This window comes from Manihot esculenta, chromosome 11 (assembly GCF_001659605.2).
Source record: "Manihot esculenta cultivar AM560-2 chromosome 11, M.esculenta_v8, whole genome shotgun sequence".
NCBI classification, from domain to species: domain Eukaryota; kingdom Viridiplantae; phylum Streptophyta; class Magnoliopsida; order Malpighiales; family Euphorbiaceae; genus Manihot; species Manihot esculenta.
The window spans coordinates 5876296-6020474 of NC_035171.2; the positions used below are offsets into that span (position 1 = coordinate 5876296).

A 144179-nucleotide genomic window follows, 5' to 3' on the forward strand; every position below is an offset into this window, starting at 1 on the left:
TTCTTCAAATTCGAAAGTGATGACTTGTCTTTTTTATTACGTGGCATGATTTGATTATTTGTGTCGTTTTGTCTTCCCTTAGTCATGATGGTGGCCTTATTTTTCAGGCCATATTAAAAATTTTGCTAGCTATGCCACTATATAATAACACTCGTTTCTCTTTTGTGTTTGCGACTATCGTTTACGGGGATATAAAAAGGGGCACTTTCTTTCTTCTTTTTGAGAATAACCATATCTGTGCAAAGAATATAATCATGGTCTATGAAGAGCAACTGAAAGTAAGTCTTCATAAAGGTGCAAGCATACTGCTGAGGGTTGCAATCAACCCAACTATAACACCTTTTTAATGTTGCAACCCTAAGGAGAGGGGTTGGATTGTGTAAGGTTGATTTTGAGGGTAAGGCCATGAAGGTATTTGGAGAGACAGTCCTCTGTACGGCCTTTCAAACGGTGTCTTCCCATAGAATGAGAATGAATTTCTGCTAATAGATTTTTAGAATATTATGATGTAATAGAGACTTTGCCTAAGTCCCTTTTATCTTTTTATAATCTTTTGTAATGAAATTGCTTTTTTTGCCTATCTTATTCGGCAGCAAAAACATATTCATTTTTTTTAATACCCAGTTTAGTAAATATAACTTATAGAACTTCAGTAAAATAGAATGAATATTCGGACATATGGTCTGGCGGATACCCGCCTTTGCACCATAAGACGCCTTGGGCGTTTTTGTAATAAGAGTCTTTTACCCATTATTCATCTTGATTCTTGGTTATAAGGTTCGTCTAATCGAAATTATCCTTTGATTGGAACCCCTTTGTCTCTTAGAGATTAGTATACCCCTTGTAGTTATCTGGTGCAAATGACCTATTTACAAGGACCAACGTCTGGCTCGTGGCCTAATGAAGTAGGCCTTGCGGCCCTGTTTAGTGCGACCAATGCTCGAATGGTCTGGCGAGAACCGCCTTGTGACCTGACTTGACGAAAACTGCTTTGTGGCATTATTCAGTGGGACCAACACTCGAATGGTCTGGCAAAAACTACATTGTGGCCTTTTCTTGTTTATTTAGTCTTTCTTTTTTTCGAGGAACGCAATCCATCGTTTCTTGTCACTGGAATACACAACATATGAAAGAAATACCTCTTTAACTCATTATTGATAAAATTTTCTCAAATTACAAGTATTCCAAGCATGGGGAATAACTTGAGCATCTAGTTTGGTCCTTTCCAGTTCTCGTCAGCTTACCAGGCTTGGCATTGCTATTTGTCATATCTGTTCTTTTGAGGACTAAGTCTACCGCATTAAAGGCTTGTGGCCTGACCTTTCTGTTGAACATTTTGGACATTTTATTTCTGTAAACCACCATTCTGATTGTGACCTTTTTTCGTATGAATTTGGCTTCGTCCAGATTGAATTGCATCTCTTTAGGGTATCCTGAAATTTCAGGGTGTTGTGATCTGAAGCTGCTTATTTATATTTCCACGGGGATGACTGCTTCGACCCTATATACAAAGGAAAAGGGTGTTCCCCTGTAGCTATTTTGGGAGTAGTCCTATATGACCAAAGTATGTGAGGTAACTCCTCGGGCCAGTTGGCTTTGGCTTGGTCGAGTCTTTTCTTTAACCCTTGTAAGATGGTCCTATTTGTGACCTCAGTCATACCATTGAACTAGGGATGATAGACTGAGCTGAACCTCAAGTCGATTTTTCATTTTTTGCAAAAGTCTCTAAACCTAGTACTTGCAAATTAAGTTTTATTATCGGTGATTACTATTTTTGATATTTCGAATCAGATGAATATGTTTTTACTAACGAAAGAGATTGCTTGTTGGGTAGTGATGGACTGTACTGCCTCAGCTTCCGTTCATTTGTTGAAGTAATCTACTACCATGATAACAAACTTCCTTGACCTAGACACCTTGGGGAAAGGGCCAAGGATGTCTATCCCCTACTGAAAGAAAGGCCAGGGGCTTTCAATGGCCACTTGCATTTCTCTCGAGGTCTTTGGGATATTTGCATGTACTTGGCATCTCCGACACTTTTGGACAAGTTGCTTCGCATCTTGCATTATCATTAGCCAGTAGTACCCTCGTTTGAATGCTTTCTGGGTGATTGTTCGAGTTCCTTCATAGCTCCTGTAATTACCTTCATAGATATCTTTTAGGATTTTCTAACCTTCCTCCTCTATAACACATCACAACCATGGCTATGTAGAGGACCTCTTGTACGATCAATCATTAATTAGCGTGAATTTAGAAGACTTTTTTATTACTTTTTTAGCTGATAACTCATCGTCTGGAAGATCATCTTGTGTAAAAAATTTGTATATGGGCGTCATCCATGATTCCCCCTCTTCTAGGGAGAAAGATTCTTCCACTTCCATTATTGGAGTGTACAATTCCTCGAACTAGAATGGTTAAGTCAAGTACTGTTCACTTGCCGCTGCCATTTTGGCTAAGAGGTCCGCTTCTTCATTGTTGCCTTTGGCTACCTAGCGAAGTTCACAGCTGCCTTGCCCGCCTCTGACCTTCTTCATTAAGGACCGAACCTTTTCCTCATTTCGATGAGGTTCGATTCTCGGACATTGAATGAAAATAGCGTATCTTTATCTCTGTGATTCTTCTTCTTTTATACTTTAAGAAGGTAGAGATAAGTATAATATTTTTCGATAATCCGATAATGATGTGGCCAGCTGCTTGATAAGAGATGTTACCAGCTAATAAGTTGGTGATCTCGTGATTACAGGCGTAATAGAGATACGCTAGATTATACTTATTAACGGTAACTTGGCGCAGAAACTCTCCTTTCTATGGAAAGGACGAGTCTTAACAATGATTCGGGTGTTATGGTATCCAGATCTTCCTTTCTCGGGAAGGACCGCGTTTCCTACGTATCCGATGCTTACCACGCGATTCTATCTCATAATAACAACTTATGACTTATTTTGAGTGGTTGTCATGTAATATCAATGTAAATATTTTACTCGCCCATTCATTTAATATTTGTTTGCACTTAATATTTATTATAAGAAATTATGTTGATATAAAATACTCCATCCTACTCATAATTTTTATCCACCTTTTCTTTTATAGATATTCCAAAATTATTGTTCACTTTTTCTTTTTAAAATATAATAATATATAAATTAACTATTATAATCCTATTTAATTTTATCTTATTTTTAAGAAATAACATCTCTTACTATTTAATAAAATTTAATATCTTTAAAATAGATACAATTAGAATTAAATAAAGGAAAAATTACTTTTTAATCCCTGAAGTTTAATATAATTAACACTTATGTCCCTCTATTTTGACAACCCAACACTTAAGTCCCTCACTTTCTCTTCCATCCAAATTCGTAGTCCTTCCGTCAAAAGTAGCCGTTTTGTCAAAGAGTCAAAAGTGAGAGGTGAGATTTTTTACCAAAAATGCCCTTAATGAAATTGTTAAAACCCCTTTCAACGTGAAATCCCTCCATCAATTCAATTTCTCACTAAAGAAGGCAATAGGCCTATTAGACTGTGATAATGTACCACCAATCCCAAATCCACAAATATCACATTCAGTCTTAAACATTTTATCAAAATCAGGTAAAGCAAGAATAGAGGCAGAAGTAAATTTATCTTTAATCTCCTCAAAACTTTTGTTGGCAGTGTCAGTCCAAATAAATTTATGCACTTTCTCTTTCTTCAAACAATCTGTGATAGGGGCAACGATGCTGCTGAAATTTCTGATAAACCGCTGATAGAAAGTAGCAAGTCCATGAAAGCTGCGAACTTCTGAAATATTTTTAGGAATGAGGTAGTTCTATATCGCTTCTACCTTCTTCTCATCAACATATATCCCTTCTGCACTAATAATAAATCCAAGAAACAGAATGTGCTTCATTATGTAGATGTATTTTTTAAAATTAATAACCAGCTCACTTTCTTACAAGGCTGTCATGACTTGACGAAGGTGCTATAAATATTCTTCTTCACTGCGACTAAAAATCAAAATATCATCAAAATAAACAACCACAAATTTGCGTAAGAAAGAATGCAAAACTTAGTTCATAAGTCGCATGAACGTGCTAGGTGCATTCGTCAAATCAAACGGCATAACTAGTCACTCGTACAAGCCTTTCTTAGTTTTAAAGATTGTCTTACATTCATCTCTCTCCTTAATCCGAACTTTGTGGTAGCCACTTTTAAGACTGATCTTAGAGAAGACTTTAGACCCTGATAACTAATCCAGCATGTTATCCAGTCGAGGAATAGGAAATTGATACTGAACCATAATCTTATTGATGAATTTGCTATCCATGCACACTCTCCATATCCCATCATTCTTTGGAACCAATAAGGCAGGGACTTTGCAAGGGCTAATGCTCTCCAAATGTGTCCCTTCTTTAATAACTCTTCAACCTATTCTTGAAGAATTTCGCTCTCTTTTAGCCTCATCTTGTAATGAGACAGATTCAGTAATTTGGATCCAGGAATAATATTAATCCGATGTTGAATATCCTGCAAAAGTGAAAGCTTTGAAGGTTACTCCACTACCTTAGGAAACTCCTTCAATAACTCTTTGACGGGTGGTAGTAAAGATGGTGTATCCTCCGCTTCTCTTTTTGTTCTCACCAATAAAGCCAGTGTGCCTCCAAACTTCTCAACTATGTATGAAATCCTTTGCACTCCCACAAAAACAATAGCAATAGTTTTCCCTTCCACTTTAGAATGTTTCGTAGAATTAGAAGGCAAAATCATAATTTTCTTCTGATTCCAAGTAAACATGTATGAATTCTCCTTCCCCTTATGCAAAACATCAACATTAAACTGCCAAGGACGACCTAACAAAATTCTACAGCAATCCATATCCACAACATTACAATTAATAGATTCAGTGTAAGATTTATCGATCGAAATAGGCACGCTATAGATTCTGTTGACTTCAATTGTCGGACCTTTCTTAATCTACCCAACTTTGTATGAATAAGGGTGAGGCTCTGTAGGCAACTACACTTTCTCCACAAATTGCTTAGCTATCAGATTCTCACAACTGCAATTATCTATAATTAATCTGCAAATCGCTTCTCCCACTCGACACTTCACCTCGAAAATCTTCCTCCTTTGCATCTCATCCTCCTATTTCGTGGAGCATAAGATTTTCTTCACCACATAGGTGACATCCCCATCTTCAGAACCAACAATAGACCCATAATCTTCATCCACTTCCTCCTTAGATTCAACCACATTAACCTATCAACAAACGTTATTAACTCCCCTGCGTTTTGAACAATTATTCGATTGATGTCTAGGTTGCCTGTAATAATAACATATGTCTTCGATTGGTTTCTGATAAGGATTGGTTTTGCCTATTTTGTTTGTTGTATTGACGACTACTTGTTTCTTATTATCTCTCCTTTCTTCCAAAGTATTATGATGATTGCCAGAATTTATAGCCTTAGAAGGTTGTCCGCTGTAATTATCTCTATGCTGCTGAGTTCCTATCGAACCAGAATTTTTGTAATTAAAATTTCGATTAGACTGATATCGAGGCTACCATTCAATACGTTCTTATGCTCTTTTCGCCATCTCAATGACATCTGCCAAAGTGAAAATCACAGCTACTCCCATCATATAATAAATTTCGTGATTCAGTCCTCTCTGATAATGAGCAACCTGCTGGGTTTCATTTTCATAATTTCACACCTCGCCTGCAACCTCAAAAAATCCTTTGTATATTCATCCATCCTTCGATTCCCTTGAATACAGTCATGATACCAATTATACAAAACTTGGGCGTGATCACTAGGCAAGAATCGCTATTCAATCATCTGCTTCATCAACAGCCAGTTTCATATAGGTTTCAGTCTCATGTGATAGCATTTGTTTTGAACAGAATTTCACCATGCTACTGCACCACCCTTTAATTTATGAGTCACAATCAAAATCTTTCGATCCTTTTCCACGTTCATAATTTTAAAAAATCGATCAATAACTGCTAACCAATCAATGACAGATTCTACATCCAACGAGCCAGAAAAGTTCTGAAAGTCTATCTTTATCTTGTAAACTTTGTGATGATCCTTTTGGGGATTTGTAACCACATAATTTGCAACCACAGGATTTAAAACTGGCGGTGGGTATTCGACTGCAGCGGGTTGGTTGTTACCCTGTTGTAGGGCTAACTGTCCGATCATCTCCCTCAATTCTACCAAGGATGCCTCAATTACAGCGAGTCGCGCCTCTTGATTGTTGGCCATAGATGTACTTCGCTCTAATACCAACTGAAATAGAACTATTTAGGCTCAATCAAGAGTTTTAACAAATAATGTTTGGTAAAGATAAAATTAAAAAAACGAAAGGCCGAAAGCTGAAATTTTTTATTAAATTCACGAAAATTGAAAAATGTTTCCAACGGTCAAGAAAAGAACTATTTATAATAGTAAAAACCCTAATAGAAAAAATATTGAAAAAATCTAAAAAACTAATTAAAATACAAAATTAACTACTTAAATGATGAAATTTAGGTCTTGAACTTTATAACAGGCATATGGCCTTTGTCACACTTTTAAAGTCGTACATTTCGAAATTCTCTTTTCAAAAAGTTATTGTTCGCTTCCAATGGATATCAACAGCAGAAATTAAACTTGATTCAAGGTTAATTGCTCTGCATCAAATATTTATAAATATTAAATTTAATCCTTATTTGATTGGGTTAAGTTAAATCAAAAACTTCAAATTTAATTGGGGTTAAATTAACTAAAAAATATTCTAATTTATAGAAAATTGATATATTCAATTTGTTTGATTGATATTTTCTCACAAACTTTTTATGAATTTAAAGAAGTTACTTCCTTACTTTTGTGTAAGTTATTTCGTAGGAATTAGGAAGCTTTTTGCCTCTAGACAAAACGGTGAGACTCTCTCAAAATTTCTTTTCTATATTATCTTTTCCTTTAAATCTTTCAATAGATTTTTGATGTCTTTTAAGAATAATAATTAGATTTAATAAAAAAAATTATTTAAATGGGGAAGTTTGGTAAAAATTAAAGTTTAGACTTGTACAGCTTTCCGACGTCTAATTTTATAGCCTTACGTGGTGCTAAGGTTTGTGGCCATAATTATAAAGTGGAAGGAAGAGGTTGATCAATATAACATTTAAGAGACCATCAACCTCTACGTTTAGGAAAAAAAGAATATAAAATTTAATAATTTTAAATTTAACATAATTATACTAAATTAATTATAATTTAATCAAAATTATATTTAATAAATTTATTAAATTTTTATTTAATTAGATGAATAAAAAAAAATTAAGCACACTGTTCATAAATAGAAAAAATTACACAGTAATCACATGCACAAGTAACAGTACACATAAAATCTCATATATTTACCGCATAGATTCATATAAATCCGGTGGAAACCCTCTCTATAAATATCACCTCAAATTAGTCGAAGCTCAACAGAAAAAAGAAAATGGCTACTGCTACAATCGGATTCTTGCTAGTTAACAAGCACTTCCAAGTCGAAGCCTTGCAAAATGAAATCATCAACAAAATGAAGAAAACTGTCAAGTACGAGATGCGTATGGCTTCACCATCATCAAGAAGGAAGATTATTTCCCAAGCTGTTATTAGTGGTGGAAGTGGAAGCTTGGTGCAAGATGGCCTCGTTTACAGGCAAAACTTTTCGGTTAGATCATTTGAAATAGGCTTTGACAGAAAACTATCCTTGGCTGCCTTGACCAATTATTTACAGGTTAAACTTGAACTTCATTTTCCTCTGCATAAATTCTATGATTAGTCTTTGATATTTGTTTCGGTGTTTAGGACACAGCACTTGAACAGTGTAGAGTTATAGGTATATGGGCTGATGATTTTGGTTCAACACCTGAAATGAGTAGACAGGACTTGATATGGGTAGTCTGCGCTTTGCAGATAGTGGTGGATAGCTATCCTTCCTGGTAATTCCCAATTCTGCAGCTTGCTTAATTTTTTATCTTCCATCTCATAATTAATTTGTAACCATCCATTAATACTGTTTATTGACTGCAAGGCTTGATGTTGTAGAAGTAGACACATGGTTTTATCCATCAGGACAAAATAGCATACGTCGAGACTGGATTGTTCGTGATGGCAAGACAGGGAATACTTTGGCTCGAGCAACCAGGTTTGAATTTCTTTTCTTGATTATCAGTAGAAAGAATTTTTTCTTTAGTCATTGTTTAGTTAACTTTGCTTCCCTTTCTTTAAAAAATTTAAATGTGCAGTGTATGTGTGTTAATGAATAAGAAAACAAGGAAGTTATCCAAGCTTAAAGAAGAAATCAGAGAAGAGTTCACTCCTCATATAAGGAATTGTGACCCTGTCATTGTTAAGGATAGCAGAAAGTTGCTGAGACTCGATGTTGATACAGCAGATTATGTTCGTAAAGGTGAAAAAGTAAGTCATCTGTATGATGTTTCTCCGTCCTTTAATAAATGCTTTTGCATGTGTTTTTTCTTTCAATGCTTGCCTTGTTTAATTGATTGTCTGAATTTGCTTTCTACTACAGCCTGAATGGGATCAGCTTGATCTCAATCAGCATGTGAACCATGTTCAGTACATTAACTGGATTCTTGAGGTGGGTAATTTTCTTTTCTTTTCTTTTCTTTTTTGGTTTATCCGAAGGCTTGAACTTGAAACCTTCCCCAGTTTGAGAAAATTAATGCTGTTACTGTTCAAGGTGTATACTTCTGCTATATCACTTTGCGTTGCCTTTCCTTTGCAACATGCGCTTACTCAAGTTGGAGACCTTTCCCATTTCTGTCGACATAACAAACATGCTAAAACTTTCTAGTTGCTTGTAAAATTTTATCACAATTAAATCACAAGTTTCCGTTCATTTCTTCCTTTCAGACTGTTCCCCGCTATTTTGTAGAACATCACAAGCTTTCGGCCATAACTTTGGAGTACCGGAAAGAGTGCACGGCAGATTGCGTACTGCAGTCTCTGGCCAAAATTGTTAAACATGGCGTCAGTCACAATAGTAATAATAATAATAATGTGATTGAGTTGGAACACTTGCTCCTCCTGGAGAATGGATCCGAAATTGCTAGGGGAAGAACCATTTGGAAGCCAAGAGATATTCCTGCGGAAACTGCTACCCAGCATAAGCACTATATACTGCAGTAGTACTTCATAACATAACGATACTATACAGCTCCACTGTTGGTCTCATAAAATAACTCTATTTGTCATGATATAAAATAAATAAATAAAAGGACAAGGACAATAAAGAATAGACAACGAAGAAGATTATGTGAGGTACATTTTCATTCTACTATTTAGTTAAAAAAAAAATAAGAGTATATGCATTTTATCCTTTAAGTAACTGCACACCAGATAATGTGAAACGCCAATTTCTTATCCCTTCTTCACCTTCTCAACAAGCAAAAGGGAGGCTGACAGTACAGCAGAAGAAATGAATTTGATCTCATGTGCTCGCAATTCTTATCACGTAAAACATTAAGAAATCTTCATGCCACTAGCATACCATCCCAAATGAATAAGAAAGAAATATTCAAGACCATCACACCCATGAAAATTTTGGCAGCAGCATAAATAAAGTGGATTTGATAAAAGATGAAAACACTCCATTTGCAGGAGCAACAAAATGCAAAGTGAACAAAACTTATAAATCAATTATTGTTTTTCTGACATTCCGCAATATATTAGATTATACTGAACACTGATAGTGAAAAAGGAAAAACATCACCTGTCTCAATGCGCTTCTATGAAAATACAAGATAATTGCAGCTTGGCGAACTATTTCATGCAACTGGAACAATAGGCACTTTTTTTTTTTGAGCTGCGAACAATAAGCACTTAATCATTTAATCATCCACCTCTGCTTTAATTTCCTTCTGTAGCTCTTCCTTGTACTCCTCAAATGTGCCGGGGTAAGCATTCACAGTTCCATTCTCTACTACCCAAATTTCACTTCTCTCTTCATCCTCACAGACACGAGATATAAGCCTGGAATCATGACTAACTAAGACAACTCCTCCAGTAAATTCATCCAGTGCATCAGCCAATGCATCAATGCTCTGCATGTCTAAATGATTTGTTGGCTCATCCAACAACAATATGTGTGGCCTTGACATGGAAATCGATGTGAATACAACCCGAGCTTTCTGCCCCCCCGACAGTTTTGCAATTGGAGTGAGGTGATTATGACTAGGGAGCCCAAACTTTCCAAGCTTGGCACGGACTGCCTCCTGCTTACTAAGCCCCTCTTGTTCCGGATGAAGTCGAAGAAGATACTGAACAGGTGTTTCATCCATGGTCAATAGGTCCACAAAGTGCTGTGAATACCTCCCAATCCGCAGCTTTTGACTTCTTCTTACTTCCCCCTCAGTTGGAACCAAATCTCCAGCAAGAAGATTAAGTAGAGTAGATTTTCCAGCCCCATTAGGCCCAACAATAGCAACACGGGTACCCATATCAATGCCCACATCAACATTTGAGAGCCTAAAATCCTCCCGGTTGGGATAACTGAAGCTGACTTCAATCAGCTGCAAAAGTGGTGGTGTCAGCTCTGTAGGTTCAGGGAAGTGGAACTCCACACTATAATCTTTCCACTTCTTTGGAGCCTCTGACAGGGGTTCATCTTCATTCACCTTACCCTTTGCCTTGCTCTTGGATGCTTCCTTGGCAGCAGCAAATTTTGCACGATCTTTAACCTTTTCCTGCTGTGCACGGTTACCTGATCTCCTCGCAGCCTTCACCTGCTTATCATAAATCTCAAATTTCTTGTTCATCTCTTTGCGACGCTGCTCATATCCACTCTCAAAATCATCAAAATTCCCTCGGTAGACATGAAGCTTCAAGTCATGAAGATGGATAATTTCATTGCATACTGTGTTAAGGAAATCCCTATCATGAGAAACAACAACAAGGGTTTTCTTCCACCTGCACAGGTACTCCTCTAACCAAAGAACAGCCCTGAGGTCGAGGTGGTTAGTGGGTTCATCCAACAATAAAAGGGTTGGCTGCACAAAAAGTGCCCTAGCCAATGAAATTCTCATCCTCCAGCCACCACTAAATGACCGAGTAGGACGGCCCTGCATTTCTCTGGTGAAACCCAACCCAGCAAGAATCTTTGATGCCTGAGCCTCAGCAGCATCTGACCCCATGATCTGCAATTTTTCATACAACTCAGCAAGCTTCTCTCCAGCATCATTTCCATTTATATCATCATCCCCATCCTCATCACCAGCAGCCGAAGTTGAATTTTGCAAAGCTGCAACTTCTTGTCGAATCTTGACAAGCTCTTCATTAGCTGAAACAACTGCTTCCAGAGCAGTTTTATCATCACCAATCACCTCTTGTTCAACCAGAAGCACATCGATATTTTTAGGTACAGGAATCTTTCTCCAAGCAATAAGCTTTAACAATGTGGACTTGCCCATCCCATTGGGCCCAACCAAACCATATCTCTTCCCATGAGATATCTTCACTGATGCATTCTTTAACAGTTCTTTCCCCCGTGCTGACACAGAAAAATTCTCTATTGCTATATCTTTGACATTAGCATCTGCTTCATCTTCACCTTCGAGAACTGAAGCTCGGCTACCAATAACAACAGTGAAAGCATCATGGTCATCCTTAAGGGCCTCTTTTTTGGCCAGCTCTGCAGAATGAGCAGCAATCAAGTCCTTCTTTTCTCGCTTCTTGAGTTCTTTGTCTGTTACAGAGATATCAAGCAACTTAGGTTCACCCCTTTGCTGTCTGCTCGATTGCCTTTTGGCCCCAGCCTGCTGTTGCTCATCCTCAAAGTCAGAATCATCCTCTTCATCAGAAGGAGGGAGATCAATACCATCAGTATAAGCTGAAACTTTTGGAGCCCTTGCCTTGGCAGTGCTCAAAGAAGAGGTTGATCCCTTTTTAGGTTTATCAGGTTTCTGGTCCATGTTGACAAGCAAAGCTGCAACAGAGATTTTCTCTTTCTTTCCATCTTTGTTGCTTGCCTTTGCTTTAGAGGCTACACCAGCCTCTTCTGTTTTCTTTTTTCCCATTGTAGAAGTTGTCCTTTGCAAAATATAAATCTGGAGGGAAAAAAACAAACTACACTTGTATTATTCCACATAATCCTACCATAATAAAAACCAGAAAGACATAGTTTCGACCTGTCATTATTGTACTTACAATATGAAAATTAATTTGTGCAAACTATATGCAGATTAATTTGTGCCCTTCAATTACAATTTTTCAACATAAATATGAAGGTAAAGCATAAACATAAAAGAAAACACAAACAGCACAAATCCAAATTCAGTGTTTTACGGCCAAAACAATTAGTGCAAGAAGTAACAATATACTAAGAGTCTTCTATACATAGTCTTGGTATCAGAAACAACATATGATGCACTTCAACAACCAAAAAAAAAAAAAAAAACTAATCTCACTAAAGGATATAAATCATCCATCTTAAGAACCTCCAAATTTATGTGTTCTATGAAGGAAAGAAGGAAAGCATTTGCCATTACAAACACCAAATAATAGTTTTAACAAAACACCGACAGATGACCCCATGAACCCATCAATTGCACCTTTTAATTTTAAAAAAGACAAAATCACCACTTTTTTCTTAAAAGGACATACAATATCACAGGCAAAAATTGAAGTCAGATCATGCATAGCATGTCTTAACATCTTACATCTTCCATGTGCAAGACAATTATATAACTCCCCTTATAAATTCAAATCCCATGAGCAATTCAATAGTTCTTGGGATATCTTGTCCTATGAGCTTTTTCTGGTGACAGGTATGAAGCAAAAAATTGGACATTTCAATAAGAATTACTTTGTTCTTTTTGAGTTCTTTGCATTAAAAAAAAAGAGCTTATATTAAAAAATATATATATATTAAAGAGTTATTGGGTAGTTGTCTAAGAAAATAGGTGGCTCACTCTGTGACCAACACATGCCAACTGTTGGAAGTCCAAAGAAAAAGTGAACAAATAGAGTCCACAACTCACATGCATGCATGTGAGTGTGGGCACACACACAGACACGCACACCGGAAAGGGGGAAAAGAAAGAAAGACAAGACTTTCATAGTTATATTGTTGAAACCAAACTCTAATTCAGAAAGATAATCACAAAAATGAGAAAGAAACAGAATAACATTGATAACAGATGGAGCTCTGTTCCTGAAACTGTTTTACACTGCTTTCCAAAACCATCAAACAGGACTTCTTCACAAGCTCTCTCAATTACAATTTTGGTCTAAAAAATTCAGAAGAACCAAAAACAAGGGAAATACCATATATATTCACCACTTTAATCTGTTATGGATTTCAGAACTTCCAGCATGTGTTTTTTTATAATAAAACAGAAAAAACCACAACATTCCAACATAGTAGCTAAGATGAGAAGAAAAATCCGTTATCTAAAAGAAATGACCACCTTTAGAATGGCAAAAGATACATCTTAACCGAAAAGAAAAAAAATGGTTAATATCAACTTTCTGCTCTTTAGCACCATTCTCTTGATTAGTAGTTAGTAGTTCAGGTACGAGAGCACAAGAAAGTAATGAAACATCATTCCCAAATAGCTTCTAACAGGGATTTTCAGAAGTAGGAGTTGCCCGAAGAAAAGCTCTTATTTTTATACTAAGGTTAAAATATTTGATAGTAAATAATGTAATAGAAGTAGATATAATGCAACATTTCAGGGTTTCACCTCCATAGGGTTGTGCTCAGTTCCTTTTTATTGAATGAAATTGGAAAATCATTCAATAAGTTCATTAAAATTTAACATTGTAGGCAATACAAATTCATCCAGCATCAGATTTTTCAAAATTCATTAGAATTAAAAATTAAACTTTGGGTTCTATTATAAAGGTAGTAATTGGTGAACTAGAAACTGAAAAAAAAATGTTGGAATCAGCAATTCCAAATATCATATTGCTATGATGTCCAATTTGAGATGAATCTGAGTTCAAATTGTACAATAAAAGTCACAGAATAAAATATAAAAATAAAAAATAGACCTGTAAAAGACAATATCAGCAATCCATTGAGAAGTCAACGAACAGTAATATGTGAATTATAGACATAGAGGAATTACATGCCTGAATCTGAGTCACAGTAAAAAGATACAAACTTGGGACTGAAACCGAAAACAATTTTGAACTTATAAATTTTTTGCTTCTAAATGAGGAGACTGAAAGTGAACCCTAACAACAGAGGATCTAGGTTTAGGGCATATGGTCTGCCGCTATTGTTGGGCTTTGATATAATGGTTCTAAAATTGAATGGAACAGCTTTTTGAAAAAAAAGGCTCCAGTTTTTTTTTTTCTGCTCAAGTGTTCAATATCCACATGACCCTGGGCCATGTTTCATGTTGAATATACATAATCAAACTCATCTCATGTCCACAACCAGAGTTGAGTATTTGGTCAATTCAGTTCCAAACTTCTGCACTGACAGTACTGAATAACAGAATAACCTATCATTGCTAACCAAAACGCCCCACGGAGCAGAATTCAACTGAAATTCTCAGTTTGGGCAAGAATACCAGCCTGCTTCTTGGGTCTATTTAAAAGCGTAAATTCTTTATAGTTGATTTAGTCACTAAGCTGAAGTAAATGGTAGGAGATAGAAAACTGTATAGTGCATTCTTGACTCTTTTGAACTGTGAGTAACTAGTATTCAGAAACTAAGCCTGCACCCTTTTTATCTCAAATTCCACGGAAACAATGAATCTAATTAGTACTTAACAACTTGCTGTATTGCTGGACGTGGCCATTTGCTCCAATAAAAAATTCAACAACTAGCATATATTGTAATTACCACCATGATTATCTAGATGTATTTTCTTCATAAGATATTCTGTAAATTCCTAAAGCGCAAGGCAACATGTTAAACGAAATAATAAAAATCACTGGAGTTCTAAACCAAATTATCTCCAGCTTGGGACTGACACTATATCAACTAAGTGCAGTAACGGGTACACAGTAATTTAAAAAAAAAAAAGCTTTCAGTAATTCCACATAGTGAATGAAATGGAATTTGAATACTGCAACCTAAAACACAAAATGGAAACAGAACACGCTGCTGCACTATGCCTTTCTTTCACTAACTCCATATACAATCTGGCTTAGAAATCAAACTTGTAAAACACTAAAGCAGAGCATGCCACTGGCTGGGAAGGATGAAGGATCTATATTACAATAGATGGATCTACTATCAAGGATCAAGAATTTATTTCAGGGAAGTAAATCAGACAACCAATACAGTAAATTATACATACCTATCGCCCACAGGAACCAGGATTAAACAGAGAGGTGCTATCTGAGAATGTGAGGGCTAGGTCCGCGAGGAGGAGTGGGAAGTGAGGGAACTGATGGTGTTGCTATTGCAGACTTGCTTGCAGTGGCAAAGCCGCACAGGACCAGAGTGACAGAGTATATGGCTTGACCTGATCAAGGCCAAGGAAATAGAGCAGGCAACAACGGCGAGACGGCGACGCAGGAGCTGGGCTGCAGTAGAGAGAATCAAAGGGCCAAGAAAAGGAAAAGAAATTAGGTTTTGGTTGGTGATGCTGGGAAAATGGGCTGGGCCTTCTGCAAGGGTGAATGGAGCTGGGCTTTACTGCTCTTTGGGCTGCGTTTGGCAGCCTCGGCTTCCTTATAATGGGCTTTAAAACAATGGTGATTTAATTTAATTTAGTTTAATTTAATTTAATTTATTCCAATTATAACTGACCTTACAACAAAAATATCTTAAGAGATTTGTAATGTGTTGTTCTGTGCAGGGGACACCAAGACGTCATCTCCAGTCTCGTTGTCTTGCCAACCACAGGAAAACACATAATAACAATTAACAAAGCCTTGTAAGAGAATTTGTACGGCCTGTCATGGGTCATTCACTGTCCATGTTAATCTTGGCCCACTAATTTTGTCCTAAAGTTGAATCATCACTCATGCCTCATCATTTATGCATGGAAAGTAAAAAAGTTTACTTAAATCGGTTCTAAATATATAGAGTTTTATATGGTTTCGTACTCATTAATTCACCATCATAATAAAATGACAAAAAATTTTCATAACCTAAGCCTAATAGAAAAACAAAGCTATGGAACAAGAACATGGGTTAAACCGAAATCTTTAAAGCAACAAGGGAAATTCATCTGAAAAAGTGGAGCTCAGGCCAGTGCCCGATAAGGTAGGAAACAGGTGTGCCATGCATGGGCCCAACTTGCCCTAAAGGAGATGATGGCCATCATGGCCTCATATCCCTCCGCCCGCCAGCCAATTAGCTAATAATGGAACCATAGATCTAATCAAGTCTTTCAAGAGAATCCCTGCTAAATGCAAGCCTCCCACTAGAAAAAGCAGAAACACAAATCCAGGCACTAAAACGAAAATCTAATCAAAATACTTTCAAGGATTAAGTGGGAGATGAGATAGGGGAAGGCCAACAGCCAAATGGTCGGATCTTCATCTTAAGACTAAATTGAAAATGAAAATTGTAAAGAGAGAGGCGAGGGCGGTACTCGCCCATTAGCTATGGGGCAAATCCGTTGGTATATTATTATAAATTAATGCTTTTGCATAGTTGTGTAGAAAGCTGATAAAAAGAAAATGGAAAATTCTTTTTGTTTTTTTTTTTTTGTTTTAAATTCTTTCGTGGGAAGCATACAAAAAGAAATGGTCATAATATTCCATGACGTGATTGGTTATCATTTGCAACTTGTTCTGTTTGTTTTCATCGTGTTTCCACCGTCCTTCTTCCATGGTTCACTAGCTGGGAATGGCCTCCAGCTTCCCTCCCATACCACTTGCAGTCCTATTCAATAGGAAACAAAATCTTATATGCTTTACTTTTCCTATTACTACACTATCTTCCTTTAAGATTATGTTTGCAACTGGCAGAAATAAAATCCATCTTCTTAGCTTATAATACATGTGATTTATGTTGACTTAGAATGAAAGATTTCTTTTTCTACCAAATCGAAATAAATACTTTTTGATGACATATAAAAAATATTTCCTTTTAAATAGAATATGTGTCCTCCATTTACAAGATCTCACTGGATGAGGGCTAAGCAGGTATTAAGGTCGATATGTTATCCGAACTCTAAATATTCAAAGTATGGAAGAAGTCCTAGACAATTCGACTACTTGAACGCCGGATTAAAAATACTTGAACCCCTGACACCTTGAACAATTGTATCAAACTTTAAACGTATATGCACTAATCGTCGTAGCATAATTTTAACTGATTAAATATTAAATGAGTTAATTGCTTATTTATTAATGATTAAATTAAAAAAATTTTAAAACGAGCGCAACAATACACTCTAAAAGAACATGTACCAGGTCTATTTTGTAAAGATGGAAGTACGAAGGAGATTTCATTCTCTCTTCTTCGATCTCTTATCTCCCTTTATAATTCTAACCTTAAACGGTATGAATTTCATATCCAACACCATTACTATCCTCATTTATAAATTCAATGTATTTACTATTTTAAAATTTTGAACTCCTCCAAATGTTATCTTGTTAATCTCTTGGATATTAGAGTTATCAATATGTTAAATAAAATTTAATTAAATTTCAGTTAATCTCAAACCTCAAATATTTACCGACTCTCTCATGCAAACATACAATATTTCCATGGAAGTTAGTTACCTTCCCCGCAGGTTCTTTCTTTTCTGTAAATGCATAAAAAAAACAGAAGTTGGGTTCATATGAAATTAACATGCAAGTAGGTCCAGAGTCCACGATCAACGAGAAAGTAGATGAAAGAAAGGGGTCCACAGCCAAGAATGACCGTTGCCCATTGGTGGAAGGAGTTGGTTTGGTCTAACTTTGAAAAATCAATACTGAGATTGATTGGATTGGATCATAATCCCAACCCACCAGCGATTTGCATCTAAACACCTAATGGGTTTTCAACGTTTAGCTAAAGGCATGATTAAGCCTTAGGACAGTGTGATCCAGTGCTTTGCCGGTGGAAACTCTATCACGTGTGCCCTATAATATGGGTCCCTTCCATGCATCGCATTACCTTGTCTAACAGTAGGGAAACATATGCTCGGTTGTGAAGGAACATTTTCTTTAACTAATACCTCTGGAATTGCTCACCTGCAACTAGCACTTCCATTATTTTTATATAAAAATAGACACACATGTATATTTAAATATAAAAAAAATATTTATCTAAATGTCGTCCATTATAAATTTAAAAATTTTCAAGATATATACGAGTGGGTCTCATAGATAAAACTCACTTGCTATTTTTCGGTGAATTTGATCGATCGTATTCGATAGTAAGTAATTGCGAACGTGATTTTTGAATGCGGCCCATTTATAGCTGTTGATAATCAGAAATGGATCTTAAATTTGATTAGCTGACTTGAAATATTGTGTAAATCTTTGAATTGATATCATGATGAGTTATAAAAAAGGCGACTATATCTTTTACAAGTATTGATTCAGTTCAAAGCTACCAATTCTTAGTTGTCTGAATATATATTCACCGTTGTAGATAGCTAGACCTAATTAATATTATATTTTTTAATGTTAGTTTTCTTGACTGAAGAGATCACAGATCACCCAGTTAACATCCAAATCTTTTAAGGACATGCATTTATAGTCTGATGGATCCAGTTAACTTTTTGATGCATATTCACAATTAGGTTGAACTTTTGTTCATTCCTTCAACTACTAATTAAGATAAATGATAACTCCAGCTCAGCCGTAAATATATGTATATTTATGCATATAACACTTTCAGGTTGCGGGTGAAGTGTCTTTTGGCAAACATTAATTAACAATATTAAATTGATAGTAGAGTTTTTTATTTTGTAATCTCAAAAATTAAACAGATTCTTTTAAAATTTAATTTTCAGATCAAAATAATAAAAATTTATTTTTAATTTATAATTCAGCGGAAAATATAGAGAATAGAAAAAGTAAAGTAGAAAAAATGAGAATATTTTTGGAAAAAATGATAAAAATCTTGAGATAATATAATAAAATCATAACGGTAAGATTTAATATTAAATTTAAATATTAAATATGTAACAACAAAAAAACTCACAAATAAAATTTTCGACAGTAAAAAATTCTCACAAATAAAATCTTTAACGACTATAAAATCTTCAATGACGATAAAATCTTTTGAAATCTAAATTAATTTTATAACAATTCTCATAGATTTTAAAAGATTTTTCATTACTGAATTTAGAAATTTAGTATATATGTTTCGAATTTAGTATTTTTTGGATTATGAATCAGATCTTAATTAATAAGATTTAATATACAGAATAATTGGTGAAACTTTTTTTCTATGAATCAGTCAACGCTGTTTTACGCTAATAGGTCATGCGCGTGCTTGATAGTTCATAAGTGCTTTAGAGATTATGCCACAAAATTAGATTTTTATTACTGTTAATTTCAAATTAACTCAAATCCCAACTTTTGTGATCAGAGATTTCATGAAAAATATTCATATGGATAAGTCACTTGTTAATTCTGCTAGCACTATTTGTTGTTGTTCCTTCCTGTCACTGTGAGAAGCGTTAGACTGCATTCATGAGAAGATAAGATGAAAGAAGCGGAACTAATTATAATGGTAAATATTTATTTAGACCAGATCTATTAGTTAAGTTAATTATAAAATATAAATAAGTGGGTCCATATATTTATGTTTTGAAATTGATTTGGTCCGTGAGATGAGTTAACTAAATAGGGTAATTAAATAAAAGGCCATTAGCCACTTGAAGCCAATTTCTTTTGTTCCCTTCAATGAAACATTAGAGAGGATGATAATATAATAGAATAAATTAATTAGTGCTAATTAATCCTGCCTAATTTCTGGGTGTTTGTTAACATTGTTTAGACAAAAAGCCATAACTATGGCCAAAGTAGACCCACCAATTTGCAAATAATAAATTCTCTCTCCAAACTTGTTCAGAATTCCTCCTATCATTGCATAATTATTATAAATTAATCACATAATTAATAAAATAAATTAAACTTAACTCAGAAGGATGCTAATTCAATTATTTAATCTAAACAGAATGCAAATTATATATATTAATTAATAAGTGATTAAGATCAAGAATGTGCTTAAGCCATTATGTTTTCTTTTTATCTTTTTAATTAAAAAATGTCAAAACATAAATATACACACGACATTGTGTCAGTCTAAGTTATATAACAAAACGACAATGTCTTGTAAAACTATTTTGGTTAGTTAAGTATGATTATTGATAATATATAAAATTATTTAACTAAAAACAGTGATTTCAATTAAGAATATGTCAAAAGATATTTTTTCACTTTTTCATAAAATTATTTGATAAAGTCACACATACATTGTATTACCGTCGCGTGTTAGACATTAAGAGTCCAATATTTAAATATTACACTTACGCCTATACACCAAAATAGGGATATGTGGAACACCTATATTATATAGTCAAAACCCGCTAAATAATTAGTTATTCATTAAAAAAAAAATTAGTAAAGTATAAAAGAGTCGAAAGGTTTTTATCAAAAGCATCTCGGTAGACGTTTTACTCATTTTTTCTATTTTATAAGTTTTCTTTTCAAAATAACGTGACTTAGAATCCATTATTCCATTTGATAAAGTAAGATGAAAAATCTTCATCAATTATATAATTTCATAATTAACTAGACTTTCATTAATAAATTAAGCAATGGATTAATTTGTTTAATAAGAAGAATCACATGCAAATTCAGCAACATGTGGGTGCTCCTAAGCTTGTTTTATACATTACAAATTACAAAATTAAGTGCATGAACATCAACCATATCAACTACTTTTCTAAAGTTAGGTTCAATGATTCGTAGAAGATCGAATGAAGAGTTTTGTGAGAAACATGAACAAGATTTTGTCAATGATTATGTGTGAAGTTAGGCTTATTATAAGTTGAGATAATAATAGAGCTGCTAGGTTAGTGGGTATTATCAAAAATTAGAAGAAAATTTCTCTTGTAGGGGACCATTAATGATTGATTTAGAAAGAAAATCCATTTGGTCATGCACAATTTCAAGTTGCAGATTCAATTCATGTTACTTAAAGATTCTTGCATTGTGATTCTTGATCAAGTAATGGTTATCTTTAGTTTGTGGAATCCATGATATATATAATTCTTAATATGTTGGAGTTGATGCTACGAAGATGAATTCTTGAATTGTTAATATTCGTGTCTTGTTTTCTCTATGAGTGCGAATATACGTAATTTATCACTATCTTTTTTATTTAATTTTTATTGATATTCTGAAATCCAGAAAATAATATTTATAGTGTATCAAAAAGCTTAATTTAGGAGATCACATCTCCCTCCTCCTTTGATTTCTTTTTTCTTGTCTTCTAATGATGCATAACTACCATCCTACTACAGTACTATCTATCTCTGTCACTTAGATGCATAACCACTATCCTACTACAGTACTATCTATCTCTGTCACTTAGACCCATTCGGACGGACGTGTCAGTGTGTCTCTCTCTATTAGACGAACCTTAAATTTCCCTGGCGCATATACTAAAAGGGCTGTGAGGTGACTATGCCTGCTTTTCTACCTTTTATCATGTTACCGGATTAGATTATTCTCGGGTGGATCTGCGCGTGTGATCAGTCCGGCCTGCTTTGGTCTTGAGCTGGAGCACGTGACGTTAGGCCGGTTTGTATTAGGGGGTCATGATGGAATTTGAGCATGTGTTCACTTTAGAATGTAAGAACCTGACGGTGATTATTTATAATAAAACATAATAAATTGAGAATACATATAATTAAAACGAGAAAATATTATTTGAATTCGTATATATATCATAATTTTTTTTCCAATGTAGTATAAAATTCATATTAAAAATTAAATTCAATATCTAATTACTCTAAAAATAGCTCACTTTTCATGTATATTTTTTTTAACAAGTTTAATTTTAATTATTTATGTATAAAAAAAATTTATTTAGACCCGATCCATCATGTCAATCCTCAATCATAAATAAATAAATTTTTCATGAAAAAAAAAATTAAAACCTACATATGTCTTGAAATTAACTTAACCCATAATGAACAAATTCATCTAAGAATTTCTCTTTTGCACAAACACGTTGTTCATGAAATTAATATTCACACTTGTTAGGATAAGCACATGCACTCACAATCGGCCAAATGTCTGAACGATGAGTGCATATATTTACCAAAGTACATAAAGTTAATTTAAATCAACGACTATAAATTTTTTTCCAATCAAATTAATATTCTAATAAAACAATTATTAACAAAATTCCAAATGCTAGAGTGTGTTCAACCACTATTCCTGTAGGAAACAAAGTTTATTTGGGAGTTTGCGTTAATTTTTTTTAGCATTAAACTAGAAAAAAGACATGAGCTTGTCTTTTGAGTTCAGAAATCAGAACCATCATAAAAATGTGTGGACAAAACTTTTAAGAGTTTTATGAGCCGAAGCCTGACATGATGTTGAGTGATAGGCAGAAAATGTTATGAAATCCATCGCATCCATGAAGAGACCAGGACCACGTTAAGCTGGTGAATGATGTCGTTTTGCTTTTATTGGGGGAGGGGGGGCCCTAAACTCAAAATTAAACAAGAACCCACTCAACAGTCATTAATTTTTGCAAATATATATATATGATGCCAATGGAAAGTAGTCCTTTTTGTGTACTTTTGAATTCGTGGGGTAAGTTTTTATCTATATTCCCAGCTAGGGCAAACAAGATGAGTCAAAAATTTTCCTCACCAGTCACCATCTTAATGCTTCCAAGTAATCTATTCTCCTTTAGACGTGAGGATAATGAAGTTGCTTGCCAAATTACTTAGCACTAGCTATACATCACTCATTGGGGGGGAGGAGGGGGAAGGAAAACAAAAACCCACCATGTATTTGAATTTACAATCTTCCTTTCTTTCCTATACGTACTTGTTTATCACGAAAATGAACTGAGAAATGGAATATATTCTTTTCCAGCTAGGTTTACGAATCATGGGCGTAGTAGCAGTAGTACAGGACGCCAACACTTAACGCGGTTGCTGAATCAATGGGACCATTGTGGAGGGTAACTCTCTTGCTGGAACTTCCCATTCCCATTCCCATTCAACATATATGGGTCCAACACCATAATTTCTTCCATCCCCACGTATTATTATAGCTTTTTAATTAATAAATTTTTTTTATTGCAATAAATAACCGTCGAGTTTTTTATATTCTGAGACGAGACGAGACCGGATCCTAGAGAAGAACGCATATTCAAAACTCATTAAATCATTTTCAAGCAGACCAGCTCAGCAATGCGTACTCCAGTCTGGTGATGTGAAACAGACCGGACTGATCAGAAGCCCAGGTCCATTCGAAAATAGCCTAGTTTGGTAACGTGATAAGATGTAAAAAAACAGGTCCAGTCGCCTCGCAGTCCTATCAGCACGCACGTTAGGAAAAATTAAATGACTGTCTGACAGAGAGGAGTACCCTAGTACGTCCGTCCGTATAGGTCTAGGTGACAAAGACAAATGACACTGTAGAAGAGTGGTGGTTATGCATCACTAGAAGACAAAAGAAAAAGAGATAAAGGGGAAAAACGTGATCTGTCCAGGAAATTCACTTATATAATGTAAACATATTTTCTGAATTTTAGAATATTATGAATCATGATACATGAACTTGTATGTTTCATACATGACCATGCATGCATATACCACATTACACATATATGTATATATATTCAGACATACTTCATTAGTAATTATTCTATGTCTTTCTGCTATATTAATAATCTTGGAGACATTATCAATGTATATACATGGACTTTCAATCATCCATGTTTCCTCACCTAGAGCATATCTTAACATAATTATATTATGATTCATTGTTGTTTATCTGAATCTTTATATGTTGGAATAGTAAAAAAACATTTTATAATTTTATAATTTTTTCATTTTAAAATTTATGGTTTAATTTATGTTAAAATATTATTTTATCTCACTATTAATAAATATCGGCATCGTCAATTTTTAGATAACATTAAAAATACTGATGTATATATTATATCATGAAATATTATTTTAAAATATATTACACTGAATTGAAAATAAGAGAAATTGTAGAGTTTTTTTCACTTTTTCTTTTTAATTAACTAATTAGATTTTCAGATTATTAAATAATAATAATTTAAAATTTAAATATAATTCTAAATATTGCATGGATGGACAAACATACATAGTGCTACAAAAACAAAAGTCCCTCTTGTCAAGATGAGATACTTTTTATAGTACTCTTTGTATAATTTATTACATAGACCCCTTCAATAAGGCAGATCACATGGCCTGTTTCCTCATTCACCCAAATCAGACGGCCAAGATGAAATCTTACCAAATGCCCAACAGCCCTACGATCTGTCCCATATCCACCTTATAGTGGTGGCCTTTAATAGTGTTCTTAGGAGGCATAAAGTCCCCTCTTTTGCCTCTCATGTGACCGACCACTAAGCCTTATTTGACCTGTCATTGCTCCCACTTTGTCTTCTCTCTTCTCTCTTCTTGCGTTTTATATATAAAGCCTTGCCGTTAATGTCACCAAAAATTATTTAGAGACCTACCAAACACTATATAACAACCACACAGCCATAGGAAATTAGCTATCACTTGTCATAAAAAACGACTTCTTGAGAAACGTTTTCAACTGTAATCCCATCTCCCAAAATGGCAACAGTCGACCTTGGACTTGAAATCGTCACTGAGCTTAGGTTGGGGCTACCAGGTGGTGAAGGTCTTAGCAGTAATAAGAATGAGAAGAAAAGGGTTTTCTCTGAGGTGTCCGGTGACGCGAATAGCGCCAGCAATGACCGGAAAATCCCAATGAAGAGCCTAGTTGTAGGGTGGCCACCGGTTTGTTCTTATCGGAGGAAGAATAGTTTCAATGAGAAAGAAGGGCTTGAAACTTCGAAAATGTACGTGAAAGTTAGCATGGATGGAGCTCCTTTTCTTCGTAAGATTGATTTGGGCATGCACAAGGAGTATTCAGATCTTGTCGTTGCATTGGAGAAGCTATTTGGCTGTTTTGGCATCGGTAAGAATTTCCCATTCATTATTTTCTTCTCTCTATATAATAATCTTTCTATAGTTTTTTAGATTTAATTATAATTAATATAATCTAGAAGGGAAAACACTCTGCAGCTCATAATGGGAAGTGGGCCAATTTTTTTTTTCTCCATTGCTATGACTTTCAATGGAAAAATATGAAAAAAGAAGGGGCCAAAATGAAAATAAAATAAAAAGAATGACATGATTTCATGGCGTGCACTCAAATTCACGAGCGAAACATAAGCATCACCATCTTTGATAAAATTTATAAAAAAAAATTGGGAAAAAATAATTAATTAAATAAGAAAATGTAACTGTGGTGGACAGGGAAAGCGTTGCAGGATGCAGACAGCAGCGAGTACGTCCCCATATATGAGGACAAGGATGGAGACTGGATGCTAGTGGGAGACGTCCCCTGGGAGTAAGTCTCTTCAACACCCAACATCACTTTTCTTTTCATTTATGCCCCTTCATCAATTTCCACATGAATTAATTGTTCATATATTATCTGTTACATCATATTTTTATATTCAAGAAATTTATTTTATATATTTATATTTTAATTTTAATTTTTAAAAATACCCATTTCAAGGATTTAGATTTTTTATTTTTTTTGTAGATCTTGATGTCCATTAAAATTCAGACATAATTCCAATTAGACAGTTTATTGAAGAAATTACACATATGTAATTATATATGTTTTTGAATCTCAAGCCATCAAACTTGACCATTACAACATTTTGGTTATGATGATGTTCTCAACTATGTATCCTCACTAAAGCTTCACATGATCTGTACAATATAATTTTGGTTTTCAAAATAATATTTATAAATTTAATTATTTTCTTTATTTTTAATACAAACAAGGCCAAAAATTTTTTTTTTTTTTTCAAATGAAGAGAAAGTGTCAAATTTGGCGTCGGAAGATCCTAGCTTACAGGTATACTTCTCATGTTAATTATAAATAAGCATTGCCGACATTCACAAATTCCTTGGGATAGTGTTTGGGTAAACTGCGATAATGGCCTCAAAGACCATATCTGGTCAAGACATGGCATTATTACAGAGAAATATTCTTCCTACATTTCCAACCATAACCTTTTTTTTTAAAGCTACATTACCAAAAATGGGTAGCTCAAGATTTTTTTATTGTTAATCTCAATTTTTAATAAAATAGAAATTTATTAATGGTGATTGAAGAGATTTTAAAATAGAAATTTATTAACTGTGATTGAAGAGATTTGTTTTTTTTTTTGACAGGATGTTTATCGAATCATGCAAGAGACTAAGAATCATGAAGAGATCAGAGGCCAAAGGCTTTGGCCTGCAGCAAAAAATTGGCATTAAGGGAACCATCTTCTCAAAAGATCACGATCGTAATTGAATAATTATTTTTTTAAAAAAATGAAGCAGCTATCAGCTATGAACAAGTGAAGAATTTGACTGAATTTCATCGTTTGTAGACATTTAATTTCTGTTTAATTATAATTATAGTGTTGCTTATTTTTATTTTCATATTCGGCTGATGATTCTTAATTCATCTACACAAGACTATTTTTTTTTTTTATGTTTTAATTTGGATAGAGACCTATTTTTATTGTTTTTTTTAATGTGTTAAAAAAATGACAAGAATATGATTTATTATATATTATTATTATAAAATTATGAGTATAAATATTATGTAATAAAATTTTGATTGTTATTAAAAGATAATTACTATTAATAACAAATATTATTAATATTTATTTTAATTAATATTCACTATTTTTATTGTTATTATATTTTTTTATTTATTACTAACGGTAATTATTAATATTACTACTGATCTTTAGGACAAAATAGTCCAAGGATTTTTTGGTTCGAAAGCTGGATTGGATTTCATTACGAAAAGGACTAAAGCTTAATGTAAGACTAATTTAATATCGGCTATTGGAATCAGGTGTAGGCAGATCTAGCTAAGTCCACATATAAACATAAAAATCACATATTTAGCCCAAAGACAATGCAGATCCAAACAACCCTTCTTACAACCCATAGTCAGCAACACCAAAGATCTAAAGGAAAATTCGACCAAAGATCTAAAGGAAAATATGATTAGAGGTATGCGGTTTGTGTGGTATTCAAAATTTAATTTGATAAAAATTCATTTTTATTCGATTTTTAATTGAGTTAAAACTTGAATTTTATAATATTTGATTCGTTTAAAACTTATAAATTCGATTTGTTTTCGAGTTTATGAACACACTCGTAAATAATTTCATAAATAACTTTTTTAAGAAAATGAAAATTAATATTATAAAAAAATTAAATTCAAAACCTCCATAAATTGATATAAACTAAATCTAAATTTTTTAAAATTATAATTTAATTTAATTATGATCTTATAGCTTGTGAATATTCAGATTTTTAAGATTTTAAAATTTATTCTTTACGAGTTTACCAACTAATTTATTTTTATATTTTTTAATTAAAATTATTTAACTTTAAATTTAATAGTTTTAAATTAAATATTAGTATACTTATAAATAAATTGAATTGTGCATGAACTATTCGAGACTAAATTAGATAAAAAAAATCAAATTTGTTTAAACTCGTTTACTACACGAATTAAGTTTAAATTTATTAATATTCGACTCGATTTCGAAATGAGTAAAACTCGAATTTAAAAAAATTTTAACGAACTAAACTTTAAGTTTTCAGAATTTTGCTTTTCATTTACACCCCTCGATCCAACTTAAAAGATGTTGGATCAATGTCTGGAGAGAAAACACCGCTGCCAAGCCACCAACCAATCTACATGCAAAGACATCCCAAGAGTATGCAAAAATATATATCACACGTGGGGAGGAAAAAGATGAAATACAAGCACGAGAAAGGTACTATTAGTACCCACTATAGAGAGGAATTGGATTTGAGCTAAGGGAACATTGATTCGTAGATAGAACTCTAGCTCTTTAAGCTCTTTATGGCTTTTGAAAGAATGGAAGGTGATAACCGCTGGGTTTTTTCACTCCGATCTAAGGCCAGACCCATTAGAGCAGCCCATAATCTGAAAGCTTCTAAGCCTCTTCCAAGAATCAGGTTCAACCCACTTAGCTCAAAGACCGGGCTCCAGTCAGTTTCTTCAATCAGGTCGGCCCAACTCTTCCGGCTCAACGAACAGATTCCCTCTAGACCTAGTCTTGACCTTATCTTCCGGCCCAGCTCGGAACCAGGAAGGAATTCAGCCCATTCACCTTGTGGGACCATCCGCATGCGCGCTCAGGGAGAATCAGGGGCCGTTACGCATGGGGCAGCGATTGATTTTCTCGTACGTCCATATCAACGTGATAGGGACAGGTGGCCCAATGACACACATTCTGTTACACGTCACTAGCGGATAAAAGGAAACATATAAAAGGAGAAATATTCTCCTCTAGAAATAAGTTTTTTCCAGTTTTACAGAATCCTTGTAAAAACTATATTTTCTGAATCTCAAATCATCAGAATGCCAAATGAGACATCAAAAATATCACTAATACATACCATATTCTTAAAATAAGTTTAATTGTTTAAATAGAGTCATTCTCTTCTTCACCATAAATAATGAGTAGAAACCGAGAATCTCGCCTGTAAAAATAAAAATAGTCACAATACATATCAATAATAAATTTGTAATAAATAAGACTCTCTCTCACGGTAAACTGTTAGATTTATATAAAATAAATAAATAAAAGTATCTACAACTGATATAGCGGAAACGAGAGCAAATCCACCATGGGATAAAAAAGAAAGTCTTTTTTATTCAGGAGGGCAAGAAAAATTGTATTAATAAACGAGAATCTAACTCTTGGAAAAGAACTCAAACTCTTGGAAAAGAACTCAATAAGCGAGTGAAGATTCTCTCTTAAAAAAATAGAGGGTATTTCTAGTCCAAGGTAAAGTATACACTTTGAACTAAATTGGATATAATAAAATAAAATGAATTATGCAAGCAAATTCAGGAAGTGGAGCATTTCTAGAACCAAGGCCCATGTTCTCATATTGTCAAACACGAATTATTTGTTTTTCTTTTCAATCTTCCATAAGAAAATACACTAGATTAATTAGTGCATTGACATTGAATTATACAATGCTTAATTAATTAATACTTGGTACAGAATCTAATCTGCACTAATTAATCTCGTATTCTTAAACAAAATTAACCTAATCTTTATAATATGGTCAAATAGCATTAATTTATAATGAATATTAATTGAAAATTTCTTTTGATTAATTAATAAGATTGGTTAGGGAAGTTAAATGAATCAGAATAACTACTGTATATTATTTCTTTAATCGCTTTTCTGTGTGTTCCTTTATCCTGAATCAACTGCAAAACCCATTGATTTTGTTAGGGTTTTGACTGTCCAGTTGCAACGTATTCAGCTTTTCAATTAGCCTAGGGTTTGCATGAGATCATTGGGTGAATTAAAATTGTCAAAAATTATATTTATATATAATTATTTATTACTATTTAATTACTTACAAGGAATATCTAACCGATTAAATCAAACACAATCAATTCTTCACTTGAATTTTATATTTTTTAGATTTTGAAATTCACGTATACTAAAACACATTTATTCTTTTTTTATTTTTTAAAAAGAAAATTAAAAATTAAAGGAGTCTCTCAAATTTGCTCAGATACACTCACCACCAAATTAAAACTGTGAGTACTAAAATATATTTATCTGAAAAAAAAAATTACACAGTTATTAAAGAAAAAAACACTCTTTTAAAATGAAACCAAAAGTAAAACAAGTGATGATTGATGGCTCACCCACAATGGAAATAAAATTGATGCATTCTTCTTATTGTCAAATAGCCACCTAACTGATATAATTGCATTATTCAATTAAGCAATAAATGGAAATGATTCCAGCCATTTGAATAATAACATTGCCTTATCAAATCAAGAAATGTAGTGAACAAAGTAAAGCATGCAATTGAATTTCTAAGTTGATCTTACACAATTTTGGAATTCTACACCATTTCTAGCTCTTGTATTACCTCTTGATGTTTGCACATCTTGGGCTAATTCCAAAAACCATCTAGCTGCTCAAAAGAGAACCCCCATGTGACCACTACCGGCTTCTGAATCAAATTAGGTAAATACATTTTTAAAGAGTAGGCTACAATCAACACGAAACGACTAATCTTAAATTTTACAGAAAATTTAACCGTGCTGACATCTGATAATATTTATAATAACTTTTTGAAAAAAAAAATTTAAAACATACCACAATAATTAATTTTAAATATTACAAGAAAATTAACCGAATTTTTATTAATATTCAATGAAAAATCACGATAGCTATTCGAAAAAAAATTTAAAACGCACAATTTTTAAAAATATAACGAGAGTCACAAATCCTTTTAAAATGCACCACTTTTAAAAATATAATGACAGTCACAAATTCTTAAGTGATTCAACACTTTTTTTTTTCTTTTAAATGAAATAAAGAGTTCAATTCTCATAAATAAAAAAATATTCGTTAAAAGTATCATAAATAAAAAAATAATCGCTAGAAGTATTTTTCTTTTTATTAGGCTAATACAGTGGGACTAAAATTTAATTTTATATTCAGTAAATTAGGTTATATATAATTATTTAAATAATTATTATAATAATAATTAACTTAAAATATTCTTGTATTATATTTATTATATATCGGGAAAGGTAATAATATAAGGAAAAAGATAAATATAGTAGAAATAATTAGGAAAATGGGTAAAATTAGTAAAAAAATAATTATAGTAACTTTTTGGATAGTTAAATTAATTAAAAAATTCTTATAGGTAGCATGTCAATTCTATAACCAAATTGAGATATCCACATTGGTTAATTAATTTTCACCCATTAATCCCCACACCCACCCAAACCCAAAAAAAAGAAAAAAATCTAGGTGATTAATAAAATTTAATTATAAATACGAGCATCAACTAGAGGAAAATAATATATTTAATTTTTTAATTAAGTTATTTAATTAAAAAAATTCATAAAAAATATTTTTTATATAAAATATTTTTTAAATACAAAGAGAATCAAATATTAACTTAATTTGAATTTTCATGATCAATCAATGCTTACAATTAGATTTAATTAGATTGGATATGGACTGCACAATCTTTTCTTTATTTATTTATTTTTAATTTTTTAATTAGAAAAAGATGTTTGTTGATGGATGCAATTAACCAAAGTCCATGTTTGATATGCTTGTAGTTATTGATTTCATCATATATAATTCATATTAAAAAAGTCATGTGAATTTTCACTGATAAACCTAATTTTAATAGTACTCACCGATTAATCTGTTGGTAAATTCATTCGAATATATTTAAAAAATTTTATATTTTATTCTCTTGATTTTTAATTTTTATTAAAAAATTAATTTTAATAATATTATTTAATAATAAAATAATTAATTAATAAATTTTTTAAAAGTTAAATATATTTTAGTATATTTTTTAAAATCAATTTTTTTATCACATAATCACTAAATAGTAATTAGAATCGATCCATCAATTTTGTGTTTTTTTTTTAATGAAACACATGCACATATTTGAAGGCCTAATTTCTGATTGGAAAATGAGGTTTGCCTAATTGCCTTTTTATAATAAATGACGACATACCCGACGATGGGCCGGTTCTAACCACGGCAATAAACACTCGAAATCGCGGTGACCCGCAAATCCCGGTGAACAAGGCCAGGTTTAACTTACAAACAACGGTTTTGTCTCCAAAAGAACAGAGAGATAAACTGAAGAATCCGGCACGTGTGGGTTCCAGTTTGGGATTCAATTTTAGGTGCAAAGAAGGCGCTTGAGCTAATAGCCGACAAGGAAACAAGTTCACATGGTTGTTTGTTGGACCCACGCGGAAAATAAAAAAGAAATAAAAGAGTAGTAATCGAGTGGTTTTCCGTTGGCACATGGGACTCTCTCATTATTATAAAGTTGACTTTGCACTTTTAAGAACCCGACACATCGGCAGGCTGAGCTCAATGGCATTCCGATTATATGTTCCCATACTGAAAATTTCTCAGCCGCACTTGATTTATACATCTAAATATGTACATTCCGTCTTACAATTTTTATTTATTTTATTTTTTATATATATTAAAAAAATAACTTTTTTATTAATTTTTTAATTATATTCATTTTAAAAATATTAAATTTTAATAAATATTCAAAAATATTTTAAAAATTTTATTAAAAATAAAATAAAATAAAATAAAATTTAATATTATAAAAATTAGATTGATAAAAAAAATTACACTCTGATTAATTAAACATATAAAAAAGTATTACAAAGCGGCGATAAATATTCACGACCGTCATTTTAATATTCCAATCAATACTTTAAAAAATAAAAAGAATTTAATAATTATTTAAAATTGAAGTATGAGAAAATAATATATTTTTATTTTTATAATTTTTTTAATTAATATTGTAAAAAAATAGAATAAATATAGTATTTTTTTATTATTCGGGTAATATATTTAGTTATTTAATAAAAAATATCACAACTAATAGATTAATAATTTTACAATTACATGCATAACATGAATATATTAAGCTGTATCTATTAACGGTAATTTTATACCAAAATTCTATCTATCAAGAGAAGAGCGAGTTTTTATAATAAATCGAGTGTTATGGTATCCAGATTTTTATCTCTTTAAATTGAAATGTATTTTTTACATATTAAATTTTTGTCATATGAGAGACGACTCATAATTTATTTTGAGTGATTATTACGTCCCATCATAATTATAGTAATTAATTTATAAGTTATTATAGTATAAAATAGAAAAATAAAAAATAATTTTAGTCTATTTTTCAAATAGATTTTTATGGTTTAATTTCTAATAAAAAAATTATGTGATTTCATTTCATTAATATTATTGAGATTTTTCTCTTTAATATTATTAATAAATATTAATATAAAATTTAAATATTAATTAGAAGTAATTTTAATTAAAATAAACTTTATTTTTATTCTTCAATTTTTATAAAAAATATAATTTAATTCATATATTTATAAATTTAATTATAAAATTTTATTTTATAATAAAATAATTCATTTAGTTATAATTTCTGTCTGTACTCTTACAAGTTAATCTTCCTTTAATTGTAATTCATTCATATATTTTTACAAATTATTTTTTAAATATAATTACTTACAAACACGTATTTATATTTTTTGCAAATTAATTTTATAATTTTATTAAATTTAACATCTTATATTTAATTATAAATTAATACAAATAAATATTAAATAAAAAATATTGGTACAATATATATTTAAATTTAAATTTAAAAATATTCTTTCTCGTCTAATTAATTTTTTCTTTTTAATGATTTGTTTTCAATTTTATTTTTTATATATAATATATTAAAATTTAATAAAAAATTAATTTATAAATATAAAAAAATATTAATAATTATAATATTAGAGAATACTATATTTATATTGAAGTTGTTTAAGTTATAAATGCATGTATAAACCCCATCAAATTTACTCCAAGTTGTAATTTATTTTTAAAAAATGTCATAATTAAAGTAAAATTTTATTTTAATTTCTAGAATTATACCTTATGTTTAATTATTTAAATCAATATATTTAATTAAAGATAGAAAATCGAAAATAGGAAACTATAAATTTTCAATAAAATAACATATTACCATGCTTTTAAACTATGCGAGATAAAAAATATTACTCCATTTATTTTTATCCCCTTATAAGATTTTTCTTTTCTTTAAAGGGTAAAATTATATAGTGAGATTATATAAGAATAAATGTTAATATAGCAGGTGACTCAAACTATATTATGGATTGTAACCGTATAACAAGATCATGTGATAAAATTTTAATAAATTATGACACGCGTTCGTAAAAGTTTCACTCGTAAAAAAAAAAAATAAGGCATCGTATCACTCTATGTTCAGAATGCCAAAATTCGCCTTCTCTTATGAACGGATCGAATTTTTATATAAAATTATCGTTATTTATAATCATAAGATCTCTTATTCACTGATCGGTACCAATTAAATTTTTAAAATATACAATAATTAACACAATTTTTTTACGGTATAAAAATTAATAACCACACAGATCAATATACACTTTTATGATACAATTACTTTTAAATTTAAAGTATCTAATTACATTCATTATTTTCTTCAGTTTATTAATTTGAATATCGAAATGACTGTTATAAACATTTATATGTAAATTCATCAATTTTTTGTATACCTTTAATTAATGAGGTATAAATTTCAATATAAATATTTAATATAATAATTATTAAACTCTTTACTATATAATATTAATTTTATATTGAACTCATATTTTTTGAAAATTATCTATCATTTTAAAAATATTAAAGAATATTAGTGTTTTTCAAATTGTACAATTACTTAACAGAACACAATAATAGTTTACCCAATTTTTTAAAATTTATCTTATATTTTTTCCATATTTTTCTTTTCATTATCTCATTTTTTGGTAATAAATTAATCAGGAGAAAATTATTAACATTATAGAATTAGGTGAGATTAAGAGTGATTTAGTTAAATTAAAAATTATTTTTTTAAAAAAATAAATAATTTTATATTTTGTTATCACAGTATAAAAACACCAAATAAAAAATAAAATATTATTTTAAAATGCGGAAAGTAAATAAAATATTAAAAAACCACAATAATAACAGACAGGAACCCGGCCGGACCGACCATCGACCCAAACTCCAGAGCACTCAAAATCCCACGCTTTCTTCTGAAATACAGTTACCCACGTGTACAAATCAAAACCGCTCTTTCGTTTACACGTGTCTGCCTTCAATAGGTTTAATCATATTACTTCCTTCCTTCTCTTTATATAGCCCAAAAACTTGCCTCGTATCAGCATTTCATCGCGTGAGCGTCAAAGCCCAAACCAAAAACCATTTAGCTGCAAGCTTGATTTCAAAAAAAAAAAAACAAAAAAAAACATTTAGCTGCACTGTAGTTCAAATCTCAGGTCACCGGAAATTGGGATACACCTGCAGGAATCAGTGATCGCCGACATGAATTTCAAGGAAACAGAATTGACCTTAGCCTTACCCGGTGAGTCTCGCTCATTAAAGGAGATTAACGGAGGGAAAACAGGGACTAAACGTGGATTTTTGGAGACCGTTGATCTAAATCTTGGTAGTTCTCGTGCTGATTGTGGCGATAGAGATCGTAATGAGTCGGAAAACGATGTCTCAACTGCGGCCAAGCCTCCGGCGGCGAAGTAATTAGAATCTACACATGCTTTACTTTTATGCAAATTATGTGGTTTCATTAATCAAGTCTCTAATTACGTTTTTCTTTGTAGGGCACAGGTGGTGGGATGGCCGCCGGTGAGAGGTTACAGAAAGAACGCCATGAAAAGCTGTAAATATGTGAAAGTGGCGGTGGACGGAGCTCCATACTTAAGGAAGGTTGATCTTGAAATGTACAATACCTACGAGCAGCTCTTGAGTGCCTTAGAGGACATGTTCTCTTGCTTCCCAATTCGTACGTCTTAGATTTAAAAAATTAAAAAATAAATCTTAAAAAATCTGATGTGGGTAATTTAGTAATTTAAAGAGGGAGACATTATGGTTGCAGGCAATTATTTAAACGACAGAAAAATAGTGAATGGAGTGGAGTATGCGCCTACATATGAAGACAAAGATGGAGACTGGATGATGCTTGGAGACGTGCCATGGAAGTAAGTTTCCAAATATGCCCTTTAAATATCTCGAATCCCTTGTAATTTTAATTGCTCTTTCAAATTTCTTGTACTTATTCCATCTTTTGTTTTTCAGAATGTTTGTTGAATCATGTAAGCGATTGAGGTTGATGAAAAGCTCAGAAGCAATCGGATTAGGTAAGTTTTAAATTTATTTTATTTTCTTGAGAATTTTATATGATTATTATTAAAATCTTTGTTAATTGATTTGGGTTTTGGGTGTTGTTTAATGGATGCAGCTCCAAGGACACCATCAAAATGCTCAAGCACAAGTGAGTAAGGGCTTGGAATGAAGGAAACAAGTGGTGTACAGAGGTTTTAGGTTGGAGAGTTTTGATTTTAGGGTAGGAAAAAAAATCAAAACAAGAGAAAATAAAGAGAGGGGTGCCTGTAATTTTCTGAATATTGCAGTATGGTCCTAGTTAGAGCTATTTGATGTTGTGGGCTTTTTCTCTCCACTTTCGGCCTTTTTTTAACCACACTTGCTCTTTGCCTTTTGAGCAGTCTTCTTCTTCAGCGTTTCCTCCTAGCCGAATGGTTGTTAATCACTCGGTCTTCATCTTTTTGGATTTTCTCACCTTTTCTTATTTATCATTTCTGTCAGTTGACATGATATTCATATGGATCAAACTATTGATTTTGTAAAATTTTAATTTTTATTCCACTTTTTTTTTTTAATCCTAGTGCAGATTTTTGAATTTAATTCGCAAATGTTCACGTCATTGGCTTAAAATTATGGATCTTAATTTTCAACATATAATCAATCAATACCAAAGATTTTCGATTCAAATGTTGTCTTTTTGACTAAAGAGAATTTGACTTCATTTGGTTCCATAAGCAAACGATTTCAACATCCTTTAACAAATTATATTTACATCACCAAGAAATGCAAATCATATGAATTATATTTACCGAAGTGTCGCAAAATATATTTTATGAATTATTTTCAATTTAAATGCAAATTTCCTCTTTTTCCATCACCAAGAAAATTAAAGGTGGATTAGCCCTTTTTGTGTTTTGAGTTTTCTTAATGCTAAAAGTTGGTCAAAATTGAAGAGACAATTTGGTCTAGGCCAAACTAAAAAGGGTTACCTTTCTATATTAAATGTAAATTTGCCCAACTCTTTTTTTTTCAATTGAAATATTAAAAATGTGATGATTAGTGATTCATGATTGTGCCACTTATTATGATTTGGTATAGTTGAGTAATTAAGTTTCTGCCTAATCATAAAATTTAAATCCTAACTAATACTATTCCCTTTAATTATTTGTAAAATACCAGAAAAAAAGTTCAATTAAAATTTCAACTCGAATATTTTTAATTCATAAAAATATTTATAAATTTCATTGTTTAAATATAAATCTTTTTTAATTATTCAATAAGTTATATTTATCAAATAATTTAATTTATAAAGTAAAAAAAAATGTCAAAGGTTGAATATTAAATTGATAAAATTAAAATTTTTCAAATTTTATGCAAAAAAAACTTAATATTTTTAGTCATAATAATAATAATAATAAAACTTCCCATTCCAATCACAAACAAAAATAACTTGGAGTTAGGCTTGATAAATTTGGTCGGAAAGGCTCTTCCCATCATATCCTAATATGCGTGACATTCGGACTCGTAAGCCTAACGCCCACAAGGCTACAACAACTCTCAGAGAATCAGAAGCTTTTAAGATCAATGGCCGATTGTCTTAATAAAACTCTTGGGCCTTAATTCAGGGGACGGTCCAACCCAGATTACCCATAACTCATAGTTCCACCCAACTCCAGCCTTTCATTTAGTGAAAGACAACTAACAAAACAGAAGAAAAAAAATGAATAAAAAGAAATCTCATATATATATGAAAATCAAGTTTTAAAAACCCTCTATATATTTATGCCATTTCACTTAGTAAGAATGTTTAAAAATTTGCTATATCTCGGGAAATAAGAAAAACAAAAGAGAAGAGGATGATAGCTTGCAGAAACTTTTTTTTTTTAATTTTTTGGAGCTAGTCTCCTTTTAACTTGTTATACATCTCAATTCCCTAAGGAGTAGATTTTTCTTCCCACTTTCACCTTGATTGGTGGTAGATCCAATTGAAAATACGAGAATTTATTTAAATTTAATACTTTTCTTACTTTCTCATTTTTTGTTGGCTGGCGGATATGATGGTTATACTTTTCAATTTATATTGTAGTTGGATTTCTTGTGGATTTAATTCTTGGGTTGACTACCTTCTTTATTCAAAATCGATGATGGTTGTTGAGTGATAATTCTCAAAATTTTATTTCTTAAAAATGTGATAGGACCATATAAAAAAGAGTCTAATTGAAATTTTCTCGACCTATTGCATATTTAATTCTTGGGTTAACTATTTTCTTTGCTAAAATCGATGATGAATATTGAGTGATAATTCTCAAAATTTTATTTTTGAAAAACGTGATAGAGCCATATAAGAGAGAGTTTAATTGGAGTTTTCTCGATCTAAATAAGCCTCTTTTTGTAGTTCTTGGATGAAGCTAGACTTTTTAAGTTTGTATTTTGATTTCATGAAGTTAGGCTTTTTAAATTTGCATTTTGATTTTTTCTTTTTATGGGGGGTTAGCTTCTGTTTTCTCACCAATCATCTCTTTGTTTCTAGACATAGCTCTGATTAGTAGTTTGCATGCTCTTCTTAAGCTTCAATTTGCTTCCTTTTGTCTTTGTGGACTTCAACGGCGAGAGATCGGTCTTTTTCACTAGAAGGCAGGATTGCCTTTTGCCGTGTTATTTTTAGGTCAAGTGTTGGGCCTCTAGAGTTTGGATTTGGATTTCTTTACTTGTTTTATTATAACAGACCTTTACTTGTTTTATTATATTTTATTACTTAAATTAATTTTATAATTAGTTAAAAAAATCTTAAAAGATATATATAAAATATATTAATATTATATTTTTTTAAATAAAAATATAAATTGGATGATAATTTTATTATTTTTAGAATTTGCTAAAAAAATTTAAAAGAATTATTTAAATTAATAAAAATACAATTAAATTGATTTTCCTCAAACAAATAGAATTTAAATTTATCTATAACCTTGCATTTCAATGGATATATTTGATCTTTCAGAAAGAAAAAAAATTAGTATTACATATATATCTTTAAAAAAAAACTTGATATTGTTGTTTAAAAAATAAAGCTTCTTTCAGTTATTAACATCAATGGCAAAAATATTCTAAAGAACAACAAGTTAGGAAATAATATTAATAACAAATTACGGTTGGCTTTTTGAAGCAATGTGCAAGATTCATTTGAAAAGAGAAGATATCCTTCCTTGCTGCTTGAGGCTTAAAGGAAAGCCTTTGAAATTCAGTCAAGTGATACCTTGCTACTTCCCTTCTTCTACTCCTCCACTAAATTTTATGTATAAACTCATATTTTAACAATTTCTCATGGCGATATAGATTGAATCCTCCCTTAACCCTCCTCTGAAGGTTTTAATTCATTTCCTTGCTTCAATTCTTTGCCCATAGCTTACATATTCCCAATCTTGGTCTATAATGATGGATTACCAAGTTGAGCCAATTCCCAAACACGTTCTTTTTTATCTTCATCTTGCTTAAATTTCAATGTCTGATACTGACATTGAAATCCCAGTTGTTGACAGCTTTGCTGATAATAATGGTGAAGAGGTTCAAGAGAATCTCTTTTCTGTCAAGGTGGGATTTGCACAATCAATGCTTGTTTCAGGAGGACAAGTCATTGTTGAAGTCACCAATGCAGAGGAAGCAAAAATTGCAGAGGAATCAGGAGCTGCTTGCTGTGTTGTTCACCAAGAAAGGCGAATGCCTGATTTATCTATCGTCAGGAAAATCAAACGAGCTGTCTCAATTCCTGTCATGGTGAGGATTCGAGTTGGTCATTTTGTTGAAGCCTGGATTCTTGAAGCAGCAGGTGTAGATTACATAGACGAGAGTGAACTCATGGGCTATGCAGCTAACGAAACCTACATCAGCAAGCAATATTTTCGAGTACCATTTGCTTGCACATGCAAGAACCTGAAACAAGCATTAGCAAGGATTAAGGAAGGTGCAGCTATAATTTGGATCCAGGGAGATCAGGAAGGATCTTTGTTGAATGAGACAGTGGATAACGTGAAGTCAATAATGCAAACGACATCAAACTTGAAAAACTGCAACCAAGACGAGGTTTCTACATTTGCAAAGGAGATGGATGCATCTGATGAACTGGTAAGAGAAATCAGGGAAATGGGTAAGCTTCCAGTTGTCCAAATTGCAATGGGAGGAATTGAGACTCCTGCTGATGCAGCTCTGATGATGCATTTGGGTTGTGATGGGGTGTGTATTAGATCAGAAATCTTTGAATTTGAACACGCCTACAGTTGGAATCCATCGAAGAGAATTCGAGCAATGGTTAAAGCTGTTGAGCATTATGATAATCCACGGGTTTTAGCAGAATGCAGTAATACGGAGGAAGATGATGATACTGAAGATTTGGTCTGATTCTGATTCATCTATTGCGGTCTGCTCCTCTCCACTTAGACTTGGGAAAAATTTCCAGGCTTGTAGGAAGAAAAAATTCTCCATCTTTACTATGTTGCTGTTAATAACATGCATGAGAAGAGCAAGCATTCAAATTCCAGGCCTTAAAACATGACGGGTCTCCAAGATGGGATGCCTGATGCAAATACAAAATATCTAATTCAAATTATATCATTATTTTAAAAAATAAAAAATATATCCAAATACAAACCGATGATGCTTTTTGTAATAAGATAAGAAATAATTGGGCGTTTTTTTTTTCGTTGAAGTGAGTGGATATATATATATATAGATTACAAAGTCTTGTTAAGGCAACTTCTAATAATCATCTATGAATCAATCAGCCTATAATGATGTAATCTTCTATAATTATGTATAGATTATGTTCACACTCTAACCCTCCTCCTCAAGTTGGATCATAGATATTTATCATGCCCAACTTGTTAGAAAGATATTCTATTCGAGATCCATTTAAAGATTTGGTGAATAGATCATTCAGTTGCTCTCCTGTCTTCACATAACTAGTGGAGATTAAATTTTCTTCAATCTTTTCACGGATGAAATAACAATCAACTTTAATATATTTAGTTCGTTCATGGTAACTGGATTGGAAGTAATGTGAAGAGCAGCCTGATTATCAAACCAAAATTTCAGAGGTGACGCAACATCCATACTAACTTTCTTTAACAGATGATTTATCCACAAAATCTCAAAAGTGGATTAAGTCATGGCTCTGTATTCTGACTCGGCACTGGATCTGGATTCTACATTTTGCTTCTTACTTTTTCAAAACACTAGGTTTCCTCCAACAAATACACAGTAGCCTGTAGTCGACCTTCTATCACTTTTGGATCTCGCCCAGTCAGCATAAGAAAAACACTCAAGTGCAGTATACCCATGATCTCTGTAGAGTATACCGAGTCCAGGAGTCCCTGTTAGATAACATAGAATTTGTTCTAGAGCGACCCAATGTTTCACCGTAGGTGCAGACATGAACTAGCTTACAAATTTTACTGCAAAAGCAATATCTGGCCGAGTCATCACCATAAGGTAGTTTATCTTTTCAACCAACCTCTTGTACCTCTCTGGATCATCATAAGAGTTTCCGTCATCTTTTGTAAGACATATATTAGGAATCATTGGTGTGCTACATCGTTTAGCTCCCATCTTCCCAGTTTCTACAAGTAAGTCAAGGACATACGTCCTTTGAGACAAGAAAATTCCCCTTTTACCTTTTGAGATAAGAAAATTCCCCTTTTACTGCTCAAGACTTCGACTCCTAAGAAATACTTAAGTTGACTCAAATCTTTGGTATGAAAACTCGCATGCAAGTAGTTTTGAGAGAAAGAGATCCCTGTACTATCAATCCCTGTAATGACAATATCATCAACGTATACAACAAGGAGAATACTACCAGTATCTGAATTTTTATAGAAGACTGAATGATCACACTTTTTTCAATCCAAATTTTTGAACAACTTCACTGAACTTACCAAACCATGCATGGGGACTCTGCTTTAAACCATACAAAGATTTCTTCATATGGCAGACTTTCTCATACTCCCCCTAAGCAACAAACCCTAGTGGTTGCTATATATACACATCCTCTTAGAGGTCACCATATAAAAATGCATTCTTGATATCTGATTGATGTAAAGGCCAATGCTGAGAAGCAGTTAGGGATATGAACAAGCGAACTGAGGTCATTTTTACCACAGGAGAAAAAGTATCAGAATAGTCAATGCCATAGGTTTGGGCATAACCTTTGGCGATAAGATGGGCCTTAAGCCTCGTTATGGAGCCATCTGGATTGACTTTGATGGAAAAAATCCATTTATAGTTCACAGCCATCTTGCCAAAGGGTAAATCAACTAGTTCCTAAGTATGATTTTCATCTAGAGTCTTAATCTCCTCAAACATTGTATCACGCCATCCAGAATGAGTCAGAGCCTCTTTAACTATCTTAGGCAAAAAAATAGAATCTAGAGAGGCAATTAAGGAGGTAGAAGAAGGAGACAGGTGATAATAAAACAGAAAGTTAGCAACATAATAGATAGATTTACATTATCGTTTACCTTTACGAAGACTAATGGGGAGGTCAAGGTCACTCGGTGGTGGATCTGATGGCGAAGAAAATTCTGGTGCAGGACATGTATCATCAGGTACTGGTCTCCGAGAATAAACTTGAACAACTAACGGTTTAACAGGAGACTGAGTATTAGGAGGAATATTACCATTAGATTGTACAACAGAAAGCATGCTCAAAGAGGTTCTATTATCAGATATGATTCTATAGATGAGCCACTCATCATCATCCTCTTGATCAGGAGAGGTTTATGCAACAGGATAAAAAGAAACTTGCACAAAAAAGACTACATCTGTTGAGACTAGATACTTGTTGAGGTCTAGAGAGTAATACCGATACCCCTTCTGAAGGTGAGAATATCCAAAAAAAAAAAACACTTCAAAGTTTTAGCATCAAGTTTAGTCACATGAGGTCTAACATCCCGAACATAACAAGTACTGCCAAACAGTCGTGGTTCGAGAGGAAATAATAGCTTTTTAGGAAAGAGGACATTATATGGAGTATTACCGTTTAGTACTGCGGAGGGCATGTGATTAATAAGGAAGCATGCAGTAGAGACAATATCGACCCAAAATTGCTTAGGAGCTTGCATTTGAAACAATAGAGCTCTAGCAGTCTCAAGAAGATGTCGATTCTTCCTTTCAGCTACCCCATTTTGAGCTGGTGTATCAACACATGACGATTGATGAAGAATACCATGTTGAGTCATATAAGTCTGGAAGGATTCTGACATATATTCTTTAGCATTGTCGCTTCGCAAAATTTTCATAGAAACATTAAATTGAGTCTTGATTTCAGCACAGAAGGTAAAAAAATGAGGAAACACTTCTGAACGATACTTCATAAAATAAATCCAAGTCATTCTAGAGTAATCATCCACAAAAGTGATAAAATATTTGAATCCAGTCTTAGATCCAACTGGAAATGGACCCCAAATATCTGAATGAACTAATTCAAAAGCATACTTAACTCGTTTATTGACTCTAGGACTTAAAGAGTTTCGATGATGTTTTGCAAAATGACATGACTCATATTCTAGTAAAGATATCTCGTGAAATTGAGGGCATAGCTTCTTTAAAACCGGTAAAGAAGGGTGTCCCATCCGATAATGTGCTTCAAACGGAGATACAACACTGGAAGATTGAGGCATTCATGCATCCAAAATGTAGAGACCCCTATATATATGTCATTTACCAATAATCTGCTTTGTTACAAAATTTTGAATGAAACAATGATCAGAAAAAAAGGAAACACAACAATTTAGGTCTTTGGTAAGTTTATTCACATATATTAAATTAAAGGCAAAATTAGGTAAAGTTAGCACAAATGATAGGGTAATAGAAGGAGTAGATTTAATCATCCCAGAACCCTCAACAATATAGGTTGACCTATCAGCTATAATAACAGGAAAATGTACTTTATGAGATCGAAAGCTAGTAAAAGTATGAGAATTACCTATCATGTGATCCGTGGTACCAGAATCAATGACCAATTTATATGAAGAGGAAATAAGACATGTTTTACCTGTCTCAACCGCTACTGAAGACGTTAGGATAATTTTAATAATATGGGTCTTATTGTCAGAAACCATTTCAACCAAAATCCTATACTCTTATATCTTCAAACAATTAAAAGAAGATAACAAAACCTAATTCAGTGAACAATATAAAAAAAATGCATCCACCCAATACCCAAATGGCAAACGAACCAGGGATTTGATAAGAGGGCTGGAAGGTGACTTCAGCGTCCTCCCTGGGTGGACAGTGAGAGATAAATATTATTCTAGATGGATAATACAAAAGAAAAAATAAAATTTGATGAGAGAGAAAAAATAAAATCTCTACGGAAATAACTCTGATACTATGTAATAAGATAATGAATAATTGGGCAATTTCAGTATTTTTTTTCCATTGATGTAAGTGGATATATATACAGATTATAAGGTCTTGTTAAGATAACTCCTAATAATTCTCTATCAATCAATTAGTCTATAATTATGTAATTTCCTATAAGTATGTACAAATTATATTCATATTCTAACACTTTTCATCTTTCACATGATTATGAAGGATTGTGTGATAGTTACATATATCCACTTTGATGGGACGTTAAAGAGCTGCATATGGCAGATGACAATAACTATATTTCTCATGTATAGATGACAGTTCATGACTGTTAGAGAGGAGGAAGGTGCCTTTCCACCACCCATAATAAATTGGGACAGATAGGGAGACATTGTAAAGAATACCCAATTTAATGTGCTTATTTTTTATGCAATTTCAAGATTGTCTCTTGTGCTTGTTCAAACACATAACCCAGAAATGAAAGCACCAGCACCACAAGAGATGTCGTATTATGATCATGTCAAGAAACGCCATGAACAGAAAGGCTGCCCCTACGCCTTGTCAGTACATTTCTTTCTCTTCTCTTTTTACTCTTTATATATAGAGTGGTTTATTGGCTTTGTGTTGTATATCTGTTGCAGTTTCTTCACTCTATGCTGCTGCTTTTGCTGCTATGAGGGCTGCGACTGCTGCTGCTGCTGCGCTCGTCGAAGAGCTGGTTGAATTGAGAAACAAAACTGAAGGTTTTGCTGTTTAGTTTTAAGTTATTATCATTTGTGAATTGCTATTGAAGAATTCTTCTCATAAGCGGCCGATTGTCCAGTAGATTTCATCTGTCTGAGATTGCTTCTGCTCCTTGTACTGCTGTTGTTGCTATGTTTTTAAGAAATTAAGAGTTTTCTTCTCCACCTTTGCACTGATTTTGTGTCAAAAGAAGATCTGCCCCCTTTGAAAATATTTTCTATTATTTATTTTTAATTTAAAACTTAAAATACATTAATTAATTTATATATAAAAATATTAATGATATTCTCAAAATATAAAAAAATGGTTTAGATTCTATTTTGACCAAAAAACAATATTTTTTATCAATTATAAAACTGTATTTTTATCTTACAATAACTCTTTCATCTTGACATATTTTAACCAATCGAATCAGTATAATTTAAATTAATTTAAATAATTTTTAAATTTATTTTCTACTCGAGTCAAAAAGATTAATTTAAATTATTTAATAATTTTATATTAACTATTATATACGATTTAAATTTTTTCTATTTTGATGATGTGGATTCTATCCCACAACCAAAGCAGTTGAATCTCACATATTAATTTTTCTTACTATCTAAAAAATTTATATTGCATTCGTATTAGAGGGTGTTTAAAGAAAGGAGAAAGAACATGTAAATGATGAGAACAAGAAGAAGACTTTAATTTAAAATTAAGATTATTGATATTAATATTATAATTAGTATTAAAAATATGATTATGAGATAAGTATGAGAAGAATTAACGAGAGCCGCCATACTCGAAGGAAATTAATTTACAACCACTTGCTCTTATGAATATTAAAATTTTAAATAATTAAATTTTTATAAAAAATAAGTAATTGACATGTTTGATATAGTTAAAAGGTAAATTAATATAAAATTTGATGACCGCTGGATTTCTTCACCCCGGTCTGGGGCCAGGCCCACGATACCAGCCCATTATCTAGAGGCCCTCAAGCCTCACACATGCACCAGGTCCGATCCGCTCAGCCTTGAGACCGGACTCCAGTTAGTCTCTTCAACCAGGCCGGCCTAGCATTGTCGGCCCAACGAACAGATCCTCTCTGGGTTCAGTCTTAATTTTACCTTTCGGCCCAGCTCAGGATCAGGAGGGAGGCCTACCCATTCGTCACAGGGGACCACCCGCATGCGCGCCCGGGAAGAACCAGAGGCCGTTGCGCATGGGGCAGCGATCTGATTTCCTCGTACGTCCATATCAACGAGACAGGGACAGGTGGCCCAATGACATACATTCTGTTACACGTCACTAGCGGATAAAAGGAAACAGATAAAAGGAGAAATACAGTCCTCTAGGTCTAAGTTTTTCCAGTTTTACAAAACTCATTGTAAAACCCTATTTTCTGGATATCAGATCATCAAGTGGCGCCGTCTGTGGGAACAAAGGAGATCTTTTCATCGCCGGAGTTCCACTCTTACAATACCCACTGAGATCCACGATGGCTAACCACAACGAAAACAATCTTGTCAATACCCCTAATGACCTGAGCTCCGCTCAGGAGGGACAACAGTTCTCTTTTTCCAGTCCCACAACACCAAACAACCAAACACCAATCCCCTTCAACCCCCCGCTAAGCTTGGCAGAGAACGTGCTTGGAGCTGCTCTATCCAACCAGGACTTTCCAACCATGGCCCTCTAACTACAAAATACCGCCCATTGGTTGGGGTAGGTAATGCAACAAAGAGGCCTTAACACCCCGGTAAATGTGTTGCCAGTGGTAGAAGAACCCAGAGCCGATGAACCTCGCCAACCTACCCCCAATCCCCCTCAAGCAATCAGCTGAGAAATGGAAGAGAGAAGTAGGAGAGCGGACGGAGAAGTAGAACCAGAAGCAAGGGTTCACGGAAGGAGGGCGAGGGAGTTGATTGTGAATGATGAAGTCGACAGTTATTCCGCTGGAACAACCGGAAGAGTGGGGAGCGAGACATGGGAGGAGGCATACCGCCAGGAGAAGAAACCCAGGCAGGAGGAGGAGAGCGTAGACCAAAAGCTGCAAAAGATGAGAGAGCAGCTCTTGGCCGAGCTGGGAGTGAAGGATCAGAACCAAACTCTCTTGCCCACCTCTTCGCCTTTCTCGAAGTGGGTGCAGCAGGAGACCGTTCCCAAGAAGTTCATGATGCCGCCTATGGCCGCGTACGACGGAGCTGGGAACCCCCGCGAGCACGTCTTGAACTATAAGACTTTCATGGAGCTGCAAACTCTTTCAGACGCTTTGATGTGCAAGGTATTCCCAACAATGCTCTCGGGACCAGCACGGGCGTGGTTTAACAGCCTTGAGGCCGGAAGCATTAGAAGCTTTGGAGATCTGGCCACTCGCTTCATCAGCCAGTTCATTGCTGGGGTGCCTGCAGACAGAAAGACGAGTTATCTAGAGACAGTCAGGCAGAAAAGAGATGAATCGCTCAGGGAGTACGTTGCCCGTTTCAATACGGAGGCCTTGCAGATTCTCGAGCTGGATGAGGGTAGAGCAGTGGAGGCCATGCAGAAAGGGACAACTTCATCAGAGTTCTTTGGCTCATTGAGCAGGAAGCCTCCTACCTCATTGGCCGAGCTGATGAAGAGGGCAGAGAAATATATAAGACAGGATGATGCCTTGATGACAAGAAGGTTCGCCAGAGGAGTGACAGATAATGGGAAAGCCCCGGAGGAAAGGAGGTCGGAAAGACAGGAGAAAAAGCAAAGTAGAAGGCCTGAGCCCTACAGACAGCCCTGGGAGCGAAGGGACCAAAGACCCCCACCTCCTAGGGTCCCAGAATAGAAATCACTTCCACCGTGGGTTCCAGAAGCACCGAACCCCCTCAACGTCTCTAGAGCCGAAGTGCTCATGGCCGTCCAGGACAAGGAGTTCCTACAATGGCCTAAACCTATGAGAACTGAAGCAGATTAGCGAAATCCTGACAAATACTGTCAGTATCATCGTATACATGGTCATGACACCAACAACTGCTACCAATTGATTGTTGAGATCGAGAGGTTGATAAAGAGAGGACACCTCAAGAATTTCGTGAAGAAACCGGAGACATAGAGACCTCAGGGAGGTAGAAGACCTCACTGAGACATAGAGACCTCAGGGAGGTAGAAGACCTCACTGAGACATAGAGACCTCATGGAGGTAGAAGACCTCACTGAGACATAGAGACCTTAGGGAGGTAGAAGACCTCACTGAGACATAGAGACCTCAGGGAGGTAAAAGACCAGGATTCCCAAGATCTCCTGGCATCAAAAGACCTCACTGAGACATAGAGACCTCATGGAGGTAGAAGACCTCACTGAGACATAGAGACCTCAGGGAGGTAGAAGACCTCACTGAGACATAGGGACCTCAGGGAGGTAAAAGACCAAGATTCCCAAGATCTCTTGGCATCAGAAGACCTCACTGAGACATAGAGACCTCATGGAGGTAGAAGACCTCACTGAGACATAGAGACCCCATGGAGGTAGAAGACCTCACTGAGACATAGAGACCTCATGGAGGTAGAAGACCTCACTGAGACATAGAGACCTCATGGAGGTAGAAGACCTCACTGAGACATAGAGACCTCATGGAGGTAGAAGACCTCACTGAGACATAGAGACCTCAGGGAGGTAGAAGACCTCACTGAGACATAGAGACCTCAGGGAGGTAGAAGACCTCACTGAGACATAGAGACCTCAGGGAGGTAGAAGACCTCACTGATACATAGAGACCTCAGGGAGGTAGAAGACCTCACTGAGACATAGAGACCTCAGGGAGATAGAAGACCTCACTGAGACATAGAGACCTCATGGAGGTAGAAGACCTCACTGAGACATAGAGACCTCATGGAGGTAGAAGACCTCACTGAGACATAGAGACCTCATGGAGGTAGAAGACCTCACTGAGACATAGAGACTTCAGGGAGGTAGAAGACCTCACTGAGAGACCTCAGGGAGGTAGAAGACCTCACTGGGACATAGAGACCTCAGGGAGGTAGAAGACCTCACTGGGACATAGAGACCTCAGGGAGGTAGAAGACCTCACTGAGACATAGAGACCTCAGGGAGGTAGAAGACCTCACTGAGACATAGAGACCTCAGGGAGGTAAAAGACCTCACTGAGACATAGAGACTTCATGGAGGTAGAAGACCTCACTGAGACATAGAGACCTCATGGAGGTAGAAGACCTCACTGAGACGTTACCAAATTGTCACAGGGTTCTAAGTTGAAACACACGCAGCGGACCAAACTCTTAGAAAACCTGCTAGGCAACCAAGAGATCCCACTTGGCTCAGCCACACAATCTCATAAAGTGAGGTTCGAAAGGCACAAAATCACAACCAATAAAGTGCAAGACAACAGTATTTACAGGAAATAACTTTCCCAACCTTTCATTCACTAAAAGGAAACAATACAAGAGACACCTTTCACAGAACTCTCCCAAAATGTTCTAGCAGTGCTCTCTTTTTAGCTCTCTCTAGCCAACCCCCACACATTTACATATGCATGAGTATATATAGGATACATCAACAGCCTACAAGAAGTTGTGGTTGACACCCCCAACCACTAAGGAGAAAAATCCGCCCACTACTCATTATGGAAGTTATATAACTACCCACTACTCATCATGGAAGTTATATAACCGCCCACTAATGATCATGGGAGTTATAACTACCCAGTAGAAGACCTCACTGAGACATAGAGACCTCAGGGAGGTAGAAGACCAGGATCCCCAAGATCTCCTGGCGTCAGAAGACCTCACTGAGACATAGAGACCTCAGGGAGATAGAAGACCAGAATCCCCAAGATCTCCTGGTACAACAAGTCCAGGATCTCCAAGATCTCCTGGCACCAAACGGCTGGTGGAATCCAAAAGATCTCCTAGAGCAAAAATAGCCGGGATCCCCAAGATCTCCCGGAGCAAAAACGGCTGAGATCCCCAAGATCTCCCGGCGTCACATGCTCATAGCAAACAGCGGTGTGCAGGGACAACACGCAAAAACAACTCATGAAAACACAGGTCCGACCTCACACGAAATATGGGGCCCTGCTCACCACCTTAAAAGGTACAAGATCTGACTTATCACCATTATGCAAAGGCTATGTGCCCGAGCTCATATTAATAAAGTAATGAGAAAAATGAGGACATCATTACAGATATCATAAAAACTCAAAGTTCAGCCCACTGATAAAAACTGAGTTCACGGTTAAGGCTAGTCCAGCTCGAAAAGAGCTTACAGATAAGAATGCCTTAGTGAAATGGAGAAATTTATAAGATAAAGGTTCAGCCAATTGATAGAATTTCAGTCCTTATGAGCTTGAGGGTAAAAAGGAAAAACAAGTAGAGTAAATGAAAATGAAATTTCATTAAAAGGAAAGTACAGTACAACCTATGCTAATTATCTACACGGGCTGGAGGAAAAACAGTCCTCAAAGGACTTACATGCCTAGTGGCATTATTTACATCACTATCACCTACACACATACTATGCTGGACTAATTTTAGCAGATTATCCTTGCTTCCTGATTTAAACATAGCCATCAATGCATTGTCCTTACTTGCATACTTATAAGCTAAACTTTGAATATCACGGAACACACGCTTGAAAGCATCAACAGAAGCTTGACTGAGTGCAACAGATCTCTGTTTCTCATAGCACAAGCGCTCTATATCTAAATCGACGGCAAGTTGATCATCTTCACCATTTCCAGCAAGAAAATCCTGATACGAATCCACCATGAACTGCTTTATGTTACATGTGTAAACTGCGTCTTGTATTCCACAATAAACTTCAGAAATCGTGTTATTCCATGAGTTTGAGTCAGGAGCAGACATCAGGGGCACCACGGGAACATCCTTCTTCTTTTCGAGAGGAAGGACAACAAGAGCCGGTCTTCTAGAAACCCGGAACTTCTCTGAAATGAGAACCGGGGCAGGCACTTCGGTGGAGGTAGGACGCTTGTCCCCGACCTTCTCCACTACACCCCCACCATCTGCAGAACTGAGTTCCCTCTCTTCAGTAACTGGGCCGACCTCGGCAAGGGCTCTCTGAACATTCTCCACAGAGGCGATCTCAGTCCTGCTTACAGGGACCATCACCCCAGCTATGGAGGCCTCGAGCCTCTCTCTAGAAGCATCGCCAGAGGTTGGGGCAGGCTTTGACCCTGTCAACCCGGAGTCCTCGCTAGGCCTTGAAGTTCGTGGGGACCTGGGGGCTTGAACAGCTTGAGTGGTCGAGCCCGACCTGCAGTGGCTTGGCGGCCTTAAAGATTCGGCACCTCGAGAGCTCGGCTTCAGAGCTCGGGCAGGAGCCGAGGGAGGAGGCCTGCTAGACGACCTGGACGATATGACTTCGGCTACTTGTTGAGTATCCTCCTCCACCAATCGCCCCGCTAGGAAGGAGTCCAAGGCAGTGTTCATGTTCTCCCTGGACGGCGTGAAATTCTTAAGGGGCTTAATCTGATCCATCTTTACTTCAGAAGCTGCAAAAAATCTAAAATCGGGGAAAGTCAGAGCAATTCTCAACAAAAATCACAAAAGCAAGATTAGAACAGGCCTCCACGAGGGGCAAAGTAATAAAATTTTTGGCTCGCCTTGACCAGCCTGAAGAAGGAAATGAACAGACGCACTGTGGGCACGAAATCTCGGCTCAGATAAACAGATTTGAAAGAAGACATAAAGAGAATGGCATTAGGAGTCAGTATTCGGGGAGTAATCTCGAAATACCCGAAAACCTCGTTAAAGAAGGGAGAGAAGGGAAAGGATAAGCCATATTCCTTCTGTTTAACAAAGAAAACTAAGCTTACGTCTTTCTGAGGGTCGATCAGACCAGAGGGATGAGGATTGGGAAGAACAATCCTCCCATTCCGGTAAGAGGCCTGTAGATGAAAAAGAGTGATATCTAGATATTCCATGGGAGCTTAGAACTATCCATGGAAAAAGAAAAGCGTACCTTGAAGATAAAGCCAGGGAGATGACGATGGCAGTGCGCATGAAGAGCAGAGAAAAGCAAGAACTTGGAGAAGACAGAGAGAATTCAAAATTCAAAATGACAATAAGGTGAAAGGGTGTTTTGAGGCAAACTGTACTTAAATGACGTAGTCATAATGATTCTTGGTATTTACCCCCTCGTCAGTCGGGCAATAACTGACGAGAAGGTAAAGGGGCAATTGATGACCGCTGGATTTCTCCACCCCGGTCTGGGGCCAGGCCCACGATACCAGCCCACGATACCAGCCCATTATCTAGAGGCCCTCAAGCCTCACACATGCACCAGGTCCGATCCGCTCAGCCTTGAGACCAGACTCCAGTTAGTCCCTTCAACCAGGCCGGCCCAGCATTGTCTGCCCAACGAACAGATCCTCTCTGGGTTCAGTCATAATTCTACCTTTCGGCCCAGCTCAGGATCAGGAGGGAGGCCTACCCATCCGTCACAGGGGACCACCCGCATGCGCGCCCGGGAAGAACTAGAAGCCGTTACGCATGGGGCAGCGATCTGATTTTCTCATACGTCCATATCAATGAGACAGGGACAGGTGGCCCAATGACATACATTCTGTTACACGTCACTAGCGGACAAAAGGAAACAGATAAAAGGAGAAATACAGTCCTCTAGGTCTAAATTTTTCCAGTTTTACAGAACCCATTGTAAAACCCTATTTTTTGGATATTAGATCATCAAAATTATTAAAAATAATAAAATAATAAATATAATAAAATTCTAAAATTAAATAATAAGTGTATCTTTCATTTCAAAAAAAAAAATTCATTTCATTAAATTAATTTATAAATTTAATATTTAAAATTCTCCATTATTTTATTTATTTTATAATTTTTATCCACTATTTTTTAATATATAAAAAATATAAATTTTTTATTAAATTTATTTAAATACATTAAATTTTATTAAATAATAAGACAAAACTAAATAGCATTAGGATAGTTAATTTATTTTAAGACAAAAAAAATAAATAAATAGAAGTTATGAGCAAGGAGATTATTATTTTTAGTAAGGTTGTATTCGGTTCGAATTAAAAAAATTAATATTTAAAATTTAATTTGATTTTTATTAATTTCAGTTCGTCTTGATTTTAATTTTAAAAATTTCAATTCGATTTGATTTTAATTAGAAAAATTAAAACGAACTGATTAATTATAATAATATATTATTTTTGATAATATAAAAATATTAGATTATAAATAAAATTAAAATATTTTAATTAAATTTTAAAATATTAAAAATAAAATATAAAAAGTCTATTAAAAAGTATTTTTATCAAACTAATTTAAATTAAACTGAATTAGATTAGTTCGATTCAAATTGATTTCTGTCTAAAATCGATTCGATTCACTTTTTATAAATACTAACATTTCAGTTTTCCATTTATTCAGTTTAATTTTAAATTAAATCGATCGAATGTTCTCTATTAATTTTTAAATTATAAGCCTATAACATTAATAAATAAAAATGCTTATTTTTTAAAAATATTAAGTTAAAATAAATACCTTTTATATTTTAAAGTAAAAACATATCGATAAATCGAATTTAGTTAAATTTAAAGTAAATTTAAATATATTTATATTAGAATTTATATAAATTCAATTTAAACAAAAATATTTCACCTCCCACACATTAAAATTATAACATTTTAGAATCAAAAGGGAGGAATTTATATTTTTCCTTTTTCCTTTGGTTTTTTCTTTTAAAAAAAAGAGAAGGTGAAAATAATTGCTGGTGAATTAACTCCAACTAACAAATCATGCATATCCGGTGCATATAAAAGGTAAAAATTTTATGATCATTTTCTGAATAACCTGCCAGTTCACAGGGAAACCCAACAGCTCAAAATATCAAGAAAACTCTTCTCATAACCCACAGTTCAAGAACATGTCAGTTCCTCAACCAAACCAAATTCAAGAATTCCCCAACGGTAAACTTCATTACCTATTCAGAAAAACTTTAACTAAAACAGACATCACCCAAGGATTAGCATTGGCAGGAAATGCAGTTCAATTCCTAAGAAACACCAATCGTAATCCTCAGACCCAGCAGCCAATTTTGGAAGGATTTCAAATAACACTTTTCACTCCTCATTGCAATCAAGTAAGACTGAATCATGTTTATGATCTTGATATTTACCAGATAAGTCGCTCAGAGTGGACGGAAATTGCCGACCGCGATGGATTGGTTGAAGGGCTGCAACTTGATTGCTGGGCAGTAATGTCTGGACAAGATCATATGACACTGCTCATTCAAGTGGTACTTACAGTTTCTAACACTGATTGTTTTGCTGAGTTAATTAACATTAAATTTCATTTCGTGTGCTTTGATGATTCATTAACTAGGTTGATGCAGAAACTGATGAAGAAGATCACGTAGTTCGATACGTTAATGCAGAGAGAAATGAGGATGATTAATGCAGCCATGATTTTCAGGCACAAAATTTAGAACTGGGTTAGGGTTTATGTTAATATTAGTATTTTGTTTAAATCATATGCTAGTTTGGGAGTTTGTGCCTGTGGAGCAGATACACTGTACCCTTTACGGAAGAGTTATCCCTTATAAATATTCAGACAATAAATAAATAATAAATTATTTAAAATTAAACTATCAATAAATATTAATTTTAAAAATTTTATTTATTTTGATTCGATTCGATTTTAATTAAAAAAATTAAATCGAATTGATTAGTGATAATAATATATTATTTTTAATAATATAAAGAGATTATATTATATTAAAGTTAAAATATTCTATTAAATTTTAAAATATTAAAAATAAAATGTAAAAAATTTATTAAAAATTGAAATTGATTAAATCGAATTAAATCGAATCGAATCAGACCGGTTCAGTTCAATTCAATTTCTGATCAAAATCAATTCGGTTTGATTTTTAAAAATATTCAAATTTCTATTTTCGATTTATTCGATTCGGTTTAATTTTAAATCAAACTGACTGAATGCTCACACCTAATTAAATCCATTTATTGTGTTATTATAATGTGTGATATATTATTTTTAAGATATATTAAATAAAACACTCATAGACTTAGTTTGATAATAAATGTATTTCAGTAAATCTAAGCGATCTCAATTTCTATTTTCCCAATTTTTAATCTCCATTTCAAAAAAAAAAATAAATAAAAAAATTAAAACATTTATATCAATTTATATTTATTATTTATAAATTTTAAATAATAAATATTAGATTTTTTAATTTATTATAATTATAATTAAAATAATTAAATTAAATATAAAAAATCAATGATAAATTATAATATAATTTTATAAATTTTTATATTAATAAAATATATATTCTTTTAATTATAATTGTGATAAATTAAAAAAAATTAATTTTATTATAAAAATTTAAAATTATATATATAAATATAAATTAATTTAAATATTAAATAAATATTTTAAAGTATTACGGTCAACATTTGAAGTTTTATTATGGTCAGAATTAGATATTTTAGAGTATGAGATTTCCTTTTTAAGTTGTATTATTTATTTTTTTATATTTGAAATAAAATAATTTATTTATTTTTTAATTTATAAAAAGCAAAATTATACATTTCTCAAGCTAATTAAAATTTGTCTTTTACATATTTTATTGGAATAAAATACATTTAAAATTTTGATAAATGAGAAAAAAATCACAAAAAACATGTTGTTCCACTAGTCCATCTAAAAATTGTATTCTAAAGAATTTCATAAAAAATTATTATTTAATTCTGTAATTTTAATGAATTTTTTCTTTATCTAAGAAGAACACATTTATTGGTATTTATATTTTCAGATAATTAATTATTTAAGAAAATCACAAAAATTAAATAATTATAGTTTACAATTATAAAATTTAATTAGAGATAAAATTTTAAAAATGAAAATTAATAACAAAATTTATTAAATTAAATTTCTATAAAAATCTGATTCTCAAGCACGTCGAATAAGAACCCATAAAAAATAATTTTCTTTTTCCTTTCCTTTTTCTCAAGTGTTAGAGAGGCATCTTTTCTCTCGCAGAAAATCCAAGCAATTTCACTGTCGTTTTGTGAAGGCTTTGTTTGACAAATTGAAAGATTTCCCATTTCTCTCCTCGAATTCTACAGATACCTCTGTCTCTTTCTCTCCACATTTCTTCTACCATCTACTCATTTTTCATGCTTCGCTAGCGATTTTCAATAGTCTTATCTCTTTATCTTTTTGTCTTTCACGCTTCCCAACTCGCCTTCAATTCCTCCCTACAATCCCAGGAATTGAATTTCCCAAAAACTTTGGTTTATTTCATAATCACTTGCTTTCTGTCTCTTTTTATTAATTTCCCTCATTTTCTTTCCAATTTTTATGAATTCCGTGGATTTGAGATTTCCATAGTTCAATATTTTCTAAAGGGTATACTGTGAAGTTGAATTCCTGGGAAGTATTGTACAGGCACGTTGTAGATCCTCTGTTTCTGCTACTTCGCTTGTCTTTGATGTTGTCGTTAATTGGAAAAAGAATTGAGAAAAATTTAGCGTATCTTTAGGAGATTCTCAGCTAAATTGTTTATACCTAATTCTCTAATTCCCACAAAAACAAGACACAGATTGATTAACACTTCACGTTTGTGTCGCGTATGTATAGAGATTAGGGTAATTTCTCCTTTGGGAATTTTAATATCTTATCGTATTGCCTAGAAGATGGGGCAAAAAGGTTGTTTGCGTTGTTAAGTTGGTGTTATCTGATAGATAGATTGTTGTTTTTCTTTTGTTCTAGCTAGGAGAGGAAATCATTTTGATTTCTATTCTGATTATTCATTTATATTGTTTACTCTTTCCTGGTCAACGTTCGAAGTGAACAGAGACAAAAGCAAAGTAAAGAAGACTAAAAGGGGGAAACAAATAAAAAAAAGTTTTACACTCATGAATAGCAATTATGCATTGTAGCCCTTTCTGCTTGAGTAGCACACAAGGAGGGAGGCGTGCCAACTAATCTTTTACACTATTTATACGTGATAATAGTCCGCTCGGTGGGGGTTGTTGAGACTGGCCTAACTCGTTTCTTAACCTTAAAAGCAAAAGCCATCGCTCTCTTCACCACTTTATGCTAAAAGTTGTCATATTTTGGGGGTTATCTGGAGGCTTTTTGGCAGGGGGTCAAGGACAATTGAGTTAAACTAGAGCTTATCCCTCTTTCTGCGAGGGAGATTCTTGGTTGATTTTTGTGTTGAAGGAAAAAAAAAACTGAGATGGGTTCCTTTGGAAAGCTAGCTAGGAGGGCTTTGGAGACGGAGATGCCGGTCATGGTTCAGGTATTGACAATCCATTTTGGGTTTCTGGGTTTCGTTTAATGGGCACACACATTCATACTGCTTTGATATGTGTGCAGTGTATGAGGAAAATGTTTAAATATCATATAGTTGCTTTGACCCGGGGTGTGGAAATTTGTTTATGCTGTGTGTGTTGTCTGGGGGAAGTGTTCTATAGGGTGTATGGCAGGAAAGAGAGTGATTTGTGGTGGAAGTGGGAGATTATGCATATAGACATAACTATATGAATCATGAATGTGATAATGGGACATTGTAAATGCAAATTTTCTCATAATGTGTGCGTATGAGGAAGTGTGTGAGTGGCTGTAACGGTGAAAGTATGGGGTGCCTTTATTTTGCAGATACAGGAAGTGATCCGAGGAGCGAAAAATGCCATGTCTTTGGCCCAGGTTTTTTTTTTCCTCCTATTTTACTTTTTCCCATATTGTATTAACGTTCTTGTTTTCTACTATGTTATTGAAAAATGAGAAATAGATGGTGTCTACTTTACCCTTTAATGTTGAATTGTTTTATGTCTTGAATATTGTAACCATGAGTATTGAGAATAGGGACTCTTTAAGGACAAACATGTGTGGTGCAGATAGTGAAGGGGAAATTTTGTATTCTTAAAACTATAAAGAGTGAAGTAAAAAATAACAAAGAAAGTCTTGTTCCAGAATGCATCTACAGCATCTAATTTCCAAAAATTTATGTGGGAACCTATAAGCTTCCTGTTTTACCATTCTGCTTCTCAGATTTGCTCAAACAGAAACTACAAAAAAGTAGGGCTTTATAGAATTACCCATAAACCCTCGTTTCTGGAGAATTTTTTTTCTTCTTTTTATAAAGTCCACATCCAATGTTTTATCTCAAACTCTAAGCAAAAACATGACTAGTGGCTACAAGTCAATTTCCCAAAATTCTCAACATGCTTGGTATTTTTTGACTATCATACTACGCTATTATTGCCTGCTGTGTATCTATCTTTAAATTGCTTGACTGATAGTAAAAATTACTGTTTGATCATTTTTTTTGTTAAACATTTGCTTTGGTATTTATACAACAGAGAGTATTCTTTTGGTTTCTAAGTTTGTTCATCAACTGGAATATATGGGTTACTTGGTCCTTGTTTTATTCCCTCTGCAATTGCCATGTAACAATTTTTTTTTGGGCTAATGTACTCTCATTTTTTTTGGTTGAAATGTGCACCACAATAGGGGGTCGTTTATTGGCAACCACCCAAACAGGCGCTAGAAAAGGTGAAAGAACTTGTATGGGAGCCTTCAATTAGTCGTTATGGTGCTGATGAGGGTATCCCTGAACTCAGGGAGGCATTGACCCTGAAGGTATATGATTTAGAATTTTTAATATTAAGCAACTGATGATTGATATTCTACTTTTAGTGTCATTGGTTGCTTATGAGCCAAAAGCACTGGACAATTACTTTTATCAGTCACTGGCGCACTGCTGCATTTATTATTTATAAGTCTCTAATACTTATTGAGGATGCTATTGTTTCTGCTTTATGGGCAATGCAAAGTCATTGCACCTTTGGCCAAAAAAAAGGGTCATTGCATCTTCCAAATACATCACCAACCTAATGTCCCAGTTGATTTTTTTTTAAACTGTTTTATTGCTGCGCATATCAATTGCAATTGAAAGATTGTGCATGTATTTTGTTAGCCAATAATTTCTCTTTGTTTTGCAGTTGCAAAAGGAAAATAAATTGGTGAAATCTTCAGTTATGGTTACTGCTGGTGCAAATCAGGTGACTAACTGTATCCAGAATTTATGCTGTTCATGACTTCATTCTCCCAGAAGTTGGAATAAGAATAAAGATATGAAGTCTTCAGTGGTTTCTGGACCTGTCAAGTAAAATCAATATGTTTAAAAGAATTATTTGTCTTGGGCTGCAAAAAATAGTTATCTTTTGTATTCCATGTCGAATATCTTAATTCTCATACATTTTCCGAAATTCTGAATTTTTATTTACTTTGCTTGATTGCAGGCATTTGTTAATCTTGTTCTTGCATTATGTGATGCTGGGGATTCTGTAGTCATGTTTGCCCCATACTATTTCAATGCATACATGTCCTTCCAGATGACAGGCGTCACTAATATTTTAGTGGGTCCTGGTAACCGGAAGACACTTCATCCAGATGCAGGTGAAGCTTGATCAACTATTTGTTGCATAGCATTTGCATCCTTTTTTTAGCAATATGGAGCGTTTAGCTGAAAGGTCCACCTGGTTATTTAAAGTCAGTGTGCTTTGGATAGAGTGCAATCTGAGTTCCACAATATTCTTTTATGATTGTATGATTACTAATAAAGTAAAATTATTTTGGGAGTTGGGTTTTGTGGACTTCTTTGAATAGATACTAAAACTGTGGTTGGAAAGAGCTGAAAATGGAGGGGAGAGGAGAAGAAATGGGGGAGAATTTTAAGGCTTGGGCCCACAAAACCCTTTCAAGTTGATTTGGGTGAAAATCATTGCAATTACTTATTTCATTTGTCCTTGTGATCAAATCATCTTTGTAAAAACTGAATGACACTACAGTAATTTTCAATAGAAAACTCTCCCCACTTCTATCCTTCCCACCCCCTAACTTTTTCCCTAATCTATGCCTGCCAAACATCTAATTACTAATGGGCTTATCTTCTTGCATTTCCATTAGGAAACATTTTGATCTTATAAAATTTTCTCCGTTTATTAATGTGCATGCAGCATAGGTCGCATGAAAGTCTGTTCTTTTATTGCAATCTTTCTTTGGTTGGACTATATTTCAATGTTACTTTGAATTTCAGACTGGTTGGAAAGGACACTATCAGAAACTAGACCAGTTCCAAAAGTTGTGACTGTTGTTAACCCTGGTAACCCAACAGGGACATACATTCCAGAGCCTCTCCTCAAGGTTCTCTTTCTTTCTCTCACACACACACAAAAACACACAAATACACACACTAAAAGGCCTTATATATATATATATATCCTTGTGCTATTTCTAAATATTCTAAGTAGGACCTCTCTTTGTATTGAGTAGAGGATTTCAGATCTATGCAGAAAAGCTGGATCCTGGCTTATTGTAGATAATACATACGAGTAAGTCTTCTTTCAGTGTCATAGATAGATGTGTTTGATATAACAGCTACTTTCATGTTAATTTTTTATTGTATTTAGATATATCCTAATGAATTTCAGGGGATAGAAGTCCTTATGATCTACAAATTTCTTTAAAACATGATAGAATTGATTCATAATGCAACTTTTTGGTGTATTATTATGGAAAGATTAGTGATATAGACGAGGTTGTTCATTCAGGGATTACTGATGATTCATGTTTCAAACTTATTATACCATGACGTGGTGTTTTTTGTATTATCTCATTGATTTGTCATTTTACCTAGTGAATGTGAAGTTCACGCATAGCCTCCGTTTGTTTCGAAGAAAATATTATTCAGAAAAATATTTTTTACATTTTTTGATGTTTGAGACATCTAGAAAAATTGGTCAATGGAAAATGTTTTCTTGATCGAAAGGAAAATTAAGTCATTTTTAAGAAAATAGACTTTGTTTTTTCAAAAGAGGAAGGCATTGTTTGGACTTTAAGAATCTTATTAACATCATTATGCATAAATTTATTAATGTCATTTATTTTTTAAATTAAAATTAAATAACATAAATTAGGCTATTGTCTTGGAAAATATTTTTCATGAAAATACAAATTTTCTGCAAACAAATGGAGCTTTAGTAAGCAATGTTTATTGGCATACATGCTTACTCATGCATTGTGCATATGGAGTGATGGGTGATCAAAAGTAGAACATGTTAAACACATGGCTATGACTTCCCTGAAAGTGGTGAATTTAAAAGGAAGAATGAATATAAATAGTTTGCTAATGATGGTGTCATGCAATAAATTATGATGCATTCTGCTGTCTGTTAAAGGGTTTGCTGTTGTGCCAGTCCGTGTCACTTAAGGATCGTTGTCTACGTCAATCATTGTCCTACATAAAAGAAGCTTATGGTGTCAGTTTATGGATCTTTACAACTTTCCTTGTAGGTATTTTATGTATGATGGTTTAAAACATTCCTGCGTAGAAGGTGATCATATTGTCAACATCTTTTCCTTCTCAAAAGCATATGGGATGATGGGATGGCGAGTTGGATATGTAAGTAACACTGTGTATATGTATCTCATATAATAATTAATATCAATGGATTACTTTTATTAAATTGAATGTACAAATTTTGCTTTACTTAGAATTAAAACACTAATTTGTTTAGACTATAAGTACTGATTAGTTAGATTTTCTTTAAAATTTGTGGATTTTGAAGTTTTCCCACTATGGCATTGTATTTTTTACCGCAAAATAATAAAAAAGAAAAAAAAAAAGAAAAGAAAAACAGAAAGAGGGAGAACTTCTAACAAGGGAGAACTTCTAACATTAACTTGTAATTCTGCAGATAGCATATCCATCAGAAGTAGAGGGCTTTGCAACTCAGCTCCTCAAGATTCAGGACAATATACCAATCTGTGCCTCATTACTTTCACAACACCTGGCCCTCTACTCCTTAGAAATGGGACCTGAATGGGTCACCGAGCGAGTGAAAGATCTCGTGAGGAACAGAGAAATCCTTCTGGAAGCTCTCTCCCCTTTAGGAGAAGATGCTGTGAAAGGTGGAGAAGGTGCAATTTACCTATGGGCAAAGCTTCCTGACAAATATTTGGACGACTTTAGAGTTGTTCAGTGGCTTGCTACAAGACATGGGGTGGTTGTGATTCCGGGAGGTGCTTGTGGATGCGCAGGGCATATTAGGATCTCCTTTGGAGGCTTGATAGAGTCTGATTGTAAAGTTGCTGCAGAGAGGCTGAGGAGAGGGTTAGAAGAGCTAGTGAACCATGGAATAATGGAGTAAACGTCCTACAGCCCTTTCAATATTGAAATGGGAAATCCATTTACCAGCCCTGTTCAGGTTAACAGCTGGTGCGTTCCAATAAATGCATTGTTCAGTGAATGTTTAGGGCATTTACCTGGCATTTGTCCCAAGTAGAATAATAGTTGATTAAATGTACATTGTTAAGCTATTTCCTGAAGTTGCTTTTCTGACATAGTATTTACGTTCAATACCTAATGCTTGTATTTTATGGTAATAAATTTAGATTCATTGGAATGATGGCTAATATTGGATGGTTAATATTAATTTTCTCACTGCAAGAATCCATACACCCAGGCCACTAGAAAGAAACTTCAGCCCCAAAGAAAGGGAAACAACAAGCTAGAAACCAGCCCAATTGATCTGGCTCAAAGCCTACATGGACAACCCAACGAGGCCTGGACTGTTGTTGATGAACAAAGAACTCCAGAAGAAAGTGCAAGAAACCACACAGAAAAACCACCTCAAAAGGAACAAAAAGCCAAAAGATAGAAGCACCTCAACGAGGCCAGCTGTCAAAAGATGCAGAGAAGAGGTTGTTTGGCGTTCTTGCTATTAAAAATTATCATCTGCCACAATGAGGAAAAGGCTATAAATCCCAGAAATCCTTTGCATGAAGTTAAAGATAGAACCCGCGACCAGCCAAGAAAAGATAGAAAGTCTCTAAAATACAATAGACGAAAAGGGTGTATAACCGAAAGAATAAGCGCTTTTAGGAAATGCCGGTTCTCTCTCGGCACTATGTAAGAACAAACTCCTTAGATTGGTGAAGCTCCACTTGCATGACGAAGAAAACACAACAAAAGAACACAAAGGAAAACAAAAAAATACCATAAATGTAACGACCCGGAAACCGATACCCTCCCGTAACGGCCCGAACTGCCACCGGCGCTAGGATCCAGATCGGCTTAAGGCCGCCGGGACCCGTAGCAAGCCAAACATACATTCTATCACCTGGTCAAATCTCATACATGATCAAAACTTTAACATAAAAACTGAAACATATGATGTATAAACCGAGCTTGTCCTGTATGCAACATAACTGGTAACATAAAGAAACCCCCCTACTAGAGCCCTCAAAACTCTAGCTGGGTCAACATAACATACATCAAGCTGGGATACATCCAAAGAACTAGAATCTAACCTGTGCATGCATCAAACCACAAACATAAGACCTCTGCTAGGGTCCTCATCCATAACATAACGTGGTAATCAACACATGCCACAAGATTAGTTCAACACAACTCAACATCTACAACATTACATACATCATGTATTAAACAGGGACTAACCAAATCTTAGGGCCAAGCACAACTCTAAACCATAAACATAACTCCACATACTTTACATTACACTCTTTTACAATTCATTATATCAATTACAATACATGTTCACACTAAAAGTACTAATCTAAAACTATTACAAAAGCAAAACCTCTGCTCTTGAGACTTCCCGATCAACCTCAAACCTGCAACACTGGGGTTAGGGGAGAGGGGTGAGCTAAAAAGCCCAGTGAGTAGAAACATAGAAAACAGTTCATTAATTACATGCTCTCATGAAATGCGTCATATCACAAAGAAATCACATAACTGTATATGGTCCGTCTCGGGGCTCATGCAGATAAATATTCCCCACGGACTGTTTTTTTGAGAGTTCCTTTTTGCTAGCATCCTTTACTCTCAAGGATCGGACATGACCTCAAAAATCCCTCTGTCGGTGCCCGGCTCCCCCAAAGGAGCTCGCATAGGCCTATAACATACATGACAGGGTGCCTAGTCCACAGAGAGCTCACAAGGACTTTCCTACGTGTACTTGTCCGGCTCTCGAAGGACTCACCCAAGACTCAATGACAGATATGGGCTATTGAAGTCGCCTTGGTCCAAACCTTCCTCCATCAACATCAAATAATGAAATGCGCCACCTTCGTGAACTAGTGCAAACAACCTACTACATATAATCATGATGCATGAACATGCTTTAGGCATTAGATTTCGTTCATAAAAGATTAAGTTTAGTTCTACTCACATCTGGCAGACGCTGAACTGACTCTGCAACTGCTAACACTGATGGCCTCCTCGATCCCTCGGGTCCGATTCTACACAGGTGGACTCGAATGAGGTGCCAAACACATTCTAACTACTCATAAACAACTCCCCAAAAACCCTCTAAAACATCACTTAAACATGCATAGAAAACAACCTTGAAAAGGCTGGACAGGGCACTTTCGGCGGCACCTTCGGCGGCCGAACCCTCCCTCCAGAGACGAAACTCGGGCACTTTCGGCGGCACCTTCGGCGGCCGAAAGTCCCACTCCAGAGACGAAAGTCAGGCACTTTCGGCGGCCGAATCCTCCAAAAACTCAGCTTTCGGGGGCAAGGTTAGGCGGCCAAACCATGCATCCAAAGGCAGGTTCGGCGGGCCGAACCTGCCTTTGGATGCATGGCTGGACAGGGCACTTTCGGCGGCACCTTCGGCGGCCGAACCCTCCCTCCAGAGACGAAACTCGGGCACTTTCGGCGGCACCTTCGGCGGCCGAAAGTCCCACTCCAGAGACGAAAGTCAGGCACTTTCGGCGGCCGAATCCTCCAAAAACTCAGCTTTCGGGGGCAAGGTTAGGCGGCCAAACCATGCATCCAAAGGCAGGTTCGGCGGGCCGAACCTGAGTTCTTCCCAGAAGGGCAGAACTCAGCTTCACATGCATTCAAGCCTCCCAAACCTTCCAAACACCCCAAAACAAGCACCCAACTATACCAAAACATGCATAAACCTTAAACCATGCACAAAGGAGCTTAACAACTAGATTAAACTCCAAAAACAACATCAAAACATACATGGATAACTTATGACCCACATAGGCCAAAACCATCAAAACAACCCAAATCCTTACATACTCTTTCCCAATCATGCATACTCACTCCCACAAGCATAAAGGAGCATAAACTAACATAAACTCCTCAACACAAACATCACATAACATACATTGCATATCATACATAACATAACATTAATGCACATGCATAACTCATGGCATATCACATCATCATACGTACAAGACAGGACTCAACATCCTATCCTAGTGGACATGATTCTTCCTACTGTGCTTGCCCTTCTATGACCTCTAAACTAACCTCTTTCCGATGTGCAACACACCGTACTCTCGAGGCCCTAAGCTCTGATACCACCATGGAACTCATGAAAACATGAAGGAGATGAAGAAAGAACATGAAAACGGCCAAGGGAGGACAAAAACTCACCTGAGCTCGAGAATGGGGAGAAAACTCACCCATTTCCGATCTGAGGGCCCTTTATAGGTGGCCTGGTCGAAGACCTTCGGCGGCCTAACGTGCCCCCTAAACTCATGCATGTTCGGCGGCCAAACTTAACTTTCGGCGGCCGAACCTTGGCTCGTTCAAACAAGACTTTCGGAGGCCAAAGGCGCTCCCGAAGCCTTTCCATGTTCGGCGGCCGAACTTCACTTTCGGCGGCCGAACCTGGCAAACGCCTCCTTGGTCTTTTCTTTCCAAAACTCATTTCCTTTCCATTTAAAACCATGAAATCATGTGAAAACATTTTAGAAAACACATTTTACCCCTCTAGAAGCCTTTGGCATCTTCAGAAATTCCAGATTCCAACGGAGATTCCGCCGAAAGGTAGGGATTCCGATGCCGGAATCTAGCCGGGTATTACATTCTTCCCCCCTTTAAGAACATTCGTCCCCGAATGTTCCACAAACCAACAGGCATAGCATAAACATAGCATCCATCATACATGAACAAGCAAGCAAAACTTAAAAATCTCTCTCCTGAAAGAGAGACACGGGCACTGCTGGAGTAAAACTCCTGGGTCTTCTGGGCACACCTTTCCCAAAAGAAACACCTTAACAATACCCAACCTTCTCCTGAAACTCAACACGCTTCCACTGCGCTACTCTGATCCTTACTCTTCTCTTCACCTCTACTAAACTGACTTCTTCTCACTGCTAACCCAAAACTAACTCTAACTCTCACAGGTAGTACCCGGATTTCAGATCTATCTTGGAAAACAAACAGCTTCCGCTAGCTGTCCCAATAGATCATCCATCCTGCATGGGAATACCTGCCCTTGATAGCCTTTTTATGTAACAGCCCGGACGTGATCCCCGACACTGTTACCGTTCACGGCCCAGGGCTATCCCTCGCCTGGCCTCTTTGCCACCTCGGGCTTTCCACTGGCGTCGTGAACAGCTCTTAACATCCCTTCACCCTCACGGGTTCCGGGCAGGATTTGTCCCCTTGGGTTCTTGCATCGAATGCATCCTTCCCCAAGTGGATTTGGCCCAAATTTCCCTTTGGAAATTAGGTCGCCTCCCCCACTACTCGAACCCTTGACCTCCCACTTTAAGGGAATAGTCTGGTGAGAGTTATGTCACGGGGGTCCCTCTCCCATCTCCCGAGCCCACATAGCCCAGAGCCTGAAGTTCGACCCTCCCGTGATCCATCCCATTGGCCTCACAACCGCCGGGCAGGATTTGTCCCATGACCTCACGAGGCCAATGGGATTTGGCCCAATATTCCCCACATAGGAATATTAGGTCGCCTCCCCCACCACTCGAACCCAAGACCTCTCCACATAAGAGTTCGGCGTTACGAGGGTGAGTACCAATTGTTCTACGGGTCGGACTTCAGGCTCTGGGCTATGTGGGCTCGGGAGATGGGAGAGGGACCCCCGTGACAAACAATTGGTACTCACTCTCACCAAACTATTCTCTTAAAGTGGGAGGTCAAGGGTTCGAGTAGTGGGGGAGGCGACCTAATTTCCAAAGGGAAATTTGGGCCAAATCCACTTGGGGAAGGATGCATTCGATGCAAAAACCCAAGGGGACAAATCCTGCCCGGAACCCGTGAGGGTGAAGGGATGTTAAGAGCTGTTCACGACGCCAGTGGAAAGTCCGAGGTGGCAAAGAGGCCAGGCGAGGGATAGCCCTGGGCCGTGAACGGTAACAGTGCCGGGGATCACGTCCGGGCTGTTACATATAAATGTACTGATATCCCTCTCTTTGAAGTTCAAAACTGTGGATACAACAAAGCCACGCTCTAGACGAGAGACTACTCGTGGCCTTGGATTAGATCTAAAAACTTCCCAATTTGGGCCCCACATCCCCCTAACAACAACACATATAAACTATCAAACCCATTTGACCCAAACTCCGCCAAACGCACACTTCAATAACCGACGGCAGATCTCAGTGTAAATTCCAACAAAGCTCAAGGAGAATTCTGGCATTTCATAGCTATCCGCATTTCTTCTCCTTATGCATATCGAGTAAACGACGTCGTTTGATCGCTCTTCTTCCTCTTTTTACAGCGTCACATCAGTCCAGGCTCGAAAGAGATTCGGCTCAGCACCAAGCAAGCGCCAGGACAAAAGGACAGTTCAGTCATTTCAAAGCTTTCTCTTAACCGTTCCGCGATCGTTTAAACGTCGCCGTCGGAATTCACTGCCTGACCAAGCCTAGTTAGCTCGCTGGAGAGAGAAGCTAATTGAGAAAGCCAGTCTTCTAGAGAGAGAAAAATCCACAGCGGTGGGAGAGGTGAGGGATTGGAACCCTAGACTTTTTAGGTTGGGAAGTGAAATTCGCGTGGAGAGGATAAAAATGGTGGGGACTCCACTGTCTGGATTACAAGATCACTTGAAATTGGCTCGAGAGTATGCGCTTGAAGGTCTTTACGACACTTCCATGATCTTCTTCGATGGTGCCATTGCTCAGATCAACAAGTAATTATGTTTCCACTTTCAAAAACTTTTTAATGCTATTCTTAAAAAAATTGCATCGTAGTTCTAAATTTTGAGATGGCTTGTTTGTTTCAGTGGAAGACTATTTAGAAATGTTTTGTTTGGTGGAAATGAGTTTGCCAGCTTTTGACTTTTCAGTGTTCCTGTTTGCTAGGATGAGATTTTCTTTTGTTTTCTTTTGGGATTAAAAGTTAAAACTTTCCTTGGGGTGGAAAATCAAGTGGCTTTTGGATTACATGGGAAAACACTTTTTGTTTAGGAAGTATGCGTATGACCTCCCGCTTGGTTCAAATGAACTAGAAACGTAGAATTCTTAATATATACGCCCTCCTAGCCTACTTGCTTTATGTAGCTAAAAGCAATAAGAAAATATAGCTCATATAGTTAAAGCAATAAATTGTAGTGTCTTCTCTAAGATACCCTCCATTTGTATTTGTAAATTGCTCTGGTAACAAAAATTTTTTAATTTTCAATACCTATTAAATAATTGTACAGTAGGAAGTTAATAAATAAACCATCTAAAAAAGAAAACTGATCTATATTTTGGGATGGATAAAAAAGTAAGAAAGCCGATCTTTGTGGTGCAGAGAGAATAAATTTCAATCAAATTTCATACTTTTCATGTTAACTGTGAAATTGAAGTTTATTCATTCTTGTTTCCCAAAATATCCTAAATAACCGAAAAAAATATCTAAATTATATAATAAGAATAAGTTTAGTCCATTACAATGATTTTTTAAAATAGCCTTAATATAATAAAGTTTTGCATGTAATAAGTTTATTTTAACTATGCACAAATTGTATTTAATGTTTAATTTTAAATATTGTGTGTGTGTGTGTGAGAGAGAAAGTTGCAGATAATAAGAAAGATGGACATTTGGGTCCCAAAAATTTATTGCCTCAATTTTGTGGAGTTCATTTGAAATTCCACTTATTTTGATAGATTTGATTTAGTTATGTTCAATTCCATAAAATTAAACTTGGAAACAGAAATCTACTCCCTTCGTCCTATAAAGATAGACCTATTTGTTTTTTCAGATAGACTAAGAAAATATAATGTATACCCTCCACTCATATTACTCCATGACTAAGTTATTTTTGGAACTAATACATTTTACTTTTCAATGCATATTAAATAAGGGTATATTAAAAAGCTAATAAAGTTAACATCTCAAAAAAGGAAAGTGCCTTATAATTTGGAATGGATAAAAAAGGGAAAGCATGGTATGGAGGGAATGCATTTTTTTTCAAACCAAAAATAAAAAAACATAGAATTAGATTAAATTTCTCAAAATTTTTTGTGGAATTATTTGAACCTGACACACCCAACTTCCTTGGAAAAAATAAAAGTGCCTCATATTTTGACAAATACCATGATCAACTTTCTTTAATAACTCCATCCATGTGTGAGCAGTATTTGATCACGGCTATTTGGTCTCAAATCTCACTACCAAGCAACTTACATGTTGATAGTTGGCATCTTCAATTTCTCTTGATTAGGTTTGATGTTGCATCTGTTTGATTATAGCCAAATGATCTTATCTTCTTCTTTTTTCCCCTTTAATGCAATTTATTCAAATAAATGGAGCGCAAGTGTTTCTTTAGAGTTCCCATTACTTCCCTATTTTATCACAACAAACTTCTGATGCATCAGTGCTTAAACTTATATAGCTAGATTGTTTATTATGCTGAAGTATTTTCTGTTGATGTATATTGGACTCATGGTATAGCTAATGCAATGCTATAATAAAATTGAGCTAAAGGTTAGTGGTTGCTTGAATCTGTCTTAATAGAGCTTGCAATTACTGTCATGAATTAGGCATCTAAACACCCTTGATGATCCTTTGATTCGCACAAAATGGATGAATGCCAAGAAAGCTATTTCAGAGGAGGCAGAAGTTGTAAAGCAATTAGATGCTGAGAGAAGGGCATTTAAGGAAACTCCCACAGGGCGACGTGCTGCATCACCTCCAATTAATGCTAAATCATCTTTTGTTTTCCAACCTTTAGATGAGTACCCTACTTCCTCTAGTGCTCCCATGGATGATCCTGATGTGTGGAGGCCACCAAGTCGGGATTCTACTAGTAGGAGACCTGCTAGGGCTGGTCAAGTGGGTATGAGGAAATCACCACAGGATGGGACTTGGGGTCGTGGTGGCTCCACAAGAACAGCTACAAGTGGTCGTGCTCCAAAGGCTGGTGCTTCAAGCAGGGTGAACTCAGGCATCCGAGCTTCTAGTGGGGGAAAGAAAGGCACTGGTGCTGGAAAATCTGGCAAGGGAGATTCAGCTGTAAGTTCAACTAGATGTAATAATAGTGTCTTTAATATTTTTAGCATGTACCTGCTGCACTTGAAGGATTCCCCCCTTGCCCAATGACCCAAGGATGATATGCTAATCTTTATATTTGGTAGATCTGTTGTTGATTGTGCGTTCTCTCTCTATCTCTCTCTCTCCTGCTGTTGGATATTCTGATTTTAAGTTTACTGGAGCTATATGAGTTGTTCTATTTTACTGGAGCTATATGAGTTGTTCTATTATTAGTTTTTTTGTGTTCATAATTGTCTCTATCATGTGAATTTATTTGCAAATACTGTTAGAATGGTGATGCTGAAGACGGAAAATCCAAGAAGGGACAATATGAAGGGCCTGATCCTGACTTGGCTGCTATGCTTGAAAGGGATGTCTTGGAAACTAGTCCTGGAGTTAGATGGGATGATGTTGCAGGTCTTAGTGAAGCAAAACGACTTCTTGAAGAAGCTGTTGTCCTTCCATTATGGATGCCTGAATATTTCCAGGTAGACCTTAATAATTGAAGCTGAATTGTTATTGTAATTCACACTCTCATCTTGCTGGAATTTTTATATTTTACCACTTATTATACATTTCCACTTTCTTTGGCAGGGGATCAGGAGACCTTGGAAAGGTGTCCTTATGTTTGGCCCTCCAGGTACTGGTAAGACACTGCTTGCTAAGGCTGTTGCTACTGAGTGTGGTACAACATTTTTCAATGTTTCATCTGCTACATTGGCTTCAAAATGGCGTGGTGAAAGTGAGCGCATGGTCCGGTGCTTGTTTGATCTGGCACGAGCTTATGCACCAAGTACAATTTTCATTGATGAGATTGATTCTTTGTGCAATGCTAGGGGGTAAGTTTTCAACCGTATGTAGTTTGGAGGATTGAAATCCATTAGTTCTCTATATACTTGCTTGTCTGGGAAAAAGTCAATGCATCTTATGTTTTATCCCAACATTGTGCATCATGCTACTTATAATGATTCTTTAAAATCTCTCTCTCTCTCTCTCGTTTGTTAGGTAATCTCACCTGCACATGGATTCCAATGTGTGAAGTTTGTTTGCTATGCATTCAAATATGAACTGATTGTGCTAATTTTTCTTTTCTTTGAATGACTGTAACACTTCAGGGCTTCAGGGGAACATGAATCATCTAGAAGGGTCAAGTCTGAACTTCTTGTTCAGGTTGATGGTGTAAACAATACTTCCACAAATGAAGATGGCAGCCGAAAAATAGTGATGGTTTTGGCTGCTACCAACTTCCCTTGGGATATAGATGAAGCATTGAGGTTTGTCATGCTTTGATTCTATTGAGGAGTTCTGTACTCCTGGAATTGTCAGTTAGACTGAACTGTCTCTCCTAAGCCATACCTATGAAAGATGTTATATTTTGCACTGGCTACAAGTCTTACTTTTAACTGTATCTAATTTGATGCTTATGCAATGCAGGAGAAGGTTGGAAAAGCGAATTTACATTCCGCTTCCAAATTTTGAGAGTCGTAAAGAGCTTATTAGGATCAATTTGAAAACTGTTGAGGTAATTGACTGTATGGCTGATAATAGCTTCTTTAGTCATATTGATGTTGCTTCATTACAATTCTAGGTTATTTTCACCCGATACAACTTACGAATACTATGGGCCTGTTCACTTGTATAAAACAATTTTCTATTTTACATTTTCTACATTCCAAGAAAACTCCAGCTTTCATCCATAGAAAATAAGAAAAAACATAGAAAACCTATTTACTTGACAATGATAGAAAGCAAATTCCTAATTCAAAAACTTTTAAAGAATGTTTACATCTTTCATAATTTAAAAAAAAGGCAAAAAGCCCATTGAAACCCTTAAACAAATACTAAAAGTTCAGTTAAGCCTTTAAACAATTTTCGGGTCCAATCAGGCCCTCAAACTTATTAAATATGACAATTTAGCACTAATATAACAGAAATTTAACACCGTTTACTTTAAAAGGCGAACATCCATTAAAATTAGAAGCATTTTCCCGCTTCTCTAGCCAAATCAGTTAAACAAAATCCTAAGTAGAATAAAAATCCCAAATTATTTTTCTGAAAATCTACGCTATCATCTCCCATTGTGATTATAATCAATGTGCTCATCATTCTCAGCAAATTGGACCTGCGAAGAGACTGTAGGAGTTCATCGTTCTCAACAAAACAGACTCAAGATACTAGCAATGCACTGACAAACATTTTCTAATTTCATGATGTTCTATCTTCTTCCTTCATGTGCTCTCTGCCATTCAACACCTCTGCCAACCCGGGTTCATCATACACAATATTATCACCGTGCAATACACTCATCTTTGTAAGCTGACATTGCAGCTTATTCTTTTCATTCAATAGTTCCTTGATCACGTCAGTAGCCCAGTTCGTTTATCACATCAGTAGCTCAAGTCAGTACTTTTGAATCGATCCACTCAAAGTACCCACATCCTCTGCATTCTGCGTTCTGCCACAATTGAGCACAATGAACATCCAAACATTAATATATAATTTTCACCTAAATTAAACTGAAATTATAATTTGATAATTACCCGGAAGTTTGTATACCCAAAAAATCTCCTCCATTCTTTTTCTTCCAAGTGGTTCAAATCTTTACATGTAATTGACAATGGCATTTCACAACTCCTCCTCCATCAAATATCAAATGTGTTATAAACCCTCCTACTGGATGAACTTGCTGATCAGATTGAACAAGATGATGAAGAAGATGTCATTTTAATTTTCTGATCTCTTCTTGATCTGGTGTTTCTCGCCGAAACTCATTGACAGGAGTATAAGCAATTTTAAACTTGTTTCAAACAGAAACAGTAGATGGCAATTGGTTGGAAGATAACACCCATCTACTGTATTATCAGTCGCTAGTAATGGTTAATTTCATTAAATTTATGTTACATCAGTGCTAAATAATTTCATTAAATTTATGTTACATCAGTGCTAAATTGTCTTATTTAATAAGTTTGAGAGCCTGATTAGACCTGAAAATTGTTTAAGGGCTTAACTGAACTTTTTGGTATTTGTTTAAGGGCTTAAATGGACCTTTTGCCTTAAAGAAATTGTTATAAAGTATATTTATAACTTATTTTGTTTTATTTTTAAATTACTATGTTATTCATTTATTTTATAATAATGTAATGTTTATTATACTAAATAAATAGTTTTCTAAAAAAATATTTAATTTTCATTATGAAAGTTATGATATCATTTTGTTTATAATGTTTTTCATTTGGAAAACAAAACTGTTATTATAAAGGAAAATAGTGGAAAAAACTTAAAGTTGTTTTCCAAATCTTACTTAAATTCTATAAAATTGGACAACTATTAATTTTTTTTTTCCCAATTCTTCATTTGGAAAACTGCACATGTGATCATAAAACTTCATTCTCTAGTTTCTTTAGAAAAAGTTTTTAGGAAATTACTCTAGTTTTCTACAAGTGAGCAGACCCTATATTATCCCACTGGTGCCGAGAATCTATTTTTTGGCTTTTTCACACTAGTTTTTGATGTGATTCTTTGCCTCCTTGAGGTTTACTCTTATTCCCTCTTTTCTGTTCAAGTTAAGGTTTAAACCCTTAACTGACATTATCTTTTGTGGTATATAACTGCCAAAAAATTCCATAAACAAACGCTATGAGTCTCACTTTTTGTGGGGTATTTATCACTCAAATGAGGTAGGCAGATGATGGTTAGAAGGGGAGTATTGCACAGATATTGCAAATGATGATTTTATCTGTGGGTATGTGATTTGTTGCAATTATGTTATTTCCAATATTTTTATTACAAGGATTTATTGTAGGTTATGTTTTCTAATCATGTCACTGGGTTTGGTGTCTTTGCTGTGAGGTGACCATAGATTATGCCTGTCTACTACAGCTGTTATACTTAATGGTTAAAAATATTATATATTAGGTGGCTCCTGATGTAGACATTGATGAAGTGGCTCGTCGGACAGAAGGGTACAGTGGAGATGATCTCACAAATGTTTGCCGGGATGCTTCCTTAAATGGTATGAGGCGCAAGATAGCTGGAAAGACCCGTGATGAGATTAAAAACATGTCTAAAGATGAGATTTCAAAGGATCCTGTAGCAATGTGTGATTTTGAAGAGGCCTTGCAGAAGGTCCAGCGAAGTGTTTCTCAAGCTGACATTGAGAAGCATGAGAAGTGGTTTTCAGAATTTGGATCAGCATAAGGAGGTATTGTGTGACCAATGTTGAAATGAAGACACCTGCTGGTTCATTTCTTCCTATAATTTCATTAACCTGGTGCTGTGTGTATTTGAGCAGTGATTTCATCTTCTGTAATCCAGTTCTTCGAAAGCGCTCGCATGTGTTGTGTCAATTTTTGTATTTGTAGCATCCCTCGTGCAATATAATTCGATTTATTTTATAGAACTTCGTAACTTGTGATTGGATTGCTGTATGTGATATCTCAAGGAAAAAAAAAAGAAAAGAAAAACCCCCAAAATGAGTTCTTTGGCTTATAAAAACAGCAAAAAGGTGTGAAATTTTCGTTGAATCCATTTTTTTAGTTGGGGTCAGCAAGTGGTTTTAATTATAGCAGTTTCCTTGATCCCCTCTTGAAATTGACAGGATTTATCCCAATGGAACTGGTCTTTTGGGAATTTGAATTTTCTCACAAGTCAAACAGCCTGCTTACAAAATTCTCAAATACCATAGTGGTCTTTTTGCACACTTTTGTCCCTAGAATGGACATCGAGGAAATGGCGAAGACATCTCTATCACTTTCCCTCGTGAAAATCTCGCCCCATCGAACTGTATTAATAATCACATCATCTAAATCTTCGCCCGCATTGCATCACTAGTCCCATGAAGTATTAAAAAATAACAAGAGAAATTCAACTATTACTTTTTGGGGTCTATTTTCTAGGTGAGTTTTATTGCTATCTTGTTGGATCCTCTTCTTATCATGCTCTTTTAATTGCCAATTGCCATTACAACCTTTTCATGTCCTTAGCCATTGAAAACACCCCCACCACTCGCAAACTATGGAAAAATGCAATTCCAACCTCTCTCTTTTCCTCCATATTCTTCTCCTCACCCTATTCACATGCAATCCCACTGCCATTTCTCAAAGCTCGACATCAGAAGGTAAATTATTGCACTGGTCAAATTTACTTGTGAGAGTCCTTATATTGGAAATTTCCTCTGTTTTGCACTTATAGTAGTTGGTTTTGGTGTGTTGAGATTTTTTGTAATTGATCAGTTGGCTTTCTTTTTTTAAAAAAAATTTACTTACAGGAGGTTTGTGCTCTTCGGTTTTCTGTGGGCAAGGGACATGCAACAATATTGATACACTTCCTGGTTTTGAGTGTAACTGCTATGATGGCTGGAACAAGATTCAGATTGGTCCTTTGACCTTCCCCTCTTGCTTAATTCCTAATTGTGAGTTTCTCTCTCTTTTCTTTCTGTTGCACCTTAATAGATACATTGGGTTTGTACCGGTGTTTGTATGTGTGATTATCCCTTCCCTGCTACTATGTTTTGTCATTTCAAGAAGGGGTGGGAACACTATAACTATAGTCATCTCCCTTCTTTTTATACATGAAATGGCTACAATAATGTCAATGTCATGAAGTAGAAAACGTTCATGTGTGTGTCAGCTTGTTTAAAAGATTATGAATGTGTATGGAAAATACCTCTGAAATGTAAAATTTCAAGAACACAGTATATTAGGCTGAACTGGACATTCTCTTGGTCTTTGCTAATTTTATATTATTACCATTATCAGTATTTTTTTTTCTTCTAGTGCATGTGTGTGTCAGCTTGTATGGTAAGAGTATTTTTCCTTTTTTCCTCCCCTCTATTTCTTAGGTAGATGATCTGGATTCCATCTTGCAAGCACAATAATTCTTCCTATGTAGAACCATGTGCACAAAGAATAGTTCCAGAATATGAATTCCCCCATTTATAAGTACCTAAAGGAAAAATAATTGGTGGTTTTAACCACTATTTTAATCGTTAAATATATACTAATTGATCGTATTTTTTTATCATTAAATTTTCTAAAATAAATTGCTGTTTAGCTATGCGATGCACTTGTGATTCTTCATGATTTCCTCATATTTCAAGCAAAAGGTGTTCTTTGAGTTCCTTCTTTCACAAGATTTTACACTTGGCTTGTGAATGCCGACTATTTTTATGTGCATTCTTATCCTATTAGTAGACTAGTTATCAATATGTAAGATTTTTCTGAAAATTCTTTTATTCTACCATCTGAATGTGACTTCATTGATATATTTGGAGCTGATCTCATGGGTTTGATGTCTTAATCATCATCATCTTTTTCTTCTTCTTTTCTCTTTGCTACATAGAAAGAGGAATGACAAGATCACCATTTTTGCAGGCACAGTTGATTTGCAATGTGGTAATGGATCTCCACCGCCACCACCACCTCCATCACTTCCTCTCTTTCCGCATCTTCCAAATTTAACAGACCGTGAGTATTATTAGCCATTGGCATATCAACCGTTTTTATACTTTTGGAAGAAGTTATGCCTCCCTCCTAAACTAAGAAATGCTATTCCACAGCTTGTTTCTTGATTTGGTGTGCCGATGGATCCTGCTTGTCTAGTGGAACAGGACATACATGCCAATGCAATGAAGGCTCAGCAAATTTGTTGAATAATTCAGAGTTGCCCTGTTTTCAAGAATGTAAGACACTTCCTCATTACTCATACAAGAACCGTGAAAGGATGAGAGATCATCATCTAAATATTTTTTTTTTTTTTTGCCCTGTTTAAGAATTTACAAATGTTCAGAAATATTCCCATGCATTTTTTTACCAGGCTACTTTGGAGTAGATTGCCATGGTCTTGGGTTTGGTCCACCACTTTCATCGCTTCCACCACCATCAGGTTTGAGTGAAATTCTAAGCCACCTCAAACGAGTCAGGATATAATATTTTGCTATATATATTGTTGACAGGGATTAAGAACTTCTGCAAATTCACCCAGATAATTGTGAAGTTTTACAAGCACATTATACATCCTACTGTTTATCTTGTTCAAACTTCTAATGAACAATTTCATGTGATAGGTTCTTCAGAAGCGTCAAATTCCTTGAGGAGTCTTGGTGTTCTAACCATGATATTTTTAGCAGCAGCAGCTTCCCCAACATTGTTTTAGAGACAAATATCCATAGATAGAATCGCCAACAGAACAGTTGTCATGATAAATTATATACTTTCTTGTAAAATATAGTGAATAACACTAAAATGTTCTAGTAAATTCCAAGCATGTAAAACAAAAAGCAACAGTGTGTGTCTTCCATGAAAGTTCCAAAAGTTCCATTTAGCTAGTGAGCCAAGTTTCCTCAAGAATGGATGCGTGAAATTTCTCAAAAGTCCAGATTGATCCAGCAAGCTTGTTTTTGAATTGTAGTGGAGAAGATATTTGCATTGAGAAGATGTTGATCATATTCCTGAGCCTCATCCTGTTTTTGAGCACTTGTCATTAAAATAACCTGGCAACGTATTTCTTTGTTTTTGAATCCCTCTTAGAGAATTTTTTACTTTTAAAGAAAATCAAATTTTTAATTTTTAAATTTTTTTTTTCCAAAATAAATTATAACAAATTAGGATTGGGATTACTTTCCCAATGTGAATATTGGATTTAAGAGAATAGCACAGACAATGTACTGCTAGTTTTGATAATTAATATTACATAAAAGCACTGAATTGTTTGGATATACACAATTTGTAAAACATATATTTAAGAATTCCAATAAGGAAAACTCCAAGCTCAGCTCCAAAACCTGAAATTTTGGGTATTCATAGTGTGTGCACGTGAAGTTGGCTACAATTACAAAGCTCAAGGTTATCTTTTCTCGCAATAAAACCAACTATATATGGAAAAATCATTTTTACGTCCTTTTTATTTTTTAATTTCATTAAAATGTAGCTCTTTTCTTTAAAAGAAAATATTCTTTTTAAGTTTAAAAAAATATATATATATATAAATATTAATTTTGACATATTCTAAAGACTATATGTATTTTAGATTATTTTAATCATTTCAAAAAATAATTAATAAATTAGTTAAATTTGGTATATTACTTAAAATTTTCCCATAACTATCTTTTATCGGTATTGTATAATTTTTATTACCCTTTTTGCAGTTTTGTAATGGGCTTTCATATTATAAAAAAAGAAAATTAACTTTTAAAATAAATTTACCATGAAGTAATCCAAACGTACGTAGCATGTCTCATTTGCTCATATTTTGCCACCTCAGCATTTTCATGCATATAAATTGAATCTTGCCTTTGTTCTGGAACCATCCTCATGCAGACTAACTCCACTTCTTGTCCTTTCTTATAATTTAGCATCAACAAATATCAACTTTTCTTTTCTTTTAATTTCTTCATTTAAACCTCAAATATAACTAACCTCCATAAAGTTTTCATCATTTTTATTGAAAATAAATATTATTATAAATTCCATAACATAACATAACATAAGAAGACTATTTTTTTTATATAAATAAATGAAGTCTAAATTGTGCATTTTTTTCTTAAATATTTATTTTCAAACTAACTCCATTTCTTGATGCTAGAAAAAAAACTTCAAATAAATTTATGTTTTCTTTATAGGAATTTCAATAAATTAAAATTGTGTTTTCTTTATAAGATATTATTCTCAAATAAATTTACTATTTTACAAATTCATATTATTTTAAAAAAAAAATTCTTCCTAATGGTAAGATTTTAAGTTCAAATTGAATTTTCTCTGAATTTTGTTAAAAGATTTGTTGTGGATAGAAAAAAAAATTCACCATTATTTTCAATATTTCTTAATTAAGCTATACCATAAATGATTTTTTTTTTTTTAAATAGAAATTGAGAATTGAGAGATTACATAAAATTTAAGACCTTTCAAATTTATTCATGTAATTATTATAAAGCTAAGATAAAATAAATTAAAATAAATATTTTCTTAAATAAATAAATCAATTTATTTTTAAAATTTATAAATTGTGGTTTATAAATTAAGAGAAATACCATTACAGTCATTCTTTTTGGCGATTGCGACCATTACTTAATTAAAATAAAACTTTATTGATATCATAGAGAGGTCACAGATTGCGTTGTTAGCAATCTGTTAACTCATGGGTAGCGGTGGAAACTGAAGCAGACGAAATATGATGTCTTGAAAGAGTATGGTCTTGTAATAAAATAATATATCGTGGATAATGCAGAGGCACAACTAAGCAAAATTTGTCTGAATGTTCATTCCATTCTCTATCTTTTCAAAATTTTTGGTGTTTATCATTGATTGGCTAACAACATGTGATTGGCCGGCTGAAAATGAATAACAAATTCAAGTAGTATGCAAGTCATGGAGCAATGTGCCCAAAAAGTTTGTCCATATTTCTGTCTCTTAATTGGTTGTGGGCTTTGGTGGAGATATCTATGATGGCTTAACAAGGGACATCCTTGTTGCCTCATCTGAATTATATTTTATTTGGGGGGAACATCAAGTGGGAATTGCACCCATTAGGGTTAATGGAGAAGACATAGTGATGTCAATGATATAGAACTCATTTAAGATGGTAAATAATATTAACTAGAAAGAGACAAAACAAAAGGCGAAAGCTTACAAAACAGTTGGAATAATGGGAAAAGTGAATTTTCTTTTGTTTCAATTGGATAGGAGTGTTTACTTTATGGATTTATACTCAGTTCTTCTCTTTGCCTTTAGGGTAGGAGTGGTCCTTTTGTTTTTGTTTCTTCCTCCTCCTATGTCATTTGCAAAATCATTTGCTTTTTCACTCTGCGTTTTTATTTTTTTTCTTTGATAAATCACGATGTTTTATTATTGTGAGAGTTTTTAGCTATACTTTTATTTGTCGGCATGAAATTTTATAGTTTATCGAGAGATTTTTCATATGATGACTATCGGTATGAAATTTTATAGTTTATCGAGAGATTTTTCATATGATGACAATGGTTGGTAGTGCATTATTGTATTGTCTGCCGATTAAAAGGTTGAGGAAGACTCTCAAGTATCTTTTAGTTTTGAATGATTGATTTGGTTAGTTTGAGTTTGATTGATTTTTTTAAATTTCTAAATTGTGTGTAATTGGAACCCTCTTAGACCACAAATTATAAATTGCCTCTGAACTTTAGGAAATACAACTTTGAATGTATTGGTAAAAAAAATGGCAAAGTATATATAATTTTAATGAGTGAAAAAAATATAATGAAACAGCTTTAAATCCATTGGTAAGGATAGAAATGAATTTAATTCAATGATATTGAAATTGCTTTTAAAATTATAAATATTTTTAATTTAAATCTTAATTAAAAAATAATTATTGTCTTTTTTTTAAGTAAAAAATAAAATAAAAATACTTCTTTAAGTAAAAAAATAAAAAATAAAAATAATGATGAGTTATTTACTTGAAAAATGTCTAGACAAATAGAGAGGGAGCAAATACCCTCAATGTTGCTCAATCATCTTTGTCAACCCCACCATTGAAAGACACGGTGCATAAGACTAGTACAATAGAGCTCCATACATCTCAAATCATATGTGGTTGAGATTTAAATGATATGGAGCAATTAGTTTTGAAATTTACGATAGGTTTGGATCGGTTATAATTTTTACTGTTGACGTTCGATAAAGACTTACGATAGCTTTTTGCATGACTTTTAAAAGTGTGATGAGGATTGTAGGCTGCCACAAAATTTGAGGCGAAAATTTTACTATTTAAGGGGTCAATTTTGCATTTTGATTTTTTTTTTGAATTCTTTTATAATTTTTCATATTAGGATTTTCTATTATAAATAGTCATTTCTTGACTGTTTTGAGATACTTTTCAATCTTTCAAGAATTTCAATAAGAGTTTTCGACTTCTATCTTCTTATTTCTATTGTTTCGTCTTAGCCAAACATTATTGGTTAAAACTCATGATGGAATCTAATTAGTCCTATATCATATTGATATCATAGTAAAGTTCGTCCATGGCAGACAACCAAGAAGCACGACTCATTGTAATTGAGGCAGTCTTGGCAGAATTGAGGGAGATGATCGAACAGTTAGCCCTACAACAGGGAAACCACCAACCCGCCACAGCTGAACGCCCACAGCCAGTTCCAAATCCTATGGTCGCCAATCCTGTGGCTGCAAACTCCCAACAGAATTATCAGAAAGGTTACAAGATAAAAATAGACTTTCAAAACCTTTTCTGGTTCATTGGATGTAGAATTTATTCTTGATTGATTGGCGAAGGTTGATCGGTTCTTCAAAGTTATAAACGTGGAAGAGGATCAAAAGGTTCCAATTGTGGCCTATAAATTAAAGGGTGGTGCAGTAGCCTGGTGGAATTCGATTCAAAACGAACGCTATCACAGGAGGCTGGAACCTATATGAAACTAGTTACTAATGAAGCAGATGATTGAGCAGTGATTCTTGCCTATTGATCACGCTCAGGTTTTGTATAACCGATATTATGACTGTATTCAAGGGATTGGAAGGGTGAATGAATATACCAAGGAGTTTTTAAGGTTGTAGGCGAGGTATGAAAACTGTGAGAATGAAGCCTAACAGGTCGCGCATTATTAGAGAGGCCTGAATCACGAAATTCACTGTATGATGAGAGTAGCTGCGATTTTCACTTTGGTAGATGCCATTGAGATGGCAAAAAGGGCAAAAGAACGTGTTGATTGGCAGCCTCGATATCAGTATAACTGAAATTTTAATTATAAAAATTCTAGTTCGATAGGAATTCAGCACTATAGAGGCAATTATAGCTAGCAACCTTCTAAGGTTGTAAATTTTGGCAAACCTCAGAATATTATGAAAGAAAGGAGAAACAATAAGGGAAAAGCAGCCGCCACTACAACAGACAAAGGAGGCAAAATCAATCATTATAAAAAATTAACGGGAGACATATGTTACCGCTGCAGGCAACTTGGTCATTGATTGAATAATTGTCCAAAATGCAGAGGAGTTAATAATGACCGCCGACAGGTTAATGTGGTTGAGCAGATGGCTGAATCTGAGGAGGAAGTGGATGATGATGATGGATCTATTGTTGGTTCTGAAGATGGAGAGGTTACCTATGTGGTGAATAAAATCTTATGCTTGACGAAACAGGAGGATGAAACGCAAAGGAGGAAGATTTTTCAGGCAAAGTGTCGAGTGGGAGAAGCGATTTGCAAGCTAATTATAGATGGCTGTAGTTGTGAGAATCTGATAGCTAAGCAATTGACGGAGAAATTGCAGTTGCCTACACAATCTCACCATCACCATATAAAGTCAGATGGATTAAGGAAAGTCTGACAATTGAAGTCAACAGAATTTGCAGCGTGCCTATCTCGATCGGTAAATCTTACACTGAACCTGTTAATTGTGATGTTGTGGATATGGATTGTTGTGAAATTTTGTTAGGTTGTCCTTGGAAGTTCGATGTTGATGCTTTGCATAAGGGGAAGGAGAATTCATACATGTTCATATGGAATAAAAAAAAGATTTCTATTTTGCCTTCTGGGTCTGTGAAACAACCTAAAGTGGAAGGAAAAACTGTTGTTGCTGTTTTCACGGGAGTGCAAAGGCTATCAGGCACAGTTGAGAAATCTGGAGGCACACTAGTTTTATTGGTGAGAGCAACAAGTGCAGCGGAGGATGCACCATCTTTACCACCACCCATCAAAGAACTGTTGAAGGAGTTTCCTAAGATAGTAGAGGAATCCTCCAAGCTTCCACCTTTGTGAGATATTCAACATCAGATTGATCTCATTCCTAGATCAAAATTATCGAATCTGCCTCATTACAAGATGATTTCAAAGGAGAGCGAAATTCTTCAAGAACAGGTTGAAGAGTTATTGAAGAAGGGGCATATTCGGGAGAGCATTAGCCCCTGTGGAGTCTCTTCCTTATTAGTTCCAAAGAAAGATGAAACTTAGAGAATGTGCGTGGATAGCAGAGCCATGAACAAATTACAGTTCAGTATCGATTTCCTATTCCACGGTTGGATGACAAGTTGGATCAGCTATTAGGGTCTAAAGTCTTCTCTAAGATCGACCTTAAAAGTGGCTACTACCAAGTTTGGATTAAGGAGGGAGATAAATGGAAGACAACTTTCAAGACTAAGGAAGACTTGTATGAGTAGCTGGTTATGCCATTTGGTTTGACGAATGCACCTAGCATGTTTATGCGACTTATGAACTAGGTTTTGCGTCCTTTCTTATGCAAATTTGTGGTTGTTTATTTTGATGACATCTTGATTTTTAGTTGTAGCGAAGAAGAACATTTACAGCACCTCCGTTAAGTCATGACAGCCTTGCAAAAAAATGAACTGGTTATTAATTTAAAAAAATGCATCTATATGAAGGAGCACATTCTGTTTCTTAGATTTGTTGTTAGGGCAGAAGGGATACATGTTGATGAGAAGAAGGTAGAAGCAATACAGAACTGACCCATCCACAAAACTATTTCAGAAGTTCACAGCTTTCATAAACTTGCTACTTTCTATCGGCGGTTTATCAGAAATTTCAGCAAGAGAGAGCGCAGAAATTTGCTTGAACTGATACTGCCAACAAGAGTTTTGAAGATATTAAAGATAAGTGTACTTCTGCCCCTATTCTTGCTTTACCTGATTTTAATAAACTATTTGAGGTTGAATGTGATACTTATAGAGTTGGGATTGGCAGAGTGTTGTCACAGTCTAATAGGCCTATTGCCTTCTTTAATGAGAAATTGAATGAAACTAGGAAGAAGTGGTCTACTTATGAGCATGAGTTATATGTAGTATTCCCAGCTTTTAAAACTTGAGAACAGTATCTGATGGGGCGATAGTTTATTATTCACACAGATTATCAATATTTGATTCATTTTAAAATTCAAAAATATATAAATAAGATGCATGCTCGATGGGCATCTTATTTTGAAATATTTCACTATGTCATAAAATATAAGATTGGTCATAGTAATAAGATAGCAGACGCTTTGAGTAGGAGGGCTGCCCTGTTGATTACAGTTAATAAGGAGATTGTGGATTTTGAATTTCTGAAGGATTTGTATGCTACAGTTGATGATTTTGCTGATATATGGGTTAAAGTCTAACCTCACCAGCCTGTTGATGGGTTTTTAATACATGATGACTTTTCTTTTCAAGGAGAACAGATTATGATATGGAGCAATTAGTCTTAAATTTTACGGCAGACTTGAATTGAATCTAATTTTTACTGTCGATGTCCGATGGTGACCTACGATAACTTTTCAAAAAAAAAAATCGAAACGTACAACTTTCAAAAGTATGACGAGGGTCGTAAGATGTCAATTTTGCATTTTAATTATTTTTTTAAAATTTTTTTATAATTTTCTACATTAAAATTTTCTATTATAAATAATTTTTTCTTTGCTGTTTTGGAATATTTTTTAATTTTTTAAAAATTTTAATAAAAATTTTTCAGCTTTTAGTTTTTTTTTTTAAAACCAAACGTTATTAATTAAAATTTCTTGATCAGTAGAATACAATATTCTATAAATTTCAGTAATAAAAAATTCTTAGATATGCATATATCCAATAAATTTAAAGGAAAATATTTTATTTTTTTAATGAGTTTATCCGATATAAATTTTAATTAATTGAGCTAATAAATTTTAAATATCAAATAAAACATACAAAATATAATTAATTATAGATAAATTAAGCATAATATAATTTTAAAAAGTGTGTAGTATGAATTAAATGAAAAATATACAATGAGTGGGTTACCCCATGAAGTGACATGTAAATTGATATAAATCACAAAATAAAAAATGACAAAAGAGAGTTGATATAATAAACTCATAATCTTAAAATGATGGAGATAGAAACAAAAGTTGACCACTCAAGTAGGGATCTCTTGGACTTCTCTTCGGCTTATACATCATATTTGCTTCATTAATTTTACTATACTCTATGTTTCATCACTAGCTAGGACGGTCCAACCTACCCATTCATTCACTCCTTTTTTGTCTTCCTCCTCTAAATTACATACCTATTATCTCCTTCTACATCAAAATATTTTAAATAAATTTATGGAAAAAAAAACCAAGTTTATTTTTATGGCCAGCTTTGGCAACAAGACATAGCAAAAGATGAAAAAATACAAAATAAATAATGTATCCATCCATTTAGCCTAAGAATAATAATACATAACATGGCCAGCTTCTCCTTGAAAATGATGTTATCCAACCCGAATCATCTTTGCTTATTTTATCCACGAATATAGATTTAAATTTTTTTTAACTGAAAATACACGAGATTTCTCAGATTTATTCAGATATATTTACAACCAAATTAAATCTGTGAATGCAATAGATTCAAATCAGTTATTTATTTTATTAGATAATTAAAAATTTACTAATTTATTTACACTCTTATTCAACTATCTATGTAAATCAAAGGAATAATCTTTATAAAATTTTCTAATCCAAACCTATCTAACATGATAAAATTGAAATCAACCATTCATATAATGCAAAATCATATGATAAAATTTTTCTTTCACAATTATAAATAAATTCTAATTAAAAATAAACTACTGCAATTTTCTTTTTAAATTTATGGATGAAATTAATTTAGTTGATTTTTTTATCTCACAATTAACTAAAAGAACTGATCTAAATTTATTTATAAATTATATTACAAATAAATATAAAGGAATTCTCAGAATTCGTAATTGAATTTTTAAGATTAAAATAATATTTATTTATAAAAATTATAAATAATAAAATAAAAAAATATCAGTGGAAAGCTCTAAAAATAAGGTAAGGAAGGCTACCATTGACGTATGCAATGAGCGAAGTAGAACAAAAAAATATTAATAAATCAGAGAGTGGCATGCAATGAGAAAAATAATTATTATACAATTTAAAATAATTATTCCATATAATATAATACTGAAACTCAATAACTCTACCGTGGCCAGTTAGACTCGATTTTTATTGAAATTATTTAATCATTCATTAATATATTCGTTTTTTATAATTACGAGTTAAAATTTTATAAATTTTTAAAAAATAAATTAAGAAAAATTAAATTTTTATCAAATTAATTTTTTTAATTAATCCTCTGAGCGACTAATCCCAAATACAAATCAACATCACTTTAAAATTGAAGAAATAATAATAAAAAAAAAACATAACTCCCATGATAAAATCTAAACTACAAAGGAAAGGACCGACCACCACATTGGAGCCACGTGAACTGCACATGCATGCAGAAGGACTGTTGTGTATGTGTCCGTGCTTATGTGCCATATAACATATGATGGTGATTACATGAGGAATGTGATTGCCCTAATTTTTTTTAAAAATGAATATATTATTATTATTATTATTACATCACATTCTTTGTTTGCTTCCTATTTTGTGACCATATCAACCACATAATTATCATTTATAAAAGAATTTTAGTGACAACAAGCAAAATGAGATTTTGCAGACACATGACTTCTTGTCCTCAAAGATGAGAGGTGGAGGTGATAAACCACCTAAATGGGAAAAATTACTTCTTAGTCTCTGAATTTTAACGTAATTAACACTTTTATTCCTTTATTTTGCCGACTCAACACTTAAATCCCTCACTTTCTTTTCCGTCCAAATTCGTAATCCTTCCGTCCATTTAAACCGTTTGGTCAAAGAGTCAAAAGTTAGAGATGATAATTTTTTTCAGAAATACTCTTCTCTTAATGTGAAATTTCTTTTTTTTTTTTCTCTTTTATGTTTTCTCGAGTTGAAGAAGAAAAAGAAGAAGAAGAATATGAAGAAAGAAGAAGAAGAAGAAGAAGAAGAAGAAGTTGCAAAAAGGAGGGTAGGAAGAAGAAAAAGAAAAAAGAAGAAGAAGAAGAAGAAGAAAGAGAAAGAAGAAGAAGAAGAAGATGTTGCAGAAAAGGGTAGGAAGAAGAAGGAGAAGAAGAAGAAAAAGGAGAAGAAGAAGGAGGAGAAGAAGAAAGAGGAGGAGAAGAAGAAGGAACATTTGGGTTTAGTGAGGGTTAATTTTATCAATTCACGTGTCCCAAACGGTTATTTTGGACGGAATGACCGCGAATTTGGACAGAAAATAAAGTGAGGGACTTAAGTGTTGAGTCGCCAAAATAGAGGGATAAAAGTGTTAATTACGTTAAATTTCAGAGACTAAAAAGTAATTTTTTCAATCAAATGAATCATTAATCGAATTAAATTAAATAAATTTAATTTATTTAAATATGGGTGAATATTTAATTAAGTAAATGGAAATAAAATATATTTAAAGAAATTAATTATAAAAAAGAAAAAAAGCAATGAGATAACGATAAAAAATGTCGAGTGTTGGTTAAAGAGAAGATGAGGATTGGGAGCCCACAACTTTTGGTCAAGTATGAAAAAAAATAAAAAAGCAAATTTAACCGCAAAGTACCAAAAGAAACTTTATTACTTTTCATGGAAATGACCAAATATATATACAAGTGAAAAGCATAGGAGGCCTCATCCCACTTCCATATTTAATGTAAGGACAATAATACCCTTGTACGTGTTCCCAAAACAATGTTGTTTGTTTATTACATAGCCCCTTCGAAGAAGTTGAGGGTTGGCCACCACAGAAAATGGAGAGGCAAAGTGGGAGGGTCAGTTTGGTCATAGAGGAAGAGGAAGGTGGGCATTGTCTTGTAGTGAAGAGATGAGATGGGGGTTGTTGATGTTGATGTTTATGAAGTTGAGGACAAGACAAAGGCACATGGAGAGACAAGGAAAGGGGAGGCAACGCACAAATATATATTTGTCCAATATAATTTTAATATTTTATTTAAAATTAAAAAAAATTTATTTAAAATATATTGAAATTTACATATTAAAGTATACAAATTAACTTTAATTTTTATGGTGTTTGTGATGATGAGAGAGATGATTTCATTTTGCTTCTCACACCGTTTGATGTGTTTGCAGAGGACAAGATGGTACTTTCCAATTTTGTTCTTTTCATTGTCAAAAGCAAAACACAGTCTTTGCTTTATTTCTTGTCTCCTACTATCAACACCGCTCAATAAAATAAAATAAATAAATAATAATAATAATAAAATAAAATTACCATCCTCTCCTCCTTTCAATTCCTCACCCCCACATTCTCCATCATCTTTATCATTTCTTCTCCCTCTAATTTACTTTTATTTTACATTTATATTTGTATATAAATTGAAGGAATATATCTACTAATTATATTAAATCACAAAGATTAAAGAATAATTTTTATATTTAAATTTATGCTTATTTCTTATAAAAATTAAAATTTAAAAATTAAATTATAAACTATCATTTTATTTAATTATTTCGTATTGTAATAATTATATATAAGAAAAATTACTATTAAATCCTTACACTTTTAAAAAATTTACTAATTTATCTGTATTTTAAAATTACTCAATTAAATATTTTTTTATTTTAGAAATCAAATTTTTTAATTTTTATAATATATATGACATTTTTATCTAGTAATTTTAAAATATAAATAAATTAATAAATTTTTTAAAAATTCAATAATCTACTAATAATTATAGTCGATATTTTTTAATATATATTCAATTTGATCGAACCTAAATAAAATGAGTTTGAATAGCTATAAGTTAGTTTAAGGTGGATTTAAATTTAAAAATAATATAAATAATAAATTTATATCGGTTCAAATTTTATTTATAAAATATATATGAATTCATTTATATAAATAATTAATTTAATATAAAAATATATATTTTATAATAATATTTATAAAATTTTTTTATATATTTTTATTTAAAATTAAATTTTTTAAATAAAATTATTAATAAAAATATTTTTATATAAATTATTAATTAAAATATATGAAATTAAACGTATTTAAATTTTTTTATTAATAATAATCAAATTTAAAATGAATTTGAGTAATTTATATTAAATTTAAATATTATTAATATAAATCAAATTTAAATTTCAATATTTTAATTTTCACACATATCCATCCATTTCCATCTCCACTAATAAATTTTCTTATATATACTTGTGAGGTTTATCTGAGAACTAACATTATTTAAATATATCAACAGCATGTTTGGAGAGGACCCCTCTCTCCTTCTATATATATACCAACTCCAAACTATCATGTCTCTCATCTCAAGCCTCTCTTTGCCACTTTTCTCCATTGAACTCTACTTCTATCACAAAACTGTTCCTTGTTCAAACCTTTCAAATTGAAACCACCCTTTCCTTCTTAACACTTATATTCCCTGCTCTGCTTTGCTCTGCCTTGCTTTGCCCTGCCTTTTTTTTCTACAAACACTACAGAGTACAAATTAAAGCTCTGTCCTAAAACTTTCAATATCTCTTCTTCCTGTTTTCCACTTTCACTATGCCTTCAAGACTCACTGATGCCTTTAGAGCTCACCCTGTCCATCTCCATCACAAGCTTCTTGATTTTAACTCTCTCCAAGAACTACCTGACTCCTACAAATGGACTCAATTTGACGACCATTTTCATTGCTCGTCCACCGGTGACTCTTTCATGGCTGAATCCATTCCGGTTATCGATCTTTCTGACCCCAATGCCCTTAAAATGATAGGCCATGCATGCAAAACTTGGGGGGTGTTTCAAGTCACAAACCACGGTGTTCCTTCTAGTCTTATTGATAACACTGAGAAAGTTAGTCAGAGCCTTTTCTGTTTACCTATTCAGCAAAAGCTGAAAGCTGCTAGATCACCGGAAGGCGTTTCTGGCTACGGTATAGCCAGAATTTCTTCGTTCTTTTCAAAGCTTATGTGGTCGGAGGGATTCACCGCACTTGGATCTCCAGTTGAGCATTTTCGCCAACTTTGGCCTCAAGATTACTTGAAATTCTGGTACTTCGTTATGCTCATTCATGCACGTGTAGTTTAAAGCTCATTGTATGATGTTGTTTTTTTCTTTCATTTTCATGGTAATCAATAGGATATTATTTATGGGCAGACACAGATTAAAATTTTTGAAAAAAATCCAATTTTTCTTCACTGATGCAATTAGCAAAAGTATAATTTGTTAAAAGCTATGGACCCACAGAGGAGGATTTGGGGCAGTGATGATATCAACAAAAGAAATCCATTCTGCTTTTGTTTTTATACACCATAATATCAACAAAAGAAATCCATTCTGCTTTTGTTTTTATACATCATAATGATAGCATCTTCACTGTTTTACACAGTATCTTAATTTTCTTTCCTTTTCTCTCAACTTTCTTCTGATTTCTATTTTCATTTTCTTTCTTTCCAGTGATGTAATAGAAGAATACCAGAAGGAAATGCAAAAACTGGCTGCAAGGTTGATGTGGTTAACGTTGGGCTCACTCGGCATAACCACAGAAGATGTCAAATGGGCTGGCCCAAAAGGCGACTTTAAAGGGGCTTCTGGTGCTTTACAATTCAATTACTATCCAGCTTGCCCAGACCCAGATCAAGCCATGGGTCTTGCAGCACATACAGACTCAACTCTACTCACCATCCTCTACCAGAACAACACCAGTGGGTTGCAGGTTCTAAGAGAAGGAATCGGGTGGGTCACCGTTCCTCCAATTCCCGGTGGACTGGTAATCAACATAGGTGACCTTCTTCACATATTATCAAATGGGTTATATCCGAGTGTACTCCATCGGGCGGTGGTTAATCGCACCAAACATCGGCTGTCCATGGCTTATCTATATGGCCCACCGTCAAGTGTTAAAATATCACCCTTATCAAAACTTGTAGGCCCAAATCAACCACCGCTGTACCGGCCAGTGACTTGGAATGAGTACCTTGGCACTAAAGCCAAGCACTTCAACAAAGCACTGTCCTCGGTTAGGGTATGTGCTCCTTTTAATGGATTAGTTGATGTAAATGACCATAACAATAGAGTAAAAGTAGGGTAAGGGTTAATTAATAATTAATCTCTTGTTATGTTTCTTCTTGTTTATTTAATTTCACTTCAGAAAATTTTGATGGGTAATTTGCAAATGTTGAGGAGACTCTTAATTTATATTTGAATTTTTATTGCCCCCTAAAAAAAAAAAGAGGAGACCAAAAGATAAGTTATATCAAATCAGACAGGAGAAGCCAGACAAATTCTCACTGTTATGTCTTTTTGTCTTTGCGTTGTTGATAATGAGATGTATAGGGAAAATTGCCCAATTTGAATATTCAAGAAAAAAAAAAAAGACATTAGAATCGACATCTTTCTGCCCGCATATGAAGGAAGATCTCCACTCTAGTGAACTTCACTGTAATAATTAATCAGACATAAACAATGAACAGTCATGTGTAGCTCTCTACTGTGGTGTGACAATCGGGCGAGTTTCATTAGGGAATTTTCGTAAAAATTGTAAAGAAAAGAGTGGGTGTCCTGTCCTTTCAAATGGAGATATGTCTATCTTGGAAGCTGAAGATGCTATTGCATCTGCAACCATGTTCTCGCATCTGCAACCATGTTCTCCTCTACATTGGAAATTTTTATTTTATTTTATTTTAATATTTTAATTGGAGAGTAGCTCGGCAGTTTTCCAGTTTCAGTTTGTCGGTTAGGAAGCTGCATTATTGAATGATACTGTACATTGTAATGTCCACACCTGAAAACAACAAAAGTATATATTCATTAATTGCCCAAAACAAGTTTGTCCTTTCAACTGCAGATTGTGTTAGATGCCGGATGACTTAGCTTGGAAGTGTTCCCTTCATACCCGATCGACCTGAAGTTACAGCGGTTACGGTTACGGTCGATTGGTGATGACTGCTGGGTTTCTTCACCTCGGTCTAAGGTCAGACCCATTAGGACAGCTCATAATCTGAAGGTTTCTAAGCCCCTTCCAAGAACCAGATCCAGTCCATTCAGTTCAAAGACCGGACTTCAGTCCGTTTCTTCAAACAGGCAGGCCTAGCTCTTCCGGGCCGATGGACAGATCCTCTCCGGGCCTAGCCTTAACCTCATCCTCCGGCCCAGCTCAGAACCAGGAAGGAGTTCAACCCCTTCGCCTTGTGGGACCATCCGCATGCGCGCCCGGGGAAAATCAGGGGCCGTTACGCATGAGACAGAGATCTGATTCCCTCGTACGTCCGTATCAACGTAGCAGGGACATGTGGTCCAATGATACACGTTCTGTTAACATGTCACTAGTAGACAAAAGGAAACATATAAAAGGAGAAATACTCTCCTCTAGGTCTAAGCTTTTCCAGTTTTACAAAATTCATTGTAAAAGTCTATTTTCTGGATCTCAGATCATCAATTGGAATTAAGAAGGGTTATGGTTGCGGTAGACCACATTATTCATCATTCCTTCCGTTTATTTTCATAAAATGATTTTTTCTTAATTCTCCAAATACTTTTATTTAAATCTATTTTGTGATAAACTCAGCAGTATAAATATATAAATTTCATGATAATAATCTTGCCTCAACTGTCTACATGGATGCATTAGGTGTAATTAAATATTTTTTTAAATATATATGTGATATATTTTAGGTAGCTATGTGTGGGTGTCAGTTGTCTGTGTTTAAAGACATATCCGAAAAACTGCACAAACTATGCCTCCTTTACATTGTTAAAACAATCCCTTTTAGCATGAAAATCTCACAGCTCTCACACATGATCTTTAAAAACGGATTTAACTAATCATAGAAAATTTTGGATTCAATTCCCTCATTGTTACTAATTATCGCTCGGTCTCTGACACCCAAACAGAGATCAAATTCTTAAGAAAAAAACAGATACAAAATCTATTAGAATGTATTACGTAAATTAATCCATCAATACACCATTCAATTTACGATTAAAGCAAGTCGGGCTGATTGAGGGTCCGGACTGATAAAAAAGGAGAATAATTCATTTACAGTGACAAAAAATTAGATAACAAATCCAGCTATACTGCGACTATCACCATGGACGTCGGAGTGCAGTTAAATAATCGTCTGACAGAAATTAAATGATCGCCTAACGAAAATGGACAGATAAATACTTTCGTACGTATGAATTTGAATAAAAGAATAGATAATATTATAATAGAATAGATAATATTATAATAGAGTGATTTCACTAAAAAAATATATAAAAAAAAAATGCTCGACTCTTTCGAACTAAATTTTTTAATATACACAGCGAAATTCTCTCTCTCCGAATATCCGTTCATCAATATCCTTTTAACTCTTAGGTGAAAAAATCTCTTTTTGCAACGTAAGTTATTGGCTATGGACAACTTCAGCTTCAGACAGATGAATAGAATGCCAAGTTCCAATGTCTGCTTAAATTAGCATTTGACAATCCAACCAACTGGCTCATTTTTTTAAATAAAATTATTGTAAGCTACATAATGTATATCCAATAATTCCCCCTCTCCTCTCAATGTGTGCCAATTAGAGATCAGAATCATGGTTTGCTGTTTGCAAGAAATGTCAGAATCATCTCAATCACTTCAAATCTATTAGGATAAGGTGGTGTTTGGTCTATAATGGGGAGAGGGGAATACCGTCAATACATAATCATTATTTCTTTTCATCTTAGATTCTCACTTTAATGAGATTGAATTAAAAGAAAAAGCACTTTTTAGAAAATGGGATTTTCTTTTCTTTTTTTTTTTTTAAAAAAGAAAAGTGTTAAATCCCACTTTTTGAAGTAGATATATATCTTATAATTATGCAGTTGCTATGATTTCCACTGTTGGAGAGATCAAACACATGTGACACTGTCACAACAATCAGTCAAGTATTCACTACCTGTGATGGGGTTCTCACATTAAATCAAATCTCATTTTTGAATCATATCCCATTTGCATTTAGCTTTTATATTTGTTTCCTTCAATTATTCATCCATTGATGCCCCAAATGACCATTTTGCTGCCCACTTAGGATGGAAAATGACCCATTTGATTTGCAATAGATAATAAATTTTATATCGTAGATTAATTTAAATTCATGTTTCGAATCAATCTTTTTTATTAAATTTTAAAATTATAGATTTAAATGCAAAATTCACTGTATTATAATAACGTGTCAAAAAATTAACAAAATTAGACAATTCTATGATCATATATACACATGGGCTTATAAATCAGTTGCCGTCGTAGACAACCATTGGAAAATTTCTTTATCTACCTATGCTGTAGTAACTCTATCTGGACTGGAGTTGGACAATATTTCTCTATCATTCTCTTTGATGGACAATATCACAATTACCTTAATTATTAAACTTGTGTTGTGCATCAATATAAGATAATCTCACTAATGAAACATACAGTAATTAAGATATTGAATGATGTCATTAGGGAATCTAAATATATGAGAATTATGAAAACAGACAAGAGCAAAATGGGACATGAAGGAAAAGCTATAAATAAATCAAGAAAGTTTAAGGTAGCACTTGTTAAAGATAAGGTTCTCATTGTTAGGTCTGTTTTGCTTTATGTAAGATTAACTTATTTCATGAACCAAAATAACTAATTATTTAGTCTATTTCTTATGTACTTGCAAAGACATGCAGCCGACAATTCAAAAAAGGAAATAGAACAATGGTTAGATTTGATACTCTTTGCCATTACAAGATCCAACACACGTACGTTATAGACTTGTAAGTGAAATCGTTTGCATGCAGGAAACTCAACGGGACATAAAGTCTTTAGCTGCTTAGAGATTTTCCCTGTAATAATCTTTTTAATTAGTAGAATGTGAATCATTATCATCAACAACATGGAATTCCACTTCATTTTTTTTTAAAATTTTATTAAATTGAAATTTACTGCTAAATTTGCTGCCATGCATCACATCATTGTATTGCATTCACACATGACATGTAGGAATCGAATAGGATATTTTGAGTATCTAATCTGACCAAACTCTATTAAATCAGATTTGAGCAGTTATAATTAAATTTAAGTTTAAAAAGTTATATGCTTGGCGGATTTAAATTGAGTTTAGATTTTATTTATAGAATATCTGTTGACTTATTTGTTGATCTAATTGATTCTAGGAATATGATATGATTTGATTTAATTAAGATCCTTAATTATTTCTGTAATTATTATTTGATTATTTGTTTCCTGTTTAAATATAAGTTTTTGTGTATAAATAGTCATGTAGACCAATTGTAAAGATTAAGAATAAAATACAAGAATACTCTAAATTTTTTCAAAACTTTTCATGGTATCAGAGCATTTTCCTGATTTTAGGGTTCAAGTTCAATTTTTTCTCTTTAGAGTTTCAAAACTCTAGATCTACTTTTTTGATACTAACCTATCTAGGAGCCTTTCCTTCTCTCACCGCCGGCACCAGGAGAATCGCTGAATTGTCGTCGGCCGATCGCCCAGCTCTGACGCCGGAAAAGTCTGCGCGTGAGGCTCACGCGCCTCACCTTACCCGTGCGTGTCCCATCGCTTCCCAGCGCGTGACCAATCGCCTAACGCTGCTTCGCTGCTCCGATTACTCCAGCGATGATTTCGACCATCTTTTCGGCCTTCTCGTGCTGCTACCCAGTCTTTTTGGTGAATCGATCGGGCTCTCTTATGTTTACAACCTTGGATACCTCCTATAATTTCACAGTTCATAAATCTTTACCATGGAAAAAGGTAAAAGGGTATCGATGGCAGAAGGTAAAAAGGTCTCGATTCCTAACTCTGATTACTCATCCTCCGATGCCACATCTAACTTTGTAAAGTCAGGTAATGCTTCCTCTCTTAATAATGTTCCATGGATTATCGATTCTGGTGCGAATAGACATATGACGGGCTCTTCTAAAGGCTTTTTCAATTATTTTCTTCTCTAACCAAAGATAGTGTCAGAATTGCTGATGGCTCTTTTACTCCCATATTCGGAACATGTTCTGTTATTTGCACATCCAACATTAAATTATCATCTGTCCTTTATGTTTCCCACTTTCCTGTCAATCTTTTATCTGTCAGTGCTATCACCAATGCCCTTAACTGTAAAATTAACTTCTTTTATGATCATTGTGTTATTTAGGATCTTCGCACAAGAAAGAGGATTGGCAATGGTAGGCTGCATGATGGCCTACATATGTTGGAGGGTGATTAAGGTTCTTCAATATCTCAAACCTATTTTGGAGAAAATAAGGACATCAATCAGAAAATAATACAGTGGCACAGGCTGTTAGGGCATCCATCTGTTTTTTTCTTAAAAAAACTTTATCCTAATTTATTTGCTAGAATCCAGTTTGTTTCTCTATTTTGTGATGCTTGTGAGTATGCTAAACACACTAGAACATCCTATCCTTTGAGTCATAATAAAAGTCAAATTCCTTTTGCGACTATTCATTCTGATGTTTGAGGGCCTACTCAAACCGTCTCCTTGTCTGGTAATCGATGGTTTGTCACCTTTATTGATTGTTGTACTCGAATGACTTGGGTCTATTTGGTTAAAGCTAAAAGTGATGTCTTGTAACAGCCCGGCCCCTTTCGACCGGCCCTGTTACCGCTCACAGCTCGTGACCTTCCTCTGGGCCCAGCCACTGTGAGCAGCTCTTAACATCCCTTCACCCTCACGGGTTCCGGACAGGATTTGTCCCCTTGGTTCGCGGGACTCTAACCCGTTCTTCCCAAGTGGATTTGGCCCAATTCCTTCCTCTGGGAATTAGGTCGCCTCCCCCACTGCTCGAACCCTTGACCTCCCACTTTAAGGGAATAGTCTGGTGAGAGTGAGTACCAATTGTTCCAATGGAACAACTGGTACTCACTCTCACCAGACTATTCCCTTAAAGTGGGAGGTCAAGGGTTCGAGCAGTGGGGGAGGCGACCTAATTCCCAGAGGAAGGAATTGGGCCAAATCCACTCGGGCTAGGGCGGGCCGTAATGGCTCCCCCGAGGGACAAATCCTGCCTGGAACCCGTGAGGGTGAAGGGATGTTAAGAGCTGCTCACGACGCCAGTGGAAAGCCCGAGGTGGCAAGAGGCCAGGCGAGGGATAGCCCTGGGCCGTGAGCGGTAACAGTGCCGGTAAGAGGGCCGGGCTGTTACATAAAAAGGCGCCTTTTTATGTAACAGCCCGGACGTGATCCCCGGCACTGTTACCGCTCACAGCCCGTGACCTTCCTCTGGGCCCAGCCACTGTGAGCAGCTCTTAACATCCCTTCACCCTCACGGGTTCCAGGCAGGATTTGTCCCTCGGGGGAGCCATTATGCCAACTGGTACTCACTCTCACCAGACTATTCCCTTAAAGTGGGAGGTCAAGGGTTCGAGCAGTGGGGGAGGCAACCTAATTCCCAGAGGAAGGAATTGGGCCAAATCCACTCGGGCTAGGGTGGGTCGTAATGGCTCCCCCGAGGGACAAATCCTGCCTGGAACCCGTGAGGGTGAAGGGATGTTAAGAGCTGCTCACAGTGGTTGGGCCCAGAGGAAGGTCACGGGCTGTGAGCGGTAACAGTGCCGGGGATCACGTCCGGGCTGTTACATGTCTTTTCTTATTTTTAATCCTTTCATAGGATGGTTTATACTCAATTTGATACTAAGGTGAAAATTTTGAGAACTGACAATGAAAGAGGATACATGGATAGTAACTTTTCTGCTTATTTGGAAAATAATGAGATAGTACACCAGACTAATTGTCTTTATACTAGTGCTCAAAATGACATTGCTGAGAGGAAAAATAGGCATCTATTGGAAGTAGCTTGATCTCTTATGTTCACCATGAATATACTCAAAGCATATTGGGGAGATGCAATCATTGTATCTGCTTATCTTATCAATAGAATGTCTCTCAAGACCCTTAACTTTATGAGTCCTTTGGCGGTTCTACAAGGGAAGAATTCATACATTATTCCATCAAAAATATTTGAGTGTGTTTGCTTTGTCCATACTAGGACGGCAGGGAAATTAGATCCTAAGGCCCTTAAATGTGTGTTTGTTGGTTATTCTCCGACACAAAAGGAATACAAGTATTATCACCCTCCCTTCAGGAAATACTTAGTCAGTATGGATGTCACCTTCTGAGAAACTAAACTCTACTTTAGTACCACCCACTCATTTCTTCAGGGGGAGAATAATGAGCAAAAAGAGGTAATCCCGAATTCTGTAATTCTGGATGATATGGTTCAACTAGAGAGTTTGAGTTCTAGTAGACAAGGGGATATGTCCAATTAGGAAGAGAGAATTGGTCATTTGGACAAGCCAGATTTGAGAAGATATTCGAGGAGAGACAAGACAGAAGAAGCCATTATATAGTCTACTCAGAGTTAATAATCTTCTTCTGGTGAGTTACCTAGTCAAAATCTTCCTCTAGTGAATTACCCACAATTCTTTCTTCTGGTGAGTTACCCACAACTCTTGAATGCTCCAATGACTTAGATAAACCTATTGTACAAAGAAAATGAGTCAGATCTTGTATTAAACACTCTATTTCTAACTTTATTTCTTATGAATCCTCATCTCCTTCCTATAGAGTCTTTGTCTTGTCTATTTTCTCTGTGTCTATTCCACAAGATTGGAAGAAAGCTCTTGCAGATTCTAAATGGAAGGAAATAATGATTGAAGAGATGAAAGCATTGACTAAAAATGAGACCTGGGAGCTTGTCACTCTCCCACCTTGAAAGAAACTCGTTGGCTGTAAATGGATGTTCACAGTGAAATACAAAGCTGATGGCACAATTAAATAGTATAAGGCCAGATTGGTTGCTAAAGGATTCACCCGAACCTATGGAGTGGATTACCGATAGACATTTGCCCCAGTTGCAAAAATGAACTCAATCTGAGTTCTGAGTTCTGTTATCTTGTGCAACCAACTTGGACTGGGACTTGTAACAGTTTGATATGAAGAATGCTTTCTTCCATGGAGATTTAGAGGAAGAAGTGTTTATGAAAATTTCTCTTGGATTCGCTGATGAAAAGACACAAGAAAAGGTGTGCAAATTAAAAAAGGTTTTGTATGGGCTAAAACAATCTCTCAGAGCTTGGTTTGACAGGTTTAGTAGAGTCATGATGTCCTTTGACTACCAACAAAGCAATGCTGATCACACTCTATTTATCAAACATCATAAGAGTAAGATCACCATTCTTATTGTGTATGTTGATGATATAGTGGTGACAGACGATGGCAAAGAGGAAATGACTCAACTAAAGAGGTTGTTGGCTCAGGAATTTGAAATTAAATATCTAGAAAAACTGCAATATTTCCTAAGTATCGAGGTTGTTAGATCAGAAAAAGAAATTTTCATCTCCCAAAAAAAATACATTCTGGATCTTTTGAAAGAAACTGGTATGATGGGGTATAAACCAACATAATCTCCCATTGAAAGTAATCACAAGCTGGGAGCAGGAATTGGTGAGTTAGTGGATGTTGGAAGATACCAGAGATTGGTAGGAAGGTTGATTTATCTCTCACACACTCAACCGGATATAGCCTATGCTGTTATCTTAGTCAGCCAATTCACGCATGACCCTCGCGAGACTCATATGCAGGCTATACTTCGCATCTTAAGATACTTAAAGTCTGCGCCAGGGAAATGGCTTCTTTACTCCAAATATGGTCACCTCCGAGTTGAAACTTTTACAGATGCAGATTGGGCAGGATCTCTCGATGACAGGAGATTCACCTCTGACTACTACACAGTTATGGGAGGGAACCTTGTCACCTGGAAGAGCAAAAAACAAAGTGTTGTTACTCGGTCAAGTGTTGAAGCAGAATACAAAGCAATGGTTCAAGGTGTGTGTGAACTCTTATGGTTACATAAGTTATTGGAGGAGTTGAGATTGCTTGAGAGAGAAAAGATAATTTTGTATTGTGACAATAAATCTGCTATAAATATAGCACAAAATCCAATCCAACATGACTGGACAAAACACATTAAAATTGATCGATAATTCATTAAAGAAAAATTAACCGATGGTATCTTGAGTCTAGTTCATTTGACTTCTACTGGACAACTTGCTGATGTGTTTACTAAAGGGCTCAACAACAAGATTTATCATAATTTGATTTGCAAATTGGGCATGTGCGACATCTTTTTACTAACTTGAGAGGGAGTGTTGACTTATTTGCTGATCCTAATTGATTCTAAGGATATGATTTGATTAGAATCCTTAACTATCTCTATAATTATTATTTAATTATTTATTTTCTGTTTATATATAATTTTTTATGCATAAATAGTCATGTAAACCAATTATAAAGATTAAAGGTGAAATATAATAATATTCTAAATTTTTTTAAAAATTCTTTAATATTCATTACTCTAATTCGTTTATATAAATAATTAATTTAATATAAAAATATATATTTTATAATAACATTTATAAATTTTTATATGTTTTTATTTAAAAATTAAAATTTAAATGTTTTCTACAAATATTAAATTTTTCAAATGAAAAATATTAATAAAAAATATTTTTATATAAATTATTAATTAAAATATATGAAACTAATTGAATTCTAATTTTATTTAAATAATAATAATTAAAATAAATTCAGATAGTTTATATTAGAGTAGGTATAGATATTTTTAATATAAAATAAATTTAAATACTTTAATTTTTATAAATATCTCATCGATTCACATATTTAATGAAATGTAATAATTATTTATTTTTTTATTATTAAAAAGTTGATAAGATTGAAAGTAATAATTTAATATCAAAGTAACTGATTTCTTTATCCGAAGGAAAACTTTAATTTTCGTTGGAATTGATCAACTCAGCATGAATTTCAGTGTTAAAAGACATAGAAGTGTGAAGTCTGACGAGCCTGCCTTTAGAGGGCAATTTAGAGCATTTAGGTAGCTAGAGTTTCGATTTGATCATCACCTTTTCATTTTTTTTTTTGAGCAATTGGGAACAAACAAGATTAACATATGTAGGTGATTCGAAATTCTACAGCATTGGTGTCTGAAATGGATCAGGGTTGCCCTTTCAGCTTGATGACAGGCTAATCTAGGAAGGAGCACCATCGACTCAGCTATCCAGACACGAGCAGAGGCCAATCTAGGAAGGAGCACCATCGACTCAGCTATCCAGACAAAAGCAGAATCAGTTAAATTTTTACCTACACAGTACATAGTATTTTATGGATAAAAAAAAATATAATAAATATGCTAAATCATAAAAAAATAAAAAAATAGAAATTAAATTTATCAAAATATATTTAATTTTATATTTATTATTGAATCTCATATATTAATTGACATTTTTTATAGGTACAGAGAAATTTTAATGTAATCAGAGTTCTCATTTAATCGCTGAGATTCACACGATTAATCATGACGAAAATCATAGGGATCACTCAAAACGACCTAAGCTCAATGCAATCCATTATTCTCATTCTCTAGCTCGCTAACTCCAGTAAATCCATCATCTGTATTGCTAAACCACTCACCAAACTCAATTGTAACCATGTCCCGTACTCCGCTGTTAAACCACGAACTCTAAAATATGGCCTTACAATTATAAAATATCGACAATTGGCTAAGTCAGATGTTACAACAGAGAGGTCTTAACGCTCTATCAAATAGGCTACCTATGGTGGACAGCTCAACTATAGCGAGTCTCAACCCACTCTAAACTATCAAGATCCCCAGTAGAGCAGCAAAAGGACAGGAGAAGGAGACAAGGAAACGAGACAAAGGAATGAATCAACGGTACAACTTCGGAGCAGAGCAGTAAGAGGCCTTATAGTTATTCATCCGAGCCTGCAGAAAAGTGGAGAGTTAGAAGGAAGTCATCATTGCCTAGAGAAGAGGCCCAAAAGGGATGATACGGAGGTCGATAAGAAGTTGGAAAGGTTAAAGGAGCAGCTACTGATGGAACTCGGAGCCAAAGATAATAGTGGTTCTGTAACGACCCAGAAACCGGACCGCTACCGGCGCTAGGATCCAGATCGACTTAAGGTCGCCGGGACCCGTAGCAAGCCTACTATACATCCTGTACATCTGATACAATCCCATACATGATCATACATTTTCATAAAAACTTTAAACTTTCACATATACCAAGCTCGACCTGCATGCATTATACTGTAAACATAAAACCCCTTACTGGAGCCCTCATCAAATGCTCCAGTTGGGTTAACATCTCATACATCAAGCTTGGTTCAACATACCATAACATTAAAACATTTACATCAAGATCATGTACAACAGGGATTAACCATAAACATTAGGGCCAAGCACAATACTAATCACCATTACAATACTTTACATTACATGTCTTTTCATCATGTCCACTACTATTCTATTATATAGACACCTCTTTTACTCTTGACGACATCCCGGTCTATCCTGAACCTGCAAACCTGGGGGTTAGGGGAAAGGGGTGAGCTACTAGAGCCCAGTGAGTAGAACAGTAAAACAATGTATTAAACGACCTAGTTCCCTTCTCCGAGCTATCCTCCTTCAATTCACTAACGATGATGGGATCCTTAGGGATTATCTTTAAGGCAGCAGGAGTCTTGTAGGAGGCCAGCGTCTTGGAAGGAACTGACATTTTGGAGGTCACGGGATAAGAACCTCCTGACACCGACATCAAAGCTAGCGAAGGAGCAGGGGGTGTGAGTAAAAGGTCAAATTGATGATGTTGGGGTCGCGGCATGGAAGACCTCCCAGGCGACATTAGCAACAGACTTATTAGCCCAGTACCAGAGTATCCTTAAGGTTCTCTCGAGACAAGGTGAAGTTTTTAAGAAACTTGATCTTGTTCATTGGCATGTCAGAAGTTGAAAAAGAAACAAAGATTCAGTTAGAACTCAGTATAGCAAAGAAAAAAACACAAGAGAAAAACTTAAAATTAAAGTACCGACATGGTGACAGTCCTATAGGGAGGACATGAACATGCACTTCTCGACATCATATTTCTTCCTTATAGAGGTCAGTCGGAGAATGTAGATCTGGTCTATAATGTTTAATCTAAGGAACTCATTGCAGTCTTGAGGTATATCCTCCCAAGATAGGTCGACATTCCACTCAACCCCTGAGCTCTCTTTTAGCTCGATAACGACAAAATGTGCTACCCAACCCTTAATTGAATCTTTGTAGTCAGTAAAAATGAATAACCTAGCTCGAGAACCAAAATAACAAAATCCATGGGCGAACCTAACCAGATGAAAGAAGTTAGAAAACAAATCAACAGAAGGGGCAAAATCCTAGCATAGACAGATAGATTCGAAACAACACATGAATAGAATAGAGTTAGGGGTTAACATTCGAATTGTTGCCCTGAAGCGCTGGAAGACCTTAATGAAAAAGAGAGTAAAAGGAAAAGTTAATCCAAATTCATGCTACTTGAGGAAAAACACGAGATTGCATCCCTACTGAGCGTCTATCAAGCCTCTAAGAGATGGGTTAGAGAGGACTATTCGCTCATTACTCAAGGGTGCCATAATCCTAAAGGTTTCAGTGTCTATTAGGTCATGGGGGAGATATTAGAGTAGGAAAGCCGAAGTGATAGAGAAGACCAAATCATCTACCCTAGGAATTTCAGTAGAAACCATAAGAAGACCAATAACATACCTCTAACCGAAAAATCGAGATAACAGTGATGCGAGAGGGAGAGCAACGAGTGAAAGCCAGATTTGAAATGGGGAAAACAAAAAGAACAACGTATGTCAGAACCCTTTCCTTGAGCAGCAGAAAAATAATTGAAAATTTTGAAATTTACTTTCTCACTAATCATGAAATAATTACTAAATGAGTAAAGGAGTACTTGATGACTACCGGACTCCAAACGACCAGGCCTACCATGGCCTAAACAAAAAGAGACTGAACCGATCTAATACGGGCTCAAAGCGTGATGAATGAACAGCCCTAGATAAGTTTAGACTTGACTCTGCAGACTGGGTAAGACTGAATGGGCTCGGCGCAATTAGGCCCAACCAACCATTGACCTCCATAAAGATAAAGCATGCAATAATAGAGATCATGTCTAGACGGTGCTTTAGAAAATTAAGTAGCCGCCTTATGAGAGTAAGAATGCGGTACATACGTACGTACGGCTAGTTACCCGTGTGAAGGTAACAGACGAGTACGGATGTAAGAGGGTGGGAACACTCCTAAAAAAATAAAAGGGAATAAAAAAAATTTACTAAAATACACCTAATACTAGACTTATTATTGAATTTCAGACATGATATGTATATATATATCTTATAATTATGCAGTTGCTATGCTTTCCACTGTTTGAGAGATCAAACACATCTAACAGTGTCACAACAATCAGTCAAGTATTCACGTGTGATGGGGTTCTCACATTAAATCAAATCTCATTTTTGAATCATATCCCATTTACATTTAGCTTTTATATTGGTTTCCTTCCATTGACGTCCTAAATGACCATTTTGCTGCCCACTTAGGATGAAAAATGATGTATTTGATTTGCAATATGTAACAGATTTTGTTAGTCCCACAGGTCAGTATCACTTACCCACTAATCCAATTAATCTAAATTCCCATCCAAAAGCTCTTTCTTACCTCATTTTAAAATTATGGATTCAAAAGCGAAATCCACTAATTCAGTGTATAATATAATAAAATATTAAATTCTAAATGTTTTCTTATCTAGTTATAACCTTTACAAAGCATGGAGTTTCTATAAATCAAAAGGCTTGAGAAAACAGAACTAGACAGTTCTATTACCATATATACACGTCAACTTACAAATCAGTTGCCATCATAAACAGCCATTGAAAAACTCTAACTACTAAGTCTTTCTTTGTCTACTTGTGCTGTAATATCTCTAGCTGGACTGCAGTTGGATAATATTTCTCCATCATTCCCTTGATGGACAATATCCCACTTACCTTAATTATTAGACTGGTGTTTTACATGGATGTAAGATAATCTCACTCATGAAACATACAGTAATTAAAATATTGAATGATGTCATTAGAGAATCTAAATATATGAGAATTATGAAAATAGACAAGAACAAAATGGGACATAAAGAAAAAGCTATGAATAAATCAAGAAAGTTTAAGGTTGCACTTGTTAAAGTTAAAATTCTCTTTGTTAATTCTGTTTTGCTAATTCTGTTATGTAAGATTAACCAATTTCATAAACCAAATAACTAATTGTTTAATTCATTTCTTAGGTTCTTGCAAAGATATGCAGCCGACAACCCAAAAAAGGAAATGGAACAATGGTTAGATTGATACTCTTTTTGCCATTACAAGATCCAACACTCTTACGTTATAGACTTGTAAGGAAAATCTTTTGCATGCAGGAAACTCAAAGGGACATAAAGTCTTTAACTGCTTAGAGATTTCCTGTAATAATTTTCTTAATTAGTAGAATGTGAATCATTATCATCAACAACACTTCAAACTTTTTAATTTTAATAATGTTTAGCAATTATATTTTGGGTTGCATTAAATTGAAATTTAGTGTTGAATTTGCTGCCATGCATCACACCATACTTTGCATCCACATGTCATGTTGGGATGAAAACGAGTAAAGTATTTTTGGATATCCAATTTAATCAAATTTTAATAATATGAATTTAAATAGTTATAATGAAATATGAGATGGATTTAAATTTAAAATATAATACGGTGCAGATTAAATTTATATTTTTATTTATAAAGTACTTACTATATATATATATATAATAATATTTATAAAATTTTTATATATTTTTATTTAAAAAATAAAATTTAAATATTTTCTAGAAATATTAATTTTTTTAAATAAAAATTATTAATAAAAAATATTTTTTATATAAATTATTAATTAAAATATATAAGATTAATTGAATTTGAGTTTTAATAAATATATTTTTTATATAAATTATTAATCCAGATAGTTTATATTAATTTTTAATCAACTTTTAAAATGAATTTAAATATTTTTAATATAAATTGAATTGGAGTAATTTATTTGTATAAATACTTTTATATTTTGTATGTAAAAGTTATTTATTTTTTATTATTAAAAGAGTTGATAAGATTGAAAGTAATAATTAATATCAAAGGAATTGATTTCTTCATCGGAAGGAAAACATAAAATTGATCAACTCAGCATGAATTTCAGTGTTAAAAAGACATAAAAGTATGAAGTCTCTTACAGAGTTATCCCTGAAGAGCCTGCCTTTGGAGGCAATTTAGAGCATTTAGGCAGTTAGAGTTTCAATTTTGATTGGAAATTGGAAAATCTATAGCAGATGGTGTCTGACATGGATCAAGGTTGCCCTTTTCAGCTTGTTAACAGACAGGCCAATCTAGTTAATATCTTATGGATAAACAAAAGTATATAATGAATATCTTATTTTATTAACTTTCGTGAAATAAAATAAGTTAACAAATTTATGTGATACGCAAGAATTTGTTATTAGTTTATTAAGATTTTTTTTTATTTATTATTTTTATGATATTTGAGTATGTTTTTTTAAAACCGAATTTAATATTAAATATGAACATTTTAAGTGAGATAAGGAAGAGAATCACCTAGGACGGTGAACAACATGGCACATGTCTTGTTTCCTCGGGAGTATTTTAGAAGGATAGGGCTAGAGATGAAAATAAGTAGGGTAATACGAAAATTAAATTATTTATTTTTAATTAAAAATTAATATAAATTATTTAAATTTATTTTTAATTTAATTATTATTACTCAAATAAAATTTAAGTCCTTTAATTATATATATTTTAATTAATAATTTATATAAAAATATTTTTAATTAATAATTTTTATTTAAAAAATTAATATTTTTAGAAAATATTTAATTTTAATTTTAAATAAAAATATATAAAAAATATTTTAAATATTATTAAATATATATATATATTTATATTAAATTAATTATTTATATAAACGGATTTCCTACAAATAAAATTTGAATCCAATATGAATTCATGAATATTATTTTTAAATTTAAATCTGTTTAAAATTTAAATTCATTTCAAATTTAATTATAACTATTTAGATCCAATTCAAAATATAAAAATTTCCTAGGGGTTGCTATTTCTAAATAGGGTTGTATTTCTCAATTGAAAACATGCTCAAGGTGGCCATGTGTTTGGGCCTGTCCAGTAGAAAACTTGCCATACATAGAGCCACACAACACATAAGAGATTGAAGTTCTTAACATATTTTGATTTATTTAGATTTATTGTTTGGATGGACTTAATATATCTTTTACAATTAAATTAGGTTTTAAATTCTCTATTATATTGAACTAATTAAATTTATATCTACAGAATTTTGATGTAGCTGGGATTTAATTTAATTAATTATATATCTTATTTAATTTTCATTACCAGTGTGATAATTTATTATTAAAATTAATATCTTTAAACATGATTAAATATTTAATTTACCTTATTTATTAGTTTATTAGCACCGGCTGCGAACCAAACTTAAGAAACTCTAGGTAATCAAATGGCTTATAAAGCAACGGATGCTCTTCATCTACCAACTCCTCTGGTGCTTTTACCAAGTGGTGCTTGTAAAGAGTCCAATAGAGTACCTTGTCTCTTTTTCACTCATCATCACACGATGACATGGAACATGCAGCCGGCGATTCGTCCATGCCTGCACAAAAAGAAAAGGTTTTCACTAAATGTTCCATGTAAATTGATAGCTCACCATCTTTTGTTCGTACTTCTAACCCATTGACCTGATTTTGGTGCAATATGGTCAGTGTATCTTATCTGTATGAGCAGTATCCCAGGCTTTGACTCAGTAGTTTGTGGCCCTTCATAATTTAAGATCCTGAGAAGATAGGCTGTTGAGTTCATGTGTTCATCTATGTACTTTTCCATACCCAAGCTCTCCAAGATCATCTTCCTTACGATACTTTCCAACTCTGCTACTAGCTTTGAGAAGGAACGTACCATTTTGCTGCCAAAACAAGATTTCTTGAGCAAGATGTAATTTTTTTTTATTATTCATAATATCTGAAGAAGAGTTAGTCAACAAACCTGAAATTTGGATTTCCTTGTGGCCACAGGACATTGGTCAAGCTCTCGACCTTTTCAAGCATGGTACGATCTTCAATGCCGATGCTTTCATATAGGGGCACAGAAGGAAGTTGCCCAATATAGCCATGGAAGCGTTTTCTTGAAACATTTAGCATTTTTGTCCATAATGGGAGCTGAAAAAGCTCTTCAACTGACTCAAACATCTCCGTTTGGAGCTTTTGAGAAATTTTTCTGAATGATGCCTGGAAGCAACCGAATTCTTGGACGACTTTCTGAACTTGGGATTTCACCGATTCCCATTGTGGAGTGCCTGGTTTTAGGTCTGAGTTGGAGAAATCTATTTATTCTAATCATTACATTAATTCTAATGAAATTAATAAAATGGGCACTTAAAGGAATGGAAGGAGTAATTGGTAAATAAATTTTAAATACGGATTAATTTCTAATTTTAATCATAGATTATCTTTTTAAGACATTTCTAGAAGTTCTCACACATGATATGGCTCATAAATAAGTCATAATGAAAACTTCATTAATAATTAATAAAAAATTATTATATAAACAGAAACTTAACTCAATTAATATATATAAATTTATATATATAAATATATAAAATTTTATATAAATTTCATAATTATTTTATAATATGAATTCACGTCAATATAGATTAAACAAGAATCACGTACTCATAATTAAAAGATATACAATATTAAAACATAACATGGTGAGCCGGCACCATTTTTATTTCTCAATTATTTAAACACAACTATATATTTTTTTTCAACACGAGCTGATCAGATGGGAAATTTTATTGTTGAGGTTGACGGAATTTCACATGGATAATTGAAAGAGGAAAGAGAAGTCTTCAGCTTAAATTCCACAGTAAGCTTTAACAGTATTCTCTTGTGCCCGACCCTCTTCAGTGTTGTAGTAACGCAGCATGTCAAAGTTATTAAATGGTTTATAGCGTAGAGGATGCTGCTCATCAATCAGCTCTTCTGGAACTTGGACTACGCCTTTATGGAAAGAAAATATTCCAACTGAGTACCTTGCTTTTTCTTTGCTTCCTCTCATCACCACTCGGTGGAGAGGAGCATGAATTCTGTCGTTGCTCCATGCCTGCCCCACAAAAAAATAAAAATTAGAAAATATATACACTTTAAAAAAAAAAATTATTTTACAGAGGTGAGATGAAATGACACGAATCTCTTTTTTTGAATAAAAGTCAGAACTAAATGACTTTTGTTCGAATTAATCTTCGAGCATAGAATGATTTATACCAAAAAAAGGTAAAACTTTTATATGCATACCATGAGTGCATCTCCTGCATTAACGATGAAGGATGAAGGTGAAGATGGTTCATAGAGAATCCATTGACCATCTTTTGTCTTCACCTCCAAACCACTGACTTCATTTTGATGTAACGCAGCTACGAAGCATTTGTCTGTATGGATACCAACTCCCAGATCATCTTCATTCTTCTCAGGTAGTCTATATTTCATCAAACGAAACAAGTAAGTAATTGATTCTTGATGGGACTCATGCGTCTGCTTTGCTCCATAGCTCTCAAACACCATTTTCATCACCGTTTGCTCTAACTCTGCTATCAGTTTTGAGTATTCCAGAGCAGTTTTGCTAACCAAAGAAATAAATTGAAGTGAGAAAGTCTATAAAAGTTAGAGCCTCAGTCGAAACTAAGAAAAATTCGATAAAACTATACCAGAAATCCTCGTTTCCTTCAGGCCAAATGGAGTTGGTGAAGGCTTGAGTTCCTTCTAGGGTGGCAGCATTATTGATGCCCATGCCTTGATAAACAGCAGGGATAAAAGGTTGATTTCCAACATACCCATGATAAGGAATATTAGAAACATTTCTCCTTTTGGTCTCGAGAGGAAGATCATAAAGTTCTTCCAATTTCTCAAAGAAAGCTTTGTGAAATTCAAGAGGAACTTTATCGTAAACTGCCTCAAAGCAGCCATATTCCTCTAGTGCCTGCATGACTTCCTTGCAAGTTGAGACCCAGGAGCTTGTTCCAGGCTTCAAATTTTCTTGGGAAAAATCTACGACAGGAATCTTAGGAGGTGATGATAGAGAACCCATATTTTTTTTTGTCTGATATCTTACTATAGCTAGCTAGTTCAATTGTTTTCTTGGTAAACAAACAATGAAACTCTACAGCCTTATATAATCTCACAAGTGATACTATTACATTAGGGACAGTTTCAAAAGTCCAATAAGGTTGCCATATTAAAATTTGGATAAGTGGATTTGACTGAATTTGGCCCTAGCTAGCCTGTGGTTTTATATTTTATCAATAGAATATGTGCATACAATGCAATCTATCTTGAAGAATTCAACATTAATATGAATAAATATACTGTTTTTTTAGAACTTGTTTGACAAATAGGATACACATGTCATCCATACATAAAAATTTTATTATTTTAAAAATTAAGTGAGAATAACTATATACCAAGGATTTTATGGATAAAATTATTTATTATAAAGCATTAAATAATTGGTTTGAAACAAATAAAAATAATTGAGATTTTAATTATATGGAAAATCTGTGGGTAATTTAATTAAAATTAATTGATGGACAATAGATTGCAATCCATTAATATATATATATATATATAAATCTATTAAATTTTTAATAGTAGCTTTCAAATTTTCTTGTATTAAAATTTGGATCGCTTATTTTATTTTTTTTTGGGAAATGTCACTGTTAACTCGTGAATTTTTTTTCTTGAACAGCACTGTTAACTCGTGAACATTGGCTACTTGTTAAGTGTCGTTTATGAATTTACCGATAGAATAAGTCACATCATTATAATGGATTTATTATTTATAATATATGTTAAGATAAAATATATAAAAATAAATAATATATATAATATTATCTATAATAATAATGATGTTATGTGGCATTCGTCAAAAATAAATTATGAGTTGTCACTATAAAATTGTAACGACCCGAAAATCGGACCGCTACCGGCGCTAGGATCCGGGTCGACTTAAGGCCGCCGGGACCCGTAGCAAGCCTGACATAAAACCTGTAAACCTGTATAATCCCATACATGATCAACAATATGCATAAAAATTTAAAACTTTTCTTTCCTTTGAACATCAACCAAACTCAACCTGTGCATAACATTAACATAACTTTGATCCCTCTGTGGGACCCCATCTGTGCCCTCAATGGGTAACATACATCTGTTGAGTTGGTTTGCATAAACATTAACAATATCTCTAAGATCATGCATAAAAGGGATACAACAATCTATGGTCAAGCACATACTAACATCCATAAAACTCGTTACATAATTACATTGTACTTTTACATTACAATTTGATCATGTCCATTGCTAGCTATTACATAAGCATGACTTCTTTATTCTATCCGGACTCCCGCACTATATCCTGTACCTGTAAGCCTGGGGGAAAAGGGAGAGGGGTGAGCTAAAAGCCCAGTGAGTAGAGCTAGTAAAACACATTAACACTATGCTCAAATGGAATGCATCATAACACAAACAATTCACATAAGGGTTGGGTGAACTCGTCACCAATTAGTCCAAGTTAACTCTGTGCCAGGCCTGTAGAATGGGGTCCTGGTCTTTCCTGTTAGAACATACATTACTTACCATTTTCCCAGGGCCTCCTCTGGCTCCTGGTCTTCAAGTCCCATAACCGTACCTTACTCTGTGCCAGGCCTGTAGACTGGGGCCTGGACTTGCTTACTCTGTGCCAGGCCTGTAGCATGGGGCCTGGTCTTCCTGTCTTGGACTAATTGGGTCATCCAACATTCACCCACATCAACAACAATTTATGCAATGCGGCATATTCGTGAAAACTAATGCAATCATCCTATTGCATAATCATGATGCATGAAACATGATAAAACATTTAATTTAAGAGATTTAGTTTAGTTCCACTCACCTCTGGCTGACTCTGACAACACCGCAGCTGAACTCACTGCTGGGGTCCTCGGTTCCTCGGGTCCGAACCTACACAGGTGGACTCAAATGAGGGACCAAACATACCTGAACATAGCTCTAAAGTATTCCCCAAAAAACCCCCTAAAACATCCTGAAAATATCACAGAAAATATGCATGAAATGGCTGAACAAGGCACTTTCGGCGGCACCTTCGGCGGCCGAAAGTCCTGGACAGAGACGAAACTCAGGCAGGTTCGGCGGCACCTTCGGCGGCCGAAAGTCCCAGACAGAGACGAAAGTCTCTTTTCGGGGGCAACTTCGGCAGCCGAAAGGCCTGCCTCCCCAGCCATGTTCGGCGGCCGAAAGTACCTTCGGCTGCCGAACCTGGTTTCTGCCAAAGGGCAGAAACTTGGCTCCCTTAGCACATTTCGCCTCCAAACCTTCCAAACATGCATATTTTTCAACCAAAGCATGCATACAAGTTCCTAGGGGCCTCAAACAAACATATACCCCATCTACAACACTTCAAACATACTCAAACAACACACATTGTTCAAAACATCAATATATACCCATAACTCAACATATACCCTAGCATGCATTTCTACCCTTAGATCTTGCATAAAACTCATTTAGAACACATAATAAGGGTGGATCCGAGCTTACCTCTTGAAGAAATGAGAGGGAAGACGATCCTAGCTTGGAGATGAAGAGATTGAGCTCCTTGAACCTCCAAGCACCCAAAACTTGCTCTTTGCTCACAAATCTTCAAAATAGAAGTTAAAACTCGTGAAAACCATGAAAGATCTAGGGAAAACACTCAAGATTGAGGGAGGAGCGACGGAGACTCACCTTGGCCGACAATGGGAGAGAAAAAGTTCGCCCGTGCGGACCAAAGGGACCCTTTTATATGTGGCTGGCCAGGCCACGTTCGGGGGCCGAATGTGCCTCCGCATCCATGCAAATGTTCGGCGACCGAACATGAGGTTCGGCGGCCGAACCTTGACTTCCCTCACTCATGCTTTCGGGGGCCTAACGTGCCTCCAAAACGCATGCATGTTCGGCGGCCGAACCTGACTTTCGGCGGCCGAACCTGGGTTTTCCTCCAAAGCTATTTTCATGTAAAAACTCATTTAATTCACACTTAAAATCATTTAAGACATAAAAACATTTCATAAAAACATGACTCTACCCTTCTAGAGGTCTCCGACATCCGAGATTCCACCGGACGGTAGGAATTCCGATACCGGAGTCTAGCCGGGTATTACATTCTCCCCCCCTTAAGAACATTCGTCCCCGAATGTTCCTCAACTAGTACATACATACTAAACACATAAACACATAGATACTAACCTCTAAAAGAGATGGGGATACTGTTGGAGCATGGACTCCCGTGTCTCCCAGGTACACTCCTCAATATTGTGGTGGTTCCAAAGAACTTTCACCATTGGGATTTCCTTGTTCCTTAGCTTTCTGATCTGGGTGTCTAAGATCCGTACTGGCTGCTCAACATAGGTTAGATCCTCTTGGATCTCTACATCAGGCTCACTAAGAACCTTGCCCGGATCTGACACGAATTTTCTCAACATAGAAACATGGAAAACCGGATGGATTCTTGCCATAGAAGCAGGTAAGTCCAGCTTGTACGATACATTCCCAATCTTTTGCAAGACTTCAAAGGGTCCGATGTACCGCGGAGCCAGCTTACCCTTCTTCCCGAACCGAACCACTCCTTTCATTGGAGACACCTTAAGCAATACCAGATCCCCCTCTTGAAACTCTACTAGTCTTATGCGGATGTCTGCATAACTCTTCTGTCTGCTTGCAGCTGTCTTGATTCTTTCTCTGATCATGGGCACCACCCTGCTGGTGATCTCTACAAGCTCGGGTCCTGCTAAGGACCTCTCTCCTACCTCTTCCCAGCAAACAGGTGATCTGCACTTCCTTCCATATAAAGCTTCATATGGAGCCATCCCGATGCTAGCATGATGGCTGTTATTGTAGGCGAACTCCACCAAAGGTAGATGCTGCCTCCAAGAACCGCCAAAGTCCAGCACACACATTCTCAGCATATCTTCTATGGTCTAGATGGTCCTCTCTGACTGTCCGTCCGTCTGTGGATGGAAGGCAGTACTGAAATCCAACCTGGTACCCATGGCATCCTGTAGACTCCGCCAAAACCTGGAGGTGAACTGGGGCCCTCTATCTGACACTATGGAAACAGGAACCCCATGCAGTCTGACTATCTCATCAACGTACACCTGCGCCAACTTGTCCACAGAATAGCCACTCCTGACAGGGATAAAGTGAGCAGATTTGATGAGTCTGTCCACAATCACCCATATGGAGTCCAATCTGTTGGACGTCGCCGGTAACCCCACTACGAAGTCCATAGCTATATTCTCCCATTTCCACTCTGGAATAGATAGCGGGTTAAGCATTCCAGCCGGCTTCTGATGTTCCAGCTTCACCCTCTGACATACTTCGCAGGCTGACACAAACTGTGCCACTTCTCTCTTCATAGCTGGCCACCAATAAACTTTCTTCAGATCCTGATACATTTTGGTGGCTTCAGGGTGAATGCTGTATCTTGCATTATGAGCCTCTCTCATAATGTCTCCTTTTAGCCCAATGTCATCTGGTACACATAATCGACTCCCATAGCGGAGGATCCCCCTATTGTCAAATCTGAACTCACTGTCCTTGCCTGACTGAACAGTCCTGGCAATCTTCACTAACTCTGGGTCCTCATGTTGTTTCTGAGCCACCTGCTCCAGAAACACGGGTGTCACTTTCATCTGAGCAACCAAGGCACCTGTACTAGACAACTCCAACTGTAGACCTTCCTCAATGAGCTTGTAAAACTCCTTCACCACCGGTCTCCTCTCTGCCGTGATGTGGGATAGACTGCCTAGTGACTTCCGGCTTAGGGCGTCTGCCACGACATTCGCCTTACCCGGATGATACTGAATCTTGCAATCATAGTCACTCAGCAACTCTACCCATCTCCTCTGTCTCACATTCAAATCTCTTTGACTCAGGATGTACTGCAGGCTTTTATGATCTGTGAAGATCTCACATTTTACCCCATAGAGGTAGTGCCTCCACATCTTGAGTGCAAAGATTACTGCTGCCATCTCAAGGTCATGCGTGGGGTAATTCAACTCATGCTTCTTTGGCTGCCTAGAAGCATAAGCAATCACCCTCTCACTCTGCATAAGCACACAACCCAGTCCCACACGGGACGCATCACAAAAGACTGTAAAGTCCTCTCCACTAGATGGCAGAGCTAAAACTGGTGCTGAAGTCAACCTCTTCTTGAGCTCTTCAAAACTCTCCTCGCACTGGTCGGTCCACAGAAATTTCTGATTCTTCCTGGTTAGTCTGGTCAGAGGAGCTGCAATTTTTGAGAAGTCCTGAACGAACCTCCTGTAGTAACCTGCCAAACCCAAGAAACTCCTGATCTCTGTCACTGAAGTGGGTCTAGGCCAGTTAGCCACAGTTTCTGTCTTCTTGGGGTCTACCTCTATACCATTCTCTGACACTACATGCCCCAAGAACGAAATGCTCCTCAGCCAGAACTCACATTTAGAGAACTTGGCATACAAGCCATGTTCCCTCAAGGTCTGTAGAACCAACCGCAGATGATGGGCATGCTCCTCTGCATTCCTGGAATACACTAAGATATCATCTATGAAGACAATAACGAAGTGATCCAAGTACTGGCTAAACACTCTGTTCATGAGATCCATGAATGCTGCAGGGGCGTTAGTTAACCCGAACGGCATCACAAGGAACTCAAAATGCCCATATCTGGTCCTGAAAGCTGTCTTTGGTACGTCCTCTTCCCTGATCCTCAACTGATGGTACCCCGATCTCAGATCTATTTTGGAGAAACAACCCGCTCCTGCTAGCTGGTCGAATAGATCGTCGATCCTTGGCAATGGGTACTTGTTCTTGGTAGTGACTTTGTCCAACTGCCTGTAGTCGATACAAAGTCTAAGAGATCCATCCTTCTTTTTCACAAACAGCACTGGAGCACCCCAGGGTGAGGTACTCGGTCGGATGAAGCCCTTGTCTACCAGCTCCTGTAACTGCTCCTTCAACTCTTTCAATTCTGCGGGCGCCATCCTGTAGGGAGGGATAGAGATCGGTCTGGTTCCAGGCATCAATTCAATCTCGAACTCTATCTCCCTAGCAGGTGGTAAACCTGGCAGTTCGTCTGGGAACACATCTAAGAACTCTCTAACCACTGGCACTGAGGCAGGCTCTCTAACTTGACTATTTAGCTCTCTCACATGAGCCAAATACCCCTGACATCCCTTCCTAAGCAACCTACGAGCCTGAAGAGCTGAGATCATACCTCTAGGTGTACCCCTCCTATCTCCTCTGAAGACAACCTCTGATCCATCCTGACCTCTGAACCTGACTACCTTGTCCCTGCAGTCCAAGGTAGCACCATGGGTAGATAACCAGTCCATCCCTAGAATGACGTCAAAGTCTGTCAAATCTAGAACCACAAGGTCGGCGGACATGCATCTCCCCTCAACAAAAACTGGACTACACTGACAGACTGACTCTGCCACTGATGGATCACACTTGGGTCCACTGACCCAGAGAGGACACTCTAACCCAGAGATCATCAACCCCAACCTCTGGACGGCTCTCGGAGCAATAAATGAATGAGATGCACCAGGGTCCATCAACGCATAAACATCCGAACAACCTATGACGAGATTACCTGCCACCACGGTGTTGGATGCGTCTGCCTCTTGCTGTGTCATTGTGAAGATCCGTGCTGGGGCTGATGGACCTTCACCTCTGAAACCCGCTGAAGAAGAGGCTGCTCCTCTCCCTCTGCCTCTGCCACTGGCCTGAGTCATGGCTGGAGCTGCTGGCTGCGCTACACTGCCTGAAGCTGTCTGCTGGGACTGAGCCATCGGGGCCGCTCTTGGACAATCTCGAGCTATATGCCCCTCCTGACCACATCTGAAGCAGGTGTTTGTCCCAAACCGACATACTCCCTTGTGTGGCCTACCACACCTCGCACATACTGCATTATCCGCACCAGAGCTTGAGCCACTCCCAAATCCCAGACTGGACTTGACTTTACTCCAGAACTTGTTCTTCTTACCCTTGGGTTTACCCCATCTCTTACTGCCTGAAGTTGCTGCACTCAAGGTAGAGGGATCTAGCTTTCCCCCACCCGGAGTTTTAGAACCAGAAGCTTGTGCCACTGTCTGCTTAACTGTCCCCTGAATGATGGCACTAGCCTCCATTCTCCTAGCCATGTCTACTATGGCATGAAAACTCTCTCTATCTGCTGACTGTACCAAGGAGGAATACCTGGGATGGAGTTTCATGATATACCTCCTCGACTTCTTCTGGTCTGTGCTAAGGTCTTGCCCTGCAAATGGCAGCAACTCCATAAACCTGTCAGTATATTCGTCTACACTCATGTCATCAGTTTGCCTCAACTGTTCGAATTCTATCATCTTCAATTCCCTTGAACTATCAGGGAAAGCCCATCCTGCAAACTCGTTTGCAAACTCTTCCCAAGTCATGTTGTCCACTCTCGGGTTCACATAATTCTTGTACCACTCCCGTGCCTTCTTGCACTTAAGCGTGAACCCGGCCATCTGAATGGCTCTACTGTCATCTGCCCCTATCTCATCTGTAATTGCCTTGACCCGCTCTAAGTACACGAACGGATCATCACCTGTCTCAAACTGGGGAGCACCCAGCTTCATATAGTCTGTCATCTTAACCTTGCTCCCACTGGCTGAGCTAGGTCTATGAGGTTGAGCAACTGGGGCTGCTGGTTCTGCAGGTGGTGGAACATTTTCTGAGGTAGGGTTTGCTGGATTTGGATAGTAGGGTGGAGGTGGATACATTGGATACTGTGAGTATGGTGGGTAGTATGGTGGGTATGGCATCTGTGTGGGATAAGGGGTGAAACTAGGGTAATCCGATGTACCTCCCATCGAATACCCGGGATGTTGTGAGAAATGTGGGTAGTGAGGTGGCTATACAAATCCCGAGGCCTGAGTGCCTCCTTGGGACTCTCCCACTCCTTCTTCTGACATATTGACTCCCAAACTGCCATCCCTCCTCTGTTCTACGTCCATATCTTCCCCATATCCGCTGACGCTCCTCCCTGAACTGTCCTCTGACTGATCTGCTTCTACCCAGATCCAAAGACCTTCTAGGGTCTCTTGCTACTCTGTCCCTGTTGGACCTGCTAGACATTGCCCTAGGCAATGCTGGAGGACGGGCGCTCATGCCCTCATCCTCAGGTGGTACTCCAGTCAATCTTGCTGATCGACGGGTTCCTCTCATCCTGTTTTCTGAAAAACAGTACGCAACACATAAACATTAGCATTATATGGTTCATGTGGGCACACATGAACCCTCATCACATACATCACATATCATAGCATATCATTAATGCACATGCATAAAATCATGGCATTTCACATCATCATGCAAGACAGGACTCCACATCCTATCCTAGTGGACATGATCTTTTCCTATTGTGCTTGACCTTCTATAACCTCTATGAGCCCGACACTCTAGGTCCGACCATATGAACCTAGGGCTCTGATACCATTCTGTAACGACCCGAAAATCGGACCGCTACCGGCGCTAGGATCCGGGTCGACTTAAGGCCGCCGGGACCCGTAGCAAGCCTGACATAAAACCTGTAAACCTGTATAATCCCATACATGATCAACAATATGCATAAAAATTTAAAACTTTTCTTTCCTTTGAACATCAACCAAACTCAACCTGTGCATAACATTAACATAACTTTGATCCCTCTGTGGGACCTCATCTGTGCCCTCAATGGGTAACATACATCTGTTGAGTTGGTTTGCATAAACATTAACAATATCTCTAAGATCATGCATAAAAGGGATACAACAATCTATGGTCAAGCACATACTAACATCCATAAAACTCGTTACATAATTACATTGTACTTTTACATTACAATTTGATCATGTCCATTGCTAGCTATTACATAAGCATGACTTCTTTATTCTATCCGGACTCCCGCACTATATCCTGTACCTGTAAGCCTGGGGGAAAAGGGAGAGGGGTGAGCTAAAAGCCCAGTGAGTAGAGCTAGTAAAACACATTAACACTATGCTCAAATGGAATGCATCATAACACAAACAATTCACATAAGGGTTGGGTGAACTCGTCACCAATTAGTCCAAGTTAACTCTGTGCCAGGCCTGTAGAATGGGGTCCTGGTCTTTCCTGTTAGAACATACATTACTTACCATTTTCCCAGGGCCTCCTCTGGCTCCTGGTCTTCAAGTCCCATAACCGTACCTTACTCTGTGCCAGGCCTGTAGACTGGGGCCTGGACTTGCTTACTCTGTGCCAGGCCTGTAGCATGGGGCCTGGTCTTCCTGTCTTGGACTAATTGGGTCATCCAACATTCACCCACATCAACAACAATTTATGCAATGCGGCATATTCGTGAAAACTAATGCAATCATCCTATTGCATAATCATGATGCATGAAACATGATAAAACATTTAATTTAAGAGATTTAGTTTAGTTCCACTCACCTCTGGCTGACTCTGACAACACCGCAGCTGAACTCACTGCTGGGGTCCTCGGTTCCTCGGGTCCGAACCTACACAGGTGGACTCAAATGAGGGACCAAACATACCTGAACATAGCTCTAAAGTATTCCCCAAAAAACCCCCTAAAACATCCTGAAAATATCACAGAAAATATGCATGAAATGGCTGAACAAGGCACTTTCGGCGGCACCTTCGGCGGCCGAAAGTCCTGGACAGAGACGAAACTCAGGCAGGTTCGGCGGCACCTTCGGCGGCCGAAAGTCCCAGACAGAGACGAAAGTCTCTTTTCGGGGGCAACTTCGGCAGCCGAAAGGCCTGCCTCCCCAGCCATGTTCGGCGGCCGAAAGTACCTTCGGCTGCCGAACCTGGTTTCTGCCAAAGGGCAGAAACTTGGCTCCCTTAGCACATTTCGCCTCCAAACCTTCCAAACATGCATATTTTTCAACCAAAGCATGCATACAAGTTCCTAGGGGCCTCAAACAAACATATACCCCATCTACAACACTTCAAACATACTCAAACAACACACATTGTTCAAAACATCAATATATACCCATAACTCAACATATACCCTAGCATGCATTTCTACCCTTAGATCTTGCATAAAACTCATTTAGAACACATAATAAGGGTGGATCCGAGCTTACCTCTTGAAGAAATGAGAGGGAAGACGATCCTAGCTTGGAGATGAAGAGATTGAGCTCCTTGAACCTCCAAGCACCCAAAACTTGCTCTTTGCTCACAAATCTTCAAAATAGAAGTTAAAACTCGTGAAAACCATGAAAGATCTAGGGAAAACACTCAAGATTGAGGGAGGAGCGACGGAGACTCACCTTGGCCGACAATGGGAGAGAAAAAGTTCGCCCGTGCGGACCAAAGGGACCCTTTTATATGTGGCTGGCCAGGCCACGTTCGGGGGCCGAATGTGCCTCCGCATCCATGCAAATGTTCGGCGGCCGAACATGAGGTTCGGCGGCCGAACCTTGACTTCCCTCACTCATGCTTTCGGGGGCCTAACGTGCCTCCAAAACGCATGCATGTTCGGCGGCCGAACCTGACTTTCGGCGGCCGAACCTGGGTTTTCCTCCAAAGCTATTTTCATGTAAAAACTCATTTAATTCACACTTAAAATCATTTAAGACATAAAAACATTTCATAAAAACATGACTCTACCCTTCTAGAGGTCTCCGACATCCGAGATTCCACCGGACGGTAGGAATTCCGATACCGGAGTCTAGCCGGGTATTACAAAAATAAGAATCACGTGACAAGCACCTGATAAGAGAGAAAAATGATATAATTCAAGAAAAAAGATATCCAAATACTTTAATACTCAATTTATCTACAAGACTCGCCCTCTTCTGATAAGCCGAGTCATGACATAGAGTTACTATTATCAGGTACATTCCCATTTCACCTGTAATCGCGAGATCATCAATATATTAGTTGGCGATGTCCCTTATCAAACAGTTGGCCACATTAGCATTGGATTTTTAGGAAATATTATATTTATCTCCATTTTTTTACAATATAAAAGGGAAATGATTATAGAGACAAATGTACGCTATCTTTGATATTACTAAAACTTTGAGTCATCTATTATATTCTCTCTATTCTTCAAAGTACCGACTTGATCTTCAACATCAAAGTGGCTGCCGTGGGCACCCACCACTATCTCACATTTTCTTTCTTGCAGGTTTTCACCAATCACAATAAAGTATCATTCCGGCCACATCATCAGCTTAATCTCATCAACATTATTTGGTTCCGTTGTTAGGAAATCTATTAAATTCTCTCTGATTATTATAGGATCTTGTTTTCTTTTTCTCTCCAAAGGAGGAACTTTTATTTCTGTTTTTGAAAATGACTGAAATTGTACATGTTATCGCTAGAGGACCTAACAAGGGTAAAGGAAAAAATATACGAGTAGCAGAGGATGTCCTATTTGTCCATCAAGAACCATGGACCAAGTAAGAGGTAAGACCGCATACAAGGCGACGGAATTCTTTCAAAACGATCCGCTGGTCGTTAAGATCCTCCTAAATCAGTATGAGATAAGGAGGGTACTGGTGGATACAGATAGTTTTGTTAACCTTCTTATTCTAAATGTTTTTAACAAGTTAGACTTGGATAAAAATAGCCTCGTTAGGGTCTTCTACTCTTTAGTAGGTTAGGATATAAAACCGTGGCAGTGCTGGGCACCCTCAACCTTCCCCGGTACTCGGAGATGAAAAGTATAGGCGAGAGTTGTATGCAAAGTTTGCTATGATAGACATTCCATTTGCATACAATGTGTAATACCCGGCTAGACTCCGGTATCGAAATTTCTACCGTCCGGTGGAATCTCGGATGTCGGAAGCCTCTAGTAGGGTAGAAACATGTTTTCATAAAATCTTTTAATATTTTTGATGATTTTAAGTAAAGAAGAATTGAGTTTTTGAATAAAAAACATCCTTGGAGGAAACTCAGGTTCGGCCGCCGAAACTCAAACTTCGGCCACCGAACATGCATGCTTTTTGGGTGAGCCTTAGGCCCCCGAAAGCATAAGTGAGGGAAGCCCAGGTTCGGCCGCCGAACCTCAAGTTCGGCCGCCGAACATGGCATGCATGCGGGGGCACGTTCGGCTCCCGAATGTGGCCTGACCAGCTACTATAAAAGAGCCCCTTAGCCGAAATGGGCGAGCTTTCTCCCCATTTTCGGCCAAGGTGAGCCCTTCTGCCATTCCTCACCATCCTTGAGTTCTTTCCTTCAAATCTTTCAAGATTTTCACAAGTTTTTATGTTGTTTTGAAGATTTTCGAGTTTAAAGCAAGTTTTGGAGCTTTGAGGTTCAAGAACTCAAAATCTCCCACCTCCGAGTTTAGGACGTCTCTCTCTCGATCTTCAAGAGGTAAGAGCCAATCTTAAGCTCATTTCATGTTTAAAGTAAGTTTTATGCAAGATCTATGGGGTAGAATGCATGTTTAGCTCATAGTTAGGTTTTTGAGTTAATGTTATGTTTTGAGCAATGTATGTTGGATTTGTGTTGTTGTTGTGTGTTGTAGTTGGGGTTTAAGTTAGTTTGAAGCCCCTAGGAGCCAATGTATGTATATTTGCATGTTTTGGTTGAGCTAAATGCATGATTGGAAGTTTTGGGAGGCAAATGTGCTTGAGGAGCCAAGTTTCTGCCCTTTGGCAGAAACCAGGTTCGGCAGCCGAAGGAACTTTCGGCCGCCGAACATGGCTGGGGAGGCAGGCCTTTCGGCTGCCGAAGTTGCCCCCGAAAAGAGACTTTCATCTCTGTCTGGGACTTTCGGCCGCCGAAGGTGCCGCCGAACCTGCCTGGGTTTCGGCTCTGGAGGGACTTTCGGCCGCCGAAGGTGCCACCGAACCTGCCCTGTTTTGCCTTCCTTTGCATGTTTTTGCATGATTGTTTTGAGGTGTTTTAGGGGGTTTTTGGGGGATATTTTTAGAGTTATGTTCTAGTTGTTTGGTCCCTCATTTGAGTCCACCTGTGTAGGTTCGGACCCAAGGAACCGAGGACCCCAGCAGTGAGTTCAACTGCTTCTAAGTCAGTAAAGCTTCAGCTAGAGGTGAGTAGAATAAACTTTATGTTTTTAAAACAAATGAATTATACAGTTGATCATGTTCATGCATCATGAATGCCATGTGATGAATTAGGTTGTTTGCATTAGAAATTATGAATATGTTGCATTGCATTTATGATGTTGATGTGGATTGGTTATTGAATGATCCTTTAGTCCTCATAAGGTATGATGATGCTACGGCATGATATGGTATGGAAGTCCAGGTTGTACCCATTCTACGTCCCTGGCACTATGTAAGAGAAAGTCCAGGTTGTACTCATTCTACGTCCCTGGCACATTGGTATGCATGATATGTTATGTTAAGAGAAAGACCGGTTGTACCCATTCTACGTCCCGGCACTTTGGAATGTAGAGGACTATTGGTGACAATACCATCCGAGATGTGATTTGTTGTGATGTGTTGCATTACATGATGGCATGAGATTTTAAATGTTGTTTTCTATTATTCTGCTCACTGGGCTCTAGTAGCTCACCCCTTCTCCCTAATCCCCCAGGATTGCAGGTACGGGCTAGACAGAGAAGTCAAGAAGAGTAAAGTCTTATGCTTGTAATAGTTAGAAAGTGGACATGATAAATTGTAAGATAATGTAAAGTTGAATAGTTATGTTATGTATAATGATAATGAGGATTAGAAGTTGTGCTTGACCCTATGGATGTTGTTATCCCTTTTAAATACATGATCTTAGATGTTTTATGATATAGATGGTAGCCAACTCAACACATGTATATCGCCCATTGGGGCATTGATGAGATCCCACAGAGGGGTCAAGTTTATGAGTAAGATTATGTTTTAGTGCATGCACAGGTTGAGTTTGGTGTATGAGGAATGAATGAAAGAAAAGTTTTAATTTTTATGTATGATTGTTGATCATGTATGGGATTAAACAGGTTTACAGGTTACATGTCAGGCTTGCTACGGGTCCCGGCGCCTTAAGCCGATCTGGATCCTAGCGCCGGTAGCGGTCCGATTTTCGGGTCGTTACAGAATGGTATCAGAGCCCTAGGTTCATATGGTCGGACCTAGAGTGTCGGGCTCATAGATGTTATAGAAGGTCAAGCACAATAAGAAGATCATGTCCACTAGGATAGGATGTGGAGTCCTGTCTTGCATGATGATGTGAAATGCCATGATTATATGCATGCGCATTAATGATATGTGATGTATGTGATGAGGGTTCATGTGTGCCCACATGAACCATATGATGCTAATGTTTGCTTGTTATGTGCTGCCTTTCAGAAAACAGGATGAGGGGAACTCGTCGATCTGCACGATTGACTGGAGTGCCACCTGAGGATGAGGGCATGAGCGCCCGTCCTCCTACATTGCCTAGGGCAATGTCAAGCTGGTCCAACAGGGACAGAACAGTAAGAGACCCTAGAAGGTCTTTAGATCTGGGTAGAAGCAGATCAGTCAGAGGAACAGTTCAGGGAGGAGCGTCAGAGGACATGGGGGATGATATGGATGTAGAGCAGAGAAGGGATGGCAGTCTGGAAGTTAGCATGTCAGAAGAGGGAATGGGAGAATTCCAAGGAGGCACTCAGGCCTCGGGATTTGTTCAGCCACCCCACTACCCACACTTCTCACAAAATCCCGGGTATTCGATGGGAGGTACATCGGATTACCCTAGCTTCACCCCTTACCCCACACAAATGCCATACCCACCCTACTACCCACCATATTCACAATACCCAATGTATCCACCTCCACCTTACTATCCAAATCCAGCAAATCCTACCTTAGAAAATGTTGCCCCACCTCCACCACCTACAGAACCAGCAGCCCCAGTTGCTCAACCTTCTAGACCTAGCTCAGCCAGTGGGAGCAAGGTCAAGATGACCGACTACATGAAGTTAGGTGCTCCCCAGTATGAAAAAGAGGATGACCCATTTGTGTATCTGGAAAGGGTTAAGGTGATCACGGATGAGATTGGGGCTGATGACAGTAGAGCCATTCAGATGGCTGGGTTCACTCTTAAGTGTAAGAAGGCACGAGAGTGGTTCAAGAATTATGTGAACCCCAGAGTAGACAGCATGTCTTGGGAGGAGTTTGCAAACGAGTTTGCAGGATGGGCTTTCCTAGATAGTTCAAGGGAGCTGAAGATGATAGAGTTTGAGCAATTGAGGCAGACTGATGAGATGGGTGTAGAGGAGTTCACAGACAGATTCTTGGAGCTGTTGCCATTTGCAGGGCAAAACCTTGACACGGATTAAAAAAGATCAAGGAGGTATATCATGAAACTCCACTCTAGATATTCCTCCTTGATCCAGTCAGCAGATAGGGAGAGCTTCCACGCCATAGTGGATATGGCCCGGAAAATGGAGGCCAGTGCCATCGTTCAGGGAACAGTTAGGCAGTCAGTGGCACAGCCTTCTGGTCCCCAGACCCCAAGCTCTTCTTCTTTTAGTGCAGCAGCTTCAGGTAGCAAAAAGTGGAGTAACACCACTAGGAAGCCCAAGAAGAACAAGTTTTGGAACAAGGTCAAGTCTAGTCTGGGACTAGGGAGTGGCTCAAGCTCTGGCGCGGATAATGCAGTTTGTGCAAAGTGTGGTAGGCTACACAGGGGAGTTTGTCGGGCTGGGACAGCAGCCTGCTTCAGATGCGGGCAAGAGGGACACATGGCTCGGGAGTGTCCTAGGGCAGCTTTTGGAACACAGTCTCAGCAGACAGCTTCTGGTAGTGTGGCTCAGCCAGCAGCTCCAGCCATGACTCAGGCCAGTGGCAGAGGCAGAGGGAGAGGGGCAGCCTCTTCTTCAGCGGGTTTCAGAGGTGAAGGTCCATCAGCTCCAGCACGGATCTTCACAATGACTTAGCAGGAGGCAGATGCATCTAACACCGTGGTGGCAGGTAACTTAGTCATTGGTTGTTCAGATGTGTATGCCTTGATGGACCCTGGTGCATCTCATTCTTTTATTGCTCCGAGAGCCGTCCAGAGGTTGGGGTTGATGATCTCTGAGTTAGAGTGTCCTCTCTGGGTCAGTGGACCCAAGTGTGATCCATCAGTGGCAGAGTCAGTCTGCCAGTGTAGTCCTGTGTTTGTTGAGGGAAGATGCTTGTCCGCCGACCTGGTGGTTCTAGATTTGACAGATTTTGACGTCATTCTAGGGATGGACTGGTTATCTACCCATGGTGCTACCTTGGACTGCAGGGACAAGGTAGTCAGGTTCAGAGGTTAGGATGGATCAGAGGTTGTCTTCAGGGGAGACAGGAGGGGTACACCTAGAGGTCTGATATCAGCTCTTCAGGCTCGTAGGTTGCTTAGGAAGGGATGTCAGGGGTATTTGGCTCATGTGAGAGAGCTTAGCAGTCAGGTTAGAGAGCCCGCCTCGGTGCCAGTGGTTAGAGAGTTTCTAGACGTCTTCCCAGACGAGCTGCCAGGTTTACCACCTGCTAGGGAGATAGAGTTCGAGATAGAATTGATGCCTGGAACCCGACCGATCTCTATCCCTCCCTACAGGATGGCTCCAGCCGAGTTGAAAGAATTGAAGGAACAGTTGCAAGAGTTGGTAGAAAAGGGCTTCATTCGATCGAGCACCTCACCTTAGGGTGCACCAGTCTTGTTTGTCAGAAAGAAGGATGGATCCCTTAGACTTTGTATCGACTACAGGCAGTTGAACAAAGTCACTACCAAGAATAAGTACCCATTGCCAAGGATCGACTATCTATTTGACCAGCTAGCTGGAGCAGGTTGTTTCTCCAAAATAGATCTGAGATCGGGGTACCATCAGTTGAGGATCAGAGAAGATGATGTGCCAAAGACAGCTTTCAGGACCAGATATGGGCATTTTGAGTTCCTTGTAATGCCGTTTGGGTTAACCAACGCCCCTGCAGCATTCATGGATCTCATGAACAGAGTGTTTAGTCAATACCTGGATCACTTCGTTATTGTCTTCATAGATGATATCTTAGTGTATTCCAGGAATGCAGAGGAGCATGCCCATCATCTGCGGTTGGTCTTGCAAACCTTGAGGGAACATGGCTTGTATGCCAAGTTCTCTAAATGTGAGTTCTGGCTGAGGAGCATTTCGTTCTTGGGGCATGTAGTGTCAGAGAATGGGATTGAGGTGGACCCCAAGAAGACAGAAACTGTAGCTAACTGGCCTAGACCCACTTCAGTGACGGAGATCAGGAGTTTCTTGGGTTTGGCAGGTTACTGCAGGAGGTTCGTTCAGGACTTCTCAAAAATAGCAGCTCCTCTGACCAGACTAACCAAGAAGAATAAGAAGTTTCTGTGGACCGACCAGTGCGAAGAGAGTTTTGAAGAGCTTAAGAAGAGGTTGACTTCAGCACCAGTGTTAGCTCTGCCATCTGGTGATGAGGACTTTACAGTCTTTTGTGATGCGTCCCGTGTGGGACTGGGTTGTGTACTAAGGCAGAATGAGAGGGTGATCGCTTATGCTTCTAGACAGCTAAAGAAGCACGAGTTGAATTACCCCACTCATGACCTAGAGATGGCAGCAGTAATCTTTGCACTCAAGATGTGGAGGCACTACCTCTATGGGGTAAAATGTGAGATCTTTACAGATCATAAGAGCCTGCAGTACATCCTGAGTCAAAGAGATTTGAACTTGAGACAGAGAAGGTGGGTAGAGCTGCTAAGTGACTATGATTGCAAGATTCAGTATCATCCGGGTAAGGCGAATGTCGTGGCAGACGCCCTAAGCCGGAAGTCACTAGGCAGTCTATCCCACATCACGGCAAAGAGGAGACCAGTGGTGAAGGAGTTTTACAAGCTCATTGATGAAGGTCTACAGATGGAGTTGTCTGGTACAGGTGCTTTAGTGGCCCAGATGAGAGTGACACCTGTGTTTCTGGAGCAGGTGGCTCAGAAACAGCATGAGGACCCAGAGTTAGTGAAGATTGCTAGGACTGTTCAGTCAGGCAAGGACAGCGAGTTCAGATTTGACAGTAAGGGGATCCTCCGCTATGGGAGTCGATTGTGTGTACCAGATGACATAGGGCTAAAAGGAGACATTATGAGAGAGGCTCATAATGCAAGATACAGCGTTCACCCCGGAGCCACCAAGATGTATCAAGATTTGAAGAAAGTTTATTGGTGGCCAGCGATGAAGAAAGAAGTGGCACAGTTTGTGTCAACCTGCGAAGTGTGTCAAAGGGTGAAGCTGGAACATCAGAAGCCGGTTGGAATGCTTAACCCGCTACCTATTCCAGAGTGGAAATGGGAGAATATAGCTATGGACTTCGTAGTGGGGTTACCGGCGACGTCCAACAGAGTGGACTCCATATGGGTGATTGTGGATAGACTCACCAAATCTGCTCACTTCATTCCTGTCAGGAGTGGCTACTCTGTGGACAAGTTGGCGCAGGTATATGTAGATGAGATCGTCAGGCTGCATGGGGTTCCTGTTTCGATAGTGTCAGATAGAGGGCCCCAGTTCACCTCCAGGTTTTGGCGGAGTCTGCAGAATGCCATGGGTACTAGGTTGGATTTTAGCACTGCCTTCCACCCCCAGACTGACGGACAGTCAGAAAGGACCATCCAGACTATCGAGGATATGCTTAGAATGTGTGTGCTGGACTTTGGCGGTTCTTGGAGGCAGCATCTACCTTTGGTGGAGTTTGCCTACAATAACAGCCATCATGCTAGCATCGAGATGGCTCCATATGAAGCTTTGTACGGAAGGAAGTGCAGGTCACCTGTTTGCTGGGAGGAAGTTGGAGAGAAGGCCTTGGCAGGGCCTGAGCTAGTAGAGATCACCAGCAGGGTGGTACCCATAATCAAAGAGAGAATCAAGACTGCTGCAAGCAGACAGAAGAGTTATGCAGACATTCGCAGAAGACAGGTAGAATTTCAGGAGGGGGATCTGGTATTGCTCAAAGTGTCTCCAATGAAAGGAGTGGTTCGCTTTGGGAAGAAAGGTAAACTAGCCCCACGATACATCGGACCCTTTGAAGTCTTGCAGAAGATTGGGAATGTGTCGTACAAGCTAGATTTGCCTGCTTCAATGGCAAGAATCCATCCGGTTTTCCATGTTTCAACGTTGAGGAAATTTGTGTCAGATCCGGGCAAGGTTCTTAGTGAGCCTGATGTGGAGATCCAAGAGGATCTCACCTATGTTGAGCAGCCAGTGCGGATCATAGACACCCAGATCAGAAAGCTGAGAAACAAGAAAATCCCGATGGTGAAAGTCCTTTGGAACCACCACAATTTGGAAGAATGCACTTGGGAGACACGGGAGTCCATGCTCCAGCAATACCCTTATCTTTTCTAAGGTCAGTTCTTGTATGTTTCATGTGTTTTATGTGTATGTTATGTTGTATATGCCTTGCTATGTGCTAGTTGAGGAACATTCGGGGACGAATGTTCTTAAGGGGGGGAGAATGTAATACCCGGCTAGACTCCGGTATCGGAATTCCTACCGTCCGGTGGAATCTCGGATGTCGGAAGCCTCTAGTAGGGTAGAAACATATTTTCATAAAATGTTTTAATGTTTTTGATGATTTTAAGTAAAGAGGAATTGAGTTTTTGAATAAAAAACATCCTTGGAGGAAACTCAGGTTCGGCCGCCGAAACTCAAAGTTCGGCCGCCGAACATGCATGCTTTTCGGGTGAGCCTTAGGCCCCCGAAAGCATAAGTGAGGGAAGCCCAGGTTCGGCCGCCGAACCTCAAGTTCGGCCGCCGAACATGGCATGCATGCGGGGGCACGTTCGGCTCCCGAATGTGGCCTGGCCAGCCACTATAAAAGAGCCCCTTAGCCGAAATGGGCGAGCTTTCTCCCCATTTTCGGCCAAGGTGAGCCCTTCTGCCATTCCTCACCATCCTTGAGTTCTTTCCATCAAATCTTTCAAGATTTTCACAAGTTTTTACGTTGTTTTGAATATTTTCGAGTTTAAAGCAAGTTTTGGAGCTTTGAGGTTCAAGAACTCAAAATCTCCCACCTCCGAGTTTAGGACGTCTCTCTCTCGATCTTCAAGAGGTAAGAGCCGATCTTAAGCTCATTTCATGTTTAAAGTAAGTTTTATGCAAGATCTATGGGGTAGAATGCATGTTTAGCTCATAGTTAGGTTTTTGAGTTAATGTTATGTTTTGAGCAATGTATGTTGGATTTGTGTTGTTGTTGTGTGTTGTAGTTGGGGTTTAAGTTAGTTTGAAGCCCCTAGGAGCCAATGTATGTATATTTGCATGTTTTGGTTGAGCTAAATGCATGATTGGAAGTTTTGGGAGACAAATGTGCTTGAGGAGCCAAGTTTCTGCCCTTTGGCAGAAACCAGGTTCGGCAGCCGAAGAAACTTTCGGCCGCCGAACATGGCTGGGGAGGCAGGCCTTTCGGCTGCCGAAGTTGCCCCCGAAAAGAGACTTTCGTCTCTGTCTGGGACTTTCGGCCGCCGAAGGTGCCGCCGAACCTGCCCTATTTTGCCTTCCTTTGCATGTTTTTGCATGATTGTTTTGAGGTGTTTTAGGGGGTTTTTAGGGGATATTTTTAGAGTTATGTTCTAGTTGTTTGGTCCCTCATTTGAGTCCACCTGTGTAGGTTCGGACCCGAGGAACCGAGGACCCCAGCAGTGAGTTTAACTGCTTCTAAGTCAGTAAAGCTTCAGCCAGAGGTGAGTAGAATAAACTTTATGTTTTTAAAACAAATGAATTATACAGTTGATCATGTTCATGCATCATGAATGCCATGTGATGAATTAGGTTGTTTGCATTAGAAATCACGAATATGTTGCATTGCATTTATGATGTTGATGTGGATTGGTTATTGAATGATCCTTTAGTCCTCATAAGGTATGATGATGCTACGGCATGATATGGTATGGAAGTCCAGGTTGTACCCATTCTACGTCCCTGGCACTATGTAAGAGAAAGTCCAGGTTGTACCCATTCTACGTCCCTGGCACATTGGTATGCATGATATGTTATGTTAAGAGAAAGACCGGTTGTACCCATTCTACATCCCGGCACTTTGGAATGTAGAGGACTATTGGTGACAATACCATCCGAGATGTGATTTGTTGTGATGTGTTGCATTACATGATGGCATGAGATTTTAAATGTTGTTTTCTATTATTCTGCTCACTGGGCTCTAGTAGCTCACCCCTTCTCCCTAATCCCCCAGGATTGCAGGTACGGGCTAGACAGAGAAGTCAAGAAGAGTAAAGTCTTATGCTTGTAATAGTTAGAAAGTGGACATGATAAATTGTAAGATAATGTAAAGTTGAATAGTTATGTTATGTATAATGATAATGAGGATTAGAAGTTGTGCTTGACCCTATGGATGTTGTTATCCCTTTTAAATACATGATCTTAGATGTTTTATGATATAGATGGTAGCCAACTCAACACATGTATATCGCCCATTGGGGCATTGATGAGATCCCACAGAGTTTATGAGTAAGATTATGTTTTAGTGCATGCACAGGTTGAGTTTGGTGTATGAGGAATGAATGAAAGAAAAGTTTTAATTTTTATGTATGATTGTTGATCATGTATGGGATTAAACAGGTTTACAGGTTACATGTCAGGCTTGCTACGGGTCCCGGCGGCCTTAAGCCGATCTGGATCCTAGCGCCAATAGCGGTCTGATTTTCGGGTCGTTACACAATGTGATACTCGGCCATCCGGTCCTAAACTATCATAGTATCGTTATTAACATGGGTGCTATGTGTCTTAAACTCCCAGCTTCCAGGGGAATAGAAGTGGCCCGTGGCAGTCCAAGATAAGCCAAAGAAGATTATGGATACCCTGCAAAAAGCCTTGGAAAAGTAACCACACCCATTGAATTGCTAGAGAAGCTAGAATCTCACATAAAGTCAGAACCCGCGGATTTGATAGAGGAGGTCAAAGGAGCAAAAGGTGCAGTTTGACACTGCATTAACCGGAAAAATGAAGGTTCGTCTTATAGAGTTGCTAAAAAGCTGAGTAACCACTTTCACTTAGTCTCCAAAAGATGTAACAGGTGTAGACCCGACTCTCATCACCCATAAGTTATCCATTGATAAGACTGTCGAACCTGTCTAACAAAAGAAAAGGAAGTTCACACTAGAGAGGTAGCAGGCGATCTAAGAAGAGGTTGATAAGCTTCTAAGTCCAGGGTTGATAAAGGAAGTCCAGTATCCATATGGCTGGCCAATACGGTCCTAGTAAAGAAAGCTAATGAAAATTGAAGGATGTGCGTGGATTTTGTTGACCTAAATAAAGTATGTCGAAAAGATCATTACCCTTTACTGTCCATTGATAGATTAGTGGACTCGACTTCAAAGCATGACTTGATTCAATTTGGACCAAACAGAATTTCTATGAGAAAAGACCGCAATCAGAATGGCGATTTATAAAAATAAAATGTCTAGAATGTTCAACAGTAAGGTTAAACAACACACCTTCAACGTAGAGGATCTAGTCCTTAAAAGAACAGATGTAATGAGTGGCAACGCCGAGTCTAGTAAATTGGACGAGAATTAAAAAGGACAGTTCAAGATCTCGAAGGTTATTTGTCCAGGGTCATATAAGCTGGCCAAGTTAAATGGTCAAATCATTCCCTACTCCTGGAATATTTGTAATGTGAGAAAGTTTTATCAATAACAAATTAATAAAGTATTTTCATATGTAGTGTTCTTCAATAAAAAGAAACGTTGGGATTGCCTCCTTCGAAGAGAGACCAAACAAGGTCGCAAGACGTTTTTCTACTAGACCATTTGAGTGTTGATCCCACTATGCAAGGCCACAAAGCAATTTTTATTAGGCTAGGCCATAAGACAGTTTTTGCCAAGCCATTCGGGCATTGGTCCCACTAAATAAGTTCGCAAGGCAATTTTTTGCCAGACTATTCGGGTGTTGGTTCCACTATGCAAGGCCACAAGACAATTTTCATCAGGCCAAGCCACAAGGCAATTTTCGCCAGGTCATTCTGGCGATGGTCCTACTGAACAAGGCCATAAGGCGATTTTTCACCAGATCATTCAAGCGTTGGTTCCACTATGCAAGGCCACAAGGCAATTTTCACCATGTCAAGCCATAAGGCAATTTTCGCCAAGCTATTCTGGTGTTGGTCCTACTAAATAAGGTCACAAGGCGGTATTAGTTAGACCATTTGGGCATTGGTCCCAATAAGCAAGACTATAAGAAAATTTTTGCCAGGCAGGCCACAAGATAGTTTTCGCCAGGACATTTGTGTATTAGTCCCACTAAACGAGATCACAATGCGGTTTTCTGCCAGACCATTCGGGCAATGGTTTCACTATGCAAGTCCACAACGCAATTTTCATCAGGCTAGATCATAAGGCAGCTTTCGCGAAGCCATTCAGGTGCTAGTCCCACTAAACAAGGTCATAAGGCAATATCAGCCAGACCATTCGGGTGTTGATCCCACTAAGCAAAGCATCAAGGCAGTTTTCGCCAGGCCAGACCATGAGGTGACTCTCGCCAGACCATGAATTTAGACGGTGGTCCCATTAATTGAGCCGTCTGTGCTTGACAGCTGGAAAGGCGGATGTACCAGCCCTTAAAAAGATAAAGGATGAAGGTGTCAAATAAAAAATTAGATCGGATGAAAGATCCTTATAAGACGGCAGTTCATTGGATCACAGGTCCAGGTATTAATATTATTTTCAGTAAATTTTTCAGAAATTATTTTATGACTAAATGGACATTAAAGAAGACACGTTTTAGCCCTCTTCGTTCAACAAAAATGGTGGCAATAAAGGAAACACAGTTTCATCTTCCCATTGTCTTCTTCCTTTCTCTCACCCCTCTAATCTTCTCTTTACCATTATTAGACCTTCATCGTTCTTGCCTCCAAATCTCATAAGCCTACCCTTTTCTCCTCTCACTATGATTTGATATACATCCATCATTCGATCCCTCCCTCCCTCCCTCTCCCCACCCCACCAAGATCATCTACACCTATGGTTGTGCCATCAACGGCTTCTCTGCCTACCTCACTTCCGCTTAGGCAACAGTTCTACACCCTGATGGCAAGAAACCTTTATTTTTAACCATATCTGCACATCCAACCAATGAAAAAAATTACTTATGGAAGCCATGAGAAGAAATTAGCAAATAGATGATACAGCTAGGCACAATGCTCTAATCAATTCTCTAAATCCCTACAATAATAACAAGTAGGATATCTACATATTTTCAAATGTTGTTCAAGCGATTTGCAACAACAAAGTTATCCAGAACTATTTAAGAATAGCTTGCTTATCGACAAGACTCGCCCTTCTCTTATAGGTTGAGTCGTGGTACAGAGTTATCATTATCATGCACATTTCTATTTCGCCTGTGATTGCGGGATCATCAACCTATTAGCTAACAATATCCCTTATCGAGCAGCTGGCCACATCATCATCAGATTTTTAGGAAACGATATATTTATCTCCATATTCTTACAGTATAAAAAGAGAACGATAACAGAGATAAATGTATATTATCTCTAATACTACTAAAGCTCCGAGTTATCTATTGTATTCTCTCTATTGTATTCTCTCTATTGTTCAAAATACTAACTTGAGCATTGGATTGGCTGCCGTGAGTATCCATCATCACTTCACGTGTCCTTTCTTGCAGATTTCTGCCAACCACAATACAGTATCGTTCTGGCTACGTCATCAGCCTAATCTCATCAACATCAAATAAATATTATAAATTATTGTGAAATTATTAAAAATTTTAGATTATAAAATATTTATATATAATATATATAATTTTTATTGGCTGTATATTCTTAAATTTTTAATAGAATTGATGCTACATAGTAATCATTCAAAATAAGTAATAAGTTGTAACTACAAGACAGAGCCATATGGCAAAGATCTGATAAGTAGGAAACAGCGGTCCAGCCCGAGAAATGGAAGATCCGGACACCTCTAAAATCCGGATAATCATGAAAGACCTGCCCTTCCCTCGACAGGATAAGTCTCGATGCAAAGTTACCGTTATCTGGCATAACCTAGTGTATCCCTATTATGTCTATATTTGCGGGATTACCTACGTATTAGCTAGCGATGACCCTTATCGAGTAATTGACTACGTTACCGTCAGATTATTGAAAATTGTCATATTTACCTCCACCTTCTTACAGTATAAAAGGAAAAGAATCACAAAAATAAAGGTACGCTATTCTCTAACACAAAAACTCTAAGTAATTCATTGCATTCTCTCTACTCGTCGATATACTAACTTGAATGTCAGAGTGACTGCCGTAAACATTTACCATCACCTCACTTTTTTTTTTTTTGCAAGTTCTAGACAAACACAACACTGTTTCATTCTAATCATATCATTAATCTAATTTTAGCAGCATCAAGAATATAAGACATATTATTAAAATTAAGATTTATTACATTTAACAAAAGAAAATAAAAAATAAACCAAATTATCGGGTGTAATATCACAGATCCAGTTTGTAGCCATTTTCCAGGTTTCCTAAAGCGAAATTTGGGTGATTTTGGTTTGATTTATTTATTAGCTTGGTTTACTTGATTAAGGTTAGGCCTGATTCTGCAGGTTTGATGCATCCTTTGTTGTTTTATTTGGCCAAGTGGACGAAAATTAATCGTCTTTGCAGGTTAAAAAATTTTTTTTTTTAAATAGATGGAGAAAATAACTACTCTTTTTATAATGGAGAAGTTGTTTTTTTTTTTTTTTAATTTGAAATATATTAATCACTTTTATAATAAAAATTATGAAAAATTAGGACTGCATCTTAGCTCATAAGATCTATTTGTCTAAAAATTTCGTGCATTTGTTTTCAAATTTGAAATTAGGATATTAATTAAAATGCTAATTATTTGTATTTGGAAGTTGTAATTAATTAATTATTTATCAACATTCAAACATTATTATATAACGATATGTCGCATTTTTTTCTCAATTGAAATATATGATTATGAAGTTTGAATTTATTATTTTAAAATTGCAATACGAATTTTAGCGGATTAGAATATGGAATGAACAGAGTGTGACGGAATTGAGAATTGAATTTCTTTTTTTTTTTTCACTTTTATCTAGTCAAACTTTTTGTAAAAAAAGTAGTATCAGTAAAGGTGACATAGGAATTAATAAAATTACAATCTAGTACAGATTTCAAAAATTGACAATTGATCCTATCTGAATTTTTGCTTTTTTTTAAAAAAAAAAAGATTACAGTCAATTTAGAGACTTAAAGAAAAATAAATTTTTATAAATTAATAAAAGAAAATTGATCCAATTTTTTATTAGCCTTATAGAATCCAGTATTTACAATGATTAGAAAAGAGAGAGAACTTACTTTTGCGTAGAAAAAATGAGTTTTTTAAATTCGGAGAGCCAAAAAATATATATATATATATAGGAGAGGTTCTGAATTTTGATTACTTCACTAATAATTATTGAATATTGAAATTAAGATGACAATTGCACAGGAAAAAAAAAAAAAAGGCTGCGGTCAATCCTGTCTTGATGAGTGAATACCTGGCTAGAAAAAGTCAGAAGTCAATGGAAAAATAAAATAAAATAAAAAAAACACACGTAAATCTCCGCCTGTTTCAGCGTGGATGTCAGGTTGATTTAGATGAGATTTACAAATAAAAAAACTGAGAACGAAAAATAGATAACGTTATTAATTATGTATGAATTTAAAATTGGTATAAATTGCAGTCATGTTGCTTTCTTCTTAGCTTTTACAATTTTTTTATTAAAAAAAAGTAATCAAATGAAATAAATGTTTTAATTTTCCACATATTTTTAAAGGTATTTCATGACTGAATAACGTTTAGGCTACGAAATCATTTTGATTTTTGAACAGAATAATTTATTAAAAAATTTATTATTTAGGGCACAGTATTATTATTATTATTAATAAATTAATTTTTATATTTTTAAAAATTTATTAAAATATTTTTATTTTTTTTTATCAATAAAATAATAATTTTATTTATTTTTATTATTAAAAATATAATAAAATATTATTTTATGGACTAAAAAAAAATTTTTAATATATTTTAAAAAAATAAAAAAAATTTAATAGATTTCTAAAAATATAGAATCTAATACTTAAAAATTAAATAAAAAATTTATTTAAAAGCAAAATTGAGTTTTAAAAATTGAATTATTAATAATGAAAATATCCACAAACTAAATAATAAATCTCCATATTTTATTAAAATATTAAAAATTATTTTTAATTTTTTTATAATAATGGAGTAAATTCAAAGCTAACGTCCTCAAGAATTGGGTATGATAATATAATTAAGAAGTATGAACTTGGAGAGGCTCTTGCCTTTCAAGTCAACAAAATGGGATTTTATTTTCAATCACCATTTCAGCAGGTCAACAAATAATAAATATGGATCAATTCATATTATTTTACTCATATGGTCTGTGGATACATCAAGATATAATTAATAATATATTTTTTTAATATAAAAATGTGAGATAAAATAATTTAAATTATATTTTTTAAATAATTTTAAATTTCAATTTCAAGTATAGATATTTTTAAAATTTGAAAAAGAATATTTTATTTTTTAAAAAATAATCATTTTACATCGATGAAATTTAATATTTTTAAAATGAATATAATAAAAAAATTAATAATTTTTTTTTTAATATTAGACTTTCACATTTGTATTTTTTTAATTCAATATATTTATTGAGTTTCACTTGGATTTAGATGTTAGAGTTTAATTATTTCATATATAATTTACAAGTTTAAAAGATAAATTGGATAACTATAAAATTAAATAGATAAAATGATTTTTTTAAAGAAAATCAAGTAAAAGGATGCTTTTAACCATATTTATAACTTGTAATTACCATATAGAATAGAGTTAATAGAAAAAAAAAATTGTTACAATTATATTTTATATTTTTTTATTAATTAAAATTTAACTTTTTAAAATTATTTTAATTATATTTACCGTTAAAAATCGATGGAATTAGCCTGTCACTTGTAATATCACGTAATATTATTATGCATCAATAAAATTTAAAATTAATTATTAAAAACTTATGTAATTTATTTTTATTATAATTTCATTCTATAATTTTTATTATAATTTCATTCTATAATTTTAGTTTTTACCGATTAAATTATATTCTTTTAATATTTAATCAGATGCACCTAATATAATTGGAGACTTACAAAATTATTAAATTACTTTTTTTTACTATTAAATATATTTAAAATTTATTATTATTATTATTATTATTATTTTATTTTTATCAATAATTTTATAATAATAATAATTTATCTTATTTTATTTTAACTAAAATCATTATTAACCGATTTTTTTTGAATTTGTCTAACGTTTTATTATTTAACATTGCTTTTAAAATTATCGTTAAAAAAATAAACTTATTAAATATATTAGTCATAAAATATTAAAAATTAATTTAAAATAATAAAATAATTTTTTAAGATATTTTTTAATTATTCTTTTAACTCTCAAATATAATACTAATTTATTATTTTTTAAATTATATTAATATTTAGAATAAATTTTAAAAAATTAATAAAATAAATAATTTATCAAAAAAACTATATACTTTTAGTTTTGTTGCAATTTTATCATAAACTTTTAAATTATTATTAATTTTATTTTAAAATTTTATTGACGTGGCATACTGCTGTTAATTTTTAATGGTATAAATAATGGTAGAATATAATTAAAATAATTTTAAAAAATTAGATTTTAATTAGTAAAAAAGTAAGAGATATAATTGCAACAAAAGTTTTTTTGAAATAGGAGATTGAGAACTTAGAAGTAAAATCTGAAATCTCTAAGATTTACTCAGATGCACTTTATCAACGGACAAAATCTGTGAATGCAATTGCAATAAAATTTAAAGTACCGATTTCTTTTTTGTCATTAACTCTATAAAATATATAAAGTATAATAAAATAATACGATGGAGATATTTATATAAAATTTTTTTTTCTGTAGAAAAAAAAAACTGCGTGTTTACCGTCAGAATTTGGACATACCATTTGTTTTTTTTCAAATAATAATATTTTATGGCAAGCATTTTGTTTGATAACATGAAATCATTGTTTTATATTATAATTTTTGTGCAAATTACTTGACCAACAAAGCTCTTCCAATTAAAGTAGGAATTTGGATCCATCAAAACACGTCTGTGTGAGGTCCTCCATCAATTTCCATCACTTATTGCTATTATTATTAAAACATTATCCACTGAAAAAGAAAGCAAAAATAAAAAAATTTAATTAGATTTATTTTTTTACATAAAAAAAAAAAAAAAGTTGAGGTTTTATTTTTGAAGTCTAAGTCTGGCTGTTTCAAGCTTAAGTTATGAAGCCTACAACTAAAAGCCCATCATGCCATTATGCTTTGGATTTTAAAACCCATCTTAGTATTATTATAAAAAATTCCTTTTTTTATTGTTGGAGTAAGCATAGATCATACATGAACACAGAATCTTAAATAATTTCTCTCAAGCAACAGACTCCCAACACTTGAATCTGGAGATTAAACCAGCTTGTAATGTACTCAAAGGCCACAATAGGCTTTCAAAGTCCGTTGGTGATGGCGACCTTCAGCTGTCGCAAAGAAATGAAGCATACCCACATGATCAAATGGCTTATACTTTAATGGATGCTCTTCTTCATCAATCAACTCTTCTGGTACTTGTATTATCCCCTTGATGAATGAAAATAGGCCCAGTGAGTATCTCGTCTCCTTGAACTTCATGGTCACCATATGCTCACAAGCATCAATTCTATCGTTGCTCCATCCCTGCAAAAGCCAACCAAATTCTTCAAAATTGTTAATTATTTAGGGACTTTGAAGCTTATACTTTATGATTAGTTCCTGGGTTTGATCACTTACCATGATTGCTTCGCCTGCCATGACTACAAACGTTGAAGAAGGAGCAAAGTCTAAACTAATCCACTCTCCATTCTTTGCTTTAACTTCCAAACCATTGACGTGATTCTGATGAAGTATTGTAAGGAAGCTTTTGTCGGTGTGAGGAAGCAAACCTTTATTGCTCTCATTTTCTTGAGGAGCTCGATATTTTAGGAATCGCAGAAGGTAAGTGGTTGCTTCCTTGTTGGATTCATAGTACTTGTCTACACCATAGTTGTCGAATATCATCCTCACCACCTTTTCATGCAGCTGTTTCATCACCTTTGAGTACAAATACACAGTTTCGCTGTCCAGCAAAGTGAACATGAATCGTACTTAAACATAAACATCCACGAAAATATAACAAAAATGAAAGATCTGATGTTATATACCTGAAATCACTGTTCCCAGATGGCCACATTGTGTTTGTGAACTCATGAACTTGTTCTTTATCTGTGACATAATCTATGCCGAAACTTTCATAAAGAGGTCGGGCAGCCAGTTGGCCATGGTAGCCAAGAAATGGCTTACTGTTAACGTTTTTGATTTTGATGTCAGTGGGGAGATGAAACAATTCCTTTGATACACCAAAGATAGCTTCATTAAGTCGAGAAGAAACTTCATCATACTTTGCTATGAAGAACCCGTACTCTTCAAGGGCGCTGCATAGGTCTCTGCACACGCAAACCCAAGAACTTGAGCCAGGATTCAAGTCGTCGGTAGTGAAATCTATGAGTGGAATCTTCGCCCCTGTAAGGGAACCCATGATGGTGGTAGTTCTGCTCTTCCTCTCACTCTCTTGATTAATTGTTGTTTAGTTAGCGAAAGGGAACATTGCCTTATAAATTGAGTTTCATATAAATTTTATTGGGAGAATTACTATTAGATTAATTATTCGGTTTTAGAAAATTCAATTAAAAGGTTTTCATGTTTTATAATCAAATTCTTTAATTATTTTATAAAAAAAGGGCTAAAAACAAAAGGGGATGTCCATAGGAGTAAGGGAATTTAGGGCAAATTGATTCCTTCCCTTAAAGAAAACATGGAATCCCTAATAATACGCGAAGCCCTAGCCAGTCCAATGATGGAGATCTTAAAATAAAGTTATAAAAATGCATGATTTTAGAATTTTATAATACGAGAGAGATGCATGCTCTCTGTAAGTTAAATAATTAATTAAAATAAATAAATGGATAAAGAGTCACATGTGATTAATTAAAATAAGTCATCCTCCATCTTCCATAATTTTATGAAATTCCCTATAAAATTTTTCAATTCTCTTGAAGTGAATCCACAAATGAATGCAAGTTAATTGAATCCCTACAGATTTTTTTTTCTTTTCTTAATGCATGTAATTTTGTATTTCTTCAAGGCCTTTAAGGCAAATATACAAAGTGTGACTCAACTATAAACAGGAAAGGGGAACCCAAATTGTAATAAATCAGATCATTGAAAACAAATCAAGAAATCAGACCCAACCCAGAAAGCCCAAACACTTCCACCGGCTGTCAACCGTCCCTAATCCTCCGGTGGTTGACACACCACAATCAATTTCTGACAAACAGCTGCAATAATCATCACAAAGGTACAAAACCATATTTTGTTGGAAGTTCGTTGGCTTGTGAGCTGGAATATATGCTCTTTTGTGGCAATTTGCATTATTATCGGTTGGGATATGTAATTAATATTAGTGTTGATTTTGTTATGTCAATAAAATCTTCTAACATATAAATATATTAAAAATTAAAACAAATACTGTTAAATCATAACAACGTTTCTTTTTCAATTGATTTCATCTCAATACCTTTAACAATGTGTGGTTGGCTGAGTGTTAACAATTACAGCATTGGAGAGTAAGGAAAAAAGACGAAAAAATATAAAAAATTGAGGAAGAAAACTTCTCCATTGATATGGTATTCTCTTTTATCGGAGAAGTTATAAAAAAAAGTTTTTATAGAAAGTTTTTATAAATCAAAAGTGCCTATATTAACATCTAGCCTTTCTAACATTAAAAAGACATAATCTCACTAAATTTAGAATTTTAATTTCTGATACAACAAGTACAACAGAAATTAGAGTGCAATAACCAAAGGATAAAACTTAACAAAAATACAAAATATTTCCAACTAGTTTTCAACTATAATCTCAACTACACTAACACTCCTCCTTGAGATCGTTTTTAGAAACACCAAGCAAGGATTTCATGAACTCAAGTTTTGCTCTTGTTAATACTTTTGTAAAAATATCAGCCTGCTGCAAATTTGAAGTGCAATGGACCAACTTGATTTCTCCATTCTTCTCAACTTCTCTCAAAGCATGAAACTTCATATTAATGTGCTTGGTCCTACCATGCTAAACTGGATTTTCAGCTATGGACATAGCTGATTTGTTGTCCACAAAAATAGTTGTAAGTTCCTCTTCAGGTTGTTGCAAATCAAATAAAATTTTTCTTAACCAAATGGCTTGATTGGTAGTAGATGCAGCTGTAACATACTCTGCTTCTGCTGTGGATTGAGCAACAAGGTCTTGTTTCCTTGAATTCCAAGTGAAGGCTCCAGACCCAAAAGAAAAAACAAAACCAGAGGTGCTTTTATAATCATCCAAGCAACCAACCCAATCACTATCTGAATAGCCAATCAAAGTAGTATCCTCAACATTAGTATAATAAATATCATAGTTTGTAGTACCTTTCAAGTACCTGAGGCCCCTTTTAGCAACACCAAAATGCTTCTGACTTGGAGATTACATGAATCTAGATAAAAGACTAGCTGAAAACATCAAATCAGGCCTTGTAGCAATCAAATACAACAAGCTGCCAATTAAACTTCTGAAAGTAGAACCTTAAGAAACTTCTCATTCAGCACCAATGGAGTTGCAACTGATTTGCAATTCTCCATATTGAATTTCTTCAACATATCAAGGGCATATTTGTGCTGAGAGATGAATATTCCACTTTCAGATTAGTCGACTTCAATGCCAAGAAAATACTTCATCAAACCAAGATCTGACATTTCAAATTCATGCATAACCCTTTCTTTGAATCTTTGAATTTCCTCTAAGTTGTCTCCTGTTATCAATAAATCATCAACATACAAAGAGACAATAAGCAAACTCTTGCCTTTGGTGTGCTTCACATATAAAGTGGGCTCATTAGGACTTCTTTGAAAGCCTTGATCAAGTAAATGAGAATCCATTCTACTGTACCAAGCTCTTGGAACTTGTTTTAACCCATACAAGGCTTTATTAAGCTTGTAGATATGATCTTTACAACCAGCAATTTCAAATCCTTCAGGCTGGTCAACAAAAATTTCTTCCTCCAAGTTGCTATTGAGGAATGCAGACTTGATATGAAAAATCTTCCATTTATTTTGAGCAGCAAGTGCAATCAGCAATCTCACAATATCATGCCTTGCAACAGGAGCAAATGTGTCTCCATAGTCAATACCAGGGACTTGAGCATATCCCTTAACAACTAGCCTTGCTTTGTACTTGAACACACTTCCATCAGGATTTAATTTAACTATGTATACCCGTTTAACTCCAATGACCCTCCTATTTTGAGGTCTAGGGGTGAGAATCCAAGTTTCTTTATCCCAATCTCCTCCTGCATTGCAACTATCCATGCATCATTGGTTGAGGCTTTAACATAGTTTGAAGGTTCTGAAATAGCCAGGTTACAATTCTCATAAATCTCAACAAGAGATTTGGTTCTTAGTGGAGGTGAATCAACATCAGAATCTGTATCGAAATTAGAATCTGATTCTGGAACTGTAGGAACGGTTCTTGTTTTCTACTGATCTGAACAACAATACTCAACTTGATTTGTTTTCCAATTCCAATAAGCATCTTCATCAATCTTCACATCCCTACACACAACCACCTTCTTGGCTTCAACTTTGTACACTCTATAACCCTTCGATTGAGCTGCATAACTCAAAAAGATATCAATTCTCTGCCTTATCATCAAGCTTGCCTCTCT

The 144179-nt window shown here is 35.7% G+C and overlaps 11 protein-coding genes, 1 long non-coding RNA gene and 1 pseudogene across 14 annotated transcripts; 9 read left to right on the forward strand and 4 right to left on the reverse strand.

Moving 5' to 3' along the window:
• Positions 1 to 7409: 7409 nt before the first annotated feature.
• Positions 7410 to 9260, forward strand: LOC110626527 (palmitoyl-acyl carrier protein thioesterase, chloroplastic). Its single transcript, XM_021772490.2, has 6 exons — positions 7410 to 7746; positions 7818 to 7951; positions 8044 to 8157; positions 8258 to 8429; positions 8542 to 8610; positions 8886 to 9260. The coding sequence occupies exons 1-6, from the start codon at positions 7465 to 7467 to the stop codon at positions 9159 to 9161; spliced, it is 1047 nt and encodes a 348-aa protein (XP_021628182.2). The 5' UTR covers positions 7410 to 7464; the 3' UTR covers positions 9162 to 9260.
• A 390-nt stretch (positions 9261 to 9650) lies between these two features.
• LOC110626526 (ABC transporter F family member 4) lies at positions 9651 to 15547 on the reverse strand. Of its 2 annotated transcripts, none has more exons than XM_021772489.2 (2): positions 15287 to 15547; positions 9651 to 12095 (listed from the first exon to the last, which is right to left on the reverse strand). In XM_021772489.2, exon 2 carries the CDS (start codon positions 12044 to 12046, stop codon positions 9863 to 9865), a length of 2184 nt encoding a protein of 727 aa, XP_021628181.1. In that variant the 5' UTR covers positions 12047 to 12095; positions 15287 to 15547; the 3' UTR covers positions 9651 to 9862. The 2 variants fall into 2 exon arrangements, with proteins under 2 accessions (XP_021628181.1, XP_021628180.1); XM_021772488.2 differs by having other exon boundaries at positions 9651 to 12076; positions 15287 to 15546.
• An 8987-nt stretch (positions 15548 to 24534) lies between these two features.
• LOC110625539 (auxin-induced protein AUX22) lies at positions 24535 to 26717 on the forward strand. The gene is made up of 3 exons (XM_021771164.2): positions 24535 to 25100; positions 25442 to 25535; positions 26375 to 26717. The coding sequence occupies exons 1-3, from the start codon at positions 24734 to 24736 to the stop codon at positions 26496 to 26498; spliced, it is 585 nt and encodes a 194-aa protein (XP_021626856.1). The 5' UTR covers positions 24535 to 24733; the 3' UTR covers positions 26499 to 26717.
• An 8317-nt stretch (positions 26718 to 35034) lies between these two features.
• Positions 35035 to 36561, forward strand: LOC110625538 (auxin-responsive protein IAA17). Its single transcript, XM_021771163.2, has 5 exons — positions 35035 to 35414; positions 35499 to 35680; positions 35774 to 35876; positions 35974 to 36035; positions 36137 to 36561. The coding sequence occupies exons 1-5, from the start codon at positions 35206 to 35208 to the stop codon at positions 36175 to 36177; spliced, it is 597 nt and encodes a 198-aa protein (XP_021626855.1). The 5' UTR covers positions 35035 to 35205; the 3' UTR covers positions 36178 to 36561.
• Positions 36562 to 39498: 2937 nt separating this feature from the next.
• Positions 39499 to 40392, forward strand: LOC110625551 (pyridoxal 5'-phosphate synthase-like subunit PDX1.2). Its single transcript, XM_021771186.1, has one exon. The coding sequence runs from the start codon at positions 39499 to 39501 to the stop codon at positions 40390 to 40392; it is 894 nt and encodes a 297-aa protein (XP_021626878.1).
• A 4264-nt stretch (positions 40393 to 44656) lies between these two features.
• On the forward strand, positions 44657 to 45269 carry LOC110627012. The gene is made up of 2 exons (XR_002489819.2): positions 44657 to 44921; positions 45003 to 45269. It is a non-coding gene; the product is annotated as an uncharacterized LOC110627012 (long non-coding RNA).
• Positions 45270 to 56185: 10916 nt separating this feature from the next.
• On the forward strand, positions 56186 to 62530 carry LOC110626396 (aromatic aminotransferase ISS1). The gene is made up of 9 exons (XM_021772249.2): positions 56186 to 57399; positions 57759 to 57806; positions 58614 to 58742; positions 59105 to 59164; positions 59405 to 59561; positions 60202 to 60308; positions 60438 to 60496; positions 61458 to 61566; positions 61862 to 62530. The coding sequence occupies exons 1-9, from the start codon at positions 57337 to 57339 to the stop codon at positions 62312 to 62314; spliced, it is 1185 nt and encodes a 394-aa protein (XP_021627941.1). The 5' UTR covers positions 56186 to 57336; the 3' UTR covers positions 62315 to 62530.
• Positions 62531 to 67412: 4882 nt separating this feature from the next.
• LOC110626839 (katanin p60 ATPase-containing subunit A1) lies at positions 67413 to 74812 on the forward strand. The gene is made up of 7 exons (XM_021772963.2): positions 67413 to 68086; positions 69924 to 70395; positions 70704 to 70901; positions 71008 to 71252; positions 71529 to 71687; positions 71848 to 71935; positions 74329 to 74812. Exons 1-7 carry the CDS (start codon positions 67965 to 67967, stop codon positions 74608 to 74610), a joined length of 1566 nt encoding a protein of 521 aa, XP_021628655.1. The 5' UTR covers positions 67413 to 67964; the 3' UTR covers positions 74611 to 74812.
• Positions 74813 to 74966: 154 nt separating this feature from the next.
• Positions 74967 to 77870, forward strand: LOC110626840. 2 transcript variants are annotated; one of them, XM_021772965.2, is made up of 6 exons: positions 74967 to 75529; positions 75680 to 75823; positions 76785 to 76877; positions 76970 to 77092; positions 77227 to 77295; positions 77477 to 77870. In XM_021772965.2, the coding sequence occupies exons 1-6, from the start codon at positions 75427 to 75429 to the stop codon at positions 77563 to 77565; spliced, it is 621 nt and encodes a 206-aa protein (XP_021628657.1). In that variant the 5' UTR covers positions 74967 to 75426; the 3' UTR covers positions 77566 to 77870. The 2 variants fall into 2 exon arrangements, with proteins under 2 accessions (XP_021628657.1, XP_043818114.1); XM_043962179.1 differs by lacking the exon at positions 77227 to 77295.
• Positions 77871 to 89485: 11615 nt separating this feature from the next.
• LOC110626173 (gibberellin 3-beta-dioxygenase 1) lies at positions 89486 to 91412 on the forward strand. The gene is made up of 2 exons (XM_021771944.2): positions 89486 to 90275; positions 90682 to 91412. Exons 1-2 carry the CDS (start codon positions 89788 to 89790, stop codon positions 91313 to 91315), a joined length of 1122 nt encoding a protein of 373 aa, XP_021627636.1. The 5' UTR covers positions 89486 to 89787; the 3' UTR covers positions 91316 to 91412.
• Positions 91413 to 107674: 16262 nt separating this feature from the next.
• On the reverse strand, positions 107675 to 108959 carry LOC110626735 (annotated as a pseudogene).
• On the reverse strand, positions 108933 to 110436 carry LOC110626998 (probable 2-oxoglutarate-dependent dioxygenase AOP1). Its single transcript, XM_021773213.2, has 3 exons — positions 109990 to 110436; positions 109580 to 109904; positions 108933 to 109388 (listed from the first exon to the last, which is right to left on the reverse strand). The coding sequence occupies exons 1-3, from the start codon at positions 110367 to 110369 to the stop codon at positions 109140 to 109142; spliced, it is 954 nt and encodes a 317-aa protein (XP_021628905.1). The 5' UTR covers positions 110370 to 110436; the 3' UTR covers positions 108933 to 109139.
• Positions 110437 to 139705: 29269 nt separating this feature from the next.
• On the reverse strand, positions 139706 to 141009 carry LOC110625477 (probable 2-oxoglutarate-dependent dioxygenase AOP1). Its single transcript, XM_021771079.2, has 3 exons — positions 140593 to 141009; positions 140183 to 140507; positions 139706 to 140089 (listed from the first exon to the last, which is right to left on the reverse strand). The coding sequence occupies exons 1-3, from the start codon at positions 140964 to 140966 to the stop codon at positions 139844 to 139846; spliced, it is 945 nt and encodes a 314-aa protein (XP_021626771.1). The 5' UTR covers positions 140967 to 141009; the 3' UTR covers positions 139706 to 139843.
• Positions 141010 to 144179: the final 3170 nt, after the last annotated feature.

Excerpts from the sequence above, each read along its gene's own strand:
- LOC110626527 (XM_021772490.2), top strand. The coding sequence starts at position 7,465 with ATGGCTACTGCTACAATCGGATTCTTGCTAGTTAACAAGCACTTCCAA. Across the intron at positions 7,747-7,817 it reads CCTTGACCAATTATTTACAG|GACACAGCACTTGAACAGTG; the intron begins GTTAAACTTGAA and ends TTCGGTGTTTAG. Across the intron at positions 8,430-8,541 it reads ATGTTCGTAAAGGTGAAAAA|CCTGAATGGGATCAGCTTGA; the intron begins GTAAGTCATCTG and ends TTTCTACTACAG.
- LOC110626526 (XM_021772489.2), bottom strand. The coding sequence starts at position 12,046 with ATGGGAAAAAAGAAAACAGAAGAGGCTGGTGTAGCCTCTAAAGCAAAG.
- LOC110625539 (XM_021771164.2), top strand. The coding sequence starts at position 24,734 with ATGGCAACAGTCGACCTTGGACTTGAAATCGTCACTGAGCTTAGGTTG. Across the intron at positions 25,101-25,441 it reads ATTTGGCTGTTTTGGCATCG|GGAAAGCGTTGCAGGATGCA; the intron begins GTAAGAATTTCC and ends TGTGGTGGACAG. Across the intron at positions 25,536-26,374 it reads GTGGGAGACGTCCCCTGGGA|GATGTTTATCGAATCATGCA; the intron begins GTAAGTCTCTTC and ends TTTTTTTGACAG.
- LOC110625538 (XM_021771163.2), top strand. The coding sequence starts at position 35,206 with ATGAATTTCAAGGAAACAGAATTGACCTTAGCCTTACCCGGTGAGTCT. Across the intron at positions 35,877-35,973 it reads CTTGGAGACGTGCCATGGAA|AATGTTTGTTGAATCATGTA; the intron begins GTAAGTTTCCAA and ends TTTGTTTTTCAG. Across the intron at positions 36,036-36,136 it reads CTCAGAAGCAATCGGATTAG|CTCCAAGGACACCATCAAAA; the intron begins GTAAGTTTTAAA and ends TAATGGATGCAG.
- LOC110625551 (XM_021771186.1), top strand. The coding sequence starts at position 39,499 with ATGTCTGATACTGACATTGAAATCCCAGTTGTTGACAGCTTTGCTGAT.
- LOC110626396 (XM_021772249.2), top strand. The coding sequence starts at position 57,337 with ATGGGTTCCTTTGGAAAGCTAGCTAGGAGGGCTTTGGAGACGGAGATG. Across the intron at positions 57,807-58,613 it reads ATGCCATGTCTTTGGCCCAG|GGGGTCGTTTATTGGCAACC; the intron begins GTTTTTTTTTTC and ends GCACCACAATAG. Across the intron at positions 59,165-59,404 it reads TTACTGCTGGTGCAAATCAG|GCATTTGTTAATCTTGTTCT; the intron begins GTGACTAACTGT and ends GCTTGATTGCAG.
- LOC110626839 (XM_021772963.2), top strand. The coding sequence starts at position 67,965 with ATGGTGGGGACTCCACTGTCTGGATTACAAGATCACTTGAAATTGGCT. Across the intron at positions 68,087-69,923 it reads GCCATTGCTCAGATCAACAA|GCATCTAAACACCCTTGATG; the intron begins GTAATTATGTTT and ends GTCATGAATTAG. Across the intron at positions 71,253-71,528 it reads TCTTTGTGCAATGCTAGGGG|GGCTTCAGGGGAACATGAAT; the intron begins GTAAGTTTTCAA and ends GTAACACTTCAG.
- LOC110626840 (XM_021772965.2), top strand. The coding sequence starts at position 75,427 with ATGGAAAAATGCAATTCCAACCTCTCTCTTTTCCTCCATATTCTTCTC. Across the intron at positions 75,530-75,679 it reads TCAAAGCTCGACATCAGAAG|GAGGTTTGTGCTCTTCGGTT; the intron begins GTAAATTATTGC and ends ATTTACTTACAG. Across the intron at positions 77,093-77,226 it reads GTTGCCCTGTTTTCAAGAAT|GCTACTTTGGAGTAGATTGC; the intron begins GTAAGACACTTC and ends TTTTTTTACCAG.
- LOC110626173 (XM_021771944.2), top strand. The coding sequence starts at position 89,788 with ATGCCTTCAAGACTCACTGATGCCTTTAGAGCTCACCCTGTCCATCTC. Across the intron at positions 90,276-90,681 it reads CAAGATTACTTGAAATTCTG|TGATGTAATAGAAGAATACC; the intron begins GTACTTCGTTAT and ends CTTTCTTTCCAG.
- LOC110626998 (XM_021773213.2), bottom strand. The coding sequence starts at position 110,369 with ATGGGTTCTCTATCATCACCTCCTAAGATTCCTGTCGTAGATTTTTCC. Across the intron at positions 109,905-109,989 it reads GAAGGAAACGAGGATTTCTG|CAAAACTGCTCTGGAATACT; the intron begins GTATAGTTTTAT and ends TTCTTTGGTTAG. Across the intron at positions 109,389-109,579 it reads ATGCAGGAGATGCACTCATG|GCATGGAGCAACGACAGAAT; the intron begins GTATGCATATAA and ends TTTGTGGGGCAG.
- LOC110625477 (XM_021771079.2), bottom strand. The coding sequence starts at position 140,966 with ATGGGTTCCCTTACAGGGGCGAAGATTCCACTCATAGATTTCACTACC. Across the intron at positions 140,508-140,592 it reads TCTGGGAACAGTGATTTCAG|CGAAACTGTGTATTTGTACT; the intron begins GTATATAACATC and ends TTTGCTGGACAG. Across the intron at positions 140,090-140,182 it reads TGGCAGGCGAAGCAATCATG|GGATGGAGCAACGATAGAAT; the intron begins GTAAGTGATCAA and ends TGGCTTTTGCAG.